This window comes from Salmo salar, chromosome ssa10 (assembly GCF_905237065.1).
Source record: "Salmo salar chromosome ssa10, Ssal_v3.1, whole genome shotgun sequence".
In the NCBI taxonomy this organism is placed as follows: Eukaryota; Metazoa; Chordata; class Actinopteri; order Salmoniformes; family Salmonidae; genus Salmo; species Salmo salar.
Window position 1 is genome coordinate 11,362,910 of NC_059451.1, and position 144,179 is coordinate 11,507,088.

Genomic DNA, 144,179 nt, shown 5'->3' on the forward strand with positions numbered 1-144,179 from the left:
GGCCTGGCTGGATCTCTGGCAATATGGCAGGCCGATGAAATTGGTTGGAGGGGGATGACGTGTGCCCACCAGGCAGCCAAAGATCACACGTTTGGCTGTTGTGGGGCTTTTTTTTGATTGTGCTAAGAGCCGTGTGCAGAGAAGTGGAGAAAAGCACAGCGGATGGGACAATAGTGGGGCTTTGATCTAGCTTCTGAAAAACAAATCTCCCAGAGTTGGAGAGTAGAGAGGCACAGACTGAGTGGCTGAAGGCACACAGGTCTCCTCTGAGCTGCCTGAGAGACTTGCTCATTTTAAAAAGAGGCCTGGAGATAAATGCTCGGTTTCGAGGGATTTCAAAACTCATTGAAAGTCACAGGGAAGTAGAAAGCCGGAGAAAACTCGACAGGGACAGAAAGTAGACTTGTGGATGTTTCAAGACCTCGGATGCTCTGCAGTCTGCGCTATGCATTGTATCTCTCAAGGCTGCTTCCTGTTGTGAATCACAGATACAAATGGATCCACAGTGTTGAAGAAACCTGACTGATCTAAACCAATGGTTGTTTTCTCTCTAATTTGTGATAGTGCTTTAATATAGGAACCTGCAGAGAAATCTGAGGTAGTGTACGGTATGTTTGACTGTATGTGGAGAAAGCAATTTATCATCAATTAACATCCTATTCCAAGGACATGCCCTCGAGGCCATGTTGCTGAGGTGACGTTAACATTTATATGCAATCGTTTCTATTCACCAAACAGAATACCCTCAAGCTGTTTTTGCTATCACACCGCTAACTGCACCGCTAACTTGCCTAGAGAGTTTTCAGCTATACCTTTCTTGGCTGTGTATTTACCACCAGAGACAGATGCTGGCACTAAGACTGCACTCAGTCAGCTGTATAAGGAAATAAGCAAACAGGAAACCACTCACCCAGAGGCGGCGCTCTTAGTGGCCGGAGACTTTAATGCAGGGAAACTTTAGTCATTTCTACCAAATTTCTATCAATATGTTAAATGTGCAACCAGAGGGAAAAAAATTCTAGATCACCTGTACTCCACACACAGAGACACGTACAAAGCTCTCCCTCGCCCTCCATTTGGTTAATCCGACCACAACTCTATCCTCCTGATTCCTGCTTACAAGCAAAAATTAAAGCAGGAAGCACCAGTGACTCGGTCTATAAAAAAAGTGGTCAGATGAAGCAGATGCTAAACTACAGGACTGTTTTGCAATCACAGACTGGAACATGTTCCGGGATTCAGTCACTGGTTTTATCAATAAGTGCATCGAGGACGTCGTCCCCACAGTGACTGTACGTACATACCCCAACCAGAAGCCATGGATTAGAGGGAACATTCGCACTGACCTAAAGGGTAGAGCTGCCGCTTTCAAGGTGCGCGACTCTAACCCGGGAGCTAACAAGAAATCCTGCTATGCCCTGCGACGAACCATCAAACAGGAAAAACGTCAATACAGCGCTATGATCGAATCATGCTTCACCGGCTCCGATGCTTGTCTTATGCAGCAGGGCTTGCAAACTATTACAGACTACAAAGGGAAGCACAGCCGCGAGCTGTCCAGTGACACGAGCCTGCCAGACGAGCTAAATCACTTCTATGCTCGCTTCGAGGCAAGCAACACTGAGGCATGCATGAGAGCATCGGCTGTTCCGACTGTGTGATTACGCTCTCCGTAGCCGACGTGAGTAAGACCTTTAAACAGGTCAACATACACAAGGCTGCGGGGCCAGACGGATTACCAGGACGTGTGCTCCGGGCATGTGCTGACCAACTGGCAGGTGTCTACAGTGACATTTTCAACATGTCCCTGATTGAGTCTGTAATACCAACATGCTTCAATCAGACCACCATAGTCCCTGTGCCCAAGAACACAAAGGCAACCTGCCTAAATGGCTACAGACCTGTAGCGCTCACGTCCGTAGCCATGATGTGCTTTGAAAGGCTGGTAATGGCTCACATCAACACCATTATCCCAGAAACCCTAGACCAACTCCAATTTGCATACCGCCCAAACAGATCCACAGATGATGCAATCTCTTTTGCACTCCACACTGCCCTTTCCCACCTGGACAAAAGGAAAACTTATGTGAGAATGCTGTTCATTGACTACAGCTCAGCATTCAACACCATAGTACCCTCAAAGCCCATCACTAAGCTAAGGATCCTGGGACTAAACACCTCCCTCTCCAACTGGATCCTGGACTTCCTGACGGCCTCCCCCAGGTGGTGAGGGTAGGTAGCAACACATCTGCTACGCTGATCCTCAACACTGGAGCCCTCCAGGGGTGCGTGCTCAGTCCCCTCCTGTACTCCCTGTTCACCCACGACTGCATGGCCAGGCACGGCTCCAACACCATCATTATGTTTGCAGATGACACAACAGTGGTAGGCCTGATCACCGACAACGACGAGACAGCCTATACGGAGGAGGTCAGAGACCTGGCCGGGTGGTGTCAGAATAACAACCTATTCCTCAACGTAACTAAGACTAAGGAGATGATTGTGGACTACAGGAAAAGGAGGACCGAGCATGCCCCCATTCTCATCGACGGGGCTATAGTGGATCAGGTTGAGAGCTTCAAGTTCCTTGGTGTCCACATCACCAGCAAACTAGAATGGTCCAAACACAACAAGACAGTCGTGAAGAGGCCACGACAAAGCCTATCCCCCTCAGGAAACTAAAAAGATTTGGCATGGGTCCTGAGATCCTCAAAAGGTTCTACAGCTGCAACAACGAGAGCATCCTGACTTGTTGCATCACTGCCTGGTACAGCAATTGCTCGGCCTCCGACCGCAAGGCAATACAGAAGGTAGTGCATACGGCCCAGTACATCACTGGGGCTAAGCTGCCTGCCATCCAGGACCTCTACACCAGGCGGTGTCAGAGGAAGGCCCTACAAATTGTCAAAGACCCCAGCCACCCCAGGCATGGCAAGCAGTACCGGAGTGCCAAATCTAGGACAAAAAGGCTTCTCAAAAGTTTTTACCCCCAAGCCAGAAGACTCCTGAACAGGTAATCAAATGGCTACCAGGACTATTTGCATTGTGTGCCCCCCCCCCCGCCAACCCCTCTTTTACGCTGCTGCTACTCTCTGTTTATCATATATGCATCGTCACTTTAACTATACATTCATATACATATGTACATACTACCTAAATTGGCCCAACCAACCAGTGCTCCCTCACATTGGCTAACCTCACATTGGCTAACTGGGCTATCTACATTGTGTCCCTCCACCCACCACCCACCATCCCCGCTACTCTCTGTTCATCATATACGCATAGTCACTTTAACCATTTCTACATGTATATACTACCTCAATCAGCCTGACTAACCGGTGTCTGTATGTAGTCTCGCTACTTTTATAGCCTCGCTTCTGTATATGGTCTCGCTACTGTTTCTCACTGTCTTTTTACTGTTGTTTTTATTTCTTTACTTACCTATTCTTCACCTAATACCTTTTTTGCACTCTTGGTTAGATCCTGTAAGTAAGCATTTCACTGTAAGGTCTATACTTGTTGTATTTGGTGCACGTATCAAGTAAACTTTGATTTGATTTGATTTCATCAGTAATGGTCCACTGCCCTGCTTTAGAAGTATCGTTGAATCATTGTCTATACAAATTGAGTAGAGGGGAATGTTCTCTGGCATTCAGGGTTTCATTTTACCTTCAATTTACAATGGCTCACTATCCATGGCATGCTGTTAGGGCAAAGACAGGATCTTAACATCTGATGACATAACCGCTTAAGACTGACATCCCCAACAGAACACAGTATGCTGCATGTTACACATTACCATGGCATAACTCAAAGGAATACTGTCCGATTCCATGCCAGCATGGTTCGAAAATATTTTTGGTGTCTCAGATTGTTATGGCAATTCTGATGTAGAAAGTTTGTTGGGAGGAAGGATTTTTTTCATATGCTTTTAACATTTGTATCACAAACAATTTGAGGGAAAATCCTTCCAGACCCTATGATCCGTGAACTGTACAGACAACTGTCACGTCTTGACCAGTAATAGGGGTTATTTGTTATTATAGTTTGGTCAGGACGTGGCAGGGGGTGTTTGTTTCATGTGGTTTGGGCTATGTATTTAGGTAGAGGGGTATTTGTTTTAATCCGAGGAAACTATTTTCCACATTCTGTGTGTATGTAGAGGGGTGTTGGATTTATGTGTTCCGGGGTTTTTGGTTTATGTTCTTGTTTTGTATTCTAGGGTTTCTATGTTGTGTATTTCTTTGTTGGCCTGGTGTGGCTCTCAATCAGGAACAGCTGTTCATCGTTGTTTCTGATTGAGAGTCATACTTAGGTAGCCTGTTTTCCACCTGTCCCTTTGTGGGAGATTGTTTTTGCACTGCTGTGTATAGCCTGTGAAACTGTCGTTCTTTGTTTATTGTTTTTTCGTGTTCACCTATAAATAAAATAATGATGGGCACGCAACCCGCTGCGCCTTGGTCTTTAACCTACGACAACCGTGACAACAACATCTTGGTGTCGTTATACTCCTTAACCTGTTAGGGCTAGGGGGCAGTATTGACACGGCCAGATAAAAAACGTACCCGATTTAATCTGGTTACTACTCCTGCCCAGTAACTAGAATATGCATATAATTATTGGCTTTGGATAGAAAACACCCTAAAGTTTCTAAAACTGTTTGAATGGTGTCTGTGAGTATAACAGAACTCAAATGGCAGGCCAAAACCTGAGAAGATTCCATGCAGGAAGTGGCCTGTCTTAGAAGTTGTGTTTCATCTTGGCTCTTTTTATTGAAGACTGAGGATCTTTGCTCTAACGTGACACTTCCTACGGCTCCCATAGGCTCTCAGAGCCCAGGAAAAAGCTGAACGATATCGAGGCAGCCTCTGGCTGAAACACATTATCGCTTTTGGCAAGTGGCCGATCAGAGTACTATGGGCTTAGGCGTGTGCCCGAGTCGACCGAATGCTTTATTTTCTTTCATCTGTTTACCTAAACGCAGATTCCCGGTCGGAATATTATCGCTTTTTTATGAGAAAAATGGCATAAAATTGATTTTAAACAGCGGTTGACATGCTTCGAAGTACGGTAATGGAATATTTAGAATTTTTTTGTCACGAATTGCGCCATGCTCGTCACCCTTATTTACCCTTTCGGATAGTGTCTTGAACGCACGAACAAAACGCCGCTGTTTGGATATAACTATGGATTATTTTGAACCAAACCAACATTTGTTATTGAAGTAGAAGTCCTGGGAGTGCATTCTGACGAAGACAGCAAAGGTAATAACATTTTTCTTATAGTAAATCTGACTTTGGTGAGTGCTAAATTTGCTGGGTGTCTAAATAGCTAGCCCTGTGATGCCGGGCTATCTACTGAGAATATTGCAAAATGTGCTTTCACCGAAAAGCTATTTTAAAATCGGACATATCGAGTGCATAGAGGAGTTCTGTATCTATAATTCTTAAAATAATTGTTATGCTTTTTGTGAACGTTTATCGTGAGTAATTTAGTAAATTCACCGGCAGTGTTCGGTGGGAATGCTAGTCACATGCAAGTCACATGCTAATGTAAAAAGCTGGTTTTTGATATAAATATGAACTTGATTGAACAAAACATGCATGTATTGTATAACATAATGTCCTAGGGTTGTCATCTGATGAAGATCATCAAAGGTTAGTGCTGCATTTAGCTGTGGTTTGGGTTTATGTGACATTATATGCTAGCTTGAAAAATGGGTGTCTGATTATTTCTGGCTGGGTACTCTGCTGACATAATCTAATGTTTTGCTGTCGTTGTAAAGCCTTTTTGAAATCGGACAGTGTGGTTAGATTAACGAGAGTCTTGTCTTTAAAATGGTGTAAAATAGTCATATGTTTGAAAAATTGAAGTTTTTGCATATTTGAGGTTTTTGAATAACGCGCCACGGGATTACACTGGCTGTTACGTAGGTGGGACGATTTGGTGCCACCTACCCTAGAGAGGTTAAAGTGTTCCGTAAAATATAGAGTATGACTATCCTATCATCTCTCACTACTGCTAAATCCTTCTCACTCCTATCTCCTGATACTGCCTGTTCGACCCTTCTATACTCCCTCTCCGCATACTATGACTCACACAATCCCCTTTCCTCCTGGCCGGCTCAGGCCTACCTTCCTGCTCTGTGGCTGAGTGACTCATTGTGAACTTACAGAACAGGGCTACGTGCAACTGAGTGAAAATGGAGGAAAACAAAACTTCCAGAGGACCTATCATCCTTTCACTCTCTCCTCTCTACCTTCTCTTCCTCTTTATCCACTGCTAAAGCCACTTTATATCACTCAAAACTTCAGGCTTCTGCTTCTAATCCGAGGAAACTATTTTCCACATTCTCAACCTTCCTTAACCTGTTGGGGCTAGGGGGCAGTATTTGCACGGCCGGATAAAAAACGCACCCGATTTAACCTGTTTAGGATAGGGGGCAGTATTTTCACGGCCGGATAAAAAAACGTACCTGATTTAATCTGGTCATTAATCCTGCCCAGAAACTAGAATATGCATATAATTATTGGCTTTGGATAGAACACACCCGAAAGTTTCTAAAACTGTTTGAATGGTGTCTGTGAGTATAACAGAACTCATATGGCAGGCCAAAACCTGAGAAGATTCCATACAGGAAGTGCCCTCTCTGACCATTTCTTGTCCTTCTATAGCCACTTTATGGAAAATAGAGGATCTCTGCTGTAACGTGACATTTTCTAAGGCTCCCATAGGCTCTCAAAAGGCGCCAGAATGGGGAATGATGACTCTGCAGTCCCTGGCTGAAAAACAGTAGGGGTTTTGGATAGTGGTCGATCTGAGAACAATGACACGGGGGCACGCGTGCATGTGAAGACACCATTTTCTTCTTTCAGTCTTTGAACGAAAACAACCTCTCCCGGTCGGAATATTATCGCTATTTTACGAGAAAAATTGCATAAAAATTGATTTTAAACAGCGTTTGAAATGCTTCGAAGTACGGTAATGGAATATTTTGAATTTTTTTGTCATGATACGCGCCGGCGCATCACCCTTCGGATAGTGTCTTGAACGCAAGAACAAAACGGCGCTATTTGGATATAACTATGGATTATTTGGAACCAAAACAACATTGGTGTTGAAGTAAAAGTCCTGGGAGTGCATTCTGATGAAGAACAGCAAAGGTAATCCAATTTTTCTTATAGTAAATCTGAGTTTGGTGAGTGCCAAACTTGGTGGGTGTCAAAATAGCTAGCCTGTGATGGCCGGGCTATCTACTCAGAATATTGCAAAATGTGCTTTCACCGAAAAGCTATTTTAAAATCGGACACCGCGATTGCATAAAGGGTGTCTGTATCTATAATTCTTAAAATAATTGTTATGTTTTTTTGTGAACGTTTATCGTGAGTAATTTAGTAAATTCACCGGAAGTCTTCGGTGGGTATGCTAGTTCTGAACGTCACATGCTAATGTAAAAAGCTGGTTTTTGATATAAATATGAACTTGATTGAACAAAACATGCATGTATTGTATAACATAATGTCCTAGGAGTGTCAACTGATGAAGATCATCAAAGGTTAGTGCTGCATTTAGCTGTGGTTTTGGTTTTTGTGACATTATATGCTAGCTTGAAAAATGGGTGTCTGATTATTTCTGGCTGGGTACTCTCCTGACATAATCTAATGTTTTGCTTTCGTTGTAAAGCCTTTTTGAAATCGGACAATGTGGTTAGATAAAGGAGAGTATTTTCTTTAAAATGGTGTAAAATAGTCATATGTTTGAAAAATTGAAGTTTTTGGATTTTGAGGAGTTTGTAATTCGCGCAACGCTCTATCATTGGATATTGGCGAGGCGTTCCGCTAGCGGAACATCTAGATGTAAGAGGTTAAACTGGTTACTACTCTTGCCCAGAAACGAGAATATGCATATAATTAGTAGAGTTGGATAGAAAACACTCTAATGTTTCTAAAACTGTTTGAATGGTGTCTGTGAGTATAACAGGACTCATATGGTAGGCCAAAACCTGAGAAGATTCCATACAGGAAGTGCCCTGTCTAACAATTTGTTCTCCTTCTGTGGCATCTCTATCAAAAATACAGCATCTCTGCTGAAACGTGACATTTTCTAAGGCTTCCATTGGCTCTCAGAAGGCGCCAGAAAGTGGAATGACGTCTCTCCAGTCTCTGGGCGAAAAACAGCAGGAGATTTTGTGAGTGGTCAGGCTGAGAACAGTGACACTGGAGATGCGCATTCATGTGAATTCTCCATGTTTTTCTTTCTCTCTTTGAATGAACACAACGTCGCCCGGTTGGAATATTATCACTATTTTACGAGAAAAATCGCATAAAAATGTATTTTAAACAGCGTTTGACATGCTTCAAAGTACGGTAATGGAATATTTAGTTTTTTTTTGTCACGAAATGCGCTCGCGCGTCACGCTTCGGATACTGACGTGAACGCATGAACAAAATGGAGCTATTTCAATATAACTATGGATTATTTCGAACCAAAACAACATTTGTTGTTGAAGTAGAAGTCCTGGGAGTGCATTCTGACGAAGAACAGCAAAGGTAATCCAATTTTTCTTATAGTAAATCTGAGTTTGGTGAGGGCCAAACTTGGTGGGTGTCAAATTAGCTAGCCGTGATGGCCGTGCTATCTACTCAGAATATTGCAAAATATGCTTTCGCCGAAAAGCTATTTTAAAATCTGACACAGCGATTGCATAAAGGAGTTCTGTATCTATAATTCTTAAAATAATTGTTATGTATTTTGTGAACGTTAATCGTGAGTAATTTAGTCAATTCACCGGAAGTTTGCGGTGGGTATGCTATTTCTGAACATCACATGCTAATGTAAAAAAGCTGTTTTTTGATATAAATATGAACTTGATTGAACAAAACATGCATGTGTTGTATAACATAATGTCCTAGGAGTGTCATCTGATGAAGATCATCAAAGGTTAGTGCTGCATTTAACTGTGGTTTTGGTTTTTGTGACATATATGCTTGCTTTGAAAATGGCTGTGTGATTATTTTTGGCAAGGTACTCTCCTGACATAATGTAATGTTTTGTTTTTGCTGTAAAGCCTTTTTGAAATCGGACAATGTGGTTAGATTAACGAGAGTCTTGTCTTAAAATGGTGTAAAATAGTCATATGTTTGATAAATTGAAGTTATAGCATTTTTGAGGTATTTGTATTTCGCGCCACGCGATTCCACTGGCTGTTGACTAGGTGGGACGCAAACGTCCCACCTTGCCCAGGGAGGTTAATCCCCCCTCCCTCTGTGCGAATGACTTTTCAACCACTTTCAAAAGAAGGTTGACAATATCCGCCACTCATTCACTCAGCCCATTGAATCCACCTCCCTCAATAACTCATCACTGACCACTGGCTTCGTCCACTCTGACTTCAAAATGGTCTATGTTGCTCCCCTCCTCAAGAAAACCAACACTCGACCCCTCTGTTTTCAAAAACGACAGACTGGTATCCCTTCTTTCTTTTCTTTCCTAAACACTTGAGCATGCTGTCTCTGACCAACTCTCTCACTATCTCTCAATCTTCTTGACCCTAACCAGTCAGGCTTCAAGGTGGCTCACTCAACTGAGACCTCTTTCCTCTGTGTCACAGAGGCTCTCCGCTCTGCCAAAGCTGACACTCTCTCCTCTGTTCTCATCCTCCTAGATCTATCTGCTGCCTTTGACACCGTGAACCATCAGATCCTCCTCTCCACGCTCTCAGGGCTGAGCGTCTCAGGCTCTGCACATTCTTGGATTGCATCCTACCTGGCAGACCACTTCTACCAGGTGGCATGAAGTGGATCTGTATCAGAACAACATGCTCTTACAACTGGTGTGCCCCATGGATCGGTTCTAGGCCCTATCCTCTCTAAACACCAAGTTATTGGGCTCCGTCAAATCCTCACATGGTCTCTCCTATCATTGCTATGCGGATGACTCTCAACTACTTTTCTCCTTTCCCCCTTCTGACACACAGGTTGTGACTCACATCTCTGTTTCCCTGCCAGATGTCTCAGATTGGATGTCAGCCCACTACCTCAAGGTCAACTTAGACAAGACGGAGCTGCTTTTCCTCCTGGAGAAGGCCTGCCTGCTCCAAGACCTCTCCATCATGGGTGACAACTTCACTGGGTCCCCCACCCAGAGTGAAAAAAACCTTGGCTTGACCCTGGACAACACCCTATCGTTCTCTGCAAATATCAAAGCAGTGACTCACTCCTGCAGGTTCATACTCTACAACATCAGCAGAGTGTGACCCTACCTCACACAGGACGCGGCGCAGGTCCTAATCCAGGCACTTGTCAGCTCCCGTCTGGACTACTGCAACTTGCTGGTGGATGGGCTCCCCTCTTGTGCCATCAAACCCTATTACCTTATTCTGAACGCTGCAGGTCACCTGGTGTTCAACCTTCCCAAATTCACCCCACTCCTCCAAACACTCCACTGGCTTCCAGTTGAAACTCCCATCCAATACAAGACCATGTATCTTGCCTACAGAACAGCAAGAGGAACTGCCCCTGCCTGACCTTCAAGCTCTGCACAAACCCAAACCCAAGTACTTTGTTCTGCCAGCTCTGGTCTCTTGGGCCTCCCACCCCCAGCTACCGCTCAGCCCAGTCCAAGCTATTATCTGACCCCAATGGTGGTGAAGTTAGGGCAGCAGAGTCCCTGCCCATCTTACAAAAACATATGAAACCCTACCTCTTCAAAAAGTATCTTCAATAATCCCACAACACCCCCTCCACCCCTCGCCTTTGTGAACTAACACTTGCACTTCCTCTTTTCCGTATTACTAGCTCTGACTTTGCTGTTAGATACTTTATTGAGGAAAAATGTACTTACTATGACTGGTGTGTTTACGGACATATTCAATCTCTCCCTATCCCAGTCTGCTGTCCCCACATGCTTCAAGATGGCCACTGTTGTTCCTGTACCCAAGAAAGTAAAGGTAACTAAACTAAATTACTATCGCCCTGTAGCACTCACTTCTATCATCATGAAGTGTTTTGAGAGACTAGTCAAGGATCATATCACCTCTACCTTACATGTCACCCTAGACACACTTCAATTTGGTTACTGCCCCAATCGATCTACAGATGATGCAATCGCCATCACACTGCACACTGCCCTATCCCAACTTGACAAGAGGAATACATATGTAATAATGATGTTCATTGACTATAGCTCAGCATTCAACACCATAGCACCCTCCAAGCTCGCCATTAAGCTCGAGGCCCTGGAATTGAACCCCGCCCTGCGCAGCTTGGTCCTGGACTTCCTGATGGGCCTCCCCCAGGTGGTGAAGGTAGGACACAACACCTCCACTTTGCTGATCCTCAACACTGGGGCCCCACAAAGGTGTGTATTCAGTCCCCTCATGTACTCCCTGTTCACCCATGACTGCGTGGCCAAGCACGCCTCCAACTCAATCATCAAGTTTGCAGATGACACAACAGTAGTAGGCTTGATTACCATCAATGATGAGACAGTATACAGGGAGGAGGTGAGGGCTCTAGGAGTGTGGTGCCAGGAAAATAACCTCTCACTCAACATAAAAAAAACAAAGGAGATGATCGTGGACTCCAGGAAACAGCAGAGGGAGCAGCCCCCTATCCATATCGACGGGACCACAGTGGAGAAGGTGGAAAGCTTCAAGTTCCTTGGCAACACATCACTGACAAACTGAAATGGTCTACTCATACAGACAGTGTGGTGAAGAAGGCGCAACAGTGCCTCTTCAAGCTCAGGAGGCTGAAGACATTTGGCTTGTCACCTAAAACCCTCACAAATCTTTATAGATACACAATCGAGAGCATCCTGTTGGGCTGTATCACCACTTGGTACATTGTCTGCACCGCCAACAACCGCAGGGCACTTCAGAGAGTGGTGCAGTCTGCCCAACGCATCACCGGGGCAAACTACCTGCCCTCCAGGACACCTACAGCACCCGATGTCACAGGAAGGCCAAAAAGATAATCAAGGAAAGCAACCACCCCAGCCACTGCCTGTTCACCCCGTTATCATCCAGAAGGTGAGGTCAGAACAGGTGCATCAAAACTGGGACCGAGAGACTGGAAAACAGTTTCTATCTCAAGGCCATCAGAATTTTAAATAGCCATCACTAGAACATGGAGGCTGCTGCCTATATATATAGACTTGAAATCACTGGCCACTTTAATAAATGGAACACTAATCAATTTGTTAATAATGTCTACATATCTTGCATTACCCATCTCATATATATACAGTTGAAGTCGGAAGTTTACATACACTTTAGCCAAATACATTTAAACTCAGTTTTTCACAGTAAAAATTCCCTGTCTTAGGTCAGTTAGGATCACCACTTTATTTTATGAATGTGAAATGTCAGAATAATAGTAGAGACTCATTTATTTCAGCTTTTATTTCTTTCATCACATTCCCAGTGGGTCAGAAGTTTACATACACTCAATTAGTATTTGGTAGCATTGCCTTGAAATTGTTTAACTTGGGTCAAACGTTTCAGGTAGCCTTCTACAAGCTTCCCACAACAAGTTGGGTGAATTTTGGCCCATTCCTTCTGACAGAGCTGGTGTAACTGAGTCAGGTTTGTAGGCCTCCTTGCTTGCACATGCTTTTTCAGGTCTGCCCACAAATTTTCTATAAGATTGAGGTCAGGGCTATGTGATGGCCCCTCCATAACCTTTACTTTGTTGTCCTTAAGCCATTTTGCCACAACTTTGGAAGTATGCTTGGGGTCATTGTCCATTTGGAAGACCCATTTGCGACCAAGCTTTAACTTCCTGACTGATGTCTTGAGATGTTACTTCAATATATCCACATCATTTTCCTTCCTCATGATGCTATCTATTTTGTAAAGTGCACCAATCCCTCCTCCAGCCAAGCACCCTCACAAAATGATGCTGCCACCCCCGTGCTTCACGGTTGGGATGGTGTTCTTCAGCTTGCAAGCCTCCCCCGTTTTCCTCCAACATAACGATGGTCATTATGGCCAAACAGTTCTATTTTTGTTTCATCAGACCAGAGGATATTTCTTCAAAAAAGTTTGATCTTTGTCCCCATGTGCAGTTGCAAACCGTAGACTGGCTTTTTTATGGCGGTTTTGGAGCAGTGGCTTCTTTTCAGGTTGTGTCAATATAGGACTCGTTTTACTGTGGATATAGATACTTTTGTACCTGTTTCCTCCAGCATCTTCACAAGGTCCTTTGCTGTTGTTCTGTGATTGAATTGCACTTTTCGCACCAAAGTACGTTCATCTCTAGGAGACAGAACGCGTCTCCTTCCTGAGCGGTATGACGGCTGCGTTGTCCCATGGTGTTTATACTTGCATACTAATGTTTGTACAGATGAACGTGGTGCCTTCAGGGTTTTGAAATTGCTCTCAAGGATGAACCAGACTTGTGGAGATCTACAATACTTTTCTGAGGACCTAAAGCCATGACATCATTTTCTGGAATTTTCCAAGCTGTTTAAAGGCACAGTCAACTTAGTGTATGTAAACTTCTGACCCACTGGAATTGTGATACAATGATTTATAAGTAAATAATCTGTCTGTAAACAGTTGTTGTAAAAATTACTTGTGTCATGCACAAAGATGTCCTATCCGAATTGCCAAAACTATAGTTTGTTAGCAAGAAATTTGTGGAGTGGTTGAAAAATGAGTTTTAATGACTCCAACCTAAGTGTATATAAACTTTCGACTTCAACTGTATACTGTATCCTATACTATTCTATTGTATCTTATTCTATGCCGTTCTGACATTGCTCATCCGTATATTTTTATATTCTTAAATCCAATCCTTTACTAGATTTGTGTATTGGGTATATGTTATGTAGTTGTTAGATATTACATGTTAGATATTACTTCACTGCTAGAAGCTAGAAGCACAAGCATTTCGCTACACCCGCAATAACATCTGCTAAACATGTGTATGTGACCAATAAAATGTGATTTGATTTGACTGTGATACGTGTATGGGGTTGTCCCACATAGCTATCTTAAGATGAATGCACTAACTGTAAGTTGCTCTTGATTAGAGGGTTTGCTAAATGACTCAAATGCAAATGTAAAAATGTAATATGAATATCTCAAAGTACCCTTTTGGATTTAGGATTTTTTTTGACATATTGTTTAATTAAAACAATACAATCTACAAGTACATTACATTTCCAGTGTGAGCTCTCTGCTACTTTTGAGGTAATGATAAAAAAAAAATTGCACCATCAACACATTGAATGGGAAAATGGATTCAAAGGGAATTCTGCTGGTGATTTTCTGAATGTGCAATTACCTATAATATCATTCTGGAAATTTGACATGTTTGAATTTGGGCATAGACCTGTAGCCTACATTATGGAGTTTTTTTTTACGTACATCCAAAATGGGACCTGCATGGCAAAAATAATGTGGGCCTGCTTACAATGCACAGAAAAAAAGGGAATGTCAGCTCACTGTTTTACTCTCAAACCTGATATTCTAATAAAGCTTTTGTGACTCCAAGCGGTCTCAGGAGCCAAACCCTTTGACTATGTGATGGAAATGTTATACTTGTGCTTTTCTAACTAATTTCTGTTTTCTATTCATGTGCTTTTCTAATAACCAATTTTTACTGATTGAACGAATCCTCACTGCAATTTGGCAGCACATCCAGACGTTGTTTTGAGGACGAAAGATATCTCAGTTTCAAGGTCTCAGCTTAGAGAGAAAAAGCCTTGTGAGGTATTGGTCTGTCACATGAATGAAGCAAACGCTAATTAATTATGAATGATGAATAAGCTAAATCATGCAAATATGACTTGTCAGTATATAAGAGAACTAACGGGACTGCCCCGTTAGAGCTCCTAAGAGACATTCACTAAGGTGCATTGAGTTTGTTGGAACCTCTCCAGCACTGACAATAAACAATGTTTAGTTTAAGATTGACTTTGGGTGTCCGTAGTGGTAATTTCCACGACATGGTGTAGAATTTCCACAAAAACTACTTCACGGTTGCATTGGGCAGACAAAAAAAAGCCTTCATTGAGAGGAGGGGAGGCTATTCTTGATTTTTAATTCACAATGCTAACCTGAAGGTAGGTAGCGTCCATCTTGAAATGAGGTCATCAGCTCGGCCTGCCTTATAAATGTGTATGTCCATATATGGTAATAGGCCATACCAAAGATTTGAAGGCACTGATTGATTGCCAAGATACTCAGCTTTCAGCAGACATCTGCTTTGGCAAATAGGGGCTACCGTTCTCATACCAGACTGAATTGGCGAAAAATATCAAAAGGTGCCCTAAATATGGGTACGACAGTCTTGACTACTTCACGATTGCATTGGGCAGACATAAAAAAGCCTTCATTGAGAGGAGGCTATTCTTGATTTATATTAAATACAACTAAATGGGATTTTGTAAAAATGTTTTATGTTTCTAAGTACGACGAATACAGGCACCAAAAGCACATTTGGCTACTTTTGTTCCATGCGCATATGGGAAATGTGCATCACGGCTGTGTCATAGGCTGCGTTTCCACTGTCAAAATTATTTCCATAACCAACTGTGTTACTGCTAAAAGGAGCTTTTGGTTGGTCTTAAATATCTCCATCAGCGCTGCCTGAAATTAGCACCTTAGATCAAGTTTTTAAGGACAGACCTCAAATTCTGTGTTTCCACCTCACTCATCTGTTTGCAAGCAAGCTGATATAAGACAGGTGAATTGCCGAACCTGGCGTTGGGGCTGGACAATTCCAGTGCGGCAGTTTATATATGATGAAATTGCAAACTAACGTGCGTTTGACACTAGCACTGCCTTAACGCCAGCCGAAAATAGAGCCCTTAAAGACATTACTTAATAATAAAGCTACATTAAGCAACTGTTCAAAACCTCAAATAAGTCGCTAGTGGTCATCCGATGGGATTCATCAGTAACCATATTGCACATCCAAATTGGCTGAAATCCACTGTATTCGCTGCCAGGTCGAATTTACCTGCCAGATTTAGTGCTGCTGTCACGGATCTTTAAGGGCAGGAGGAAGGGGCAGAGTCAAACGCAGGAGACTTATGTCCAGTAGTGCCGAAGTTTATTTACACCGACAACAATCGGTGGTCAAAAAGGCACAGGGTGCGCACAATAACCAAAAGGGAAACAGGTAATCCACGAATTAAAAAAATACGCACGGGGCGCAGCCCGGCAAATATAATAATCCAACGTGTTCCGCTGGGGAAACACAACAACAGCGTACACAAACACTGCCCGCTGACATACAATTAATCCCGCACAAAAAACTAACCCAAAGGAACAAACTAAATACCCCCCCACCCCACTAATGACAGACAAGAAACAGGTGCGGACCTAGACAGACAAAAACCAAAGAACACAGAAACATATACGGTGGCAGCTAGTAGACCGGCGATGACGACCGCCGAGCGCCGCCCGATCGAGGAGGGGCGCCATCTTCTGTGGATACTGTGACAGTACCCCTCCCCTGACGCACGGCTCCCGCAGTGCGCCGACGTCGGCCTCGGGGACGACCCGGAGGGTGAGGCACCGGCCGGTCCGGACGGAGACGATGGAACTCCTGCAGCATAGCTGGATCCAAAATGTCCCCCACCGGAACCCAGCACCTCTCCTCGTGGACTGGGAGGGGTACGGCCCCGAGGAGAGGTGCTGGGTTCCGGTGGGGGACATTTTGGATCCAGCTATGCTGCAGGAGCTCCTTCTTCTTCACAAAAAAGAAGCTCGAGGAGACGGGTGATTTAGATGGCCGAATGTATCCCTGTCTCAAGGACTCAGTGTCGTATGTCTCCATAGCCACAGTCTCCTCCAGAGACAGAGGATACACGTGGAGGTTTATCGCACAATCCCCATGTCGATGGGGTGGTAATTGAGTTGCCTTCGTTTTACTGAAGGCGATAGCCAAATCGGCATATTCAGAGGGAATGTGCACGGTAGAGACTTGGTCTGGACTCTCCACCGTGGTTGCACCGATGGAAACTCCTATACACCTACCTGAGCACTCCCTCGACCACCCCTTCAGAGCCCTCTGCCTCCACGAAATCTGAGGGTTGTGAGTGGCTAGCCAGGGGATTCCCAGTACCACCGGAAATGCCGGGGAGTCAATGAGGAATAGGCCTGATACGTTCCACATGACCCCCCCACGTCGCCATAACCAGTGGCACAGTAACCTCCCCCACTTGGCCGGACCCTAGCGGTCGACTATCTAAGCCGTGCACAAGGAAGCGGTGGTCCAGCTGAACCAGGGGAATCCCTAACCTATTAGCGACCCCACAGTCCATAAATCTCCCAGCTGCACCTGAATCGACTAGTGCCTTACACTGGAAGTGAGGGGAAAAATCGGGAAAACAAACTGAAGTGTACATGTGGTCGACAGGGGGTTCTGGGTGTGGCTGGTGCTGACTCACCTGGGGGGGTCGATGTAGTGCTCTGCCTGCCATCCGAACTCCCGGGTGGACCCCTCCAGCACCGGTCCGCATTGTGTCCTCTGCGCCCACAGTGGGTGCAGGAGAGGCCCCCCCTCCGGTCCTCCTCGATGCAGCTCCTCCTATCTCCATGGGCAGTGGAGCAGGAGGGCTGGGAGGTGGAACAAACAGGCCCCGACTAGAACGTCCCCGGGCAGCCAGCAGGTTGTCCAGCCTGATGGACAAATCCACCAGCTGGTCTAGGGTGATGGTGTGGTTCCTACAAGCCAGCTCCCGGCGGACATCCTCTCGGAGACTGTAACGATAGTGATCTATCAGGGCCCGCTCATTCCACCCCGATCCCGCGGCGAGAGTTCGGAACTCCAGGGCGAAGTCCTGAGCGCTCCTCGTTCCCTGTCTCATGTGAAACAACCGCTCACCCACCGCCTCGCCCTCCGGGGGATGATCGAATACCACCCGGAAGTGATGGGTGAACTCCGGGTAGTCGCCCCGAGCTGAGTCTGGGCCATCCCAGACCGCGTTGGCCCATTCCAGGGCTCTACCCGTAAGACAAGAGACGAGGACGCTCACTTTTTCTTCGTCGGAGGGAAAGGGGCGGACGGTCGCCAGGTACAGTTCAATCTGGAGTAAAAACACCTTACACCCTGCGGCCGTCCCATCAAATTCCCTCGGTGGCGTAATCCGGTTCCCGCTCGAGCCTGCTTCAGGGGGTGTCGGTAGGGGCGCCAGCTGAGGAACCGGAGCTGGTCCGGTGGGGGAAGCACCTCTCTCCCAGCTCTCCAATCGGGCCAGCACCTGGTCCATCGCCGAGCCTATGCGGTGGAGGAGGCTGGCATGCTGTGACACCTGCTCCGCTACTGACGGTGCTTCTGCTCCTGCTGACTCCATATAAATTTGGTGCGGGATTCTGTCACAGATCCTAAAGGGCAGGAGGAAGAGGCAGAGTCAAACGCAGGAGACTTATGTCCAGTAGTGCCGAAGTTTATTTACACCGACAACACTCGGTGGTCAAAAAGGCACAGGGTACGCACAATACCCAAAAGGGAAACAGGTAATCCACGAATTAAAAAAATACGCACGGGGGCGCAGCCCGGCAAATATAATAATCCAACGTGTTCCGCTGGGGAAACACAACAACAGCGTACACAAACACTGCCCGCTGACATACAATTAATCCCGCACAAAAAACGAACCCAAAGGAACAAACTAAATACCCCCCCCCCCCCTACTAATGACAGACAAGAAACAGGTGCGGACCTAGACAGACAAAAACCAAAGAACACAGAAACATAGATCGGTGGCAGCTAGTAGACCGGCGACGACGACCGCCGAGCGCCGCCCGACCGAGGAGGGGCGCCATCTTCTGTGGATACTGTGACAGTTTCCACCATGAGCTCATTGGCTCAGACTTACACAGGGGGAAGATTTCAAATGCCTAGCATCCTCTCTCCTCATTTCCTTCTCAAAACCCATTGGGTGAGAAAGCCAGATGTCCCTCCCCTCTGACCTTCTCCACCAATGGGTTTTGATAAGGAGACGAGACAGAAGAGAAATAGGATGTCTTGGTCCACACTTCGATAGCAGAGAGATATGGTAGATGCCGGGAGCAAACGACATGTCACAGCAGCTCCTCCATATAATCCAAAGTAACAGGGAACTTTGGAGAGCTAAAATGGAAAACAATAGATCCCGGAACAAGACGAGAGTGAATTTGTGCTCACTGGAGAGGGCTAGCTAGCTAAGGGATTCAAAACCGACCAAGATATTTTTCTGCTGAAAAGGTAAGGCATAGCAAGCTAGCTAATATACCTTTCTAGATATAAAGTTATATGTCACTTTTGCTATTTAGTTATAAATATGCATGAGAATGTTATAACTACTATGGATTTCTTATTGTTTTCAAACCACATTTTAAGGGCTCCGGAGTGACGCAGAGGTCTAAGGCACTGCATGTCAGTGCTAGAGATGTCACTACAGACACTACTTCGATTCTAGGCTGTATCACAACCGGCTGTAATTGGGAGTCCCTTAGGGCGGTGCACAATTGGCCCAGCGTCGTCCGGGCTTTTGGCCGGGGTAGGCCGTCATTGGAAATAAGAATTTGTTCTTAACTGACTTGTCTAGTTAAATTAAGGTTAAATAAAACATTAAAACATTAGCAGCTAGCTATCCAGCTAGTGTAGCTAGCTAGCTGACTGCGCCATTGGTTTGTTTCATTTGTATAAAATGCTGCTTCACTATTTAGTTGTGACAAGCTATATGTATCGTATCATTGTGTTATATTTCTGATGTCTGTGGTCTGAAAGCCACGCATCTGATTAGCTAGCTAGCTAGCTAGCTAGCTACTTCACTTCACACTACTGTACTGGCATGGAATAGCCATGATCATTATTTGACGACAAAGCTCTAGTTAGAAAATACATTAGACATTTTTTTTGCTTCTTTTTAAGTTATGAAAGGGATCAATCGACATCAACTCCTACCAAGCGTTTTGTGTTTCCAGACCCACCATTGTCGAGTGTTGGAGCAGAATCAGATCGGTAAGCAAAACATTTTGCAAGGACAACAGTCTTTTCCATCATTGTACTTCCCCTAGCTCGCCAAGAATTTACCTAAACATAAAGTGGACATCTTCTGATGCTAGGCATTTATGTATCTACACTGTTTAGGAAAATTAACTACCCAGGATATACTTTGATTATTGATGACGTTCTATGCTAATAGATTAGCTTAGTGAACAGAGATATTACAATGTTTTTCCCCATTTGAGCGGTCTGGCCGACATGTAGACAGTCCTAGCCCAAAACCTTCACTTGTGTTTAGTATATGACGTTATATTGAATAACTGGAAAAATTCATTCTTCATTCTGCCTAGTAGCCTCCTTCTCCAATGATGCAAAAAAGACAAACTCCCTTGATCCTAAACTGATTTATTTACCCTGGAAATCTAAGGCAATTCTGTCATAGTTGTCAGGTGGTAAAATTGTATTCCAGATAAGGATTGGGATTGATGGAGTGTATTTGATTTGTTGTCTATCTAGGTCTGCGTCTCAGCTGGATTCATTCCAGAACCACATACTCATGTACACTAGTAAGCAGTTTGCTTTCTCTTCTCCAGGCTATGAGGCTGGAACCCTGGCAGCACTTGAACTACAACCATCATAACCATTGTCCTGCCTTGGAGAAGGCGGTGGGCAACAAGATGTACGTCTTAGTCGTCCTCTCGGTTGTGAAAAAGATTTGTAGGATGTAAAATGAAAACTAGTTAGAACTCGTTACAATATAATACATGGTATTGCTGCTATATGTTCAACAGATATCAACACTACAGTTCTGCACTCATAGCAATGGCATTCTATAGACAAAACACTATTTGTGCATGCTTTATCTATAATGAACAATAATATAAACGCAACATGCAACAACATAAAGATTTTACTGAGTTACAGTTTATATAAGGAAATCAGTCAATTGAAATATATTAATTAGGCCCTAATCTATAGATTCCACATGACTGAGAATACAGATATGCATCTGTTGGTCAGAGATAACTTAAGAAAAAGGTAAGGGCGTTGATCAGAAAACCAGTTAGTATCTGGTGTGACCACCGTTTGCCTCATGCAGCACAACACATCTACTTCGCATAGTGTTGATCACGTTGTTTTTATTTTTATTATTGAACTAGGCAAGTCAGTTAAGATCACATTCTTATTTACAATGACAGCCTACCGGGGAACAGTGGGTTAACTGCCTTGTTCAGGGACAGAACGACAGATTTTTACCTTGTCAGCTCAGGGATTCAATCCAGCAACCTTTCAGTTACTGGTCCAATGCTCTAACCACTAGGCTACCTGTTGATTGTTACCTGTGTGAAGTTGCTCGATATTGGTGGGAACTGGAAAATGTTGTGGTACACATTGATCCAGAGCATCCCAACATACTCAATGGGTGACATGTCTGGTGACTATGCAGGCTTTGTAAAAACTGGGACATTTTCAGTTTCCAGGAATTGTGTACAGATCCTTGCGACATGGGGAATACTGACGGCGGCGGATGAATGGCACGACAATGGGCCTCAGGATCTCTTCACGTTATCTTTGTGCATTCACATTGCCATCGATAAAAAACAATTGTATTTGCTGTCCGTAGCTTTTGCCTGCCCATACCATAACCCTACTGCCACCATGTGGCGCCCTGTTCACAACGTTGACATCAACAAACCGCTCGTCCACACAACGCATACATGTGGCATGCGGTTGTGAGGCACATTGGACGTACTGCCAAATTCTCTAAAACGTTGGAGGCGGCTTATGGTAGAGAAATTAACATCAAATTATCTGTCAACAGCCTTAGTGGACATTCAAATCAAATCAAACTTGATTTGCCACATGCGCCGAATACAACAAGTGTAGACTTTACCGTGAAATGCTTACTTACAAGCCCTTAACCAACAGTGCAGTTCAAGAAGAAGAAAATATTTACCAAGTAGGCTAAAATAAAAAGTAATAATATAAAGTATCACAATAACAATAACAATAACGAGGTTATACACTGGGGGGCACCGGTACCGAGTCAGTGTGCAGGGGTACAGGCTATTTGAGGTAATCTGTACATGTAGGTGGGGGTGAAGTGACTATGCATAGGGAACAAACAAACAAACAGCGAGAAGCAGCAGTGTACAAGGGGGGTGTTGAGCTGTTGAGGAGCCTTTTTGTCCTAGACTTGGCATTCCGGTACAGCTTGCCGTGCGGTAGCAGAGAAAACAGTCTAGAACTTCGGTGGCTAGAGTCTATGCAGTCCGCATGCCAATTGCACACTCCCTCAAAACTTAAGACGTATTTGACATTGTGTTGTGTAACAAAACTGCACATTTTAGAGTGGCCTTTTATTGTCACCAGCACCAGGTTGCACACTTTTTGTGCGAATGGAACATTTCTGGGATATTTTATTTCAGCTCATGAAACATGGGACCAATACTTTACATGTTGCATTTATATTTTTTTCAGTGTAGCATTTAGGTATCATTGTTTTATGTTTGGAATTGCTTTAGATTAATTTAATAAACGGTACTTTCCTCCTGGATATCTACACCGCTGAACGTTTCCTACAAGAGGATAGCTATAGGCCTCCTGAGTGGTACAGCGGTCTAAGGCACTGCATCCTAGTGCTAGCTGCGTCACTACAGATCCTGGTTTGATCCCAGGCTGTCTCAGCCGGCCGCAACCGGGAGACCCATTTGGCGTTGTGCAATTTTCCCAGCATCGTTAGGGGAGGGTTTGGCTGGCCAGGTTGTCCTTGTCCCATCGTCCTCTAGAGACTCCTGTGGTGGGACGGGCACAATGCACACTGGCACGGTGTACTGTGTTTCCTCTGACACATTGGTGCAGCTGGCTTCCGGGTTAAGCAAGCATTGTGTCAAGAAGCAGTGCGGGTTGGTGGGGTCATGTTTCAGAGGATGCATGGCTCTTGACTTTCGCAGTGATGGCACAAGACTGTAACTACCAATTCAGGAAAAAAAGGGGTACATTTAGAAAAAATAAAATAAATACATATATATATATATATATATATATACACTACTGTTCAAAAGTTTGGGGTCACTTAGAAAGGTGCTTGTTTTTGAAAGAAAAACACATTTTTGGTACATTAAAATAACAGTGTAGACATTGTTAATGTTGAAATTACTATTTTAGCTGGAAACAGCAGATTTTTTTTATGGAATATCTACATAGGCATACAGAGGCCCATTATCAGCAACCATCACTCCTGTGTTCCAATGGCACATTGTGTTAGCTAATCCAAGTTGATCATTTTAAAAGGCTAATTGATGATTAGAAAACCCTTTTGCAATTATGTGAGCACAGCTGAAAACTGTTGTCCTGATTAAAGAAGCAATACAACTGGCTTTCTTTAGACTAGTTGAGTATCTGGAGCATCAGCATTTGTGGGTTCGATTACAGGCTCAAAATGGCCAGAAACAAAGCACTTTCTTCTGAAACTCGTCAGTCTATTCTTGTTCTGAGAAATGAAGGCTATTCCGTACAAGAAATTGCCAAGAAACTGAAGATCTCATACAGTGCTGTCTACTACTCCCTTCACAGAACAGCGCAAACTGGCTCTAACCAGAATGCAAAGTGGAGTGGGAGGCCCTGGTGCACAACTGAGCAAGCGGACAAGTACATTAGAGTGTCTAGTTTGAGAAACAGACGCCTCACAAGTCCTCAAATGGCAGCTTAATTAAATAGTACCAGCAAAACACTAGTCTCAAAGTCAACAGTGAAGAGGCGACTCCGGGATGCTGGCCTTCTAGGCAGAGTTCCTCTATCCAGTGTCTGTTTTCTTTTGCCCATCTTAATCTTTTCTTTTTATTGGCCAGTCTGCGATATGGCTTTTTCTTTGCAACTCTGCCTAGAAGTCCAGCATCCCGGAGTTGCCTCTTCACTGTTGACGTTGAGAGTGGTGTTTTGCCTGTACTATTTAATAAAGCTGCCAGTTGAGGACTTGTTAGGTGTCTGTTTCTCAACTTGATTCTCTAATGTACTTGTCCTCTTGCTCAGTTATGTAGTAGCACACAGCGTTGTACAAGATCTTCAGTTTCTTGGCATATTTCTCACATGGAATAGCCTTCATTTCTCAGAACAAGAATAGACTGACGAGTTTCAGAAGAAAGTGCTTTGTTTCTAGCCATTTTGAGCCTGTAATCGAACCCACAAATGCTGATGCTCCAGATACTCAACTAGTCTAAAGAAGGCCAGTTGTATTGCTTCTTTAATCAAGACAACAGTTTTTAGCTGTGCTAATATAATTGCAAAAGGGTTTCTGAAGATCAATTAGCCTTTTAAAATGATAAACTTGGATTAGCTAACACAACGTGCCATTGGAACACAGGAGTGATGGTTGCTGATAATGGGCCTCTGTATGCCTATGTAGATATTCCATAAAAAAATCTGCCGTTTCCAGCTACAATAGTAATTTACAACATTAACAATGTCTACACCGTTTTTATGATCAATTTGATGTTATTTTAATGGACAAAAATTTTTGCTTTTCTTTCAAAAACAAGGACATTTCTAAGTCACCCCAAACTTTTGAATGGTAGTATATATGTATGTATGTATGTATGTATATATATATATATGTATGTATATATACACATACATACATACATACATATACATACATATATATATATATATATATATATATATATATATATATATATATATATATATATGTATGTATATGTATGTATGTGTATGTATATATATATATATATATATATATATATATATATATATATATGACGACGGATGGACTACCTTGTTGTAAATACAGTACAAAACAAGTTGGTCCGATTACACAGTTCAGGTTAAATAAAGGTTTATTAGGTAGATACACAGGAATACAAGGTTGTCTCTCTAAGCTCAACAACAAAAGCACAGTGTAAGGGGAAACAACATTGGATAAAGTGCTGAACTGATATCACCCAGACCACGGGAAAAATCACTGAGAAAACGACTTAAAAGATAACCATTGCACATGAAGAACAAAGTACAGTGTAGTCAAGGAAAGTGTACAACTGTTATGTGTTCATACTTCAATTAATATTATAGTGCGGTAGTGAAATGGCAGCAGTCGTGTGTTGTAAAGTGCAGGAGTCTTTCGATTGAAGTATTTTGCAGTCTGTGCAGTCTTCTTAGCAGCCCTCAAGCTCTCAAGGTCTTCCGTTCCAATTTTTTCAGATTTTTTATGCAGCCTTGCCTGTGCCCCTTAATCTAGCTCCTCTGTCCTCGGCATGGCTTTTCAAAACTGGAATCCTACAGAAAAAACGAATGAACAACATTGTTAGGAATGTGTAATGATTGAATGTGTTGTCTATGATTGGGCTATATAATACTCATACCAATTTCTATAGTCAAGCTGATGAATATCCATTAGTGCTCAATGATAGAATGAGGCCTGCGTACTGTATGTAACAGAGTTAAGACAAACCGTAAGCTCACTCTACTGCTAGCTTGAAACGTCTCAGATGGAGCTATCCAATTTGTCATTTTTTAGGAAGCTCAAACGGTTGGAAAGTTGTCAAGGATGGAGGTCATGTGTGTTGCGAAGCAGAGAATCACCGGTTCGAGCCCAGTATGAGGCAGTTGGACAGTGGAGTAAGCTAAGCTGTTAGCCACACGTTTCCCCCTGTTACAGTGGTGCCATTGACCCAGTTGGGCTCAGCTCAAAGGCCAGGGTAGTGCACTGTGTAGCAAGTTTAGAAGGATTGAGTGTAATGGAGAAAGAATGTACTGTAAGATCACTCCATAGCTAGCTTGAAATGTTGTCGATTGAACTATCCACTTGGTACTGTTTGGGTAGCTCAAACAGTTGAAACATTGTCAAGGAGGGTGTTCACCTGTTTTGCGAAGCAGAGGTTTACTGGTTCGAGCACAGTATGGGGTTGTCGGATAGTGGAGGAAGCTAAGCTGTTAGCAGCACACTGACAACCCCCGTTACACGTATAACTGTAGACGCTGGAAACAAGCGAATGCAGAGCCAAGTCTTAAATCACAGAAAACGGGCTTTGACCTGCTTTCAACTACTGTAGTCAGAGGGAACTGGATGTAAACAGAGACAACTAGGACATGCCGAGAGAGAGGGAGATGGAGAGTTCATCTCTATAGGTGTTTCTATGCTGCTCATACACCCACATAACCGTGCAGTAAGAACCTTATGCTGCTTTGTGAAACTCCAGTAATAATTCTGAAGATGCATTAGGTCATCTCCCTTGATGAAGTCATTACCAACATCTGGCAAGAAAAATCTCTTTGTTTTTTGCAAAAGGTTAAAGTGAGACTACGCCCATGTTGTAAATGTCCTTCAATGTATTCATGATAATGCATTCAGATACAGTGGGCAGGCTTGCATGTGACCGCAAATACTTAACTTCTTGTGGTGTAACACACATATGTTTGTTGTGCTGAACTTTGCCATGGTGTCATCAGCCCACTTTGCACTTAGCATGGACAGTTCTTACACTGCAGGTCTTGAGGTGCAGACTTGTATGACACAAATACCACTAACACCCACCGCCACTCTGGAAGATGACAGCCATCTTGAAAGCTTTTAACCTCACTAACCTTGTCATGAAAAGCACTTAATTACAAACCTCTCCACACATAGACACACTCACACCCTCTCGCCATTACAGCAATGTGCCTGCAGGCTGAAGATGTGCACCACAGCCATCGCACCTCTGCCCGGCTTCCTAAGAGCGAGGATGAGGATGGGTTTTGGGGAAAGAGTGGCAAGCCTTCACAACAAAAGCAAGGGTGTACAAGAAGAGAGTGGCTGTCAGTGGCAGTGGAGGTAAATCAATAACAATATATACAGAATGGGCCGAGATCTGAGGATCAACCGGGCTAGGCTAACCACGCTAGTTTAGGGACCGTGCCACCCAAACCTCTTCACACACATACACACACACACACACACACATGCTGTCAGCAAAGCCCTAAACCTTAATACTCAGGAGCTAAGCCTCAGCTGAACTTTTTTAAACACGGCGTAGGCTGTTTTTTGCACTTCCTTGTGCTGGGCGACATATGACCTTCATAAAGCTTAAGTATGTTTTCTACCCTCCATGGCATTAAAGTCAGTTAGCAAAGACAGCACCCATGGTCCGGGGTCAATGACAACCCTCCCATGGCAACTGAGTGATGGGGTTGAGGCAGGCGAGTGGGGGATGGGGTCATGTGTGTGATATCTACTCCATGACAGTAGATGATATGACAAGGGCTATGAATTCCCCTGTGAATCATTTCAAGAGGGCACCTGTTTTACAGCATGCTCCTAACCTCTCGACTACCTCCCACCCTGTGGCACTCTACATTAGCGGCACCCCTGACATGAGTCAATATGCTTGGAGACGTGGGCTTTCTCTTGACACCGTCCGGACGTAAATGGTGTGAGTGCCAGAGGTCTCTCTTCTGAGCTGTGTAGTGAGGCTGAGGGGGTTGAGCACGTCAGACGCTCTCTATTATCACACAGCCAGCCATATCTATGAAATATAAAAGGCTTTAATGCATTTCCTGGCACCCTGCTTGTAAAGTGACCCTGAATGGTGAGCTAGCCCGAGAACCCCCCCCCCCCCCTATTCCGAAGTGAGCCCCCCTACTATCTCCTCTGCTGTCACCATGAGAGGGTCTGGCTCGGTTCGACATAATGGCAGCAAATTGCTATTCCCATGCACGCAAAGGTTAGACACAGGTACGGGTGTGGGATCAAAGAGATTGGGCTTCCTCTTGAGCTGAAGAGACTTTGGGAAATGGGAGATAATGTGGTGTGTTTGCCCAGCCTCTCCATGATACATTGGGAGGTATACATCGATATGCAGATCCATGTTTGCACACATGTTCGCAGTGGCCATTAGTGCATTTTCAAGTACAGTTGGTGTGGCTCTTTAGGCTCGTTCATCACTCTTGGTGAAAGGCTATTTAAGAATCTTGACATTCATGGAGTAACATATCTGGTATTACGTAACCCATCTGGAGAGATGTGCGGCCTAGATCTTGAATGGAAGTGTCTTCCGACTAGCCCACCACCACGGTTCATCATGGTTTCTACTAGACATTCACTGGTCTTCATCCAACAGTTGGTCAATGAGCAATCAAAAGCAAGATGGGATTAGCTATCTAAGAAGGTCGTCTGAATTGAGCTCAAAACATATCCCATAACATATTACTTTACCATCAATAGTTCATGGTCATGGTCATTAATGTAGTATATTGTCATCTAGATATGGAACAATTTGACAAAACTACACTGAGTGTACAAAACATTAGGAACACCTTCCAAATATTGATTTGCACCCCCTTTTGCCCTCAAAACAGCCCCAATTCACCAGGGGATTGATTCTACAAGGTGTCAAAAGCATTCCACATTCTTGATGCACATGGGAAACTGTTGATCGTGAAAAACTCAGCAGCGTTGCAGTTCTTGACACACACAAACCGGTGCGCCTGGCACCTACTACCATACCCTGTTCAAAGGCACTTAAATATTTTGACTTGCCCATTTACCTTCTGAATGGCACACATACACAATCCATGTCTCAATTGTCCCAAGGCTTAAAAATCCTCCTTTAACCTGCTTTCTCCCCTTCATCTACATCTGATTGAAGTGGATTTAACAAGTGACATCAATAAGGGATCACAGCTTTCACCTGGATTCACCTGGTCAAACTATGTCATGAAAAGAGCTGGTGTTCCTAATGTTTGGTACACTCAGTGTACTGTATTTCCTTCAATACCCGAGTCAGTGCTATTCCAACAGATTGAATTGAAAAGAGTCAGTGAGCTTACACTGCTGTTGTTTTTGTTCGAATCAGAAAATGGCGATGGCTTGGCTTGTGCCAGCACCTAGGGACGGTGTCACTCAGTAACAAATGCTTTGAGATGGCCCGAGAAGTGGTATAGGCACAGCATATTGTATGACGCGCAGCAGGCAGCTTGCTGTGGGAGAATAGGCCTGAATCAAAGCAGGGGGCTCCCCTGCCAGGGCTGGGAGGATGCTGCAGGGGCTTTGATCAGCGGGGCTGAGGCTGGGGTGGTTGTCAGCGGTGCGGGAGCGCTGCTGCTCTGGGTTACTGTCTGTCGGAGAGGAAAGGAAAGGAGAATTTGGCACGAAAAGGGAATGCTTACCAGGAATCTGAAATGATGTTTTACCACGTAGGCATTCCACTGTCCGCTCATTTGAAATTGTGGAATCTATTCTGAGTGAACAGAGAAAGGCACTTCAAACCACTTCCCTCGGCATTTCATTAAATAAAATGTATACTAACATATTCTACATTTCAAGTGAAAGTGATGACGCGAACTCTTGCAGGCAAGGCAATTCAGCACACAGGAAGTTGTTTGTGCAGTCAAAACCACCAGGAGAGTTTGGGAGAACACAACAACAAAGCAGCTAAGGCGTTTGTCTCCTCCTTACATGTACCTCTCTTACTCAAATTCCGTCCTCACCTCCCTCCCTCCCTCCCCCTCTCTCCCGCTCATATACAAATGAGACATGAGTAATGCCCTGGTAAAATTTCAGCTGGGTAAATCAAAATGCAATGTGGGAGGCTGTCCTCTCCAGGAAGTGCCATAGCACTTAACCAAAATGGCCGTATGACTCAGCAGAATCTTCCTAACTAAATTCTTGCGTCGGTGGGGTGGCGAGCAGGGGTGGGGATTAAGCTAAGCAGGCCCCACGTGCCATCTACTGTGTCAAATATGTTTGTGTAGAATGAGAAGGCAAGAAAATTTGAAATGAGAGCATTTTTGGGAGTCAGTGTGGCAACAGTGGCAGTTGGGGGGATGGCGCAAGAATCATTCGCAAAATGAATAGCTCTCGGACTGATTGACATTTCTGCTGGAATTAAATTATTGGCAGCAGTCTCTCCACCAGATCACCGTGAGTGGGCAATATCGCTAAAAGGCTTTTAGTGGATTAATTTGTTTCTCCACCCCGATCCCTTGCCTTCTTTATTCCTTTGTTCCCTGTCCAGGTGCTCATAAACTACAGCATTCCTTTGCAATGGCGTTTAGTGGTGAGGATGTGGCCAGAAGCCAACAGAGAGGGCACAGAGTTCAGGCAGGGAGGACGGGATGGAGACAGAGGGGAGCAGGGAGGTACCTCCTCTGGGTGCTAATTCATCCACAACCTCCTTCTCTGGTCTGGCCTTATACAGTATGTAGCATTAAATAAAACATGCTACCACTCTTGATTTCCAAGACCCAGATTAGGCATAGTCCTGGACTAGCAGGCACATTCAATTGAGATTTTCTATAGATTTTTTTAGACCAGAACTAGGGATAATCTGGGTTCAGAATCAGAGCTAGATCCAGACAAAAGTACAGTCCCAACTAGCATGAAAGAGCTTCACTATAAGAGATGCAATAAATTGCCCATGCAATATATGAGCATTACAAGCTTCTACCTGGTCTCAAAGGGAACAAAAGAAGGATTGTCTTTTTTTAAACGCACAGAGGTTGAGGAGGACATGTGTAAAGAACAAATGCATCGATCCGTTGTGATAGATCCAGTAAAGAAAAGGAAAAAAGGAGAAAAGCTAGCTACATGTTGTTTTCATTGCGGATATCTGTGTGTTTAGAATAGTAGACTGTTAAAGCCATATTCTAGGAGGCGGCATGCTTTGATGTTGTGCAGGGGGAAGGCTAGGAGAGATCAATACTCAACCCCATTCTTTGACAAGGGCATTTTACAACATGGCCAGGGTTGGGTATGATACTTTCTAAATGTAATTTGTTTCAGTTACTAGTTACCAGTCCAAATTTGTAATCAGTAACGTAACTTTTGGATTACCCAAACTCAGTACCGTATTCTGATTACTTTCCGTTACTTTTGAATTACTTTCCCTTAAAAGGAAAACTCTACACAAAAACTATATTTTGGTGTGTTTCAATAGGCCATTGTTAACATAGTCCCAAAATGTTTTGCTTGTCAGCAATCAAGTTTTCAAGATATGTAACTTTCAAAATACAGAAATCATCCCCGTATGATGCATTTTGCATCATGTGATGCACAATGCGTCAATGGGGATGATTTCTGTATTTTGAAAGTTACATATCTTGAAAACTTGATTGCTGACAAGCAAAACAATGGCCTAATGAAACAAATACCAAAATATCATTTTGGGGTGGAAATGTCCTTTACAAGAGGCATTAGCAGAAGACAAAGGATCCATCAAACATATTTTGGGGTTAAGTGCCTTGCTCAAGGACAGATTTTTCACCTAGTTGGCTCGTGGATTCAAACCAGCAACCTTTCGGTTACTGGCCCAATGTTCTTAACCGCTAGGCTACCTGCTACCCTGGTCTCTGTCTCGCTCAGGTGAAACAAACTTAAACTTGAGCCTATTTTCAATGTTGAATTTAATGTCATTGAGAAAACAGAAAGGTGTCATAATGTATTTTTGCGCAAACATCCTTTCTGAATTTAAAAGTCATAGAACAAGTAATCATTTCGTTTTTCAAAATAATCTGTAATCAGATTATAATATTTTAACTTGCAACGTAACTGATTACAGTTACAGTTTTTTGGAAATCAGATTACATGTAATCAGTTACTCGCCAACCCTGAACAGTATAACAAACGTGCCAGCGGCTTCATCTGCTAGGACAGAAATATCCTTCTTTAGTGTGGATGACGAAAGCAGACGCGGTGTAAGAAAAGCGTTCCCCCTGTTTACTTTTTACTATTTACAATCCATCTCTTTCTCTAGCCTCCCACTGAATAAGTGTACATAAGCATGGACAGCTGAAAATGCATGTGAATGCATGTACAGTACACAACACACGTGCATGCGAGCAAGCAGGCACTCACTCCCACTCACCGTAAACATTCACACACGCATGCGCACACTCACACTGACACACATACCACATAAGCTGTGAACAGAACGTCAGCCTAATCACCCCGTGATCAATTAGTTAATATCAAAGGGTTCATGAAAGTTCTGGTGGATACCTCATTAATAACATAATGATGACGTAAAAGTTCCTAAACAAAAGTTCCTATATAGTTCCTAAACAAAAATAAATGAATAGATCCGTTACCTGTTGAATTTATGAAAAAATTAAATAAGGAACCAACCCATTTATTTTGAATTAAGAGATGTATCAGGAATCAAATCAAATTTTATTTTTCACATACACATGGTTAGCAGATGTTAATGCGAGTGTAGCGAAATGCTTGTGCTTCTCGTTCCAACCATGCAGTAATATCTAACAAGTAATCTAACCTAACAATTTCACGACAACTACTTTATCCTGTTTGGGATAGGGGGCAGTATTTTCACGGCCGGATAAAAAACGTACCCGATTTAATCTGGTTACTACTCCTGGCCAGAAACTAGAATATGCATGTAAATAGTAGATTTGGATAGAAAACACTCTAAAGTTTCTAAAACTGTTAGAATGTGTCTGTGAGTATAACAGAACTCATATGGTAGGCCAAAACCTGAGAAGATTCCATACAGGAAGTGCCCTGTCTGACAATTTGTTGTCCTTCTGTTGGATCTGTATCGAAAATACAGCATCTGTGCTGTAACTTTACATTTTCTAAGGCTTCCATTGGCTCTCAGAAGGCGCCAGAAAGTGGAATGGGGTGTCTGCTGTCTCTGGGCGAAGAACTGGTCAGCCTGGGGACAGTGAGACTGAGAGGCGCGTTCACGAGAATTCTCTATTTTTTCCTTTCAGCCTTTGAATGAATACAACGTCGCCCGGTTGGAATATTATCGCTATTTTACAAGAAAAATAGCATAAAAATTGATTTTAAACAGCGTTTGACATGCTTCGAAGTACGGTAATGGAATATTTTGAAATTTTTTGTCACGAAATACGCTCGCGCGTCACCCTTCGGATAGTGACCTGAACGCACAAACAAAACGGAGCTATTTGAATATAACTATGGATTATTTGGAACCAAAACAGCATTTGTTGTTGAAGTAGAAGTCCTGGGAGTGCATTCTGACGAAGAACAGCAAAGGTAATCCAATTTTTCTAATAGTAATTCTGAGTTTAGGTTGTCCCAAACTTGGTGGGTGTCAAAATAGCTAGCCGTGATGGACGGGCTATGTACTCAGAATATTGCAGAATGTGCTTTTGCCGAAAAGCAATTTTAAAATCTGACACCGCGATTGCATAAAGAAGTTCTGTATCTATAATTCTTAAAATAATTGTTATGTTTTTTGTGAACGTTTATCATGAGTAATTTAGTAAATTCACCGGAAGTTTGCGGTGGGTATGCTAGTTCTGAACATCACATGCTAATGTAAAAAGCTGGTTTTTGATATAAATATGAACTTGATTGAACAAAACATGCATGTATTGTATAACATAATGTCCTAGAAGTGTCATCTGATGAAGATCATCAAAGGTTAGTGCTGCATTTAGCTGTGGTTTTGGTTTTTGTGACATATATGCTTGCTTTGAAAATGGCTGTGTGATTATTTTTGGCAGGGTACTCTCCTGACATAATCTAATGTTTTGCTTTCGCTGTAAAGCCTTTTTGAAATCGGACAATGTGGTTAGATTAACGAGAGTCTTGTCTTTAAAATGGTGTAAAATAGTCATATGTTTGAGAAATTGAAGTTATAGCATTTTTGAGGTATTTGTATTTCGCGCCACGCTCTACCATTGGATATTGGTGAGGCGTTCCGCTAGCGGAACGTCTGTCCTTAAGAAGTTTTAAACACACAAGTGTTAAGGAATGAATAACCCGTGCTTCTACACCTGCATTGCTTGCTGTTTGGGGTTTTAGGCTGGGTTTCTGTACAGCACTTTGAGATATCAGCTGATGTAAGAAGGGCTATATAAATACATTTGATTTGATTTGAATAAGAATATGTACATAAAAATATATGAATGAGCGATGGCCGAACGGCATAGGCAAGATGGAGTAGATGGTATAGAGTACAGTATATACATATGAGATGAGTAATGTAGGATATGTGAACATTATTAATGTGGCGTTATTTAAAGTGGCTAGTGATACCTTTATTAAGTCCATTTATTTAAGTGGCCAGAGATTTGGGTCTGTATGTTGGCAGCAGCCACTCAATGTTTGTGATGGATGTTTAACAGTCGGATGGCCTTGAGATAGAAGCTGTTTTTCAGTCTCTCGGTCCCCGCTTTGATGCACCTGTACTGACCTCGCCTTCTGGATGATAGCGGGGTGAACAGGCAGTGGCTCGGGTGGTTGTTGTCCTTGATGATCGTTTTGGTCTTCCTGTGACTTCGGGTGGTGTAGGTGTCCTAGAGGGCAGGTAGTTTGCCCACGGTGATGCGTTGTGCAAACCTCACTACCCTCTGGAGAGCCTTACGGTTGTGGGCAAAGCAGTTGCCGTACCAGGCGGTGATACAGCCCGACAGGATGCTCTCGATTGTGCATCTGTAGAAGTTTGTGAGTGTTTTTGGTGACAAGCCGAATTTCTTCAGCCTCCTGAGGTTGAAGAGGCGCTGCTGCGCCTTCTTCACCACGCTGTCTGTGTGGGTGGACAATTTCAGTTTGTCCGTGACGTGTACGCCGAGGAACTTAAAACTTTCCACCTTCTCCACTACTGTCCCATCGATGTGGATAGGGGGCTGCTCCTTCTGCTGTTTCCTGAAGTCCACGATCATCTCCTTTGTTTTGTTGACATTGAGTGTGAGGTTATTTTCCTGACACCACAGGAACAATGGTGGCCCTCTTGAAGCATGTGGGAACAGCAGACTGGGATAAGGATTGATTGAATATGTCCGTAAACACACCAGCCAGCTGGTCTGTGCTTGCTCTGAGGACGCGGCTGGGGAAGCCATCTGGGCCTGCAGTCTTGCGAGGGTTAACATGTTTAAATGTTTTACTCATGTTGGCTGCAGTGAAGGAGAGCCCGCAGGTTTTGGTAGCGGGCCGTGTCAGTGGCCCTGTGTTGTCCTCAAAGCAAGCAAATAAGTTGTTTAGTTAGTCTGGGAGCAAGACATCGTGGTCCGCAACTGCGCTGGTTTTCCTTTTGTAGTCCATGATTGACTGTAGACCCTGCCACATACCTCTCGTGTCTGAGCCATTGAATTGATACTCTACTTTGTCTCAATACTGACGCTTAGCTTGTTTGATTGCCTTGCGGCAAAGCAAGCATATATGTCACAAAAACAAAAACATTTTCTGACAGGAAGTGGATACCTGATGTGTTGTATTGACTTTAAACCTATCCCATTGGAACAGCTACACTGTTTGTATTCAGACAGGTTTCCGGTCACCTTGCCCTGATTAAAAGCAGTGATTCGCACTTTCAGTTTTGCGCGAATGCTGCCATCAATCCACAGTTTTTGGTTGGGGAATGTTTTAACCTGTTGGGGATAGGGGGCAGTATTTACACGGCCGGATAAAAAACGTACCCGATTTAATCTGGTTACTACTCCTGCCCAGTAACTAGAATATGCATATAATTATTGGCTTTGGATAGAAAACACCCTAAAGTTTCTAAAACTGTTTGAATGGTGTCTGTGAGTATAACAGAACTCATATGGCAGGCAAAAACCTGAGAAGATTCCTTACAGGAAGTGCCCTCTCTGACAAGATCTTGTTCTTCTTGTCTCTGTTTATTGAAGACTGAGGATCTTTACTGTAACGTGACACTTCCTACGGCTCCCATAGGCTCTCAGAGCCCGGGAAAAAGCTGAATGATATCGAGGCAGCCCCAGGCTGAAACACATTTATGCTTTTGGCAAGTGGCCGATCAGAGGACAATGGGCTTAGGCGCGTGCATGAGTCGACCCCGTGCTTTATTTTCTTTCCTCTTTTTACCTAAACGCAGATTCCCGGTTGGAATATTATCGCTTTTTTACGAGAAAAATGGCATAAAAATTTCTTTTAACCTGTTAGGGCTAGGGGGCAGCATTTGCACGTCTGGATAAAAAAAATGTACCCGATTTAATCTGGTTACTAATCCTACCCAGTAACTAGAATATGCATGTACTTATTATATATGGATAGAAAACACTCAAAAGTTTCTAAAACTGTTTGAATGGTGTCTGTGAGTATAACAGAACTCATTTGGCAGGCAAAACCCTGAGACATTTTCTGACAGGAAGTGGATACCTGATGTGTTGTATTGACTTTAAACCTATCCCATTGAAAAACACAGGGGCTGAGGAATATTTTGGCACTTCCTATTGCTTCCACTAGATGTCACCAGCCTTTACAAAGTGTTTTGAGTCTTCTGGAGGGAGATCTGACCGAACAAGAGCCATGGAACGATGATGTCCCATTAGACACCTGGCGCGCGAGTTCATGTTGGGTACCCTCGTTCCAATACGTTATAAAAGAGTATGCATTCGTCCACCTTGAATATTATTCATGTTCTGGTTAAAAAGGCCCTAATGATTTATGCTATACAACGTTTGACATGTTTGAACGAACGGAAATATATTTTTTCCCCTCGTTCATGACGAGAAGTCCGGCTGGCTTAGATCATGTGCTAACAAGACGGAGATTTTTGGACATAAATGATGAGCTTTTTTGAACAAAACTACATTCGTTATGGACCTGTGATACCTGGAAGTGACATCTGATGAAGAGAATCAAAGGTAATGGATTATTTACATAGTATTTTCGATTTTAGATCTCCCCAACATGACGTCTAGTCTGTATCGCAACGCGTATTTTTCTGGGCGCAGTGCTCAGATTATTGCAAAGTGTGATTTCCCAGTAAGGTTATTTTTAAATCTGGCAAGTTGATTGCGTTCAAGAGATGTAAATCTATAATTCTTTAAATGACAATATAATATTTTACCAATGTTTTCTAATTTTAATTATTTAATTTGTTACGCTGACTTGACTGCCGGTTATTGGAGGGAAACGATTTCCTCAACATCAATGCCATAGTAAAACGCTGTTTTTGGATATAAATATGAACTTGATAGAACTAAAAATGCATGCATTGTCTAACATAATGTCCTAGGAGTGTCATCTGATGGAGATTGTAAAAGGTTAGTGCATCATTTTAGCTGGTTTTATGGTTTTGGTGACCCTGTCTTTGACTTGACAAAACATTACACACAACTCTTGTAAATGTACTGTCCTAACATACTCTAAATTTATGCTTTCGCCGTAAAACCTTTTTGAAATCGTAAAACGTGGTTAGATTAAGGAGATGTTTATCTTTCAAATGGTGTAAAATAGTTGTATTTTTGAAAAATTTGAATTTTGACATTTATTTGGATTCAAATTTGCCGCTCTTGAAATGCACCTGCTGTTGATGGAGTGCACCACGGGTGGCACGCTAGCGTCCCACCTAGCCCAAAGAGGTTAAACAGCGGTTGACATGCTTCGAAGTACGGTAATGGAATATTTAGAATTTTTTTGTCACGAAATGCACCGTGCTCGTCACCCTTATTTACCCTTTCGGATAATGTCTTGAACGCACGAACAAAACGCCGCTATTTGGATATAACAATGGATTATTTGGGACCAAACCAACATTTGTTATTGAAGTAGAAGTCCTGGGAGTGCATTCTGACGAAGAACAGCAAAGGTAATACAATTTTTCTTATAGTAAATCTGACTTTGGTGAGTGCTAAACTTGCTGGGTGTCTAAATAGCTAGCCCTGTGATGCCGGGCTATCTACTGAGAATATTGCAAAATGTGCTTTCACCGAAAAGCTATTTTAAAATCGGACACAGCGAGTGCATAGAGGAGTTCTGTATCTATAATTCTAAAATAATTGTTATGTTTTTTGTGAACGTTTATCGTGAGTAATTTAGTAAATTCACCGGCAGTGTTCGGTGGGAATGCTAGTCACATGCTATTCACATGCTAATGTGAAAAGCTGTTTTTTTAACTTAATGTCCTAGGGGTGTCATCTGATGAAGATCATCAAAGGTTAGTGCTGCATTTAGCTGAGGTTTGGGTTTATGTGACATTATATGCTAGCTTGAAAAATGGGTGTCTGATTATTTCTGGCTGGGTACTCTGCTGACATAATCTAACGTTTTGCTTTCGTTGTAAAGCCTTTTTGAAATCGGACAGTGTGGTTAGATTAACGAGAGTCTTGTCTTTAAAATGGTGTAAAATAGTCATATGTTTGAAAAATTGAAGTTTTTGCATTTTTGAGGTATTTGAATATCGCGCCACGGGATTACACTGGCTGTTGAGTAGGTGGGACGCAAGCGTCCCACCTAGCCCAGAGAGGTTAATAGACACTGTGGGTACAACATTACCAATGCACTTGCTAATAAACTCGCTCACCGAATCAGCGTATTCATCAATGTTATTGTCCGACGCTATGCGGAGCATATCCCAGTCCACGTGATCGAAGCAATCTTGAAGTGTGGAATCCGATTGGTCGGACCAGCGTTGAACAGATCTGAGCACGGGCGCTTCCTGTTTTAGTTTCTGTCTATAGGCTGGGAGCAACAAAATGGAGTCGTGGTCAGAGTTTCCGAAAGGAGGGCAGGGGAGGGCTTTATATGCGTCGCAGAAGTTAGAATAACAATGATCCAGGGTTTTGCCAGCCCGGGTCACGCATTCGATATGATGATAAAATTAATGCAGCCTTGTTTTCAGATTAGCCTCGTTAAAATCCCCATCTACAATAAATGCAGCCTCAGGATATGTGGTTTCCAGTTTACATAGAGTCAAATGAAGTTATTTCAGGGCCGTCGATGTGTCTGCTTGGGGTGGGATATACACGACTGTGATTATGATTGAAGAGAATTCTCTTGGTAGTTAATGCTGTCGGCATTTGATTGTAAGGAATTCTAGGTCAGGTGAACAAAAGGACTTGAGTTCCTGTATGTTGTTATGATCACACCACGTCTCGTTAATCATAAGGCATACACCCCCGCCCTTCTTCTTACCAGAGAGATGTTTGTTTCTGTCGGTATGACGTGTAAAGAAGCCAGGTGGCTGTACCGACTCTGATGACGTAAGACCCAGATGCAGACACGTAGAATAAACAATGGTTTAATAATCCAAGGGGCAGGCAAGAGACAGATCAAGACAGGCAGGGGTCAATCATCCAGAGATGGGGCAAGGTTACAGGTTGGCAGGCAGGCTCAGGGGCAGGCAGAGTGGTCAAGCAGGAGGGTACAGAAATGGGACAGGCGAGGGTCAAAACCACGAAGGTGAGAAAAAGAGAGTCTGGGAAAAAACAGAAGTTGACAGGAAAAACGCTGGTAAGCTTGACGAACAAGACGAACTGGCAACAGACAAACAGAGAACACAGGTATACACAGGATGAATCGCTCTATTACTGTTACATAGTCTGTCAGTAATTACACTACTCCAAAATGGCCACCCAGTTTCTTTCAACTCCTGTACTCAATATGAACTCTTATGGGACTAGAATCTCCGGGTAGAATTCAAGTACAAAATATCAAATCAAATTTATTTATATAGCCCTTCGTACATCAGCTGATATCTCAAAGTGCTGTACAGAAACCCAGCCTAAAACCCCAAACAGCAAGCAATGCATGTGAAAGAAGCACGGTGGCTAGGAAAAACTCCCTAGGAAAAACTCCCTAGAAAGGCCAAAAACCTAGGAAGAAACCTAGAGAGGAACCAGGCTATGAGGGGTGGCCAGTCCTCTTCTGGCTGTGCAGGGTGGATATTATAACAGAACATGGTCAAGATGTTAAAATGTTCATAAATGACCAGCATGGTCAAATAATAATAATCATAGTAGTTGTCGAGGGTGCAACAAGCATGTCCGGTGAACAGGTCAGGGTTCCATAGCCGCAGGCAGAACAGTTGAAACTGGAGCAGCAGCACGGCCAGGTGGACTGGGGACAGCAAGGAGTCATCATACCAGATAGTCCTGAGGCATGGTCCTAGGGCTCAGGTCCTCCGAGAGAAAGACAGAAAGAGAGAATTAGAGAGAGCATATTTAAATTCACACAGGACACCGGATAAGACAAGAGAAATAGTCCAGATGTAACAGACTGACCCTAGCCCCCCGACACATAAACTACTGCAGCATAAATACTGGAGGCTGAGACAGGAGGGATCAGAAGACACTGTGGCCCCATCCGATGATACCCCCGGACAGGGCCAAACAGGCAGGATATAACCCCACCCACTTTGTCAAAGCACAGCCCCCACACCACTAGAGGGATGTCTCCAACCACCAACTTACCGTCCTAAGACAAGGCCGAGTATAGCCCACAACGATCTCCGCCATGGCACAACCCAAGGGGGGGCGCCAACCCAGACAGGAAGACCACGTCAGTGACTCAACCCACTCAAGTGACGCACCCCTCCCATGGACGGCATGGAAGAACACCAGTAAGCCAGTGACTCAGCCCCTGTAAAAGGGTTAGAGGCAGAGAATCCCAGTGGAAAGAGGGGAACCGGCAAGGCAGAGACAGCAAGGGTGGTTCGTTGCTCCAGCCTTTCCGTTCACCTTCACACTCCTGGGCCAGACTATACTTAATCATAGGACCTACTGAAGAGATAAGTCTTCAGTAAAGACTTAAAGGTTGAGACTGAGTCTGCGTCTCTCACATTGGTAGGCAGACCATTCCATAAAAATGGAGCTCTATATCAATGCATTGCTACTGAATGGTCATTTTAGACAGCTCAAAGGCCATCAAGACTATTAGAGCTTTATTCATCATTAATTACACATTTTCTAAAGCCATACTAGCTCGAGTCTGTTGGACCAATAGTGTCAATGAAAGGACGGGAATAAGGAACCATTTATCTCAGACAGACAATCACTAATTGTTAACACTTTGGAGAAAGTTTGGAGATGCTGCGATTGTGTGATTACTTGGTGTTAGTCATGGTGTCTGTGCAGGGAGTGGTAATCAGCTATAATTGTCTCCAATCATCGTGGCATTTCGTCTAATCACTGATGCACCTGCACTTTTCAATTTCAACAGAGTTTAAGGCGGTGAGATAGTTCTTTCTTTCATTTTTTTTTCATTTTCTTATGGGTAGTACGCTGCTAAAATGAAATGCCTTGTAATACCAAAACAAGTGGTAACTGAGCTTCCACCAACGCGAAAGAGCTGCTTATTAATTTAAATCGGACTAATATTTTACTCAGGCTACCTCGCCTCAAGCCCAGATTTAGACCAAAAAATGTGAACTTGAATGCCAGAGGTGCCTGGGAGAATACCAACAGTAACCCAGACAACACATCATCCAGAGATGTTTTGAAACATTACATGGTGTGTTGTAAGACCACTTAATCAAATGTTCTGCAACACCTTGTGTTGTTTACTCTATCTAAAGCTTCTAAATACTATTACGGTGTTTCACATTCTGTCTAGTGCAGAAAGAGATCACTTCTTCTGGAGTATGTCAATATTTAGCATTGATTTATGTATCTGATAATTTGCCAGTTTAACCCATTTTGGCAAGCATTGTTGAGCACAATGCTCAGTCCACCAGCAATAACTATAGGTTTACAGCAAACATTGCAAGATGCTGTATTTGCCTCAACCATTACAAGTTGGAGATGTGGGAATGGGCCGTCTAATTATTGAACGTAATTTTGTCTGATGGTTTTTATATCCATCCGTTCATGATCCATTTCACCTCATGGCACAACAAGCTGCTTAATACTAATATAGATGAATACTTTTCTTTCCTCAAACATGCAAACAACATTGTGTAAAAGAGTCATAAAGTCTGAAAATGTTTAATTACACACAAGCCATTTGGCAATATAGGAAATTCAAGGAGATTTAAACCAGACTAATGAATTAAGTAACTACGTTTGGTTATCCTCATAAAATGTATTTACATTTTGAGCAACATATTACTTTGGATTTAGTTTGACATTTTTTTGGTAAAATGAAATTAACAAATAATTTTAACAACTTGCATTCATTTTCATGAAGTATATGTTGGTTGTTTTTTTGAGTCAATTTCAATTCACCCCAGAATAATTTCTTACAGTGTGGCTGTGTTGTTGAGTCTGTAAAGAAGTCAGGGGTTCAATTCCCGCTTCCACCTGTCTCACTTTCACTCCTTCTCTGTCTCCTCGTGTTTCTAATCTGTCGAAATAAGGCACTGAAAAAATACGTTTTTGCGTGTTTTTATGCAACCTTTTACATGCTCTGAAACCCCAAAAAGTGATTTCACAACACTCTTAAAAACACATCATTCAGATAGAAGAACCACCTTGTGTGTTTCAGAATACTTCTATTTTGTTTTTAAAACACTTTCTGTGTATCAGAACACTTACATTGGGTTTACATTCAAACACCAGATCTCAGCTTAGGTACACTACTTTTCATGGTTTCATTACACAAGCAGTGTTTTGAGTCTTTCTATTTTTACAGTGTACTCCAGAAGGGAGTGTTTCCCAACTACCCCTGGATTGTCGGAATGTAAAGGTAATCGGTTCACTTACAAATAATCATCTGGTTAATTTACAAATAATCGTCATCTCACAATCAATAGCAATCCACCATTAGGGTCACTTCAAGAAAAAGCCTACAATTGCTGTGTGCAACAAAGGCATGATGAAACCAAAATGCAAGGCAGATTGCGACTCCATACAATGTATTCCTATTAAATCAGTATCCACTCGTTTTTTTTTTAATTAAAGGGAAAATACACTCAAATACAATCTTTTAGAATTTTTTTTCACTAGTCCCAAAATGTTTTGCATGTCAGCAACCAAGTTTTCAAGATATTAGACTTTCAAGAAGCAAAGTGTCACCAGCCACATCATCATGATGATGCAAAATGTATTTTTTCTAATTGCAGGTCTCGGCGAGCAATTTGATGACATGGAGATTCATAAGACATTCAGAGCATCAAAGCGAAAGATGATTGGTCTGAGCGATGCCTAGTGACATCAAGGTTTGCGGGCACTGAGTCAAATACATGTAGTGGCTGTTGGTTAGTACAGGCTATGAGCTACTCAGATGGAAGGTCTATTTCTATTTGACTAACAGAATTCACTCTCTGAAAAAAGGAGAAAATGGATCTGATATTTACTGGTGAAGCTGAGTCTGTCACAAAAAAATTTAACCATTATTTCAACTTAAACTCGAGCACTCATGTTCTCACATCCTAGAAGCATAAATGCCTCTAATTACCACAGGTTGAGTGAAAGGACAACAGAATGCCTCTAGTTTTGTTCCATCCATGTATATTTGTATTATTTTGTACTATTTGACACTAGTATACAGTGGTGGAAAAAGTACTAAATTGTCATACTTGAGTAAAATTAAAGATACTTTATTAGAAAATTATTAGAAGGTTAATGTGAAAGTCACCCAGTAAAATACTACTTGAGTAAAAGTATCTTGTTTAAACTATACTTAAATACAGTGGTGGAAAATGTACTCAATTGTCATAGTTTAGTAAAAGTAAAAGTAAATGCTACACATCAAATTCCTTATATTAAGCAAACCAGAAGCCAATATGTTTTTTTTTTTTTTTTTACAGACAGCCAGGGACACACTCCCACAAAGGAAGTATGTGTTTAGTGAGTCCACCAGATCAGAGGCAGTAGGGATGACAATGCGTTATTGTCACGTCCTGGCCAGTATAAGGGTTAATTGTTATTGTAGTTTGGTCAGGACTTTTGGTTTATGTGGTTCGGGGTGGTGGTTTTTCTAAAAAGGGCATTTGATTTATGTATTCCGGGGTTTTTGGGCACTGTTCCTTGTTTATGTAATTCTATGTTTAGTCTAGGTAATCTGTTTCTATGTTGAGTTAATTGGGGTGGACTTCCAATTGAAGGCAGCTGTTTGGTGTTGCCTTTGATTGGAAGTCCTATATTAGTTGGGTGTGTTTGTCTGTGTATTTATGGGAGATTGTTTCTTGTTTTGCCGAGTGAGCCTTTCAAGACTGTTTCGTTGTTCGTAAGTTCGTTTCGTTTTGTTGTTCTGGTGTGTTCATTCTGAGTGAATAAATGTCAAGATGAGCGTACACATACCTGCTGCGTTTTGGTCCTCCATTACCAACGACAACCGTGACAGTTATATTGATGATAGGTGCGTGTATTGGACCATATTACTGTCTTGCCTGAGCATTCGAAATGTAACGAGTACTTTTGGGTGTCGGGAAAGACATATGGGAGTAAAATGTTTTTCTGTCTTGAGGAATGTAGTGGAGTAAAAGTAAAATTTATCCAAAAATATAAATATTTAAAGTAAAATATAGATACCCAAGCTGAACCAAAGTGTGGCTAGTATTGATAAAAGTCAGGTCCGATAGCACCCGAGCTGAAGTGTGCCACCTGAGCAAGCACACTGCAACACTTTGTTTTCACTCCGATGTGTCACAGATTGTCACTAGCAAGGCCTCAGGGGCCAATGGGTATGTTCAGGGTAAGAGCTTGTCGAGAGCTACAGATGTGCTATTCTGTCCTCCACCCACAGTCCGTTAGTGAAGACTTCTCAGACAAGCGTGGCCAATAGGGACCCATCAGCCGCAATTACAAGGCCCCTCTACAAGGCCCCCCTGATCTCCTCCTATCAGCCACCGGAAACATGAAGCAAGTCTTGGACTACAGCCACAGTCTCTCCCACCATTTCTACGTATGAGATTACATTCTACATTGTGCATGTGTCAAGTGCATAGAAGTGAATGTGAAGAGAGTGTATTGCGCGGGGGGGGGCGATGTAGCCTGAGAAAAACATCATTCGGATTTCATTTAAGCAATATCCTTTCTGTCATGAGGTGTATCACACCAGTAACGCAGGTTTAATCAATGTATGGATCAATCAATGACAAAACAAGTATTTCCCCTTCCTTAAAACAGGAGCATGTTTAAGCACTTTATGTTCAACTGTCTTTGTAACTCTGCTCATAGTGCCATAACACCAGTCTCCTGCTCTACTCTCTAAGCCCCCGCCATGACACCTCTGTCTCATTAAGGCCGTCAGGCAGACATTTTGTCATCTCGGAGGAAAGTCCAATCAACCTGTTTGGCAGAGCTGTGTTTTATTAAAGGAATTTTCCTTCCATAGAGAATTACCTTTCAAAGCCCCTCCTACATAATCTGGGGGATTTTGGTCCAAATGTCTTCAAAATTAAACGGGGAAAAAGCTCTGCTAGTTTAATAATTTAGCCATGTATGAATACCTGAGTCAAACAACAGGATGTGAATGACTGCTTGTGTAAAGGTTGATATGGGAATGATCACTTAATTATGCACATGACAGTCAATGGACTGTGTGGTGCCGCTACAGAGACAATTTTTACACTTCTACTTATATTCTGAAACATGGGAGCATGGCCTTAGTAACAGGAACTATAGCTACCTCTGAGTATGGTAGATATGACATTAGGTAGGGCATACATACAAAGACATACCTGCAAATGAACTGGTTCATTGATGACCTACAAGTCAAATTGATGGCCCTGAGTTAAGGTTTTATTTGTATTTATTTAACCTTTATTTAACTAAACATGTCAGTTAAGAACAAATTCTTATTAACAATGACTTCCTACCAAAACGCAAAAGGCCTCCTGCGGGGACACGGGCTGGGATTCAAAATAAAAAATAAAATCAAAATATAGGACAAAACACACATCACGACAAGAGAGACACCACAACACTACGTAAAGAGAGACCCAAGACAACAACATAGAATGGCAGCAACACATGACTACACAGCATAGTAGCAACACAACATTACAACAACAGGGTAGCAACACAACATGGTGCAGTAGCAGCACAAAACATGCTACAAACATTATTGGGCAAAAACAGCACAAAGGGCAAGAAGGTAGAGACAACAATACATCATGCGAAGCAGCCACAACTGTCAGTTAAAGTGTCCATGATTGAGTCTTTGAATGAAGAAATCGAGATAAAACTGTCCAGTTTGAGTGTTTTTTGTAGCTCGTTCCAGTTGCCAGCTGCAGCGAACAGAAAAGAGGAGTGACCCAGGGATGTGTGTGCATTGGGGACCTTTAACAGAATGTGACTGGCAGAACGGGTGTTGTATGTGGAGGATGAGGGCTACAATAGGTATCTCAGATAGGGGAAGTGAGGCCTAAGAGGGTTTTATAAATAAGCATCAACCAGTGGGTCTTGCAACGGTTATACAGCGATGACCAGTTTACGGAGGAGTATAGAGTACAGTGATGTGTCCTATAAGGAACATTGGTGGAAAATCTGTTGGCCGAATGGTAAAGAACATCTAGCCACTCGAGAGCACCCTTACATGTCGATCTATAAATGATGTCTCTAATCTAGCATGGGTAGGATGGTCATCTGAATCAGGGTTAGATTGGCAGCAGGGGTGAAAGAGGAGCGATTACGATAGAGGAAACCAAGTCTAGATTTAACCTTAGCCTGCAGATTTTGATATGTGCTGAGAGAAGGACAGTGTGCCTTCTAGCCATACTCCCAAGTACTTGTGTAAGGTGACTACCTCAAGCTCTAAAACCTCAGAGGTAGTAATCACATCAGTGGGGAGAGGGGCATTCTTACCAAACTTGACCTTTGTTTTGGAGGTGTTCAGAACAAGGTTAAGGGCGGAGAAAGCTTGTTGGACACTAAGAAAGCTTTGTTGTAGACAGTTTAACACAAAATCCATGGAGGGGCCAGCTGAATATAAGACTGTATCATCTGCATATAAGTGGATGAGAGAGCTTCTTACTGCCTGAGCTATGTTGTTGATGTATTTTGAGAAGAGTGTGGGTCCTAGGACCAAGCCTTGGGATACTCCCTTGGTGACAGACAGTGGCTGAGACAGCAAATGTTCGGACTTTATACACTGCCCTCTTTGAGAGAGGTAGTTAGCAAACCAGGCCAAAGACCCTCAGAGACACCAATACTCCTCAGCCAGCCCACAAGTATTGAATGGTCTACCATATCAAAAGCTTTGGCCAAGTCAATAAAAATAGCAGCACAACATTGCTTAGAATTAAGGGCAATGGTGACATCATTTGGGACCTTTAAGGTTGCAGTGATACATCCATAATCTGAGAGGAAACCAGATTGCATTTCAGAGAGAATACTATAGACATCAAGAAAGCCATTCAGTTGATTATTGAGTTTTTCCAACACTTTTGCTAAACAGGGAAAAAAAGGTTGATGACATTATGCAATTTGATAAATATGTCCTCTTTGGCATACAATGGCTTACGCACATCACCCAGGTGAGTGCCACATCTATAAAAATAGATAGACATTTACAAAATAAATAAAGTGAAATTACAGATGTGTGATGAAACTGTCAAAATGTTGCAAAATGTACACTCCCTCCTTACCCCTCCCTTCCATCTCATACTGCTCAAATGAACAGCAAGCCTGTTTTCCAGAAACAGATAAAGCTAGATAGTTTGTGTGTATGTATTGATATGCAGAATACGTGTGCTATTTTTATATTGATGTAGTTCTGTCCTTGAGCTGTTCTTGTCTATTAATGTTCTGTATTATGTCATGTTTCATGTTTTGTGTGGAACCCAGGAAGAGTACCTTCTACTAATGGGGATCCTAATAAAATACCAAAAATACCAAACATCAGGCACCTCTCCAAGCAGTTAATTACACTAAGACAAAGACAGGTCACAGTTTATCAATAAAAATAACACATTGTGGGTTTGGGAGGGGGGGAGGCAAAATGAGACACAGAAAAAGTGTTAATTAACGCCAATCACGGTAGAATGCTCGTTGAAAGCCAGGTTCCCCGGGTCACAACTTGGGGTGCTAAAGTTAGTGCCTCTCTCTTTGTGTGTGTACAAAGACACTTTGTAATTACACGGCTCAGTGCACCCTGCTGCCAATGATATCTTGTTATTGCGTGGAGCTTATTATTTTTAATTGCTTCTAAACCATTTGCATTAGTGGGAAACATGAAGTTGAAGGCGATGGGAACGTTAACACTAGAAAAGCCTGGCGTTGAGGGACCCCGCTTCGAACCAACCAGTATTTTGGACGTCAACATTCTCACAGTGTAATAAATACATTTCATGTGTACTATCACAAATCCTTCAGTTGTGTTTAAGAAGTTAAAATTAGAATATGAAAGAATACAAATTTCCATTAGTTTATGTAACTATAGGTTAAATGTACAAACAAGAAAACACAAACACCCCAATTGAACTAATAATTGTTCTATTTGTTACATTTCTACAGTGCTTTTCATTAGAATCTTTTTGCGCTTCAAAATCAAAAAACAAACAAGCTATACATCATCATGCGTAGCCTAACTATAGTTAGGTCAACTAATAGAGGCCAAGTCTTAGAGTGCATGCATTCTCCAAAGATGGAGAGGGACAGTTGGTTGGTTAGAGGAAGATTGTCAGGGAGATGATTGATGAAGAATCTAGTGACGATCATGTAGAGGGCTATTCTGGGAACCAACCGGAGTCATGTAGCTACTGGACTTCTTCACAATGTGTAGCACCCACAGCTCTGGGTTCCAGAACGCTCATCACACACAGTTCAGAGTAGTAGCCAGTTGTCTTCACTACGAGCCCTCTGCCTCAGCACTGCATTCCTTTGCTGCATCTCCCATTCCTCTCAAGCTTCAGGTGACTCCTCAATTTATGTTATCAAAAGATCAGGAACTGGCAGCCAGGTGAAACAAAAAAAATCGAGTACAGAGTCCAGATGCATCATTCAAACGAGAACAATTAGACAGCCAGCTAGCTGGCTGGACATGCCAAAAATACCTGCCAGTCCATCTGCAAATCTGTGGGTCAAAACTTTCAGATATATGCAATAAAACGTAATGTTATAAAAAAAATTAAACAGATGATTGAACAACAAATAATTAAAAACAAATACAAATAAATAGATATGTACATATTTACAGGAGCTCTCTGCTTAAGTACAAAAATCCATTAAAATAACACAATCATAAAGATAATTTATTAATAATTTGTTAAGGGCAGGTCTTAACCCCCAAGAGTGGATGTCCGTGCCCCTGCGGAAATCGAATTAGCATAATAAAACAATCCCCATAAAAAGCTGTCTGTTTAAGCTAGAGATATCTGCATGGACTGCGTCTCAATCCACCACATCCGCCGATGTCGGCCTTCTGCATCTGCGGTGGAGGGTGACCGAGCCACAGCGGTGTTCTTCAGACGTTCTTTTCACAAAAATGTCCGTAGCGTACAAATGGTTTTGCCTACAAACTATTATGACCCCTTTATGGAAAGATGACTCTCTTACAAACACGTTTTGCTCTACAAGCCCCACAAGCGTCACGGGACTCGTCCGAAGTTGGTACCGCCAATCTGTCAACTTGTCTGTAGTGTTCGAACAGTTTGGGCTACACAATAATATGACCACTCCATGGAAAGATGACATACATATCTGCTATTTTGCTTTAGGATGCTCACAAGCCTCACAAGACTCGTCTGAAGGTAGCCCGGCACCAGTTTTAAAAAAATGAATGGAAGTATACACTGAGTGTACAAAACATTAGGAACACTTGCTCTTTCCTGACCAGATGAATCCAGGTGAAAGCTATGATCCCTTATTGATGTCACTACTTAAATCCACTTCAAATCAGTGTAGATGAAGGGGAGGAGACAGGTTAAATAAGTATTTTTAAGACTTCAAATAGCCCGGGTAGCCATTTGATTAGCTGTTCAGGAGTCTTATGGCTTAGGGGTAAAGCTGTTAAGAAGCCTTTTAGACCAAGACTTGGCGCTCCGGTACCGCTTGCCGTACAGTAGCAGAGAGAACAGTCTATGGCTAGGGTGGCTAGAGTCTTTGATCATTTTTAGGGCCATCCTCTGACACCGCCTGGTGTAGAGGTCCTGGATGGCAGGCAGCTTTGCCCCAGAGATGTACTGGGCAGTGCACACTACCCTCTGAAGTGCCTTGTGGTCGGAGGCCGAGCAATTACCGTACCAGGCAGTGATGCAGCCGGTCAGGATGCTGTCGATGTTGCAGCTGTAGAACCTTTTGAGGATCTCAGGACCCATGCCAAATCTTTTTTGTTTCCTGAGGGGAATAGGCTTTGTCGTGGCCTCTTCACGACTGTCTTGGTGTGCTTGGACCATTCTAGTTTGTTGTTGATGTGTACACCAAGGAATTTGAAGCTCTAAACCTGCTCCACTACAGCCCCGTCAATGAGAATGGGGACGTGCTCGGTGCTCCTTTTCCTGTAGTCCACAATCATCTCCTTAGTCTTGGTTACGTTGAGGGATAGGTTGTTATTCTGGCACCACCCGGCCAGGTCTCTGACCTCCTCCCTATAGGCTGTCTCGTCGTTGTTGGTGATCAGGCCTACCACTGTTGTGTCGTCTGCAAACTTAATGAAGGTGTTGGAGTCGTGCCTGGCCATGCAGTCGTGGGTGAACAGGGAGTACAGGAAGGGACTGAGCACGCACCCCTGGGGAGCTCCAGTGTTGAGGATCAGCATGGCAGATGTGTTGCTACCTACCCTCACCACCTGGGGCGGCCCGTCAGGAAGTCCAGGATCCAGTTGCAGCGTCATGTGATGTGTAATCATCTTATAAAATAATTTACAGTGCTTTATTCAGAGGTGTAGGCTTAATAGACTAATAAGATGGTATTCAAGAAATAAAGATGTTTCATCTAAATAAAATGTATAATGTGCAACCTGATCCAGTGATTGTCTTTCATTTTGGGTTGACAATTAGGCTATTGTTGTTGTATTTTACTGTTAAAATAGTGCTCCAGAATTGTCAAATGTTTGGGGGATCAATAAAGATGAATTTGCCTGCATCATTCTGTGCAGTAATATCATTGGCAAATTTATTTGGGGCCAATTCACCACCTAAGTAAATGGAAACTCAAAACACATTAGCTAGATCGCTAACTGTAAATATAACACCCACTACTAGTAGCCATGTATTAATCTAACAGTCAATGTTATGTCAAAATGGTATGTAGCCTCCTACCCAATGAGGCTTATGCAATCGCAATGGCCAACCCGCATTTCGTGCACTCTGGATCTCAAAGCCATATCAATTATCTCAGTTGTAAAATGGTTGCCATTGAGCTCAAAATTGAGAGTTGAGAAATACAGATTATACCTACAGAAAGCTGAAAACCTCTCTTCAACTCAGACAACAGGATAGCTGTGTTTTTCCCGCAATAGCGTTTTAAAAATGTAATACAATCAGAATGCATTTTTTCCTGCTGGAGCTTTTTCTTTCCCTGGGAAAGGAATGAGAGAGAGAGAGTGGCTCGCTCGGCACAGCAACAGGCCCCAGTGAAACAGATACAGGGGCAGGCAGGCACCTTCATTACAGGAATCATTAGAATAATGCACTTTACTGTTTGACCAAAATCATGGTTTTAGCTTCTTAAAAAATAGGACATTTTGTGACCTTGTAGAACGTGCAGCTTGCACCTATGCAACTAATTATAATATAAATATAATTTTTTACTCGCCCAGCTCACAAAATGGAGCCCTGTTGTGTGTGTTTGTGTACGTGTGTGATGTGTGATGTGTATGTGTTGGTGTGGTGAGTGTGTTGGTGTAATTGTATAGTGACTGTGTTGGTGTAATGTGGTATGATGTATGTGTTGGTCTGATCAAATCAAACTTTATTTGTCGCATGCGCCAAATACAACAAGTGTAGACCTTACCATGAAATGCTTACTTACTTAAAAGCCCTTAACCAACAGTGCAGTTCAAGAAGAGTTAAGAAAATCTTAAAAGTAATAAAAAGTAACACAATAAAATAACAATAACGAGACTATATACAGGAGGTACTGGTGCCGATACCGAGTCAATGTGCAGTGGTACTGGTTCATCGAGGTCATTTGTACATGTAAGTAGGGGTGAAGTGACTATGCATAGATAATAAACAGCGAGTAACAGCAGGGTACACAACTCATGTGGGGGGGGGGTCAATGTAAATAGTGCGGTGGCCATTTGTTAAATTGTTCAGCAGACTTATGGATTGGGGGGGTAGAAGCTGTTAAGGAGCCTTTTGGTCCTAGACCAAAAGGTGTGTGTTGGTATGGTGTGTGTGTATGTGTGTTGGTATGGTGTGTGTGTGTGTGTATGTGTGTTGGTATGGTGTGTGTGTGTATGTGTGTTGGTATGGTGTGTGTGTGTATGTGTGTTGGTATGATTTGTGTGTATGTGTGTTGGTATGGTGTGTGTGTGTATGTGTGTTGGTATGGTGTGTGTGTGTATGTGTGTTGGTATGGTGTGTGTGTATGTGTGTTGGTATGGTGTGTGTGTATGTGTGTTGGTATGATTTGTGAGTATGTGTGTTGGTATGATTTGTGTGTATGTGTGTTGGTATGGTGTGTGTTGTTGGGATGTGTGTTGGTATGGTGTGTGTTGTTGGGATGTGTGTACTGCTATTGTTTATGTTTCTATTAGGATCATCTGTGTGTTGGAGTGACGTATGCTTCGGTACGGTATGTGTTCGTATGCTGCTGATCATCTACAGTAGATGAGACCTCTGTGGGTGCCTCAAAACTCAGGGAAGGGTGTTGATGTATTATTTCCACCTAGTCACATGTAACATCCCTTATGAAAACACACATCAGAAGAATAAATGCATAGGCAATAAGTCAAACAAAAGCAATCAGATGCACAGCGGCAACGACCCAACTTCATAGAATGAGCGTCATCCTAGCAACTACTGAACTGCTGTGCGGTAGTCTATGTGCTCGGAATGATCAAAACAAATCTAAGATCTGATGGTCCACTCTAATATTAATTTTCAGATCTTTGTAGGACCCAAATCACGCCAGCCCTCATCACTCCATCGACTTGGGATGCGTTACAATTAGCACCCTAATCCCTAACTAGTGGGCTACTTTTGACCAGAGCCTTATGACACTGTATAGAGAATAGGATGCCTTTTGGTACGCAGACTCCATCTACTGGGCCTTTGAAGTCGGCAAGGCGTGGTGCATGTTGTCTTGCTTTGCCCATACCCTTTACCCTGTTAAACAGCCATCACTAACGTTGAGTGGCTGCTGCCAACATTCTGACTCAAATTTCTAGCCACTTTAATAATTAAAAATTGGATGTAATAAATGTATCAATAGTCCCTTTAAACAATGCCACTTTATATAATGTTTACATACCCTACATTACTCATCTCATATGTATATACTATACTCTATACCATCTACTGCATCTTGCCTGTGCCGTTCGGCCAATGGTCATCCATATATTTATATGTACATATTCTTATTCATTCCTTTACACTTGTGTGTATTAGGTAGTTGTTGTGAAATTGTTAGATTACTTGTTAGATATTACTGCACGGTCGGAACTAGAAGCACAAGCATTTCACTACACTCGCATTAACCTGTTGGGTCTAGGGGGCAGCATTTGCACGTCTGGATAAAAAAAATGTACCCGATTTAATCTGGTTACTAATCCTACCCAGTAACTAGAATATGCATATACTTATTATATATGGATAGAAAACACTCTAAAGTTTCCAAAACTGTTTGAATGGTGTCTGTGAGTATAACAGAACTCATTTGGCAGGCAAAACCCTGAGACATTTTCTGACAGGAAGTGGATACCTGATGTGTTGTATTGACTTTAAACCTATCCCATTGAAAAACACAGGGGTTTAGGAATATTTTGGCACTTCCTATTGCTTCCACTAGATGTCACCAGCCTTTACAAAGTGTTTTGAGTCTTCTGGAGGGAGATCTGACCGAACAAGAGCCATGGAAAGATGATGTCCCATTAGACACCTGGCGCGCGAGTTCATGTTGGGTACCCTCGTTCCAATACGTTATAAAAGAGTATGCATTCGTCCACCTTGAATATTATTCATGTTCTGGTTAAAAAGGCCCTAATGATTTATGCTATACAACGTTTGACATGTTTGAACGAACGGAAATATATTTTTTCCCCTCGTTCATGACGAGAAGTCCGGCTGGCTTACATCATGTGCTAACGAGACGGAGATTTTTGGACATAAATGATGAGCTTTTTTGAACAAAACTACATTCGTTATGGACCTGTGATACCTGGAAGTGACATCTGATGAAGAGAATCAAAGGTAATGGATTATTTACATAGTATTTTCGATTTTAGATCTCCCCAACATGACGTCTAGTCTGTATCGCAACGCGTATTTTTCTGGGCGCAGTGCTCAGATTATTGCAAAGTGTGATTTCCCAGTAAGGTTATTTTTAAATCTGGCAAGTTGATTGCGTTCAAGAGATGTAAATCTATAATTCTTTAAATGACAATATAATATTTTACCAATGTTTTCTAATTTTAATTATTTAATTTGTTACGCTGACTTGACTGCCGGTTATTGGAGGGAAACGATTTCCTCAACATCAATGCCATAGTAAAACGCTGTTTTTGGATATAAATATGAACTTGATAGAACTAAAAATGCATGCATTGTCTAACATAATGTCCTAGGAGTGTCATCTGATGGAGATTGTAAAAGGTTAGTGCATCATTTTAGCTGGTTTTATGGTTTTGGTGACCCTGTCTTTGACTTGACAAAACATTACACACAACTCTTGTAAATGTACTGTCCTAACATACTCTAAATTTATGCTTTCGCCGTAAAACCTTTTTGAAATCGTAAAACGTGGTTAGATTAAGGAGATGTTTATCTTTCAAATGGTGTAAAATAGTTGTATATTTGAAAAATTTATTAAATTTATTTGGATTCAAATTTGCCGCTCTTGAAATGCACCTGCTGTTGATGGAGTGCACCACGGGTGGCACGCTAGCGTCCCACCTAGCCCCAAGAGGTTAACATCTGCTAACCATGTGTATGTGACAAATCACATTTGATGGTGTTAAATAGTGCTCAGAGGGATGCAGCAGGCAAGATAGAAGGATATATACTATACTGTATATACAGAACTTCCAACCTTACGTTTCATGTCCATCTCTTGACTTTCGTTCCCCATGACTGGTGCCTTCCACTCATCTTCACCTCCTCATCTGACTGAGATAGCGAGAGAGAGAGAGAGAGCGATATATATATATATATATACAGTGGGGCAAAAAAGTATTTAGTCAGCCACCAATTGTGCAAGTTCTCCCACTTAAAAAGATGAGAGACGCCTGTAATTTTCATCATAGGTACACGTCAACTATGACAGACAAAATGAGAAAAAAAATCCAGAAAATCACATTGTAGGATTTTTTATGAATTTATTTGCAAATTATGGTGGAAAATAAGTATTTGGTCACCTACAAACAAGAAATATTTCTGGCTCTCACAGACCTGTAACTTCTTCTTTAAGAGGCTCCTCTGTCCTCCACTCGTTACCTCTATTAATGGCACCTGTTTGAACTTGTTATCAGTATAAAAGACACCTGTCCACAACCTCAAACAGTCACACTCCAAACTCCACTATGGCCAAGACCAAAGAGCTGTCAAAGGATACCAGAAACAAAATTGTAGACCTGCACCAGGCTGGGAAGACTGCATCTGCAATAGGTAAGCAGATTGGTTTGAAGAAATCAACTGTGGGAGCAATTATTAGGAAATGGAAGACATACACTGATAATCTCCCTCGATCTGGGGCTCCACGCAAGATCTCACCCCGTGGGGTCAAAATGATCACAAGAACGGTGAGCAAAAATCCCAGAACCACACGGGGGGGACCTAGTGAATAACCTGCAGAGAGCTGGGACCAAAGTAACAAAGCCTACCATCAGTAACACACTATGCCGCCAGGGACTCAAATCCTGCAGTGCCAGACGTGTCCCCCTGCTTAAGCCAGTACATGTCCAGGCCCGTCTGAAGTTTGCTAGAGAGCATTTGGATGATCCAGAAGAGGACTGGGAGAATGTCATATGGTCAGATGAAACCAAAATAGAACTTTTTGGTAAAAACTCAACTCGTCGTGTTTGGAGGACAAAGAATGCTGAGTTGCATCCAAAGAACACCATACCTACTGTGAAGCATGGGGGTGGAAACATCATGCTTTGGGGCTGTTTTTCTGCAAAGGGACCAGGACGACTGATCCGTGTAAAGGAAAGAATGAATGGGGCCATGTATTGTGAGATTTTGAGTGAAAACCTCCTTCCATCAGCAAGGGCATTGAAGATGAAACGTGGCTGGGTCTTTCAGCATGACAATGATCCCAAACACACCGCCCGGGCAACGAAGGAGTGGCTTCGTAAGAAGCATTTCAAGGTCCTGGAGTGGCCTAGCCAGTCTCCAGATCTCAACCCCATAGAAACCTTTGGAGGGAGTTGAAAGTCCGTGTTGCCCAGCGACAGCCCCAAAACATCACTGCTCTAGAGGAGATCTGCATGGAGGAATGGGCCAAAATACCAGCAACAGTGTGTGAAAACCTTGTGAAGACTTACAGAAAACGTTTGACCTGTGTCATTGCCAACAAAGGGTATATAACAAAGTATTGAGATAAACTTTTGTTATTGACCAAATACTTATTTTCCACCATCATTTGCAAATAAATTCATTAAAAATCCTACAATGTGATTTTCTGGTTGAAGTGTACCTATGATGAAAATTACAGGCCTCTCTCATCTTTTTAAGTGGGAGAACTTGCACAATTGGTGGCTGACTAAATACTTTTTTGCCCCACTGTGTGTATATATATCTCGCTATCTCAGTCAGATGAGTAGGTGAAGATGAGTGGAAGGCACCAGTATATATATATATATATATATATATATATATATATATATATATAGAGAGAGAGAGAGACTATAGGGGAATATGTGTCACCAGTAACATGGGAAAACTGTTATGCTGTATTCTCAATGACCAAATACAGATTTTCCTCACACATAACACTCAGCAAAAACAAATTGGCTTTCTACCTAAACACAGAACAGACCATATACACACACGTTACACATGTAATAAAACCAACATGTTCATCAGAAAAACAGAGGGAAAGTATTTGCATGTTTTGTTGATTTTAAGAACAATTTTGATTTCATTTGGCATAATGGATTATATTACAAAACCCTCCAAAGCGGCATTGGGGGTAAAGTATACAACATCATTAAATCTAATTTACTTAAATAACAAATGCAGCATTAAACTAAACAATAACATTTAAAAAAAATTGCACAATGGTGGGGGGTGAGACAAGGTTGCAGTTTATGTCCAACCCTGTTTACCGTCTACACCAAGGAATTAGTGGTGTTGCTGAACTGATCTGCAGTCCCTGGACTCACCCTCAAAGATGAGGGGGTCAGATTCCTGCTTTATGCGGATGAACCTATCGTGCTGTCACCAACAGAGCAAGGTCTACAGGAGCAACTAGACATCCTCTGGGAATGCAGCATAGCCGATTGGCAAACACACTGTAAATTGAGAAATCATTTGACTAAACTAAACAAAAAGAAGAAACTGTACTATGAAACAAATATAAATGATATAAAGGATAACACAAAAAACCTGAGCACCTTTAATGACATTTGGGCAAAAGGCAAACTCTGCTCCATTATTCAATGAATCAGATGGCTCATTCATCACAAAACTCAGTGATATTGCCAACTACTATAATGATTTTTTTCATAGCCAAGATTAGCAAACGTAGGGATGACATGCCAACAACAAATTCTGAAACTACACATCCATGCCAAACTGACCAATTTATGAAAAACAATGCATTTTATTTTTAATTCTATAAAGTGAGTGTGGAAGAGGTGAAAAAAATATTGTCTATCAACAATGACTAGCCACCTGGGTCTGACAACTTGGATGGAAAATTACTGAGGATGATAGCGGACTATATTGCCACTCCTATTTGCCATCTCTTCAATCTAAGTCTACAGGAAAGTGTGTTTCTTCAGGCCTGGAAGGAAGCAAAATTCTGCTGCTGGAAAAACGTATGGGTATATAGTTTATTGAGAGTTACCCATTTAACAGGACACAGAGCATGTTCTTTAATGAAAGCCTCTCCAACATAATCCAGAAGGATTCAGACGTTCCTCAGGGCAGCTTTTTAGGCCCTTTACTTTTTAAAATCTTTACTAATGACATGCCACTGGCACTGAATAAAGCCTGTTTGTCCATGTATGCTGATGACAACACTATACGCATCAGCTACCACAGCATGTGAAATCCCTGCAATACTTAACAAAGAGCTCCAGTCATTTTTGAATGAGTGGCAAGAAATGTCTTCAATATTTATTTAAAAAAAATGAAAGCATTGTATTTGGGACAAATCATTCACTAAACCAGGGGTACTCAAGTATTATTTGAGAAGGTCCGGTCACATTTCCTAGGTGGCAAAGGTCTGGATGGATATCGTCATTTATCGGTGTAGCAACAAATCATCACCTCGCAACCCATGCGACCCCAAACTGTTCACACCCCTCTTGTTGGAAGAAATGTTTGTTGTTGTTGCTGTTTTAAAGCTAATTTCCTGCAAAACTACAAAATGTTCCATGTCTTATGTGTGTTTATATGATAACGGTTCGAAGCCCAATATCTTTTTATTTTGTAGTCAGAACCCGCAGTCCGTATTGACACCGTTCTGGATCCGGATCCAGACCTCGGTCCACCAGTTTAGTATGGGGGCACTAAACCCTAAACCTCAACTAAATCTTGTATTGGTATTTTATTAGGATCCCCATTAGCTGTTGTTAAAGCAGCAGCTACTCTTCCAGTGGTCCACACAAAACAAGAAACATGACATAATACAGAACATTAATAGACAAGAACAGCTCAAGGACAGAACTATGTACATTTTAAAATGGCACACATCCTACACACACAGAAACTATCTAGGTCAAATAGTGGAGAGGTGTCGTGCCGTGAGGTGTTGCTTTATCAAAAAATGTTTAACCGGTTTGATGTTCATTTGAGCTATATAAAATGGAACTGTGTTCCATGCAATAATGGCTCTATATAATACTGTATGCTTTCTTGAATTCGTTCTGGATTTGGGGAGTGTAAAAAGACCCCTGGTGCCATGTCTGGTTGGGTAAATGTGTGTAAGTTGACTATGCAAACAATTTGGAATTTCCAACACATTAATGTTTCTTGTAGAAAGAAGAAGTGATGCAGCCAGTCTCACTTCAACTTTTAGCCAAGAGAGACTGGCATGCATAGTATGTACAGGATATTAGCCCACTGATTACAATGAAGATGAAGACGTGCCACTCTGTTCTGTGCCAGCTGCAGCTTAAGTAGGTATTTCTTTGCAGCTCTTGACCACACGACTGGACAATAACCAAGATAAGACACTTTTTGGAGTGTGGTGTAAAAAAAGCAGACCATCTATTTATTATGGATAGACCTTCTCCCCATCTTTACAACAATTGAATCGATATGTTTTGACCATGACAGTTTACAATCTAAGGTAACATCAAGACTATGGGAACCACACAGTACTACATAGAGCCACGCCTACATGAAATTCTATTCCAGATCAAGTAACTCTTGCAAGCAGTAAAATCAGATTTAAGAAACAGATAAAATTACACCTTATGGAACAGTGCAGACTGAAGAGACACACACACACCTAGGCACACACATGCAAACACACGCACTCTACACACACTTAGATTGTAATATTGTTATGGATTTTGTAGATATTGTTATGGATTCTGTAGATAGAGTATGTTGTGGTAGAGTAGTGTGTAATAATGTGTTGGTTGATGTACTGTTTTATTTTGAATATAATTAGAGTATTGTGTAATAATGTCTTGTGTGGTGTGCTGTTTTGTTTTGTATATAACTGCCTCAATCTTGTTTGGACCCCAGGAAGAGTAACCATTGGCAGCAGCTAATGGAGATCCGTAAAAAAAATACAAAATACAAAAAACTGGGAAATCAGTTTGTGATTTTCAACAACACCAAAAATCAGAGCAGCAGATACTCCCTAAATTTAGGAACACGCCCAATGACACAACTACCTACCTGGGACTAAAAATATGTGCCTCTTGGGGCTTTGGTCTGACAGTGAATGCACTAAAAGAAAAAGCCTTCAAAGCATTTTACCCCATACAAATATTTGTATCAAAAATAAATATTCCAATCCAAATCTGGTGCAAAATATTCAATAGTATCATTCTATTTGAACATTTTAGAAAATGAAACAAAAACACAAATGGCAGAATATCTCTACTCTGTCCGAGATACAAAACAGACCAAATGCAGGCAGTGACCACGAATTGGCTATAGAAAAAGGGAAACACAAAAAGACATGGCTACCCAAAGAGAAGCGTGTGTGCGTTTACTGCACGGCAGGGGAGGTAAAGACAGAGATGCACTTTCTCCTCTACTGTGAAAAATACTTTATTAATGAAAATATTCCAATCAATTCCCAACTTCAGTGCATTTACTGATGCCTTTAAACTGGGAATTATTCTGGATGAGGGAGAAACAGAGGATAACCTGAGGGACATTCCATTTATACTGTATATAATTTACACAATTTATATTGTAACCATCAGCCGTGTACATTTTATTGTTTACATTTTTTTATGTACATCTTATTTTTATTTATTTCAATTTATAGACCAAATATTAAACAATACAACAACAATAGTGTTGTACTTCTATACATGATATACAATACCAGTCAAAAGTTTGGACACACCTAGTCATTCACGGGTTTTCTTTATTTTGACTATTTTCTACATTGTAGAATAATAGTGAAGACATCAACGCTATGAAAATAACACACATGGAATCAGGTAGTAACCAAAAAAGTGTTAAATAAATCAAAATAGATTTTATATTTGAGATTCTACAAAGTAGTCACCCTTTGCCTTAATGACAGCTTTGCACACTCTTGGCATTCTCTCAACCAGCTTCACCTGGAATGCTTTTCCAACAGTCTTGAAGGAGTTCCCACATATACTGAGCACTTGTTGGCTGCTTTTCCATCACTCTGAGGTCCAACCAGAGTTGGACCTCCCAAACCATCTCAATTGGGTTGAGGTCAGGTGATTGTGTAGGCCAGGTCATCTGATGCAGCATTCCATCACTCTCCTTCTTGGTAAAATAGCCCTTACACAGCCTGGAGGTGTGATAGGTCATTGTCCTATTGAAAAACAAATTATATTCCCACTAAGCATGAACCAGATGGGATGGCGTATCGCTACAGAATGCTGTGGTAGCCATGCTGGTTAAGTGTGTCTTGAATTCTAAATAAATCACCGATATTGTCACCAGCAAAGCACCCCCACACCTCCTCCTCCATGCTTCACGGTGGGAACCACACATGCAGAGATCATCCATTCATCTACTCTGCGTCTCACAAAGACACGGCAAGCAAGCAAGTCTCTTCTTATTATTGGTGTCCTTTATTAGTAGTTTCTTTGCAGCAATTCGACCATGAAGAACTGATTCATGCAGTCTCCTCTGAACAGTTGATGTTGAGATGTGTCTGTTTCTTGAACTCTGTGAAGCATTTATTTGGGATGCAATCTGAGGTGCAGTTAACTCTTATGAACTCTGCATCTTCCTTTCCTGTGGTGTTCCTCATGAGAGCCAGTTTCATCGCAGCGCTTGATGGTTTTAGCGACTGCACCTGAAGAAACTTTCAAAGTTCTAGAAATTTTCCGGATTGACTGACCTTCATGTATTAAAATAATGATGGACTGTCATTTCTGTTAGCTTATTTGAGCTGTTCTTGCCATAATATGGACTTGAGCTTTGTTCAAACACTCATACTAACCACACTAACCGTACTATTTGTGACTTGAATTGAGTATATACTATGCTTATTGGTCATAGTATGGATATAGTTAGTATGCCAAAAGTTCGTGAATGTCGTACTAAATTCGCCAAAATATGAACTATACACTCAGAGGACACTATTTCCGTACTTCAGGGCCCATAATGCAATTCTTCAGAAAATGGGCGTGGCTTCACATCGTTTTCAGATTTGAATAAAATGGCAGAAAATATACAGCCGCAGTACAACGAGAGCGGATACAAATTCATTGCTTTAACTAATTACTGACAAATGTTAAGAAAATGTTGAGCAATGTAATAAATTAATGACTTTTCAAATAAGTTACCTTAGTAGCTTACAGCATGTACCGGTATGTACCGGTATGTTATTACCTAGCTACCTAACTTTAGTTGGCAACTTATATATCAAACTTGTCAGTATATTAACTATAGGCTAGCTAACTAACTACCCAACGTTTATTCACTTGATTATTCCTGTCATTCTTAGCTTAGCTAAATGGTATAGTCTTTGTGCATTCTCAATGGACATTCGGGTGCTTTCATAAATTCGCACTGGCTATCTACTCTGATTTCAGAGCACTCTCGTCTGAGTGTACCAGAGCACCGAATAATGAATTGTTAAATTGTTGCCAGCAGCACAGTTAGTCACCAATGCTCTAGATAACATGAAAACTGCCTAACCAGCTCTGCTAGGGTGAGTGAAATGGTCAGAGTGGTCTCATGTCTCATTTGTGTCTGGAAGTAGTTAGCAAGCTAGCCAACATTAGCTTGGGTGCTTGACTGCCGTTGTAAGGTCAGAACACTCAAATCAAACCTACTCGTCGGCCCGAGCGTCCAGTGTGCGCTCCGAGAGCGAAACGCTCTGAATTTACAAACGCACTCTGGCACTCCAGATTGAATTTAAGAAAACCCCCGAAGTTGTAAAATGTCTAACTAGTAATTTGTTATGCTAGCTAGCAAGAGGTTGCATAGCAACAGCATCAACTTCCGGTAGACAGGCGTAGAGCTAGTACGCTCAACTGAAAGGATAATGTTCGTTTACAGCAGGCCTGGGCAATTATTTTCCATGGAGGGCCACATTAGAATATATTTTTGCCATCGCAGGCCAGAATCATATTACAGGATTACACATCATGTGTATGACTGTGTTGACAGATATATCTACTGTAAATCACATGAAGATATGCTACTTAATTTACTTTTTTAACATGGACAGAAATAAACCACATACATGATCTCCTTTATTAAACATGCAATGAACTACATGGAGGGAAAAGTACACTGTGCATTCAGCACCACGGACAGAACTGTTGTTAACGGGATTGCACAAAAACACAAGAAAGAGAGAGAGAGCTCAACATTACATTTAAACTACTCAATCAGTGTGAGGAGTGAAGTCTCTGATGGGCATTGACTAGAGCAGTGAAGTCCGGTATAGTTTCTGACATCGCTATGCGCAGGATTGATGAGAGGTGAGAGTCAGTAAGAGATGATCTGTACGTTGACTTGTTATATTTCATCACTGAAAATGTCTGTTCACATACATAAGTTGACCCAAACAGCACAAACATCTTCTGAGCATGACTCCTAATCTTTGGAAAGTTTTGTTCATCGAGAGAAGCAAAGAACCTCGTCAGTGACATTGTTTTGAATAGTTCTCCAATCACTGCATCAGACTGAAGATCGATAAGCTCAAGTTGCAGGTCAGTGGGAGCGTTATCCACATTGAAGGTGAAACGAAAGGAAAGCAACAGCATGTCATTTTCCAACACTTTGAAATCCTCAAAACGACGAGAAAACTCAATGTTCAAAGCACGCAGCAGCGATGTATATTTCTCCCGCTGGTCATTTGATAGGGAACAGACGAGTAGTGTCGGAAGGTGGGTGAGATTCTTGGCTTCTACGTGCCAGGTCAGGAGGAGTAATTTTCCCTCGATTGTCCACTCTTGCTGGAACACTCAGCAAGGAACACCCATTGTCTACTTTCCTTTTCTTTGAAAAAGTAATTTTTGCATAACATAACAAATACGTTTTTCAAAGCTTTACTATCGCAAATTCTTTATGTGATCTGAGCATGATTCCGCGGGCCGTATTGAATCAGGTCGCATACTGCCCCCGGGCCGGCCTTTGCCCAGGCCTGGTTGACAGCATACTAATATGAACTAATAGTGTATAGTATGTAGTTTATACTCATTAAGTATGTAGTATACAGTATGTTAGTATGGGTATTCGAACACAGCTTTGTTCTTTTACCAAATAGGGCTATTTTCTGTATACTTCCCCTTCCTTGTCACAACACAACTGGCTAAAACACACTAGGCAGGAAAGAAATTCCGCTAATTAACTTTTTACAAGGCACACCTGTTAATTGAAATGCATTCCAGGTGACTACCTAATGAAGCTAGTTGAGAGAATGCCAAGAGTGTGCAAAGCTGTCATCAAGGCAAAGGGTGGCTACTTTGAAAAAATGTGTTTAACACTTTTTTGGTTACTACATGATTCCATGTGTTATTTCATAGTTTTGATGTCTTCACTATTATTCAACAATGTAGAAAATAATAAAAATAAAGAAAAACCCTGCAATGGGTAGGTTTGTCCAAACTTTTGACTGGTACTGTATATATATTGATTATTATGATTACTATTGAAATGAACTGTATTTCATTATCCTCATTGCATTTTACTGCATTTCCTGAAATACTGTACCAGTATACTGCTTTGGCAATATCTACAAATTGTATTTCATGCCAATAAAGCAATCTGAATGTGAGAGAGAGAGCGAGAGGGCGAGAGACAGACAGACAGAGACTGGCATTTTATAGAGAGAAGGAGAGGGGCCGACTTTGACCTTCGGATTTCGTCCTACCAATTTCTCTCTTCTTTAAAGGAAGCATGAATCTAATTTAGGCCTGGGAGCGTCGCAGCTCCTGCCTTTGATCTCCTGCTCTTGACTAGTACAAAGAGAGAGAGGGGAGAAAGTGAGAGAGATGGAGTGAAGGAGACAGGAAGGAGAGGAGGGAGTGTGAGGAGAGAGAAAGGCTGGGGAGAGCTTTAAACCTGTTCTGCTAAGCCTACAAAGTTATGTATATACATTACACTTGTGTGGCATTCTGCTCATTGACTCGCTGGCTCTATCAACCAAGAAGACAAGAAGAAAGAACAAAGGGCAAAACTACCGAGGTCCAACCAGTACGCAAAGCAAATTATATCACTACTTTCTTGTGCTCGAGCAGAAAGGTAGAGGACTGGTGACAAGCAGGTGCTGCTCCGTGCAACAGAGGACTTGCCTAGCCATTCCTCCTTCCATTTTAGCAGAAAACCATATATTAATAGACTGCTAGGTTAAAAGGCACGTGTGTGAGAGATACAATCTCATCATTCTTTGTGGACTCAAGTGCAGGATATGGAATTGTATATAATGCAGTTGTCAAGGACTCCGGCCACCCAAGTCATGTTTGACTGTCCTCTCTACTACCGACAAGCAGTACAGATGCGGGGAACCAACAAAGTGTGGAACCAACAAGACCCAACAAGAGCCTGAACAGCTTCTACCAGCAAGCCATAAGACTGCTAAATAGTTAACCTAAAGCTATGGACTCCCTTTTGACATACGCTGCTGCTGCTCCTACTTATTATCTACCCTGTTGCCTAGTCACTTTACCCCTACCTTCATGTACATGCACTGTATCTACCTCATTTACCTCGTACCTCTGCACATCGACTCCATACTGCTACCCTGTGTATATAGGCATGTTATCGTTACTCATTGTGTATTTATTCCTTGTGTTATTATTTTTGTATTTTTCTCTTTGCATAGTTGGGAAGGGCCCGGCCCGGAAGTAAGCATTTAACTCTTAAGCTGGGTGTACACTACACGGTTTTGGCCCCGATTTAGCTGTTCCAGACAAGTTTGAGATCGAAGACAAAATCCCCATCTAGTTGCCTACTCGAGGTGCACAGTCATCGCTCATTTAATGTGAGCGGGTCAGAGACTCAATCAGAGGGTTACCGATCTCGTCTTTGAGCAGTACCAGACGTCCCAATATTTTCAAACATGTTTTATTTTATCGGCACAAAATCTGCAATTCTCTTGTGGTGTGAGATGTGCAATGACAAGTTTTGAGAACGATGATCAGCAATAGCCAATGAGAGCTCACCAGAGAAGAAGCCAGTGAGGTGACGACGTTGTTTCACATCACTCAGAATGTGTAGACTGTAGCAGGAGTGATAACTACTATATATATAAATATATATATATATATATATTTTTACTTTATTTAACTAGGCAAGTGAGTTAAGAACAAATTCTTATTTACAATGACGGTCTACCCCGGCCAAACCCTACCCGGTTGATGCTGGGCCAATTGTGCGCCGCCCTATGGGACTCCCAATCACGGCCAGTTGTGATACAGCCTGGAATCAAACCAGGGTCTATAGTGACGCCTCTAGCACTGAGATGCAGTGCCTTAGACCACTGCGTCACTTGGAAGCCCCAAAACATTACTTGCCTTTAATAACCAAAGCCAAAGTGTCAAATCGTTACAATTCAAAATGTTATTTAATTCAAAATGTTGGCTAGATATTTCAATTGTGTATGGCAGTTGTGAATATCTGACTGAAAACATTTGAGGCTGCTCATTCTGGCTACGTTAAATGTAACCACGTCATCACATCATTGTTTTCACGAGACAGCGTGGTATCGAGAATCCTTACGACCAGGTGAAGAATATTGTGCTGTGTGACCCCTGTCTGTGCCACATCGTTTAGTGTGCGCGCCACATCGTTGGCAAGACAAAAAAAAACGACAGGAAAGAAGGTTGTTTCATGTCAGAGACTCAGTGATGTTAGGATTTTGAAAGTCGTGTAGTGTACACTCAGCTTTAGTCTACACCTGTTGTTTTACAAAGCATGTGACAAATCACATTTGACTTGATTTGAAAGGAAGATAGGAAGAGAGAGAGGGAGTGGGATAGAGAGAATGATGTGGTGCAGAGCATCCAAAATGTCTATTTACAGGGTGTAATGTGCAGCAGACAAATCGTGTGGTTTTATCGCCTCGGGGCGGAGGTAGCTGTTAAATTCATGCTCGTCCTCTCCGGGAGGCTGCGGCGAGAGCGGCCAGTGACTAATGTGCCACAGAGACAAGTGTCAGAGATGTGTGGCTGGGCGCTGGGAGCAACCACGACCACGGAAGGGGAACGCGGGGGGGGGAGTGGGGAGTTAGGGGGAGTTGAGGGGGAGGGGGACTCCCACTGTCACACCACACGTCTCAAGCAGTGCCATTGGAGATTTGGCATCGCTATCAAAATGGACTTAAAATGTGTGGCCTCAAAGAAATAGCATCGCATCAATGTTAGATATGGACTATCTGTGAATAATGCATTGACTGAGCTCATGTGCTTTTGCCACTGAGTAATACAACATTCTATGATTTGAATTCAAATAGCCAAGTGTCTGGTTCATTGCTCCAAACGTTCCAAGGGATTTAATGGTGCTGCTAACAGCAAAAACCACAGATGCCATTTTATACTTCCAATATTTATTTTGAAACAATCATATGTAAATAATGCCCAACAAATGACTAAGGATGTCTCATCTCATCTTGCCTGCCATATGTCTAGGTGCACCAGAGTTGGACAGGGACCAGTGTGGAAGAGACATACAGGTGTCATTGCCAACTTAGTACATTAACTATTTCCCCCCCAAAATGATGGGGCCTTTTGTGTACATCCAAATGATAAATAACCCTCAAAGATTCTCAACATACGGAAAAGTCATATACAGTCCATTCGGAAAGTATTCAGACCCCTTGACTTTTTCCACATTTTGTTACAGCCTTACTATAAAATTGATGAAATTGTTTTTCCTCATCAATCTACACACAATACCCCTTAATGACAAAGCGAAAACAGGTTTAGAATTTTTTGCAAATGTATTACAAATAAGAAACAGAAATCCTTATTTATATAAGTATTCAGACACTTTAATATGAGACTCGAAATTGAGCTCTGGTGCATCCTGTTTCCATTGATCATCCTTGAGATGTTTCTACAACTTGATTGGAGTCCACCTGTGGTAAATTCAATTGATTGGAAGTGGTTTGGAAAGGCACATACCTGTCTATATAAGGTCCCACACTTGACAGTGCATGTCAGAGCAAAAACCAAGCCATGAGGTCAAAGGAATTGTCCGTAGAGCTCCGAGACATGGTTGTGTCAAAACACAAATCTGGGGAAGGGTACCAACAAATTTCTGTTGCATTGGAAGGTCCCCACGAACATAGTGGCCTCCATCATTCTGTACTGAGCAGCTGAATACAAAGCATTATGTTTTGGGCAATTCCAACACAACACCAAACATGGTGGTGGCTGCATCATGTTATGGGTATGCTTGTCATCGTCAAGGACTAGGGAGTTCTTTAGGATAAAAGAATAGAGCTAAGCACAGGCAAAATACTAGAGGAAAATTTGTTCCGGTCTGCTTTTTTTAAATGTATATTTTCAACAATACAAAACATAAACATACAGTGGGGCAAAAAAGTATTTAGTCAGCCACCAATTGTGCAAGTTCTCCCACTTAAAAAGATGAGAGAGGCCTATAATTTTCATCATAGGTACACGTCAACTATGACAGACAAAATGAGAAAAATCACATTGTAGGATTTTTTATGAATTTATTTGCAAATTATGGTGGAAAATAAGTATTTGGTCACCTACAAACAAGAAAGATTTCTGGCTCTCACAGACCTGTAACTTCTTCTTTAAGAGGCTCCTCTGTCCTCCACTCGTTACCTCTATTAATGGCACCTGTTTGAACTTGTTATCAGTATAAAAGACACCTGTCCACAACCTCAAACAGTCACACTCCAAACTCCACTATGGCCAAGACCAAAGAGCTGTCAAAAGACACCAGAAACAAAATTGTAGACCTGCACCAGGCTGGGAAGACTGAATCTGCAATAGCTAAGCAGCTTGGTTTGAAGAAATCAACTGTGGGAGCAATTATTAGGAAATGGAAGACATACAAGACCACTGATAATCTCCCTCGATCTGGGGCTCCACGCAAGATCTCACCCCGTGGGGTCAAAATGATCACAAGAACGGTGAGCAAAAATCCCAGAACCACACGGGGGGGACCTAGTGAATGATCTGCAGAGAGCTGGGACCAAAGTAACAAAGCCTACCATCAGTAACACACTACGCCGCCAGGGACTCAAATCCTGCAGTGCGAGACGTGTCCCCCTGCTTAAGCCAGTACATGTCCAGGCCCATATGAAGTTTGCTAGAGAGCATTTGGATGATCCAGAAGAGGATTGGGAGAATGTCATATGGTCAGATGAAACCAAAATAGAACTTTTTGGTAAAAACTCAACTCGTCGTGTTTGGAGGACAAAGAATGCTGAGTTGCATCCAAAGAACACCATACCTACTGTGAAGCATGGGGGTGGAAACATCATGCTTTGGGGCTGTTTTTCTGCAAAGGGACCAGGACGACTGATCCGTGTAAAGGAAAGAATGAATGGGGCCATGTATCGTGAGATTTTGAGTGAAAACCTCCTTCCATCAGCAAGGGCATTGAAGATGAAACGTGGCTGGGTCTTTCAGCATGACAATGATCCCAAACACACCGCCCGGGCAACGAAGGAGTGGCTTCGTAAGAAGCATTTCAAGGTCCTGTAGTGGCCTAGCCAGTCTCCAGATCTCAACCCCATAGAAACCTTTGGAGGGAGTTGAAAGTCCGTGTTGCCCAGCGACAGCCCCAAAACATCACTGCTCTAGAGGAGATCTGCATGGAGGAATGGGCCAAAATACCAGCAACAGTGTGTGAAAACCTTGTGAAGACTTACAGAAAACGTTTGACCTGTGTCATTGCCAACAAAGGGTATATAACAAAGTATTGAGATAAACTTTTGTTATTGACCAAATACTTATTTTCCACCATCATTTGCAAATAAATTCATTAAAAATCCTACAATGTGATTTTCTGGATTTTTTTTCTCATTTTGTCTGTCATAGTTGAAGTGTACCTATGATGAAAATTACAGGCCTCTCTCATCTTTTTAAGTGGGAGAACTTGCACAATTGGTGGCTGACTAAATACTTTTTTGCCCCACTGTACAAACAATTACATCATACAAACATCAACTACATCACACCTGCCCAGACCCACTAGCTCTCACCCCTATCTCCAGCGCCCATATCACTTTCTGCCACATGGCCTCAAACTGTATGATTTTGTTTCTCTCCATCGCCTAAGAACTTTACATTTTTTGATAGTAAAGCATTTGACTTTTCCATTGCGTGAACGATGGTGGATTGGTTGATTTCCAGTTTTTAAGTTTAAGATTTTTTAAGATTTATGAAAAATCATTGTCCAACCCATCAGGTATCTCGGTGCATCCTCATATGCCATGTATTGAAATACGCAGACAGACAAATTAAAATAAACTAACATTGTAATACTTCTGACAGCCATCTTTCCATCTTTCCAACCCATAACTTTTGGACTTTCCGAAACATTCCCAGAAGGCATGAATTATTGAGTCATTAGTAGATTTACTCTTCAGACATGACTCTGCCGTTGTGCTGTAGAATTTTTGAATTTTGTCTCTTGTATTGATAAACTCGACACATTAATTTATATTGGATTAAGCGTACATTTTCATTAACTGTCGTCTCGTTAGTTATGTTCCAACATTCCTTCCATCTTGTGCCAATATCAGTTCTTTTTAAATATTGGTTCCAACAGTTTACATATTTTTCTAAAGAGATTCTCAGTTGGATAGGCCCTCTGCAAGCTTTTGTATAGCTTACCTATCGTATGAATTTAACAATTCTGTGACATAAAACTTTTAAGTTGGATGTATTTGAAAATGCGTATCTACATCGGTCAATACACAATTGCTTTTTAAAGCTGTCATGGAAATACATGTATTTCCTATTACCAAGTAATTTAAGATTTCTATGCCTTTAGTTATCCATGTGGACCAATTTATCGATGAATTCTGAAAGCTATCAAGGGATTGTTCAATAATTTTGTGTTTCTAGCGAGTGATATTTGTTCTATTAAAATATGTTACATTTTCTTCCATGTTGTTATAGTGTTCTTAACTATGAAGTTATTAATGTTCTTAGCTTTATCTTTTGAAAATAAACATGTAAAACGATTTTGGGGATGTGCATGCACATCTATAATATGTACATTTAACAATATGTCGCAAGTAAAAGCCCTGAGTAGCAAGTTGATACAAATCAAATTCTGGAAGGTTAAAAGCACCCTCAGACTTATGAAGATGTAAAACTTTCCTTTTTATTCTATGAATTTTATTTTCCCATATAAAATCTGTTATGACTATATAATTCACCTTTCAGGAGGACAAATACCTTAAACACAAGGCCAAATATACACTGGAGTTGCTTACCAAGACAACATTGAATGTTCCTGAGTGGCCTAGTTATAGTTTTGAATTAAATTGGCTTGAAAATCTATGACAAGACTTAAAAATGTCTGTCTAGCAATGATCAACAACCAACTTCACAAAGCTTAAAGATTTTTTTTAAGCATAATAGGCAAATATTGTACGATCCAGGTGTGCAAAGATCTTAAAAACGTACCCATAAAGACTCACAGCTGTAATCGCTGCCAAAGGTGGTTCTAACATGACTCAGTGGGTTGAATACCTATCTAATCAAGACATTAGTGTTTCATTTTCCATTAATTAAAAACAAAATGTTCAAATTTTTCTTCAACTTTGACATTACAGAGTATTTTGTGTAGATTGTTGACAAATAATAACAATTCAATCTATTTTAATCCCACTTTGTAACAACAAAATGTGGGAAAGGGTGAATCATGCAAAATGTATTCAGAAATTTTTGGGGAGGTTCAATGCATTGAAATGTATTCAATAATTTCTATTTTTTTGCATGGCATACATTTTTTAAACTTGTCTTTTCCAACAAACATTGACTTTGCTGATAACAACTTTGTTGAGAGAACATGTGCCGTCTACAATTGTGATATGTTGTTGTCTCACCTAGCTATCACAAGATGAATGCAATAATGTAAGTCGCTCTGGATAAGAGCATCAGCTAAATTACTAAAATGTAAATGTTATTTAAAAACCATACATAACTCTCCCACGTAGGGATTAATCATTTTCTAATTCAATGTTGTGTTAGGCAACCTTCTGGCTACTTTGTTGTTCATTGTAGGCCTACTTGCCATCTCATTTTGAGGTACGATTGCGATGGCGTAAACAACTACAAGTTTTTAAAATGCACCGAAACCTATGTATTAATGTTTATTTTTGTACATTATAGTCGTGGCTGCTCATAAGGTTATGGAATTACATTTATTTCTAAAACAGGGTTTTGATATTGTTGTTGTAATCCGAGGAGTAGCAGTTGCTTCACAAATCACCTCACAACCACACCAGGCTCAGTGTTAGAAGACCAGCGTCACTATGGTGGAAATCCTCCAATCGTCCACGTGTCTGGCTGTATCTTGCTACCACCGGAATCACCGGGCAGGTTGCCCATCATAAAATGTTTCAAAGGACCCAGAAAACAGAGGCTGTGGGAGAACCTATATTGAAGTAAATAAATATATATATATATTTTTTTTTTTATGCATCATTAGCTACGTAGCCTGCTACAGGAATGTAGTGTGCATGCTAACACAAATTAGCTGCTAACATAATATCAGCTAGCTAGATAGCTAACTTGACATACTGTATTCTGTAGCTAGCTAAGTGAATTAAATATCACCAGCCAGCTAGCTTCATATTAGCTAGTTAGCTATCTTGATGCATTTATCATTGTACAATAAACACAAACACGATTTTGCAGCTCCAGCTGTCAGAGAAGGGAGAGAGTAGGCTACTCTGGATCGCGCAGGTACCTTTCTGGGAGTATATTATGAAAATATTGTCCATTTCCAGTCCCTAGCGAGACAAAATGAGGACAGAGAGATACAGCAACATAATATTTAGTATTCTCTAATTTGAGTATAATGAAGCGTGTTTCTTTGTGATGTTTTCTGTCCTCCGGTACAGAGAGCTGTGAAACCCTGTCTGCAATCAATGTTTCAAGTTTTAATATCCCAAGAGATCAGGGTACATCCTTGTATACAAATGGGTTATACACTGAGTGTACAAAACATTAGTAACACCTTCCTAATATGGAGTTGCAGCCCCTTTTGTCCTCAGAACAGCTCTAATTCGCTGGGGCATGGACTCTACAAGGTATCGAAAGCGTTCCACAGGGATGCTGGCCCATGCTGACTCCAATGCTTCCCACAGTTGTGTCAAGTTGCCTGGATGTCCTTCAGGTGGTGGACCATTATTGATACACATGGGAAACTGTTGAGTGTGAAAAACCCAATAGCATTGCAGTTCTTGACACACTCAAAACAGGTGCGCCTGGCACCTACTACCATAACCCATTCAAAGGGGTTATTCATTCAAAACCCATTCCGCTACAAGACCATGGTGATTGCCTACGGAGCTGTGAAGGGAACGGCACCTCCATACCTTCAGGCTCTGATCAGGCCCTACACCCAAACAAGGGCACTGCGTTCATCCACCACTGGCCTGCTGGCCCCCCTACCTCTGAGGAAGCACAGTTCCCGCTCAGCCCAGTCAAAACTGTTCGCTGCTCTGGCACCCCAATGGTGGAACAAGCTCCCTCACGACGCCAGGACAGCGGAGTCAATCACCACCTTCCGGAGACACCTGAAACCCCACCTCTTTAAGGAATACCTAGGATAGGATAAAGTAATCCTTCTAACCCCCCCCTTAAAATATTTAGATGCACTATTGTAAAGTGGTTGTTCCACTGGATATCATAAGGTGAATGCACCATTTTGTAAGTCGCTCTGGATAAGAGCGTCTGCTAAATGACTTAAATGTAATGTAAATGTAAAGGCACTTCAATCTTTTGTCTTTGTTACACTCGTTGTTGGAAGGACCAAGGTGCAGCGTGGTAGGTGAACATTTTACTTTTATTTAAAATGAACATCGAACAAAACAACAAAATACAAAACAAACGTAAAGTTCTGCAGGCTACACAGCAACAATACAAAAACAAGATCCCACAAACTAAGGTGGGAAAAAGGCTGACTAAGTATGATCCCCAATCAGAGACAACAATAGACAGCTGCCTCTGATTGGGAACCATACCCGGCAAACAAAGAAATAGAAAAACTAGAATGCCTACCCAAATCACACCCTGACCTAACCAAATAGAGAAATAAAAAGGTTCTCTAAGGTCAGGGCGTGACAGTACCCCCCCCCCCAAAGGTGCGGACTCCGGCCACAAAACCTGACTCTATAGGGGAGGGTCCGGGTGGGCATCTAGCCTCGGTGGCAGCTCCGGTGCGGGACGTAGACGGGACGTCGCCGGAAGCTCCGGACCGCGGATCGTCGCTGGAGGCTCCGGACCGCAGACCGTCGCTGGAGACTCCGGACCGCAGACCGTCGCTGGAGGCTCCGGACCGCAGACCGTCGCTGGAGGCTCCGGACCGCAGACCGTCGCTGGAGGCTCCGGACCGCAGACCGTCGCTGGAGGCTCCGGACCGCAGACCGTCGCTGAGACTCCGGCCGCAGACCGTCGCTGGAGACTCCGGACCGCAGACCGTCGCTGGAGACTCCGGACCGCAGACCGTCGCTGGAGACTCCGGACCGCAGACCGTCGCTGGAGACTCCGGACCGCAGACCGTCGCTGGAGACTCCGGACCGCAGACCGTCGCTGGAGACTCCGGACCGCAGACCGTCGCTAGAGGCTCCGGACCGCAGACCGTCGCTGGAGACTCCGGACCGCAGACCGTCGCTGGAGACTCCGGACCGCAGACCGTCGCTGGAGACTCCGGACCGCAGACCGTCGCTGGCTTCCGTCTTGGTCGTGAACTTCGGAGTTGCCGTTGATCCTCCTTCGCTGTCGCCGTTGATCCTCCTTCACTGCTTCCGTCTGATCCCACGGAAGGCGATCCATTCCTGCCCGGATCTCTTCCCACGTCCAGGATCCCTTTCCATCCAAGATATCCTCCCATGTCCAGGATGTCTGCTCCTCCTGGCCACGCTGCTTGGTCCGTTTGTGGTGGGATCTTCTGTTATGTTCATCGTAAAGATTGGACCAAGGTGCAGCGTGGTAGGCGAACATTTTACTTTTATTTAAATGAACACCGAACAAAACAACAAAATACAAAACGAACTTAAAGTTATGCAGGCTACACAGCAACAGCAACAATACAAAAACAAGATCCCACAAACTAAGGTGGAAAAAAGGCTGCCTAAGCATGATCCCCAATCAGAGACAACGATTGACAGTTGCCTCTGATTGGGAACCATACCCGGCAAACAAAGAAATAGAAAAACTAGAATGCCCACCCAAATCACACCCTGACCTAACCAAATAGAGAAATGAAAAGGCTCTCTAAGGTCAAGGCGTGACAGTCTTGCCCATTCACCTTCTGAATGGCAGACATACACAATCCATGTCTTAGTTGTCACAAAGCTTGGATCCGACCCTTTTCTTCAATTTTCGCCTAAAATGACATACCCAAATCTAACTGCCTGTAGCTCAGGCCCTGAAGCAATGATATGCATCTTCTTGGTACCATTTGAAAGGAAACACTTTGAACTGTGTGGAAATGTGAAAGGAATGTAGGAGAATATAACACAATAGATCTGGTAAAAGATAATAAAAGAAAATGTGTATTTTTTTGTAGCATCATATTTGAAATGCAAGAGAAAGGCCATAGTGTATTATTCCAACCCAGGTGCAATATAGATTTTGGCCACTAGATGGCAGCAGTGTATTTTCAAAGTTTTAGACTGATCCAATGAACCATTGCATTTCTGTTCAAAATGTTGAATCAAGACTGCCCAAATGTGCCTAATTTGTTTATTAATAACTTTTCATGTTCAAAATTGTGCACTCCTCAAACAATAGCATGGTATTCTTTCACTGTAATAGCTTCTGTAAATTGGACAGTGCAGTTAGATTAACAAGAATTTAAGCTTTCTGCCAATATCAGATATGTCTATGTCCTGGGAAATTTTCTTGTGACTTACAACCTCATGCTAATTGCATTAGCCTACGTTAGCTCAACCGTCCCGTGGAAGGGACACCGATCCCAAAGAAGTTTTAACCTGTCTCCTCCCCTTCATCTACACTGATTGCAGTGGATTTTACAAGTGACATCAATAAGGGATCATAGCTTTCACCTGGATTCACCTGGTTAGTCTATGTCATGGAAAGAGAAGGTGTTCCTAATGTATTGTAGACTGTGTATGTGTAGCTATGTTAGCAAATGTTGAAAACAAAAATACAGTTTTAAAGTTACACACAATTTCTAAACATATTACAACTGGAGCAGGCCAACCCTGCTGGATGTGTAGGCTTCTGTTCAAGCCCAGCACTAACACACCTGGGCCTGGTTCCCGATAGTGATGGAATTGAGGCTTACGAGTGTTTTAACGATGCATCTTTCCTACAACAGCCAAAGATGTAACATACAGAACGTTCGCTAAGTGCATTGTTGAGGCATGTGTTGATACTGAAGATCATTAGAAATCATTAGAATTATTCCACAATACTGACGACGGATCACCTCCTAGAAAGATATTATCACCTATGGCTGCAGATATTGAGGCAGCTTATTCTAATGCTTACCCTATAATAATATACAAAATCAAGATTTTTTTTAGGCTACACATCATGAAATATATTGAAACAGATTCCAGATAGTAGCCTTCAAGTAGCAAAATAGAACTCAATTAATTGAACATTACATGTATTTTAATTCAGTCATCTCTGTTTTGTATGCATCGCTGGGTTGTATCAATTGCAAAGACATTGACAAATTTGCATTTGTAGTCAACTTTGTTCTGAAGTTATCAGTGCTCACAGAGAGGCGGATAAACCATGTGATTCTATGTTTAGCGGAGACCTTCTGGATATAAAGTGATGCAGGAGGGCAAAATGCATATAACGACGCACTTACAGTGCCTTCAGAAAGTATTCATACCCTGTGACTAATTCCACATTTTGTTGTGTTACAGCCTGAATTCAAAATGGATTTTATTCTCTTACCCATCTACACACCGTACCGAATAATGACAAAGTCAAGTGCATTGAAAATTGAATACAAAAATGTCTAATTTACATAAGTATTCACTACCCTGAGTCAAAAGTTTGTAGAAGCATCTTTGGCAGCTATTAGAACTTTAAGTCTTTCTGGGTAAGTCTCTAAGGGCTTTCCACACCTGAATTGTAGAACATTTTCCATTATTCTTTAAAAAATTCTTCAAGCTCTGTCAAATTGGTTGTTGATCACTGCTAGACAACCATTTACAGGTCTTGCCATAGATTTTCAAGTAAGTTTAAACCACTCTTCTTGGTAAGCAACTCCAGTGCAGATTTAGCCTTGTTTTTTAGGTTATTGTCCTGCTGAAAGGTGAATTCATCTCCCAGTGTCTGGATTAGAAGTCTGCTCACCAAGTAGATCAGGGATCAGCGGAGCGATTTTGGCCACCTCTGGTATGGACTTTTTTTGTTTACCTGACTTTATGCTTTAGTAATAATAGCCTACTTGTTACTTAGATGTCTAACCTTTACATATAAGCTAGCTTACTTGTACACTGAAATTATATGACATAAAGTGTTCTTTGAAGTCTTTAAACTTGTTTGAATTTTTTATTTAAAACTATTATTCAAGATGAACTACTGTCGATGTTGATTAATCACAGAGCACAATCTTGCAATAAAGAGGGAAAGGGAATCTGTCTCTGTGGCACATCCGTTTTATTTCAGAGCTGATCTGATTAGTCAAAAGACCAATTAGTGAAAAAAGATCAGAATTGGGCTGCCTGTGTAAACGCAGCTATCACGAAGAACTGCAAAAGTGTTAATGCTCTCCACTTTCTGGAGGACAATCATGCCATGCTGACGCTCTCTCACTCTGAAAATGAATCAGACAATGAGGAAATCCCTGATTTAGGTAAAAACATTTTAATTGAACCAGACATTGTAGTCTTCTGAAATGGCGATCAACAGTGATGTTGTCACGGAAGAAGTTGACCGAGTTTTGAAAACAGTGGAATGCCCGGTGGAAGCAGATAGCTAAGGATATGGAGAAAATTCTGCCGTTTGATTGCAAATATGCGGAGGGAGCCGAAAAGAGAACCCACAGAAGGCTGTTGTATAAAATACCTGTCTCCAGATTCCATCTTCAAACTAAGGGTAACCATGGCATACGTGATAGAAAGGGAGAAGCGTTCATCCATGTATACAGGTAAGAGTGTCTAGCAGTATGTCACCTACAGTAGAATCTGATGAACAACATGGGGGGGGAAACAATAAGCCCCTGCCATGCTTTTTTGTCCTACCAGATCCGCAATGAGAAGGTTCTAGGCAGTGACAGAGGGTCCTTCGATTATTTTTTTAATGTATTTATCCGTTTTCTTAGTTTCCAGGCTCCAATGAACGTTATGATTATTTATTTACAAGTTAATTACAAATTGCTTTTTGCTTTAACTCCGTCTGTACCTGATAGAGCAGATCTAGTCTCATGGATGGAAGTATGCCGTCTGGCGCTAGAGTCTCATTGGGGAAGGGAGAATAGAGCAGTTCCGACTGAACACACAATTGAGCACCCTAGGACGGTCCAATTACTTTGTGCTTTTATAATTTATGCTATGAAATTACACAATTTCACTGAGGCAGTTCCCCCTCATAGCAAATAGCTGGCAAAACAATCCAAGCAATGTTCACACGGCCTATGCACCCGCTGGGGTGGAGCTGCTGCTGCTGGCAGTCACTGAAGGGCAGAGTAGTGTTTTGAACAATATATTATTTAACAGGAAAATGTACACATCTAAAACATAATCCATGAATTCAGTGGCAGTCCATGACGTTTAAGTTAAGGGAGGACAATGTTTTTTAGTTTTTTTATGAGCATGGCCTTATTTCTGCTACAGCATATTGGATGACTGCCATCCATATTCCATTCACCCAGCTCATTGTAACATCAGTAGGTTTAGGCTACTACATGATACTCTAATTTTCCCTCTACCTCTCATGAGATTGGTACAACCTAGCCTATGAATTAAAGTTTACAACGTAGGTGCACAGGTCGAGAGAAAAATGTGAGTAATCAAGGTGACAGACTGACACATTCACTACCGCCTTGCACACTCTTTCCTGCATCTAGCTGGAAATCGTTAGTCCAACAGTTGCTAACAAGAGTTTCTGTTGGACAAATTCAGGTATGTTTATCCCCGTTTCGTTCTCATTTGCTTCTGTTTAAGAAACGTTTTTCAACAGAATTGGCAGAATGAATACACCCCTGATCACACGCAAACGCAGTTCACTTTCATTGCAGCCACATTCAACCAGCATGATCATTTTGCTTGTTGTAGAATTCCTTCTTGCATCTAAGTGCCCTCCTCTCACCTTTTCCCTTCGCTTGTGGACTTCAGTGCACAACACATCAGCTGTCAGTGACCAGGCATACTTTCATATCATAACCGCTACACACAGCCTACATCCTTGTCACCCTTTTAGCTAACATTGTAGCTAGACAACATAGCAACTAGAACTAACACGTTAGTAAACCCACTACAATTATGCAGTACAGCGTACAGTCAGCAAGCTGTTCAGCAGTTATACCGGCGGGCCCCAGTGGCAATAAATGAATACAGTCAAAAGCTTACCTTGACTTGGAAGAGTTCCAGTGTTGGATAGCCATAGCCAACTAGCTAACTTAGTATCCCTCGTTGTTTGAGCTTGGGGTATGAGTAGGCTAAACTAGCTATCTGCCTTCGTTAGCTAAGTGAAAGTGAAAGTATTAAAAAAATACAATGAAATATAGCAATCTCTCTTTCTCTCTCTCTCTTGCTTCTCCTTAATTGTTTTATTAATTAATTTATTCAATACTGTTCAACTTTTGTCTTTTTCTTTCTTTGAATCAACTACTCACCACATTGTATGCACTGCTGTGCTAGCTAGCTGTATCTTATGCTTCAGTATCAGATTCATTCTCTGATCCTTTTGATTGGGTGGACAACATATCAGTTAATGCTACAAGAGCTCTGATAGGTTGGAGGACGTCCTCCTGAAGTTGTCATAATTACTGTGTAACTCTATGGAAGGGGGTGAGAACAATGAGCCTCCTAGTTTTTGTATTGAAGTCAATGTACGCAGAAGAGGATGGCAACTAGCTGTCCTCCGGCTACACCATGGCGCTATCCTACAGAGTGTTGTTTGCTACTGTAGACCTTCATTGCAAAACCTTGTTTTGTAATACATTATATGGTGACGTGAATATATTTAGTATAGTTTTATCTAAAAAAGGATAACGTTTTTAATGTTTCACTTTTTATTTTTTATGAAATTCACTGAGGAGGATGATCCTCCCTTTCCTCCTCTGAGGAGCCTCCACTGAATACATTTTTAACAATCAAAAATGGTGCGCTGCCTCTAACGCTCTAATGGCCAGGCCGCTGTAAGGCTCAAATTAAGATCTTACATCTGAATGAACTTATGCTGAAACCATGCTTGAAGTGGCCTCAGAAAACCAATGGAATTGTGAATCCTCCATTTGACACTCTCCTTCCCTCCTAGTCCCCTGTTCCATGCTGCAGTCTGGCCACCTACCCGCTGAGTCTGCCAGACCAGATTGACATGTCTGTCAGTGGGACAAGTCTGTGACAGCCGCTCCCCAAGGAGGAGAGGCCTTCAATTGTCTGAACGGGTGGAAAAACAGGGCTGGAGGAGGAGGGGAGGGGTGTTGGAAGGTCTTGGTCGCAAGCAGTAGACAGGAAATAATTGAGAAGCTTTGTGAGCAGAGAGACACAGGGACAGTCGGGGGGAGGGGGATCTCCACAAGAGGTCGGAACGCTGCACGGACAACCCTGCCCTGTCTAGCCTTGCCCTACCCACCTGCTACTCACACAGCTAACCTCACTATGCAGCATGGTTTGGCCTTGAAACTACTAAGTACAGGGAGTGATACTCTATTCAGCATTGACTGAGATTTCATTTGGAGTGGTAAATCGGCTGCATATGACTACTGTGACATTGAATACCCAACACACACTTGTACACCCATGCACAGCAGGGTTGGCGTCAATTTTAATTGAAAGCAGTTAATTCAAGAAGTAAACTGAATTTCCAATTCAATAATTTGAAAAGGGGCATCTATTTTTATGAGCTATCAATAAACTGAAAGGTTGAAGCTATTTATTTCATAAGTTGGTCGAATTGACCCCAACCCAGGTGCACACACATCAGAGTACTCCCTGGAAAAAAGTGCCAATCGTTACTGTCGACTATCTTGGCTAATTAAACAAAATGAACATTGATAGATCTACACCTCATTTCCAAATCTTATCCAAATGACTACCAAACACTGCAAGATTAAACATTCATTCTCCTCGTCAGTTATTGGCTAAGTAGTTGACAGCTCTCAAGATATAGCCACAGCTATTGGCCAAATGCTTGAATAATTACCCAACCAGAGGGAGATCCACATGCAGGGGTCCACCTGGACCCTTTATATCCTCACCGCAGCTCACCTCAACAACAATATGGCTAATGTAATCAAAGCCCTCGCTAGCCTGGCATCCCTCCTCACGCATGATTAATTAATTGAACAAATGTGCCAGATGTGACCAGGTCAGCCATGATTGCTGGCCAACATGTAAATGAGAGAGACTGGACTGGCCGGCCGTACACCTCGTCCAAGTCTGAAATGGCATCATAAAGTAGTGCACTAGTTAGGAAATAGGATACCAATTGAGTTGCCCTCATCTGTCGGCAGGTTGGTGGCTTTGCAAGGATCCTCATCCTGCTCCACTTAACCGTTTCCTACATGGCCACTACCACGTTCGCTGTATCAATATTACATGAAGAGTGTTGGACAGCTGAGATGTTGAAGATATATTGTCCCTCATTGCTAAGGGGCATTCTCCTGTTGCCAAAGATATTTCATTTGAACAGATGGAAATTGCAAAGGAGAGAGGGGAGAGAGAGATAGAGGGAGGGAGGGAGGGAGGGAGGGAGGGAGGGAGGGAGGGAGGGAGGGAGGGAGGGAGGGAGGGGAGAGAGAGTAGGGAAGGAAGGAGGAAGGGAGGGGGAGGAGAGATGGGGAGGGAGGGGTGGAGGGAGAAAGGGAAGGATGGAGAGAGAGATCAGGATGGATGGATGGATGGATGGATGGATGGAAGGATGGAGCAGTTGAACTTATAAACAAGACAATCAAGAAAATCTGGAAATGATGGCTGTTTTCCAATTATGTGACATTATCATGTGTACAAATTGTAGTTTATCTAAATGTCACGTATGCACAGGATTTCCGCCTACCCATTTCCTAACCAACAACAAACATGTCAATCAAATCCAAATTGACTGTTTTTATTGACTCTGAGGTCCCTTCTCGTCAGATGTTGTCACTCAACCCTATTAGAAAAAATCTGTCATTGAATGAATATTTAATTAGGAATATTTAACTACATATCGACTAACTTCCTCTTATCAGGATATATATCTCGTACAAATTGATACAAGACAGGGAGTTGCGTACATTTGTAGTGAAAAGTTGGCTTGAACAGTCTTTCTGCTCCTAACCATGTATCAGCCATTTGCTATCATTCCAGAACATGTTGTGTTCTATTCATAGCCTTCATAACCAGTCACTTCAAAGCTACAGTGCCTTCAGAAAGTATTCACACCGCTTGACTTTTTCCACATTTTGTTGTGTTACAATGTGGGATTTAAATGGATTGAATCGTCTTTTTTTGTTGCCAACTTTCTACACAAAATACTCTGTAATGTCAAAGAGGAAGAAAAATTATAGATATTTTTAGAATTTACTGGAAAATAACACTAACATATCTTGATTAGATAAGTATTCAACACCCTGAGTCAATACATGTTAGAATCACAGTTGGCAGTGATTACAGCTGTGAGTCTTTCTGAATAAGTCACCTTTGCACACCTGAATTGTACAATATTTGCCGATTATTCTTAAAGACATTCTACAAGCTCGGTCAAGTTGGATGTTGATCATTTCTAGACAGCCATTTTCAAGTCTTGCCATAGATTTTCAAGCCAATTTAAATCAAATCTGTAACTAGGCCATTCAGAAACTAGGTCACTCAGAAATTCAATGTCATCTTGGTAATCAACTCCAGTGTATATTTGTCCTTGAATTTTAGGTAATTGTCCTACTGAAAGGTGAATTTGTCTCCCAGTGTGCGTTGGAAAGCTGACGGAACAATTTTTTTGTTGTTGCCTGTGCTAAGCTTTATTCCGTTTCTTTTAATCAAAAAAAAACCCCTCTCTAGTCCTTGCCGATGACAAGCATATCCATTTAGCCTCTTTGCTGCCCTGATGTACTCCAGGTTGAGGTGGTCCGTCCACACAAGGAAAGGATGTTTGGACCCCTCCAGCCAGTGCCTCCACGCCTTCAGAGCCTTCATAACCGCCAAGAGTTCCCGGTCCCCTACATGGTATTTCCTCTGGGTTGGGCTCAGCTGCTTAGAATAGAAATTTCAGGGCCGCAGCTTTGAAGGGGTTCCGGTACGCTGGGACAGCACTGCCCTTACTACTACTTTGGAGGCATCCACCTCGACGTTGAAGGGGAGTGAGGGGTCGGGATATGCCAACACGAGCAATGGTGAAACGTGCCTTTAGCATCTCGAATGCCCTCTCCACCTCCACCATCCAACACAGCCGCTGGGGAACTCCTCTCAGCAGGGAGGTAAGAGGTGCGACCACCGAGCTGAAGCCCCGCATGAACCTCTGGAAATAGTTGGCGAACCCCAGGAATCACTGGACTGCTTTCACGGAATTGGGGATGGGTCATGACCTGACGCGTTGCTCCTCCCTCCGTGGAGATGAGATAGCCCAAAAACATATGGATTGCTGAAAAAACAAACATTTCTCCTGTTTAACATATAGATCATGCTCCAACAGTCTTCTCAGCACAGACCTGACTAACGAGACATACTGGACGCGGTCAGCAGAATAGACCAAAATGTCGTCTATATAGACCACTACGCTCCATCCCAGCAAGTCCCAAAACACTTCATTGATGAAGGCCTGGAAGACTGAAGGAGCATTAGACAGGCCAAAGGGCATTACGAGATACTCGTAATAACCCGTGGACGTGTAAAAAGCAGTCTTCTATTCATCGCCTGCATGAATGCGCACCAGATTGTAGGCGCTCCTCAAGTCCAGCATTGTGAAGTACTGCGCCCCGTGCATTTGTTCCAATTATGGTTGGGATGAGGGGTAAAGGATAGCTGAACTTGACGGTGGCCTTGTTCAGTGTTCTATAATCAATGCAGGGGCGCAGTCCCCCATATTTCTTCTTGACAAAAAAGAAGCTAGAGGAGGCTGGAGACTTAGAGGGGCGGATAAATCTCTGCTGGAGACTCTCCTGTACGTCGGTCTCCATGGCCTCGGTATAGGAGAGGGGATAGACATGTCCTCTCGGGAGAGCTGCGTCAGACAACAGGTCAATGGCACAGTCCCAGGGGCGATGGGGAGGCAGGCGTGTAGCCTGGGTCTTTGAGAAAACCCAGTGCAGATCCTGGTACTCCTCCGGTAAATCCACTTGAGGAGCACAGTCCGGACTTTCCACCGTAGTGGTGTTGACAACCGCGAAACACCTCCCCTGACACTCCTGCGACCAACCCAGCAGTCTCCTCTCGGACCAGGAAATAACCGGGTTCTGCAAACTCAACCTCAATATAGACCCCAGGAACTGGTGAACAGAATGAGCAGCAGTACCGGGGGGATCCGTGACAATTATTCTACAATGTAGAAATAGTCAGAATAAAGAAAACCCTTGAGTAGGTGTTCTAAAACTTTTGACCAGTAGTGTATGTTAGTATTGTGGAGTAACTACAATGTTGTTGATCCATCCTCAGTTTTCTCCTATAATTTAACACTGTAACTCTTTTAAAATCACCATTGGCCTCATGGTGAAATCCCTGAGCGGTTTCGTTCCTCTCCGGCAACTGAGTTAAGAAGGGTGCCTGTATCATTGTAGTGACTAGGTGTATTCATACACCATCTAAAGTGTAATTAATAACAGCACCATTCTCAAAAGGATATTCAATATCTGCTTTTTTTTACCCATATACAAATAGGTGCCCTTTTTTGCGAACCATTGGAAAACCTCCCTGGACTTTGTGGTTGAATCTGTGTATCTACTCAACTTAGGGACTTTACAGGTCATTTTATGTCTGGGGTGCAGATATTGGGTAGTTGTTAAACACTATTATTGCTGTTGTCCATGCAACTTATTATATGAATTGTCAAGCACAATTTTACTCCTGAACTTATTTAGGCTTGCCATAACAAAAGGGTTGACTTCTTATTGACAAGACATTTCAGCTTTTCATTTTTTATTAATTTGTAAACATTTCTAAAAACATAATTCCACTTTTAAATGATGAGCTACTGTGTATAGGCCAGTGACAAAACATCTAAATGTAATCCATTTGAAATTCAGTCAAGGGGTGTGAACACTTTTGGAAAGTACTGAATGTTAGATATTATCTAGATTTTTCTGAAGGACTCATGTCAACGACAATGGCAAATAATATTTCTGTGCTGTTTTTGTTAAGACACTGGCAACATGGAAAGCCATCTGCAGATCAAGCTGAATCAAACTTGAACTCTACTCAAACACTTACCCCATGCTCCAATTCAGTCTCAACTGATTCCAAGACAAAAAAAAGCATGCAGAAGGGTTAAACATCACCATTTCCTTTTCAGAATATTTGAAAGCTTCAGTAAATCAATACATCCCTCTAAACTAATGTGCAGCTTTGAGTGACGGGGGATACAGAGGCCAAGTGTAGAGCCTCAGTTGTGTGAGAGAGAGAGAGTGTGTGTGTGTGTGTGTGTGTGTGTGTGTGTGTGTGTGTGTGTGTGTGTGTGTGTGTGTGTGTGTGTATCAGTAAGCTGGGCCCTCTAATGAGAAGGCAGTAGTGAACTCTTAGTTCACTGTCTGTTCCCTTGGCCTGTCTGGGCTAATGGAAAGGAGGTCGCTCCCTTGCTACATTAGCTTAAAAAAGATGGCATCGTCAGCGATTTGCACTTAGTGGGTTCAGAGCTACAGTCTCTTTTTCTCTAACTCTTCCTGACATGAAAGAGAAAAACACACCCTGACACAGAAGAGGAGCTGCCCAGGTGATTAATCAGACATCATACTGGGTCTTTCAGGACAGAGCTGTGCTGCTTACTACTGCTTTGTGAAAATATACACTTTTGAATAGACTAAATGTCTATGGTGCAGATAATTGTTGGGGGATGGTATTCTCCTCTCCTATACGTGCACTGTAAATACTGGAAAGGTGGAAGCAATGTGTTGGATGCCTGTTGTACCAAATACATACTTTGACCACGGGGCGGAGGCCGGCTATTTGGGAATATTTAACAGTCTGATGGCCTGGAGATGGAAGCTGTTTTTCAGTCTCTCGGGTGCAGCTTTGATGCACCTGTACTGTCTCTGCTTTCTAGATGGTAGCAGGGTGAACAGGCCATGGCTTGTGTCCTTGATGATCTTCTTGGCCTTCTGGTGACACTGGGTGTTGTAGATGTCCTGGAGGGCAGGCGGTGTGCCCCCGGTGATGCGTTGGGCTGACCGCACCACCCTCTGGAGAGCCCTGCGGCTGTGGACAGTGCAATTTCCGTACCAGGCGGTGATACAGCCTGACAGGATGCTCTCAATGCATTTGAAGAAGTTTGTGAGGGTCTTAGGGGCCAAGCCGAATTTCTTCAGCCTTTCTTCAGCCACCTTCTTAACCACACTGTTTGTGTGGATGGACCATATCAGGATGTCAGTGATGTGCACGCTGAGGAACTTGAAACTTTTCACCCTCTCCACTGCAGCCTGTCGATGTGGATTGGGGCATTCTCTCTCTGCTGTCTCCTGAAGTCCATGATCAGCTCCTTCATTTTGTTGACGTTGAGGGAGAGGTTATTTTTCTGGCACCACTCCGCCAGGGCCCTCACCTCCTCCCTGTAGGCTGTCTTGTCATTGTTGGTAATCAGGACTACCACTCTTGTCTCGTCAGCAAACATGGTGTTTGAGTAAGAGACGTGCATCGCCACGCAGTCATGGGTAAACAGGGAGTACAGGATGGGGCAGAGTAAGCATCCTTGTGGGACCCCCATGTTGAGTATCAGTGTGGCGTAGGTGTTGTTGCCTACCTTCCCCACCTGGGGTTGACCGTTCAGGAACCCCAGGACCAAGTTGCAAAGGGCAGGGTTCAGACCCAGGGCCCGAGCTTAGTGATGAGCTTGGAGGGCACTATGGTGTTGAAGGCAGAGCTGTATTCGATGAACAGCATTCTTACATAGACATTCCTCTTGTCCATATGGGATAGGGCAGTGTGCAGTGCGATGGTGATTGTGTTATGTGTGGATCTGTTGGAGCGGTATGCAAATTGTACTAGGTCTAGGGTATCGGGTAAGGTGGAGGGGATATAATCCTTAACTATACACGGAATATATACACGGCCGATGACCGAAGAAAATGTACTCAGCAGGTAATGTGGTCAGCTTTTGATGGTGAGGTATTCCAGATTGGGGGATGAAAAGGACTTGAGTTCCTGTATGTTACCCCAATCACATCATAATTAGTTCATCTTGAAACATTCACCTCCACCTTTCTTTTTCCCGGACAGTTCTTTCTTCCTGTCCGCGTGATGTACAGAAAACTCCGCTAACTGAATGGAGGGGACAGTATATCCGGAGGGAGTCTTGATTCCGTAAAACAGAGTAGGTTACAGTCCCTGATGTCTCTCTGAAAGGAGATCCTTGGCCTGAGCTAGTTTACTTTATTGTCCAGGGATTGAACATTAGCGCGTAAGTAATATATTTGGAAATTCTGGATGGTATCATGCCTCCTGAGTCTGACTAAGAACCCACTTCTTGTTCCTTTTTCTCCGGAGACTTGGAGCAGCCCCCAGGATTAATGGAATTGCCTCGAGGAGTTCAAACAAAGGATCCAATTCAGGGAATTCAAATTTCCTGCGGTCGGTCGAGAGAGAAAGAGAGAGAGAGAGAGAGAGAGGCTGATCCACATAGTTCTCTCTATTGGATTGCAGGTGTATAAGCTTAAAGAGGGGCCTCGTCATTAGTATCGGTAATCCACTTTGACTTTACTACGCACTCAGCAATGACATATCCTTCAAACCTTGAGATTGTGAGGAATAGTCTCTGCCACTGGGATCAAAGCAATAGACTGCTGCCAAGACATATTTGAGGAGATGGCGGGCAACTTCCCAGGTACAAAGACATATTTCACGCAAGATTTTGAATTGTTAGGTATTCAGCTTGTCCCCACAGAAAGATATCTCAGAACTTTTCTGAAGAAGTAAATTTCTGGTGCTTTGAAATGCAGCTCACTGGTACTGTAGCCCTAGCACAGGGAGTTCCCTCCCTCAGCTTCCACCCCAAAACAAAGCTTCTCTAGCTTATTATGCTATGTATGGAGTGTCAGCAGGCATTTGGAGCCCCTTCCAAATGGAGACAAACAACTGTGTAAAGAAACAAAGTACCTATAGTCAGCAATGAACCAAATGATAACTGTCTGACATCTGAGTTCACAGAAATAGGATGTGTCCCAAATGGGACCCTATTGCCTATGTTGTGCAGTACTTTTAGCAAGGCCCGGCTAGGCAATAGGGTGCATTTGGGGTACAGTGATAGTGTAGCTATGTTACAGTTGTTGTAAAAATACATCACGTGTCGGATGCATTCCGCTTTCACGCTCCTGGGGTTATGCGGGAGATATCAAAAATCCTGGGCCGTATCCAAAACTATCGCTTACTGTCTGGCCGCACATCCCAATCCATCCATCAACCAACAGGGCCTCAATAAAACAAGCAAATGATATCTCCACTAAATAAAAAATCCTGTTGCTCTGTCAGTCTCATCTCGCCTGCGGGGACAGTGAAAGGGCATTACCAATTTTATTAACAAACTTGCTTAGTTATAAAAAGATCGGAGGCACACGGGATAATTACTTTGAGGTTGGCCGGTTTATTCAATACAGAATGGGAGCAAGGTGTGCTTGCTCACCAATACAGGGACCTGGGCGAAGGTTTGCCGGTGAGGTGTCATCAGAATTTAGGAGGGCTGAATCGGGCAATAACAGAAAGTGTTAACATATGCAAGAGATAAAACAAATGGCACTGGTGTGATTTATCGTCCCCGAGCTGTAGCCCGAGACGTAATCCGCCCAATAGATTTTTTTAAATGTTGGTGTCAAAGTTATGGCCGCTGGCGGGATGAGGTGAGATTGTTTGGGGCCCATTGTGAGAATAATGACACAGGCAGGAAGAGTCAGAGTAAATCACCCTGGTCACTGCTTCCACCATCTTAGAGACAAAGGCGAGGGAGATTTATGCAGCATGTTCTCACCAACTGGAACAGTGGGGTTTTCATGCTTTTCCGCAATTAACATTTATAGTGCTGTGATGATGACATTCGGAAGCCTGTGATTTGAGTTTGTTTCCATGGCAGCAGTAATGTGGGAAACAATTTTTAATTGTATTGAGAATGCTTTTTGAAAACAATCAATACTTCACCCCTACATTCACCATGAGGCAACACCTACAGTATATCTCTGATAATTAACCATATACAGTACCAGTCAAAAGTTTGACCACACCTACTCATTCCAAGGTTTTTCTTTATTTTTACTATTTTCTACATCGTAGAATAATAGTGAAGACATCAAATATATGAAATAACACATGGAATCACGTTGCAACCAAAAAAGTGTTAAACAAATCCAAATATTTGTTATATTTGAGATTCTTCAAAGTAGCCACCCTTTGCCTTGATAACAGCTTTGCACACTCTTGGCATTCTCTCAACCAGCTTCACCTGGAATGCTTTTCCAACAGGCTTGAAGGAGTTCCCACATACGCTGAGCACTTGCTTTTCCTTCACTCTGCATCCAACTCATCCCAAACCATCTCAATTGGGTTGAGGTCGGGTGATTGCAGAGGCCAGGTTATCTGATGCAGCACTTCATCACTCTCCGTCTTGGTCAAATAGCCCATACACAGCCTAGAGGTGTGTTGGGTCCTTGTCCTATTGAAAAATAAAATATTTTCAATAAAGGTTAAATAAAAAAAATTAAAAAATACTGTACTCACTCCAAAGCTTATGCTATCTCCTCTCTCTAAAAGTCTGCTAGACAAACTAACATGTGTCTATCCCCTATCCCCAAGTGAGTATGCTGGGCCATGGAACTCTAGAGCAGCACATGACAAAAACCTGCCACCCTGTTGTCAGCGATCAGCAGATAGTTCCCTGAGGAAGGCTTTTCAATGTCCAAATTTGTGGGATGACCACCAAATGCAATAAAGTTTTGCATAAACTGCTCATATTCATTATTTAAAAGTTATGTTACAAAAAAAATAATAATTCATAGCCTGTTGTTCTTCACATTTTTACTAACTACTATGGTAATTTATGCGTCAAACAACATGCAGACTTTCTCCATCAAGACAACACTTTCTCCATGATTCAAAAAGGTCTAAAATCAATGCAAGTCTCATATCCAGGGTGAATAAATGTGTGTTAATGTATATATATAAGATATCACATCACACAGGTGTGCCAACTAAAATATGTATCCAAGAAAAGACTGAAGAATAGCACAAATAGACAAGTTAATATAAGTCAGTTCTTGCGTCCGTAACAGTTTGTATGAATTTGAGTGGTTAAATGAAATGAATGTTGACATGATAAATGGCTACGAGACAGAGATAAGGAGACTCTTGCTGTAATGTCAAGTAAGGTACCACTGAAGGCCCCAGTATTCAGTCAGGCAGCTTGAAGCAGATGTGTATTACCATTCAGGCCCATGTCACAGCATTCAGAGGCCTGATTGGGAGATGGCATTCTTCAATGCTGCAGTTTTCCACTAATTTCCTTTAACTTTACTCAACGCGCCATCTGACTCGAACAGTGCTTAGCTTCCGCCATCTTTCCTTAACCACAAAAAAACCTTCTCTTCTCCTCTTTTAAGCTACTTCCTGAGATGTGATTGATGGAACAACCCAGCCAATGATTGCAGCAATAGGCTTACGAATCTCATGATGATGTGACAACAGTGATATCTGCGAGTGTATTTTTGATTCACAGCAGATTATTCATAGTTGCTAATGGACTTGTAATAATTCAGGAAATAAATTATACTTGCAAATCTTATCGAATGTTTCAACATTTTAAAAGTTTGTGACCATTGTAACGTTTTTCACATATCATGATACAAGCTTGCAAAATGTAATTACACATTTGCGAATCGTATTTGCAACCATGAGTCTCAATGTGCAACCACGAAATGTAAAATACAAACTCACGGGGTTCTGTCGTCATTATTATCCGACACTAGCATAGGCTCTGGGTGACAGCTCTGTCGTGGGCTCTCTGTTTTGAAAGCTCTTCTTCGACACAGCACAGGAGAGGATCCACTGACCACGGTTTCCTGTAGAGAGTATATAGCACAGTGTTGTGAAAGGTGTCAGCGCAGTAACGAGCACACAGATGGCGGTAGGTGCGTTTGCATGAGAAATGCCGCCCACCCGTGTGAAATCAGGCAGAAGACTATAACTACAGACTTTCCGTACCCAAGGCAGCGGCGGGCGGCTGAATGCTAGACCGGTAATTGTGCATTATTTATCACGTGAAACATGTCCTCAAATCTGTTTGTTTCCGCCCATGATTTCGAAGCCCCGTGACAGATGTTGGCGCATGCAAAATGTGCTCACCGATTTGTTCCCAAATGAAACATGAATATTTAAATGGGTATACGCTGTTGTTGCACGGGGTGCAAAGGCATCTTTATATAAGATGATAACAATGAGTGGATATAAGTATATGGTTTTCCAGTGATAGTTCCCACTTTTGAAACAATGCAATCCATATTAGGCATCATTGTATTGTGTTTCATGTTTCTTTACATATCAGTTAATCAAATTTTCTAAATGTAATATTTTTATTTGCTTTGCTCTAAGCATGATCCATCATGATCCATCACTGGATTGATGAGTGCTATAGTGACTGAGTAAAGAGAGTAATTTCAAAGAAATCATTGTATTTTGATTTCAGAGTAATCATTTGATCTCTGAATGAAAACTATTATTTATGGGAGGCACTCGTGTTATAATGAGCAAATATAAATTCTTCATTACCCACCATTCATCATGAACTGCCCTCATATTCTGAGCCTGCTCTGTTTGACTGCTATCAGAAAGCACTTAGAGAGATATGTTCTTCTTTTCATCGAAGGCAATCTTATTTTGTACCCTCTTCACAACATAAATATCACTAATACCATCTCTCTAGAAACTAGGGAGAAATATTCATGCCCAAATTAACCATACACAAAGCCTGATCCCCTCTCCCTGCACTCTATTCCATGAGTACAGCCAAACAGCATTACCAGTGCTTAATAAACACACATACAGGGGAGAGAGATATTCATAGTGTACTTTGGGGAGATGACGATCGCTCGGGTGTTTGGGACAGATAAGCTCTCTCCGTCTGTGTCTCCTCTCCTGTGGCACTCTCTGGAAGGAGCTGCGACACTGGGCCCAGCAGAGTCATAAAGAGCAGGGATGATAGCTAAATATCTGGGGAGAATCGCAGACAATCGGGCCAGAACAAGAGGCTGGATTGCCGCGGGGGGCCTGGGGCCTCATGTTGCCTGCCTGCCTCCGTGGCTCTGAAAGAGAGAGTGAGAGCCACAGCAGCACCAGCACCAGGTTGAGGGATAAGCCTAGTGCACAGAGCCACAGACTAAGGGTTTTACATTACACACACATTAGTCATGGTGTATTTACAGGGGAAGTGCAATGTAACACAGGGAAACATTGTTCCCGTGAAACTTATGTGCAATTGCAGCTCGCTGCTGGGAATGCGCTGTCGTTCTGAGAGGCTTGTCGGCGCCGCCGCGTGACGTGGTTCTCTGTGTCGACGCGTACCAAGGCGTTCTCTATGATTGTGGGGAGTAATTAAAGCGGTGATAAGATGCATGCTGGGAGCAAGGCTTCTCCCTGGACTAGACATGCACTACAGCCCCCTGAGCTCATATGCTGCATGTCAGGCTAGCAGTGAGGGAGACTGGGTGTGTTGAGGATACACATTGCGAGAGATAATGGACTGGAGGTCCAATCAAGGCTGCGGGGGGGTGAGACCCCTCTCCAGCCCATCCCCTTTCCACCTAGTACATCCACCCTATGACTCAGAACAGCCCGGCCAAAAGAAGCTGCCCCCGAGGGCCTCCCTTGAAAAGACTGCTGTAACTTGAGACATAAAGCAGTGAAGTGGAAATTATTAATCTGTCCAAATGTGACCATAATTATGCATTACAGTAAGTGGCATATTTTACTGGAGAGTGGAAGAAAGGGAAGAAGAAGAAACTGTGTGTGACAGCTGTGGCATGAATTTCAGACCACTCACTCTCGCTCTGATTAATGTCGACTTGACAGTAGCAGCACCCATCGAGCTCTGTGTTGGAGGAACGAGGAGGTCGTCACAACCAGTGTAATGGTATAACCAACATGAGGAAAGGGTGAATCGGGGCCAGCCTGACGAGGAAAGCTAAAACAAACTGGGCTGAAGGGCCTGTCCAAATAGTGTTCAGACTCCGGATTCCGGATTGGCTCTGGAGGGTTTTCAGAGTGTGAATCGGATGACATCAGTCGAGGCAGCCTAAAGCCCCAACTTTCGATTTGGTGGGGGAGAGTGAACCATTGTTGGTTAATGAGCCTTTGATGGAGTTGTGTCGTAGGGCAGCAGATAACCTGGGGGATTGATTGGCCATCTTCTCCATTGCTGTAATGCTTTCGTTAGAGAAGTAGCGGAGTCAGGCGCAGGACACAGGGAATCATAAACAGGTGTTTATAATGAAGAAAAAACCAAACAAACAGGGAAACATAGATCGGTGGTAACAGGTGTCGTGACACCTGCAGTGGAGTTCATCCAGGTTTGGGGGAAGGTATTTACCTCCTGTCCCCGCAGCGGTGAAGCGTTGCCGACCCCTGTCTAAAGATTTTGCTAGTGAGCTAAAGATGCGGTGCCAGGGGATCAATGTATTGGATGATTGGGTGGTCGTAGTGGAGTCAAAGGAACTCCACACTGCCACGCTGGTTTTCCATATTCAGGCTCTGGGGTTCATAGTGAATCACAATAAAAGTGATTTGACTCCGCTCCAGCGCATTCACTTTCTTGGTTGTCCCAACATTGGAGGGTCGCATTTCGCCTCTTCTGGCACAGTTTCAGCTGGGGCACTCGGTGCCTTTTCGCTTGTGCCTTGCGGTTACTGGGTCTGATGGCCTCCATGATACATGTGGTTCCTTTTGGACTTCTGTTGATGCGTCTGTTTCAGTGCTGGGTGATTGCTATGCATCTGGACGCATCTCGCCACCGTCATCAGTGGCTCAATGTATCCCCGTTGTGCCTAAGGGTGTTGACTTCGTGAAAGGACACGAAACGTCTGTTGCATGGGGTTCTCATGGGCCGGATAGTGTCCGCAGGGTGATCCCGGCAGAGGCGTCCTTACTGGGATGGGGAGCGCTGTGTGGGGGCTACTCGGAAAGAGGGATTTGGTCAACAATGCAGGGTGCTGCAAATCAATTACCTAGAGCTACTGACTGTTTTGCTAGAGGTGACGCGGTCTCTCTCTCTCTCCTAAACCTGTCCCGTTATCTGCTCGTATGGAGCAGTGCAAATTTCTTGTCGCTCAGGGCGAAGTATCTTCCGGAGTTTCTTAACTTGGGTGCTGATCTACTTTCCAGGGGAGGTCCTATCTATACAGAGTGGAGACTACACCCCTTGGTGGTTGCCCAGTAATAGGACCGGTTTGACACCCTTCCTGTTTGGAGTTCGCACCTGCAGATTTTGCTCCCAAGGTTATACTTATGTCTTACAGGTCCCTGGCTTTCGATCTGTCCCCTGTCTCACCTCCTTAGTTTGCTTCCAGTGAACAATGGAGGTTGCATGGCCTGTGTCCGGTGTGCACTTTATGCACGTATGTGAATAGGATGAGGTTTAGGAACATTTATGAGCAGCTTTTTGTCTGATTCGCTAATCCAGCTCAGGGTAAGGTGCGCTCTAAGCAGAGTTTTTCCTCATTGGATTGTGGAGGCTATCTCCCTGGCATATGACAGAAAAGGACAAGGGTTGCATAGCAGTGTGCGTGCTCACGCCACTAGGGGTGTGGCGGCTTCATGGACATTGTTCAGGGGCATGACGATTGGTGATATCTGTGTTGCAGCGAGCTGGGGTTCCACACATGCCTTTGTGAGGTTTCATCGCTTGGATGTAGCTTCTCCCCGTGTGGCTCATAGTGTTCTTAAGGCTGGGTCCGATCCTTGGGCTGCCTTGATGGGCAGCAGTGTGCAGAGTGCGCATTCATCAGGGTTACCACAGTTCCCTGTGGGTTTCAGCCTTGGGCTGCTCTGGCAGCGTGCGAGTACACCGTTTCCAGGTTACTGTAGTTCCCTGTGGTGTTTGAGACTGAGGCTGCCGGGATTCATTGACTCTGGTCTTTACCAAGTCATGCGCTTTACCAAATCATGACATTATTTCACAGGGCTGGGGCCAAACTGGAGAAGAACAACCCGATAATTCAGGTCAGGACTTGGGCGATCGTAGAAAGATTCCAGAAAATTAAGAAGAAATGTGTTACAGAGTAAGTAAGAGAGAGGAGCTGAGCAACAGAGAGATCGAGATATCAGGGGAAATGGAGATGGAGGCTGCACTATTAGCACAGATAGAACAATGAGAAATATACTTCACCAGATGTATAAATGTGAAGCATCCGGGTGGCGTTTCCACTCACTACCAAATATGGTGGTGAGAGGAAGCCCAGTGGCCAGCGGTGGGAGAAGACGGAGTAAGATGAATTTTGGCCGACATTCTGTTAATTTTGTCATCTATGAAACATTTGATCTTAATAGAGTTTTCTGTTTCCAAAAGTATAATCTGTTATGAACAGAGTGGACTAAGTGTTGTAGACTTAACTGAGTAGGCGTTCCCTAACCAAAATATGCAAATCATACTAGAATCCGCCAATAGGCCCTCGCTAGCTCATGCTTGGCTCTACCCACCTCCTTGCTTGTTCTGCTCACTGATTAATTTTCTCCCATTGGAAACAACAGGCTATGGTCTATCTTGGGTTAGTTCTAAACAATCTTTGCTATTAGCATCTGCCTCCCCAGCTGGGAAATAAATCTGGCTGCAGCAGCAGTTTGCTGGTGGAGCTTATGGCTGCTCCACTAAACGTACAACATAATGTTTTCGGTTAAGTAACTTTTCGGTTAAGTAGCCATCATTGTAATTCGGTGGAGGTTTCAGTGCCCTGCTCCCACTGTAGCTTGGCGGAGAATCAGTTAACAAAGTCTGGGATGTTTATTTTATGTCTGTGTAAAAGGTGTGTGATCTTATGCGTTGTAATTTGGTCATATAGGCAAAATGCCTCTGACCTACCTAATGCTAACACACAGTATGCGTTGTCTGTTGTTCTGCTCTATGGTTTTGATCTGCAATGTAAGAGTGTTGTTGTTGGAGTTAGGCGTTTCCAATATGTCCTATCTTGGCATTGACAGTCCAACAATGCGTAGTATATCTGACAAACCGCATGGCAGAGGTGACCACATAAGCGTGTAGGTGAATCATCCCAGCATCATATTCACAGGAGTCCAAATGGATGGCTTTCCACTGTGTCCTTCATTACGAACTACCTGCAGTAGTTCATGTTGTGAGCATCGCTACAATGTGGCGAGTTAGCCTCTTAGGCAGACTACTCGGATCACTCTGCCCCTCAGGGCATGTGTCGGGAAGGTTTGTGTTAATATTCGGGGCAGAGGACAAGCACAACACAAGCCCTGCATTTTTCCAATAAGCTTGTGTGTTACTGTGCCTGGTAACTTAGTGCATCCTTATTTAATGGGCTATCGCTACAGATAAGCGTCAGCTGAGGATTCAATAGGGGTTGTGGGATACTTCACAGGACGGGGTTGAGGGAAGTATAGGCCAAGTATCTTTGGTTTTAGTCCTGTGGAAATGCACAACAGAAATTCTGCGATACAAAGAGAGACATTTTGTCATCATGGCAGATTGTCAGGGAACAGCATTTCAGTGGCACAGGAGATATTTGATCTGGGATAAAACGAGTAAGCTTTACCATCAAGCAATAACCATACTCTAATGGTTGTCACCAGCCAAGTATTAAGAAGTTCCGTATTTGGACAAAGAAATCCACAAATATCAACCCTACATCTTAATCTGCAAGACATTCACAGATGAAATGGTTTCTATCCAAAAAGAGGATCTCGTCAAGCATCTCTTTGTAATACAGTATGTGTTGTGTCCTTGCATATGTAACAACCAGATCATTGGACCACTGTGGACTGTCAAAAGCACTGGCATACCCACTGTGCACAGGAGAGAATAAATAGCCACTGCTAGGAATGGCCCCTGTCCTCACTCGCTACCCACACTGCACAGAGCAGGCAATAAGGCCCACCATCACAGGAATTCAAACAAAAGAGTGAGCCTTTGCTGTTTGCCGATTACCGTGGCCTTATTAACATTATTTGTCTTATTAACGTTCAATTTGCAGTTCAGCCAAAGGAGTAAAATCATACAGACAAGCTTGAAAAGCACACTGGCAAATGAATAGGGCCTTACAACTTCTGCTTTGTTGCTTCCCAGCTAACAACAAACATTCTCTTAATTTTTCCAAGAGACCATTCCCTTAATGTCAAATAGAACTTACCCAGAGCGTGGTTACCATGTCTTCAGAACTTAAGATAAGGTCATTAATGTTGTATATTCTGAGAACATTGTAAGCGCTCTAGATAAGTTCTTCTGGACTTTAAGGGAATGTTCTCCTAACTTTAACACCAAAACATGCTAAAAAAGTTCTCAGAAGGTTTTTGCTAACGTGGATAGAACGTTCCCCTAACTAATGGAAAACCGGACACTCAGACATTAGAGGAACATCACAGGTAACATTACAAAAATGTTCTCTCTCCCTAGAATTGTTAGTTGGGTTTTTCCTCAATACAAGCCGATAACTGCGAAGTATCATTCCAACAAAGCAATACTTGTAACAGACCCTTTCATTTCATCTTGTTGTGCAGCAGAATTATTTAAATTATCGGAGTAGCAGCAGTGATATTGCTGAAAGGAACAGGGTTATCGTGGGGAGGAAAAATCTTCAATAATGTATAGCGATGGGGGGGGCACTGGCTGGACGTGCTGCCGAGAGAACATCAGTCACACTGCTTACGTATAGCCACGGTGAGGTAGCGCCGGGTTAAATTTTACGGAAAATATTGATGAAGTGTGCCCAGAGGAGCAGTAGCCCTCACATGTCCTGATCAATAATTGAAGCTTTGTTATTATTCTGTCCCCCCCCTCTCTCTCTCTATCCCCCTCACTTCACAAGGTCCAATGTTGAGGAATGTTGGTTTCTTCAGACGTTTAATCATTTTAGTTTCCGTAGAATTTTTTTTATGAAAGCTATTTACCAACATCAAGTTCGACCCAAAACACATGAAGATTGCTCTTTCAAAAAAACAAATAGAGAAGCTTAACACAAAGACAAAATGATTGTTTATTGTGGTGCCTTCGTAATGTTCGCATTTAAAACCTTTCACACATTTCGGCTTTCTGGACATTCCCGGGCTGACAACAGCATAATTATTATGTTTTTAATCTTCTGACGCGGAAAATGAGAACACAAAAATATATGCATTAACTGCTGAGACACAAGGCTGTGGTTAAAAAAGACACACACTGCATTCCGTATAAAACAAATTATAATAGCAAAAGTACACCTAAAAGATCGTTATTTCCTTCAAGTCTTCCTATAGTTTTCACTTGGCACTTTTCACTAATTGTTTCTTGGTCTTACAAGCATTTGATAATTGAGGCAAATTGACCCATGCCAGTGAGTCAATGTTATCCTCAAGAAGCATCCATCAGCCTTAGTGCAATGACCCCCCCCCCAAAGTGCTTTAATAAGGTGCCTTAATATATTTGCTGATTGGATGGAGACTGAGGAAGAGTATATTGTCATGAGTTCATACTGGACTAGGAGAGGGAAATTGGAACATTAACACACTGATGGTTTACTGAGTCATTTGAAAATGCTTCACTGCTATAGAAAGCTAGATACAGTGTATTCGGAAAGTATTCAGACCCCTTCACGTTTTTCACATTTTTGTTTTGTTACAGTCTTATTCTAAAATGGATTAGTATGTTGTTGAAGCACCTTTGACAGCGATTACAGCCTCGAGTCTTCTTGGGTATGGCCCTACAAGCTTGGCACATATGGAGAGTTTCTCCCATTCTTCTCTGCAGATCCTCTCAAGCTCTGTCAGGTTGGATGGAGAGCGTTGCTGCACAGCTATTTTCAGGTCTCTCCAGAGACGATTGATTGGGTTCAAGTCCGGGCTCTGGCTGAACCACTCAAGGACATTCAGAGACTTGTCCCGAAGCCACTCCTGCATGTTCTTGGCTGTATGCTTAGGGTCATTGTCCTGTTGGAAGGTGAACCTTTGCTCCAGTCTGAGGTCCTGAGCGCTCTGGAGAAGGTTTTTTATCAAGGATCTCTCTGTACTTTGCTCCATTCATCCTTCCCTCGATCCTGACTAGTCTTTCAGTCCCTGCCACTGAAAAACATCCCCACAGCATGACGCTGCCACCACCATGCTTCACCATAGGTATGGTGCCAGGTTTCCTCCAGACTTGACGCTTGGCATTCAGGCCAAAGAGTTCAATATTGGTTTCAACAGACCAGAGAATCGTGTTTCTCATTATCTGAGGGTCCTTTAGGTGCCTTTTGGCAAACTCCATGTGGGCTGTCATGTGCCTTTTACTGAGGAGTGGCTTCTGCCTGGCCCCTTTACCATAAAGGCATGATTGGTGGAGTGCTGCAGAGATGGTGGTCCTTCTGGAAGGTTCTCACATCTCCACAGAGGAACTCTGGAGCTTTGTCATCAGGTGTGACCATCAGGTTTTTTGTCACCTCCCTGGCCAAGGCCCTTCTCCACCGATTGCTTGATTTGGCCAGGCGGCCAGCTCAAGGAAGAGTCTTGGTGGTTCCAACCTTCTTCCATTTAAGAATAATGGAGGCTGTGTTTTGGTACCCTATATATACAGTTGAAGTTGGAAGTTTACATTCACTTAGGGTGGAGTCATCAAAACCCGTATTTCAACCACCACAATTTTTTTGTTAACAAACTATAGTTTTGGCAAGTCGGTTAGGACATCTACTTTGTGCATGACACAAGTAATTTTTCCAACAATTGTTTACAGAGATTATTTCACTTATTATTCACTGTATCACAATACCAGTGGGTCAGAAGTTAACTGTGCCTTTAAACAGCTTGAAAAATTCCAGAAAATGATGTCATGGCTTTAGAAGCTTCTGATAAGCTAATTGACATCATTTGAGTCAATTGGAGGTGTACTTGTGGATGTATTTCAAGGCCTACCTTTAAACTCAGTGCCTCTTTGCTTGACATCATGGGAAAATCAGAAGAAATCAGCCAAGACCTCAGAAAAACAATTGTAGACCTCTACAAGTCTGATTCATCCTTGGGAGCAATTTCCAAATGCCTGAAGGTCCACGTTCATCTGTACAAACAATAGTACACAAGTATAAACACCATGGGACCATGCAGCCGTCATACCGCTCAGGAAGGAGATGCGTTCTGTCTCCTAGCGATGAATGTACTTTAGTGCGAAAAGTGCAAATCAATCCCAGAACAACAGCAAAGGACCTTGTGAAGATGCTGGAGGAAACAGGTACAAAAGTATCTATATCCACCGTAAAACGATTCCTATATTGACGTAACCTGAAAGGCCGCTCAGCAAGGAAGAAGCCACCGCTCCAAAACTGCCATAAAAAAGCCAGACTACGGTTTGCAACTGCACATGGGGATAAACGTTTGTGGGCAGAACAGAAGAGGCGTGTGCGAGCAAAGAGGCCTACAAACCTGACTCAGTTACACCAGCTCTGCCAAGAGGAATGGGCCAAAATCCACCCAACTTATTGTGGGAAGCTTGTGGAAGGCTACCTGAAACGTTTGACCTAAGTTAAACAATTTAAAGGCAATGCTACCAAATACTAATTGAGTGTATGTAAACTTCTGACCCACTGGGAATGTGACAAAAGAAATAAAAGCTAAAATAAATCATTCTCTCTACTATTATTCTGACATGTCACATTCTTAAAATAAAGTGGTGATCCTACCTGACCTAAGACAGGGAATTGTTACTCAGATTAAATGTCAGGAATTGTGAAAAACTGAGTTTAAATGTATTTGGCTAAGGTGTATTTAACCTTCCGACTTCAACTGTACATGCTGTACGTGTCAGCCACCACAGATAATGAAATCACCTGAAGCCTTAACAAAGAGTTGCAGTCTGTTTTGGAATGGGTGGCCAGTAATAAACTGGTCCTGAACATCTCTAAAACTAAGAGCATTGTATTTGGTACAAATGATTCCCTAGGCTGCTGAACAAGTTGAGGAGACTAAATTACTAGGTATCACCTTAGATTTTAAACTTTCATGATCAAAACATATAGATTCAATGGTTGTACAGATGGGCAGAGGTCTGTCCATAATAAAGAGATGATCTGCTTTTTTGACACCCCACTCTAGTTTTGTGTTATCTTGATTGTTGTCTTGTCATGTGGTCAAGTGCTACATAGAAAGACCTCGTTAAGCTGCAGCTGGCCCAGAACAGAGCAGCATGTCTTGCTCTCCATCGTAATCAGAGGTTAATGTAAATACCATGCATGCCAGTCTCTCTTGGCTAAGAGTTGAGTAGAGACTGACTGCATCACTTCTTTTTATAAGAAACAATATTGTGTTGTTTGCATAATCAACTTACACACAGCTCTGACACACACACTTACTCCACTAGACATGCCACCAGGGGTCTTTTCACAATCCCCAAATCCAGAACAAATTCAAGAAAGCGAACAGTATTATATAGAGCCATTATTGCATGGAATTCCCTTCCATCTCATGTTGCTCAAATGAACAGCAAACCTGGTTTAAAAAAACAGATAAATCAACACCTCACAGCACAACGCCTCTCCCCTTTTTGACTTAGATATTTTGTGTGTATGTATTGATATGTAGGCTGTGTGCCATTTTTAAATTGATGTATTTCTGTCCTTGAGCTGTTCTTGTCTATTAATGTTCTGTATTATGTCATGTTTCATGTTTTGTGTGGACACCGAGGAACAGTAGCTGCAGCTTTCAGAACAGCTAATGGAGATCCTAATAAAATACCAAATACCAAAGCATCATTACAGGTTAGGGCAAGCTACAGTGTAAAGCCCAAGTGTCATCAATAACAGAAATAGGTCAGTGTGGCCTCATGAGACCCCTCATGCTGAGCCACGTATCAACAGCACTTTTCCTCAGAAAGACAATTATGATAGCTGATCGAGTGAGGAGCAAGTGGAGCTGATCGCATCGCCTAAAGGGTGCTAATACGGAGTGGAGGATGAGGAGAGAGCGCTTCTCGCTATCACCATGAAACATGCCCTTCATCGACCCCTCAATCTCAGTGAGCACATCAGCCATCGTTGTGAAAGGCCTCAGCCGATCTCTCAATCTGGCCAATCTATCTCCGCCCGTCTCAAATCCTCTCTAAATGGTATTGTCCAATAATACACTTCTCGGCCTACATGAACACAATGTAACGATTGGCAGATTCATAGACGCTTGTATATCAAATCACAGCAAGCTGCTTATCTAGATTGGTCTCTGTCATCGTCCCGGCAACACGGGTGACATCACTGGTTTGCCATAATAGGGGCTGGCTGACACTGTTAAACTCAGAGTTAAGTGGGCTGGAAGGAGGTAGAACCCCTGCTATTATAATGGCAACCCTTCTCTGCTGTTCAGAAACTCTGATCACATTCTGCTTTAGAGCTAGACAGCTTGGTGTGCCAGGCCCAAGGGCTCCTGGGAGGTAAATGGGACCGGGTTGCCAGGTGGCTTTGCTGGCTGCTAGCTTTTTGGCTTCGGACATGCCCCTGTCACTAGTGCCTCTCCAGTGGCTGGATTCCTACTTCTTCAGCAGAGCTGTGCGGAATGTGGCGCACTGTGAAACTCAAAGTGGAGGCTGTTGAAATTGCACAAGCCCCAAAATGGCAACAGAAAGACCACTAATTAGTCCCTTAATGATTTCCAATCTTGGCATTGTGTGCCTGTACGTCTTCATCATAAATAAATGACAGGATAAATAGATAAGAAACTCATTATGTCAGATGCTTCAGTCACATGGTTGGTCGAGCAGTGTGTCCCAACAGCACCCACTACTGGTCAGTGGGGATAAATATACGGGGAGATTCTGCCTTGAGGGTAGGCCTTCAACAAGCCATCAATGGCGAATGGATATCTAATTTACAGTGTATTTCTTCAAGCTTTGAAGTTAAGCTGTTGAAAAATGAACCAATCAGGGTGTACTTTGGTAAAAATCCATTATAGGAATACATCATGGAAGAACAAACTCTGCACTAGGGTTTAATGAGCTAAACAAAATGTCCTTAAGTGGAACAGCTTGTCCAAACCGTCCTCAAATACCTTGAGGCAAGATAGAACAGACAATGGAGTGTGAGCCTAGTCTACAGTCTACCTCAGTGGTTCTATAACGCATTACACTACACACTCATCCACTGCCTCCCCAGTGCTTTAATAGCTTATTCAGCCTGGGTGAGTCAGATTGGGGGGGCGATGCCTTCAGTAGTGGAGGGGTTGAGAGGTTCTCCCGGCACTTTGTGTGACTATGTAAACATGGCCCATAATTGATTGTAACTGAGGCAAAATGTCACAAAATGCATTTAACGCTCGGGCTATGAATTGGACAAAAGCGCTGCAATGGGGGTCACGACGCAGCGGCAGACTGATTGGCCCTCGCTTTGGGGAAGCGAGCAAATCTTGGTTAGAGGGCAGAGTCCTCTTCCAATGGCCATGCTTGTAAAACTCGATACAGTACTGCCCTTTTTTTATGAGGAGTTTTGGCGATTGCAGCAATGACTGAGACATTCAGAAATAGAGGGTGAGTGCTGGGCCATGGGGTTCAGCGGCTTGTTATCCTGAGTGGGTGAAGCGTACAGAGAGAAAAACTGTGGTTGTACAGGGCACGGCACTGTCACAATGATCTGAGGGGAGGAGCAGAATGGTGGAGGTAAGTTAGAGCTCACTGGAGGGTGCAAAGGTCAGTAAAGAGAGGGGGGGAAACTAAGACACGGGCGGGGCAGCACAGTACGGCCATTCAGAGAGCAGAGGAACTCTACGCTACTTGAGCCACTGCAACTGTATATAGGCCTGTAATGGTATACTATCCATCGGTGATGTGTTTTTCATCTGTTTGTAGGATGCATATAAAACATAGGAACTTGATGTTTATTCCAGAATCCTGTTGTCTACATCACTCGTTGACGCATGGTAAAAAAAAAATACAAATAATTGAGTTTAAGTGATCACACACAGTGACTGGTTATGTCTAAAACATGTTTTCCAATTATTTATTTTTTTGTAGGCCCTTGGTTTAGTGCACTGTTATTATCATGTGAGGAATGAAGGACTCGTTGTTTTTGTGCACACACCTTCTCGGAAGGCCTCTGCCGGAAAAAGGGTGGAATTGCAGATCGCAATTAGGGGCATTTTGAGATGTATGTGTTTCTTGATGTTAAGTTACACCCATTGATGCTCGCCATTGGTCTGTCGCCATTTCTATCCCACCGGGGACAACAGTTATTCTTGAACATTATTTGATGGTGGGAACTGTTGTTTATCCTGTGCTCTCCTTCAGCGCCATGGAGTGCACAGCTATTATGGTCACTGTCCTTTCAGCACCACGAGCCTGTCTCCTTTTATGTATCACTGTTGTTGTCGCTATTGGTGATAATATAATAGGTTGTGTAAAGGTTCCGTTTTAGGACCACTATTGTTTTCACTATATATTTTACCTCTTGGGGATGTCATTCGAAAACATAATGTTAAATTTCACTGCTATGCGGACGACACACAGCTGTACATTTCAATGAAACATGGTGAAGACCCAAAATTGCCCTCGCTAGAAGCCTGTGTTTCAGACATAAAGAAGTGGATGGCTGCAAACTTTCTACTTTTAAACTCGGACAAAACAGAGATGCTTGTTCTAGGTCCCAAGAAACAGAGATCTTCTGTTGAATCTGACAATCTGGATGGTTGTACAGTCGTCTCAAATAAAACTGTGAAGGACCTCGGCGTTACTCTGGACCCTGATCTCTCTTTTGAAGAACATATCAAGACTGTTTCAAGGACAGCTTTTTTCCATCTACGTAACATTGCAAAAATCAGAAACTTTCTGTCCAAAAATGACGCAGCAAAATTAATCCATGCTTTTGTTACTTCTAGGCTGGACTACTGCAATGCTCTACTTTCCGGCTACCCGGAAAAAGCACTAAACAAACTTCAGTTAGTGCTAAATACGGCTGCTAGAATCCTGACTAGAACCAAAAAATGTGATCATATTACTCCAGTGCTAGCCTCCCTACACTGGCTTCCTGTTAAGGCAAGGGCTGATTTCAAGGTTTTACTGCTAACCTACAAAGCATTACATGGGCTTGCTCCTTCCTATCTTTCCGATTTGGTCCTGCCGTACATACCTACACGTACGCTACGGTCACAAGACGCAGGCCTCCTAATTGTCCCTAGAATTTCTAAGCAAACGGCTGGAGGTAGGGCTTTCTCCTATAGAGCTCCATTTTTATGGAATGGTCTGCCTACCAATGTGAGAGACGCAGACTCAGTCTCAACCTTTAAGTCTTTACTGAAGACTTATCTCTTCAGTAGGTCCTATGATTAAGTATAGTCTGGCCCAGGAGTGTGAAGGTGAACAGAAAGGCTGGAGCAACGAACCACCCTTGCTGTCTCTGCCTTGCCGGTTCCCCTCTTTCCACTGGGATTCTCTGCCTCTAACCCTTTTACAGGGGCTGAGTCACTGGCTTACTGGTGTTCTTCCATGCCGTCCATGGGAGGGGTGCGTCACTTGAGTGGGTTGAGTCACTGACGTGGTCTTCCTGTCTGGGTTGGCGCCCCCCCTTGGGTTGTGCCATGGCGGAGATCGTTGTGGGCTATACTCAGCCTTGTCTTAGGACGGTAAGTTGGTGGTTGGAGACATCCCTCTAGTGGTGTGGGGGCTGTGCTTTGGCAAAGTGGGTGGGGTTATATCCTGCCTGTTTGGCCCTGTCCGGGTATCATCGGATGGGGCCAAAGTGTCTTCTGATCCCTCCTGTCTCAGCCTCCAGTATTTATGCTGCAGTAGTTTGTGTCGGGGGGCTAGGGTCAGTCTGTTACATTTGGAGTATTTCTCTTGTCTTATCCGGTGTCCTGTGTGAATTTAAATATGCTCTCTCTAATTCTCTCTTTCTCTCTTTCTGTCTTTCTCTCGGAGGACCTGAGCCCTAGGACCATGCCTCAGGACTACCTGGTATGATGACTCCTTGCTGTCCCCAGTCCACCTGGCCGTGCTGCTGCTCCAGTTTCAACTGTTCTGCCTGCGGCTATGGAACCCTGACCTGTTCACCAGACGTGCTTGTTGCACCCTCGACAACTACTATGATTATTATTATTTGACCATGCTGGTCATTTATGAACATTTTAACATCTTGACCATGTTCTGTTATAATATCCACCCTGCACAGCCAGAAGAGGACTGGCCACCCCTCATAGCCTGGTTCCTCTCTAGGTTTCTTCCTAGGTTTTTGGCCTTTCTAGGGAGTTTTTCCTAGGGAGTTTTTCCTAGCCACCGTGCTTCTTTCACATGTATTCCTTGCTGTTTGGGGTTTTAGGCTGGGTTTCTGTACAGCACTTTGAGATATCAGCTGATGTACGAAGGGCCAGATAAATACATTTGATTTGATTTTGATTTGATTTAGTTTTGCTGGTCAGATTATTTTATGCTGTGTGTCACGTTGTGTCCGTGCTGGTCCTGTCTTTGTGTGAGCAGCAGCCCAAAGGACATTGTCCTTCAGAGGGACCAAGCGCCATGCTCTACTAGCTGAGCAAAATGGGACTTGATACAAGGTAAGATTTTTGGTCCCTCTGAAGGCCTTGGTTCTACATAGTCACGGTTTGCCACTGCCCCTCCTTCTTCTCCGATCTTCTTTCTCTCTAAACTGCGGTAGGTGGCTATCATGAGGACAGACTTCACTGTAATTATTCCCATGCATCCGGGGCCGAGAGTGACCGTTAAATAACCTAGGCTTGTCATTTACAAGTCAGACATGATGGGAGTGAAATGAAAACTCATCACAGCACACCTCCGCCACGGTCATTACCATTTCCACATGAGTGTTTGAGGATTCCGTGATCGGCAGCCAGAGCGCCTTGATGCATCGCGTGGCGACATTTTAATTTGGTCACAGGGCTGTCCGATCAACACCGACAACAGGCACTGAACCCAGCACAACCTGCCTTTAGTAGTAATCTCAGTTTTTAAGCATCCCTGGAATCAGTGGAGGCTGCTGAGGGGAGGACTTCTCATAATAATGGCTGGAAACAGAGCATTCCATTTGCTCCATTTGCTCGGTTCCAGCACCATTATTATGAGCTGTCCTCCCCAATTAAGGTGCCACCAACCTCCTGTGCCTGGATTATTCACAGGACAGCAGCCTGTTCCTATGTGATATTCCTATGCCTGGAGATCATTTGACTTGGAAATCCCCATTTCAGAGTTTTGATATCAATCTTATTCATCGATGTAATGAGTGGAATGTGCATATAGTGAATTCAATGTATGAGGATAATGCTCAGGCATGTAAGCAATGGAAAGGAGAAAATATATTGCACAAATATATGCACTGATAATGTGGGACAATTTAGCAATGTCCTCAGGGCCCGTATCCACAAAGCATCAGCAGTGCTAGGATCAGTTTTTTAAACTTTTAAAACATAATTATTATTAGGGGGGACATGATCCTAGATTAGTACTCCACATATGGGCCCTGATATGCTTCCAATTCCAATGTGTGAATTCACAAGTGGTGTAACAGACATTGCTTAATTTTCATTGGCTTCAATTTTCACATTACAAATGCATGCACCATTTGTTAAATAAATAAAGGTAAAATCTTTTTTTTTGTTTTATTGTTGTAATACCTTTTCAAGAACAATGTCAACATCCCTGATTAGCTTCAATCGCTCTCATTAGGAGTTGGTTTATTGTGGACGGGTGCCACCCACCAGTCTGAAGCACCGCCATCATTCTCTCAAGGCCCTCCTGCCGCGAAATAGAGAAGGTGCGAGACATTGGTGCGTCTCCAAATTTCGTGGGGTCTGCAGAGCACTTTAATGAGATGAAAGTAGAGATTTATGAGTTGTAGAGTTCCCATTTTTCATTAGCAGCCCAGCACTCCGTGTTTATGAATGCCCACCATAATGATAAGCCATCTTGGTAATGGGCACAACTGGCTATTGTTCCTAATGGGATTTGATTGGTCCGAATCGTCTCTGATCCAGATTTATTGCCGTGGGTGCCCGTCTGTGCCCTTGAGTTGGGACCCAAATTACCTGCGTTTTCTTCTCTCCCATTTTGATTATTAGATGGGGCAGAAAGTAATCATTTCTCAGACATTTTCAGTCAGCACACGGTTGGAGGCACCACTGGAGGCAAACAGCTTTTGAAAACAAATCTGCTCAGAAGTAGCTGGCTTACACTAGAAACAGGTAGGTGTGCAGATGGCCTCAGTTCAACTCCCAAACAGGTATTTTGCAATCGAGCTTGGCTGTTCAGTCCAAATGTCTCTCTCTCTCTGTCTCCCTCTCTCACACACCACCCCGCTCTTTTCCACTGTATTTGTCCTTCCGTCCCTTTTTTTTCCACCTCTATGTCTTTCCATCCCTCCTCTCTCTTTCTCCCTCCCCTCGGTCCATAACTGTCTCCATCTGTCCAGAGCATGAAGGGCACTTTGCCCGCTGGTCAATGCAATGCAGGCCTGTGCTCAGACACTGTGGCCAGTGGAGTGAGTGCAGCAGTGCCTGTGTGGTTGGAGGAGGAGAGATAGTCAGTCACAGGACACACATTGACAGTTGTCACACACACACAGTCAAGCGTACGAGCACTGACCCTTACGCAATGATATTCACGCTCACAGCAGACAGACAGTTAACGCACTCATAAGTGTAAGGCAAGCAAAACACACACAGAGATGCACATCTACAGTGCCCACATCTACACTAAAACATACATAGACATGCATCATTCACACACCCACACACTGTTCATGGAAGCCAGTACTCCACTATAAAAATGAGCTGTACTTTAAGGTAGCACGAGCTTAGCAGCCAGCAGAGCAGACTTGTTGGGCGCGTGTTAATTTGTGCGTGTGTATCCGAGAACACTTCACAGAGCCCACTCCTGTCCCCTATGTGTAAAGGTTTAGCTTCCCTTCCTGATCAATACTTCGGGTTTCTTAATTGAGCTCTTTCTCCATCTCAACCTGAAATCCAATAGGCTCGACTGGGGAAACCTGGGCTGCACAAGCACCCCTGGAAAACCGTTGGGGAAGGAGAATACACGCAGAGGGAAAGACAATCCTGCTCAAAATACCACCAGGAATGTCAGGGCTATATGACGAAGGCAAACTCAGTGACCTTGAATTGTTTGAACTTCACACATTACATTGTCTGAGGGGCTGGGTTGGTGTGTGCGTGTTTGTGAGGGAGGGATGGGGGTAGTGTGTGTGTGTACGAATGTGTGTGTGTGTGTGTGTGTGTGTATTGTTTTATATCTTCATTATACACTATATATACAAAGTATGTGGACACCCCTTCAAATTAGTGGATTCGGCTATTTCAGCCACACTGGTTGCTGACAGGTGTATATTATCGAGCACACAGCCATGCAATCTCCATAGACAAACACTGGCAGTAGAATGGCCTTACTGAAGACCTCAGTGACTTTCACTTTCATAGAATGCCACCTTTACAACAATTCAGTTCGTTAAAATTTCAGCCCTGCTAGAGCTGCCCCAGTCAACTGTAAGTGCTGTTATTGTGAAACGTCTAGAAGCAACAACAGCTCAGCCGTGAAGTGGTTGGCCACACAATTTTTATTTATTATTTCACCTTTATTTAACCAGGTAGGCCAGTTGAGAACAAGTTCTCATTTACAACTGTGACCTGGCCAAGTTAAAGCAAAGCAGTGCGACACAAACAACAACACAGAGTTAGTCACGGAATAAACAAACGTACAGTCAATAACACAATAGAAAAAATCTATACATAGTGTGTGCAAATGAGGTAAGATTAGGGACGTAAGGCAATAAATAGGCCGTAGTCGCGAAGTAATTACAATTTAGCAATTAAACACTGGAGTGATAGATGTGCAGAAGATGAATGTGCAAGTAGAGATACTGGGGTGCAAAGGAACAAAAAAATAAAAAATAATAACGATATGGGGATGAGATAGTTGGATGGGCTATTTACAGGTGCAATGATCTGTGAGCTGCTCTGACCGCTGATGCTTAAAGTTAGTGAGGGAGATATGAGTCTCCAGCTTCAGTGATTTTTGTAATTCGTTCCAGTCATTGGCAGCAGAGAACTGGAAGGAAAGGCGGCCAAAGGAGGAATTGGCTTTGGGGCTGACCAGTGAAATATACCTGCTGGAGTGCGTGCTACGGGTAGGTGCTGCTATGGTGATCAGTGAGCTGAGATAGGGCAGGGCTTTACCTAGCAAAGACTTATAGATGACCTGGAGCCAGTGGGTTTGGGGACGAATATGAAGCGAGGGCCAGCCAACGAGACAATACAGGTCGCAGTGGTGGGTAGTATATGGGTCTTTGGTGACAAAACGGATGGCACTGTGATAGACTGCATTCAATTTACTGAGTAGAGTGTTGGAGTCTATTTTGTAAATGACATCGCTGAAGTCAAGGATCGGTAGGACAGTCAGTTTTATGATGGTATTTATGGCAGCATGAGTGAAGGATGCTTGGTTGCTGTCACGCCCTGGCCATAGAGAGGGTTTTGTTCTCTATTTTGGGTAGGCCAGGGTGTGACTAGGGTGGGCGTTCTATGTTCCTTTTTCTATGTTTTTGTATTTCTTTGTTTTGGGCCGAGTATGGTTCCTAATCAGAGGCAGCTGTCTATCGTTGTCTCTGATTAGGAATCATACTTAGGCAGCCCCTTGACCGGGGTAGGGGTAGCCAGGTGGAAAGCATGGCCAGCTGAAAAAGCTCACAGAACGGGACCGCCGAGTGCTAAACCACATACTGCCTCTGGAAGCAACGTCAGCACAATAATTGTTTGTCGGGAGCCTAATCAAATGTGTTTCCATGGCCGAGCAGCCGCATACAAGCCTAAGATCACCATGCGCAATACCAAGCGTTGGCTGGTGTGGTATAAAGCTCGCCGCCATTGGACTCTGGAGCAGTGTAAACACGCTCTGGCAGTCCAATGGAAAAATCAGTGTTTGGTGTATTCCAAGAAAACGCTACCTGCCCCAATACATAGTGCCAACTGTAAAGTTTGGTGGAGGAGGAATAATGGTCTGGGGCTGTTTTTCATGGTTCGGGTTATGCCCCTTAGATCCATAGAAGGAAAATCTTAACTCCACAGCATACAATGACATTCTAGACGATTCTGCACATCCAACTTTGTGGCAACAGTGTGGGGAAGGCCCTTTCCTGTTTCAGCATGACAATGCCCCCATGAGCAAAGAGAGGTCCATACATAAATGGTTTGTCGAGATCAGATTGGAATAACTTGACTGGCCTGCACAGAGCCCCGGTCTCAACCCCATCAACCCCATCAAAAATGAATTGGAATGCCGACTGCGAGCCAGGCCTAATCGCCCAACATCAGTGCCAAACCTCACTAATGCTCTTGTGAATTGAAGCAAGTCCCCGCAGCAATGTTCCAACATCTAGTTGAAAGGCTTCCGAGAAGAGTGGAGGCTGTAATAGCAGCAAAGGGGGGACCAACTCCCTATTAATGTCCATGATTTTGAAATTAGATGTTCGACGAGCAGGTGTACACATACACTACATGATTGAAAGTATCTATACTGCTCATTAGTATAGCCACCCACACTTCAAAGCACATAACTTTCTTCTGTCTTGTTGCCCATGGAAACCATATCAGCACAATTCCACAATGCAGAGATGTACTTATTATTCCTGTGGTTAGTTCTGAAAAGTGAATACTTTATATTCCATATCTATGAAATGTTTCAATTTGATTACATAACAACAACACTCTCTCATGGACATGTACATTGGTTTAAACCTTCCTAAAAACACTATGAAACAATACGAAATTGAATCGGGAGAAAACATTACTTGACAGTAGTATAAATGACTGCGTTAATTTCTGAAGACAGTGATCACTTTGATGTCATCAATGATTAGTATTTTCCCCAATTAAGCTTTGGGCAACGTTTCGCTCATGCAAAAACAGCCGAATATCTGAACAAAACACATGCCGTAAAACCCATTAGAATGCAGTGCAATTTAATTTGACACTTTTCTTGAACAATACAGAGGGAATTTTTGTATTATTATTGTTATATTTTTTACTGCCATTTGCAAAATGTGACTCAAAGACCCTTCTCGTCCCATCCTTGCATCTTTTTGGTAAAAAAGAGAGGGAAAAACAGAGAGGTGGAAAAGCCGAGGTGGAAAAGACCCAAGTGAGAATCCGCATGACCACTCCAGCTGCCAGCACCTCTGACTATGATAAGAGATGAAGGCAAATGCACCTCAACCAAATGTGTTGCCGGCCCTGTGACCTCAACCCTGCCACTGCTCTGCTACTTACACACCGTCACAAAGTATTAGCTCTGCAGCCACCACCAAACACTTACTACTGTACTTCCTGGTTTGGAGCAAACCTGGAGCAGTAACAGATGTGGATGAGTCCATCACAAAATTAGCTTTAACTGCAAGGCAATCTGCATCACTTAGGTACAAGTGAGTCTACACTGCTACACTCAACTTCTCTGCAAAAAGGCCTAGACAAACCTGCAAAACAAACCCAGAGTCTAGGTGAGGAATCCAATATGGGTCTAGCTGGAGAATGGAGAAAGTATACTTTAAACCAAGCCTTAGGGACTGGGGGCGGTGGAGGATAACGGTGTGGTTTATGGGCAGCACTTTTCAAAGGCAGCACAATTGCAGCTTGAGGACAATCTGATTACTAGGATCTATATGCAAATATGCACTTGAGTGAGACTACGGCGGTTCCTCCTGCTGTAGAGGACCATGCAGATAGAGTTTGCATCCCAAATGGCACCCTATTCCCTATATAGTGCACTACAAAAGTTGTGCACTACGTAGGAAATAGGGGGCCATTTGGGACAGGCCCAGAGAGTGGTGGCTGGCTACCTCCAGGGCATCTGTATCTCTGTAGCTGGATAGCTCTAGTATTACTAAGTGCTTCTTCACCGGTGAATTGTTCTCAATACTATGGCCGAATGTGTAATACCCTGGGAAGCTTCAGACATGGAAGCATGTGGGCGCACACAGATGAACATAACAAAACATAGTTTGTAAAGCTGTCATCAAGGCAAAAGGGGGCTACTTTGAAGAATCTCATATATAAAATATATTTTGATTTGTTTAACACTTGTTTGGTTACTACATGATTCCATAGGTGTTATTTCATAGTTTAGATGTCTTCACTATTATTCTACAATGTAGAAAATAGTAAAAATAAGGAAAAACCCTTGAATGAGTAGGTGTGTCCAAACTTTTGACTGGTACTGTATACACACACACACACACACACACACACACACACACACACACACACACACACACACACACATGGCACAGTGGAATTAACAAGTCTGCATTTTCCTCATTGCCCCCGGCTGTAGATGTAGCCCACCAACCAGCACATGTTTCTGGCAAACATATGCTTGACAGACATACCCCACTGCAGCTGGCGTCTTTATCGTACCTGCTCGGTTTACACAGCAGATGTGACTCAAACAACAGCATACAACCTATGACAGTGATCTGCATATAATATTCAAACGAGTCCTTAGGTACAGTGCATTCGGGAAGTATTCAGACCCCTTCACTTTTTACACATTTTGCTACGTTACAGTCTTATTCTAAAACGGATTAAATTGCTTATTTCCCCTCATCAGTCGACACAAAATACCCCATAATGACAAAGCAAAAACAGGTTTTTAGAAATTTAGCAAATGTATTAAAAATGTTAACTGAAATATCAGATTGATACATAAGAATTCAGACCCTTTTGTTGAAGCACCTTATGCAAAGATTACAGCTTCTAGTCTTCTTGGGTATGACGCTACAAGCTTGGCACACCTGTATTTGGGAAGTTTCTCCCATTCTTCACTGCAGATCCTCTCAAGCTCTGTCAGGTTGGATGGGGAGCGTCACTGCACAGCTATTTTCAGGTCTATCCAGAGATGTTCGATCGGGTTCAAGTCCGAGTTCTGGCTGGGCCACTCAAGGATATTCACAGACTTATCCCGAAGCCACACCTGCGTTGTCTTGGCTGTGTGCTTAGGGTTGTTGTCATATTGGAAGGTGAACCTTCGACCCAGGTCGCTCTGGAGTCCTGAGCGCTCTGGAACAGATTTTCATCAAGGATCTCTCTGTACTTTGCTCTGTTCATCTTTCCCTCGATCCTGACTAGTCTTCCAGTCCCTGCCGCTAAAAAATATTCCCACAGCATGATGCTGCCTCCCCCATGCTTCACCAAAGGGATCGTATTGGCCAGGTGATGAGTGGTACCTGTTTTCCTCCAGAAGTGACGCTTGACATTCAGGCCAAAGTGTTCAATCTTGGTTTTATCAGACCAGAGAATTTTGTTTCTCATGGTCTAAGAGTCCTTTGTGTGCCTTTCGGCAAACTCCAAGCGGGCTGTCATGTGCCTTTTACGGAGGAGTGGAAAGGCTGCAGAGATGGTCATCCTTCTGGAAGGTTCTCCCATCTCCACAGAGGAACTCGGGAAATCTGTCAGACTGACCATTTGGTTCTTGGTCACCTTCTCTGACCAATAACCTTCTCTCCCAGTTGTTCAGTTTGGCCGGGCGGCCAGCTGTAGGATGAGTCTTGGTGGTTCGAAACTTCTTCCATATAAGAATGATGGAGGCCACTGTGTTCTTGGGGACCTTCAATGCTGCACACATTTTTTGGTATTCTTCCCCAGATCTGTGCCTTGACACAATCCTAACTCGGCGCTCTATTCCTTCGACCTCATGTCTTGGTTTTTGCTCTGACATGCATTGTCATCTGTGAGACCTTATTTAGACAGGTGTACAATCACTTGAATTTACCACAGGTGGACTCCAATCAAATTGTAGAAACATCTCAAGGATGATCAGTGGAAACAGGAAGCTCCTGGGCTCAATTAAGAGTCTCATAGCAAAGGGTCTGAATAAAAACCTGTTTTCTCTTCTTCATTATGGGGTATTGTGTGTTGATTGATGAGGATTTTTTTTTTTAATCCATTTTAGAATAAGGCTGTAACTCAACAAAATATGTACTTTCTGAATGCACTGTATATTCAACATATGTCACGGCTGTCGTAGGAAGGAGCGGACCAAAGTGCAGCGTGTGTGTCGTTCCACATTTGATTTTCACTGTGAAACTATGCAATACATATAAATAACCTGAATAACAAAACAACAAACCGTGACGCAGAGGTGAAACATACACTAACTCAAAGACAATCTCCCACAAACCCAGGTGGGAAAAACACCTACTTAAGTATGATCTCCAATTAGAGACAACGAGGACCAGCTGCCTCTAATTGGAGATCATCCCAAACAAAACCCAACATAGAAATACAAAACTATAACATAACAACATAGAAAAACTAAACTAGAAAACCCCCCTGTCACGCCCTGACCTACTCTACCATAGAAAATAACAGCTTTCTATGGTCAGGACGTGACAACATAACTATATCCCAAATGGCACTCTATTCCCTATATTGTATAGTGCACTATTTTTGACCAGGGCCCATAGAGCTCTGGTCAAAAGTAGTACACTGTGTTGGCCAGAATATGGTGCCATTTGGGACACAAACTCTATATAGAGAGGACAGGCAAGCTGTGAAATAGCTGGGATTACTGTACACAGTGTGTTCATGGTATGTGGTGAAATGTGGAAAGGACTGTAAACATGTCAAAATAGGGCATCAACGCTGTGGGCGGATCTGCTTGGCAAAATGGAGGTAGGGAGTGAGCATCGGAACAAGATTGGTTTCGGTTGAAGAAAAATAGTCAATGTAGGAAAAGCTTGAATTTCATTTCCATGTCTTGAGGCATGCAGAAAGCTGTGTTTAATAGGCTAACGATATACACTAACTGTATGTCTTTGTTCTTAGCACCAGATCTTTGCTTCTCCCTCTCCTCCCCACATGCCAAAGACAACACCTGGGGGTTTGAGGGGAGAGGGAGGCACAAAAACAAACTAGTGGCAAAATGTTTATTTTTATTAAGGAAAAGGTATGAACAGTTTTTGTGAAAGTATGTTTATTTGACAAAGAAAAATGATTAGGCTAATGAGTCAATGAAGTGATTAGGCTAAATCTACAGTTACTTTATTAAAGCTGGAATCCTTAATGGTGAAACTGCCATGTCTGTTTGGGACATTACAACAATAAAGAAGTTACTGCAAACAAGCAATACATTTTTTTACCCTCATACAGAAAAAATACAATTTACCACACTGCTCAGCTTTTGTTCGAAGACCCACCTCACCTCTGTTTAGTCAAGATATTATCGTGGGGTGACCAGTGGCACTGTTTCACCTTTCGCAGATCTTAGCTTGAAATCTAGAGTTACTAAAAATATTTATTCACCACTCGATTGAATATCAATATTATGGTAATTTAAGTCAACACACTTACTCAGTGCAGCCAGAAGATGAAACACGTTTAGCCATCTATTGTGGAAAAAATGCATTTAAAATATAAGGAGCATTACTTCATTCACCACAAAGGGTGTTAACCCATTGTTTTATCCCTTCATCATAATCCAGAGGATGGCGTTGAAGCTGCAGGACATGAAGAGGCACTAGATGCCGAACAGCAGCCGGTCGATGATGTATCCCACCTGCATCCAGTCCTAGGGCATCTCATTCCCATCCACGTGCAGGGCCACCTAGAGGCGAATGGCCTGCAGGTCTTTGCCTAGCTTCCTTAGCCCCGCCAAGGCTGGATCGCCTGCCTCTGGCCCTTTCTCACCTGGTTCTTTCGGTTGAACCTGTCTCTCTACCGTTAGTAGAGGGAAGACTTTTATTCCTGTTTAAGAGAAAAGAGGGAAGGAAGGATGAAATTATGAATGTAACTCCTATAGACCAATATCGTAGATCAACGTGGGCAAGTAAAATGGTGTCTAAGGTCGGACCAAGTCAAACAGCTGGACACATTTCTCAGACTGATATTTCATATTTTATTACACCTTTTTCTCCTCAATTTTGTGGTATCCAATTGGTAGTTACAGTCTTGTCTCATCGCTGCAACTCCCATACGGACTCGGGAGAGGCGAAGGTCGAGAGCCGCGTGTCCTCCGAAACCTAACCAAGCTGCACTGCTTCTTGACACAATGCCCACTTAACTTCTCTAGGGCCAGTGGGACGAAATCGTCCCACCTACGTAACAGCCAGTGGAATCCTGTGGCGCGTTATTCAAATACCTTAGAAATGCTATTACTTCAATTTCTCAAACATATGACTATTTTACACCATTTTAAAGACAAGACTCTCGTTAATCTAACCACACTGTCCGATTTCAAAAAGGCTTTACAACGAAAGCAAAACATTAGATTATGTCAGCAGAGTACCCAGCCAGAAATAATCAGACACCCATTTTTCAAGCTAGCATATAATGTCACAAAAACCCAGAAGACAGCTAAATGCAGCACTAACCTTTGATGATCTTCATCAGATGACACACCTAGGACATTATGTTATACAATACATGCATGTTTAGTTCAATCAAGTTCATATTTATATCAAAAAACAGCTTCCGGTGAATTTACAAAAAATTTACTAAATTACTCACGATAAAAGTTCACAAAAAGCATAACAATTATTTTAAGAATTATAGATACAGAACTCCTCTATGCACTCGATATGTCCGATTTTAAAATAGCTTTTCGGTGAAAGCACATTTAGCAATATTCTAAGTAGATAGCCCGGCATCACAGGGCTAGCTATTTAGACACCCAGCAAGTTTAGCACTCACCAAAGTCAGATTTACTATAAGAAAAATGTTATTACCTTTGGTGTTCTTCGTCAGAATGCACTCCTAGGACTTCTACTTCAATAACAAATGTTGGTTTGGTCCCAAATAATCCATTGTTATATCCAAATAGCGGTGTTTTGTTCGTGCGTTCAAGACACTATCCGAATGGTAAAGAAGGGTCATGAGCACGACGCATTTCGTGTCAAAAAAAATCGAAATATTCCATTACCGTACTTCGAAGCATGTCAACCGCTGTTTAAAATCAATTTTTATGCCATTTTTCTCGTAAAAAAGCGATAATATTCCGACCGGGAATCTGCATTTAGGTAAACAGACGAAAGAAAATAAAGCACGGGGTCGACTCGTGCACGCGCCTAAGCCCATTGTCCTCTGATCGGCCACTTGCCAAAGGCGATAATGTGTTTCAGCCTGGGGCTGCCTCGATATCATTCAGCTTTTTCCCGGGCTCTGAGAGCCTATGGGAGCCGTAGGAAGTGTCACGTTACAGCAAAGATCCTCAGTCTTCAATAAAAAGAGCCAAGATGAACAACAACTTGTCAGACAGGCCACTTCCTGTTCAGAATCTTCTCAGGTTTTTGCCTGCCATATGAGTTCTGTTATACTCACAGACACCATTCAAACAGTTTTAGAAACTTTAGGGTGTTTTCTATCCAAAGCCCATAATTATATGCATATTCTAGTTACTGGGCAGGAGTAGTAACCCGATTAAATCGGGTACGTTTTTTATCCGGCCGTGTCAATACTGCCCCCTACCCCCAACAGGTTAACCAGGTAGGCAAGTTGAGAACAAGTTCTCATTTACAATTGCGACATGGCCAAGATAAAGCAAGCAGTTTGACACATACGCCAACACAGAGTTACACATGGAGTAAAACATACAGTCAATAATATAGTAGAAAAATAAGTCTATATACAAAGTGAGCAAATGAGGTGAGATAAGGGAGGTTTAAATCAACATGTTTTCTTCTGCAGAGAAGAGACGTGAGACAGACACTTCATTTCACCAACTAATCCAATAACACAAAGTAAACATCTTCCTCTACATCTATGACTTACGACCAGTGTTGGGGAGTAGTGAACTACAGAATATGTAGTTTAACTATTAAATAACTACATTTTTCAGTACTTAAACTAAATTCAAATGTAGGTAGTGTTTTCAATAGTTAATTACTTTTTTTGCCATGTAGTGGTGTAGCTAATTTCTGGAACTACACACTACTTTTTTTGCAAAAATAAAATAAAATATGTCTGGAGTAGGCAATTACATTTTTACATTTAAGTCATTTAGCAGACGCTCTTATCCAGAGCGACTTACAAATTGGATCATTTCCTATCTATTTCGGTATCAGACCAGCCAACATTTTTACTTCAGTCTTATGTAGCAAAATTTGAAATTGTGTTTTTTACATTGGATTAAAATAAAGACTCTACAAAATGGTATATCATACACTGCATTTAAGGAACAATGGGAAAGTAATTCAGCTTTGAAAGTTGATAAACTTGTAAACTCACTTTTGAGAAAATGGCCTTTGAATGTTTTGGTACCTAGTGGCGAGCTCTCCTTTGTCTACACCCATTCAGCATTGTTCACACCCTCTTAATTAAGCCAGCCCCATCCATTTTTATTTATTTTTATTTCACCTTTATTTAACCAGGTAGGCAAGTTGAGAACAAGTTCTCATTTACAATTGCGACCTGGCCAAGATAAAGCAAGCATTTTGACACAGAGTTACACATGGAGTAAAACAAACATACAGTCAATAATATAGTAGAAAAATAAGTTTATATACAAAGTGAGCAAATGAAAAGAGATAAGGGAGGTAAAGGCAAAAAAGGCCATGGTGGCGAAGTAAATACAATATAGCAAGTAAAACACTGGAATGGTAGATTTGCAGTGGAAGATAGTGAAAAATAGAAATAATGGGGTGCAAAGGAGCTAAATAAATAAACAAATACATTGGGGAAGAGGTAGTTGTTTGGGCTAAATTATAGATGGGCTATGTACAGGTGCAGTAATCTGTGAGCTGCTCTGACAGCTGGTGCTTAAAGCTAGTGAGGGAGATAAGTGTTTCCAGTTTTAGAGATTTTTGTAGATCGTTCCAGTCATTGGCAGCAGAGAACTGTAAGGAGAGGCAGCCGAAGGAGGAATTGGCTTTGGGCATGACCAGAGAGATATACCTGCTGGAGCGCGTGCTACAGGTGGGTGCTGCTATGGTGACCAGCGAGCTGAGATAAAGGGGAACTTTACCTAGCAGGGTCTTGTAGATGACCTGGAGCCAGTCGGTTTGAAGCGAGGGCCAGCCAACGAGTGCGTACAGGTCGCAGTGGTGGGTAATATGTGGAGCTTGGGTGACAAAACGGATGACACTGTGATAGACTGCATCCAATTTATTGAGTAGGGTATTGGAGGCTATTTTGTAAATGACATCGCCGAAGTCGAGGATCGGTAGAATGGTCAGTTTTATGGGGGTATTTATGGCAGCATGAGTGAAAGATGCTTTGTTGCGAAATAGGAAGCCAATTCTAGATTTAACTTTGGATTGGAGATGTTTGATGTGATTCTGGAAGGAGAGTTTACAGTCTAACCAGACACCTAGGTATTTGTAGTTGTCATGACTGTCCTGATCAGGTCAGGGTACAGGAGACCACCACCCTACAGATTATCTCCCAAACCCCCAACAGAGGAGGAGAGATCTAGGGGTCTGAAGATGTGGGGGTTTTATGACCCCTTACGCCCATAATAAACCTTTGGCCACAGAGAAATTCCTTTGTCCTCACAATGGAGAACTGGCCTCAAAACATTAAACATGCAATAAAGGGACTTTGGAACAATGGTTTCCGTCAGCCACAATGGTGGTCATGACGAGAGGTGGAATATGAAAATGTATGTAACTTTTGTATTGTTATTAAAGTTTAAGAGATGACGTTATTATGAAAACATTGTACCTTTAAGAGTTTTCCCAGTATATGCCTGATGTTTATACATTGTACGTTGTGTGGAAAATATCCAAATCAAAGAGAATGTTTTGGTAAGGATGAAATGTGAAGTTAGTGTCTAAAATTGGATTTTAGTCAAATCTAGGCCTTGTCCCTTAACTTGGTACGCCCAGAGAATTGCCCTAAAGGCGGTTACGCTCACTTCTGACCCGAGGGTATAAGACAGGAGAGTGAAGAATTAACATATCAGACTAAGTGACCCCAAGCTGCAGCGAAGGTCTAACAAAGTCAACGAACCCCAAAACGAAACAAGGTTGAAGACAAAGAAATCTTTTTCTACACGAGCTACGGACGAGTAGCTGTGTCTACGCGGGTGAATTCAAGCCGAACCACCCAGCCTCCACTCTCCATTGAATCGTGGTATCTACACCGTTCGAGGCCTAAGCTGTGAGCTCTGAGCTACAGAGCTGTCTGTCCTCAGAAGACCCCTTTCAGATCAAGGGCGAGGGATCAGACCACTAAGCCAAGAAGGACACTGACATCGTGAGGACAACCAGAGAGTTGCGCCGGAGAAGTGCGTCATTGAGAAGCCTAAACGACCCACGCGGAGCTTCCCACCTGAGACCTCCAACACGTAATTACATCATTATATTCTGACCCATAAGAGCGGCAGTTCGGGGCAAGGCTAGGTTTAAATAAGCATGGCTGACAAATGAACCCAAATGTATATTTCTCTCGTGTACTTTCTTTGTTTCTCTCTCTTTTAAATCCCCATTTTGGGTAACACGTGCCATAGTGTGTTGGCCCGTTATACTAAGTCCTAATCAATAGCCTAGACTGTGTTTTGTGTATGTGTATTTTTATCATCATTTTAGCTTGCTAGTAAATAAATAATCAACTAAGATTGGTGTGGTAAACTCATTGGTGTAGCCCGGGTTGGTGCAGATTCCCGGATTATGCGACGTTCAGACATGAGACAAGAGGTTGATTAATTTAGCGACTGTTGTAAAATCGATATTCTGATATCCTTTGAGTTAATTTTGGAAATAGAAACTCAATCAAAATAATTTTCCCATGGTGCCCCAGGTTAATGGGTTGATAATTGCTTAATTCATTTAATCAAGCAATCATAAACCGTTAATCATTCGATGAGCAACAGTCGTCACATTAACTAATACAACGTCACGACATAGTTTTCCACATATTCTCTTTAAGGATTCACATGTGAGGTCATGTGATAAACAGTGAGTAGTGTAGTAAAGATTAAAACTAAAAGTGGTATAAGTAGTAGCATACAATAAGGAAAAATTCCAGGTAAACAGAAAGTCTCCAGATAAAAATATTAGGTGACGCTTACCCAGACACACTTGTCTAAATTGATGGGTTTAACCAGACACACTTGTCTAAATTGATGGGTTTAACCAGACACACTTGTCTAAATTGATGGGTCATGTGAAAGAAATGCTATAACCCCCAGCCACATCCTGTGGTGGAAAAAGTCCTAAATTGTCATAGAGTAAAGGTAAAGATACCTCAATAGAAAATGACTCAAGTAAAAGTAAAAGTCATCCAGTATAATACTACTTGAGTATAAGTCTGAAAGTATTTGGTTTTAAAAATACTTAAGTATCGAAAGTAAATGGATTTTCTACTTTAGTATCAAAAGTAAAAGTAGAGGTATGAATCATTAAGCAAACAAGACGGCACAATTTCTTAATTTTTTATTGATGGATAGCCAGGGGCCACACTCCAGCACTCAGACATAACTTGCAAAGAAATGCCTGCTTGCACTTTTACAGGCTGTGTATCCATCTACCAGGTTGTTGTCCTAATGTCCTCCTTGTCCACAGTGACTCCAAAATCCGTCCAAACCGGGGATTTAATTCGCTCAGCACCTGTTTCCATGATGGTGTATTCGACCACCACAAAATGTATTTGTATTTCTCCTGTTACGTTAGTCATTTATACGTGAGCTACAAGTCAGGGAAAATAAACTTGGCAACGTATTGTAACGTGACAGAAGGGAACATAAGCTCAGCACATGAACAAATTAAGAATGTTTCAGCAACCTGCTCCACTCTCACTATGTGGATGGTAGCCTAGGCCTAGGCTACAGTATGTCTGCCTCACCACTCACATAGCCTAATGGAATTCACAACACAATTCAACTCAACAAGCTCCTGGGTTTGTAAAACATATATTATCGTGATTTAAAATGCTTTCCGACTGCAATATAATTGTTCTGAACCGCAAGCCAACCCGTGGGTTGAAAGAATGTTTTAATTCCTTCCACCAGCTGATTAGTTGGCGGGTATCCGACCCAATGCAGGACTCTACCCTGTTTCACACCTTTAATTTCAGATCACAAGGGAGAGTCAGTAGGATTTCTTGGGGGAGGAGGAGGTTTGGGATTGGACCCTCATCATCAAATTGGACTGGCTCCCAGCAAGAAAATGCGTTCTCCCACTCCTAAAACAAGACATTTGCAATAATACAGAATGGTTGGAAGAAGTTTGGAAGCAGCATTCAAAATTATAAACTTAAGCATAGTTCTACATTGAAAGATAAAATTGGTTTTTGGTTTTAACCAAATATCCAGCTACAATAGTCATTTACAACATTAACAATGTCTACACTGTATTTCTGATCAATTTGATGTTATTTTAATGGACAAGAAATGTGCTTTTCTTTCATAAACAAGGACATTTCTAAGTGACCCCAAACTTTTGAACGGTAGTGTATATGTAGTGCCTTCAGAAAGTATTCACTCCCTTTACTTTTTCCACATTTTGTTGTATTACAGCCTGATTTTAAATTGGATTAAATTGAGATGTTGGGTCACTGGCCTACACACAAGACCCGATAATGTCAAAGTTAATTATTAGTATTATTACAAATTAATTGCAAATGAAAAGCTGAATTGTCTTGAGTCAATAAGTATTCCACCACTTTGTTATGGCAAGCCTACATAAGTTCAGAAGTAAACATTTGCTTAACAAGTCACATAACATGTTGCATGGATTCACTGTGTGTGCAATATTAGATTTAACATGATTTTTGAATGACTACCTCATCTCTGTACCCCACACATACAAGAGTATGTTAGGTCCCTCAGTTGAGCAGTGAATTTCAAACACAGATTCAACCACAAAGATCAGGCAGGTTTTCCAATGCCTCGCAAAGAAGAGTGCAAAAAAAAGCTGACATTGAATATCCCTTTGAGCATTGTGAAGTTATTAATTACACTTTAGATGGTGTATTAATACACCCAGTCACTACAAAGATACAGGCGTCCTTCCAAACTCAATTGCCAGAGAGGAACGAACTGTCACGTCCTGATCAGTAAAAGAGGTTGTTTGTTATTGTAGTTTGGTCAGGGCGTGACAGGGGGTGTTTGTTTAGAGTGTTTCGGGGTTTGTTGGGCTATGTTCTTGTTAGTCTATTTCTATGTTAGTTCTAGTATGTCTATTTCTATGTGGTGTTTATTGGCTTGACCTTCAATTGGAAGCAGCTGCTCCTCGTTGCTTCTAATTGAAGGTCCTATTTAAGAGGGGTCTTTTTTCTATGGGATTTGTGGGTAGTCATTTCCTGTTTTGTGTTTGTGCACCTGACGGGACTGTTTAGTGTCGTTTGTTGTTTTTGTATACGTGTTTCTGTTGTTTTCCTTCTTTAATAAAATAAGAAGATGAGTTTACACGTTCCCGCTGCGTTTTGGTCTAATCCCTACGACACCTGTAACAGGAACACACTCAGGGATTTCAACATGAGGCCAATGGTGACTTTAAAACAGTTTAGAGTTTAGCTTGGATAGGAGAAAACTGATAGTAGAAAACTGAGGATGGATCAGCAACATTGTAGTTACTCCACAATACTAACCGAAATGGCAGAGTGAAAAGAAGGAAGCCTGTACAGAATAAAACAATTCCAAAACATGCATCCTGTTTGCAATAAGGCACTAAAGTAAAACTGCAAAAAATATGGCAAAGAAATTAACTTTATGTCCTGAATGTGTTTGGGGCAAATCCAACACAACTCTTCATTGAGTACCACTCTTCATTATTTGCAAGAATAGTGGTGGTTGCATCATGTTATGGGTATGCTTGTCATTAGCATGAACTAGGGAGTTTTTGGGGGAGATAAAAAGAAACGGAATAGAGCTAAGCACAGGCAAAATCCTAGAGGAAAACCTGTTTCAGACTGCTTTCCAACAGATACTGGGAGACAAATCCACGTTTCAGCAGGACAATAACCTAAAATGCATGGCCAAATAACAACACTGGAGTTGCTTACCAAGACGACATTGAATGTTCTTGAGTGGCCTAGTTACAGTTTTGACTTAAATTGACTTGAAAATGACAGAGCTTGAAGAATGTATTTTCAGAATAATGTCCAAATATTGTACAATCCAGGTGTGCAAAGCTCTTAGAGACGTACCCAGAAAGACTGACAGCTGTAATCACTGCCTTAGGTGATTCTAACATGTATTGACTAAGGGGGTTGAATGCTTATCTAATCAAGATATATTAGTGTTTTAGATTTACATATTATTTCTTACAAACATTTTAAAAAATTCTTCCACTTTGACATGACTATTTTCTGTATATCATTGACAAAAAATTACAATTAAATCCAATTTAATCCCATCTTGTAACACAACAGAATTTGTAAAAAAGTAAAGGGGTGTGAATACTTTCTGAAGGCACTGTAGGATGCATCTGTTATATCTGTGTCTATATTGTCCATGAGTTTCTAGTAGAGAACCTTCCAGAAGGACAATGATCTTTGCAGCACTCCATCAATCAGGCCTTTATGGTAGAGTGGCAAGATGGAAGCAACTCCTCAGCAAAAGGCAAATGACAGCCCACTTGGAGCTTGCAAAAAGGCACCTAAAGGGCTCTCAGACCAAGATGGTCTGATGAAACCAAGATTGAACTCTTTGGCCTAAATGCCAAGCGTCACATCTGGAGGAAACCTGGCACCATCCCTACGGTGAAGCATGGTGGTGGCAGCATCATCCGGTGGGGATGTTTTTCAGCGGCTGGGACTGGGAAACTAGTCAGGATTGAGGGAAAGATGAACGGAGCAAAGTACAGAGAGGTCCTTGATGAAAACCTTCTCCAGAGTGCTCAGGACCTCAGACTGGGGTGAAAGTTCACCTTCCAACAGGACAACGACCCTAAGCACACAGCCAAGACAATGTAGTGGGAATTTTGGGACAAGTCTCTGAATGTCCTTGAGTGGCCCAGCCAAAGCCGATCAAACATTTGTGCAGCGATGTACCCTATCCAACCTGACAGAGCTTGAGAGGATCTGCAGAGAAGAATGGGAGAAACTCCCCAAATACAGATGTGCCAAGCTTGTAGCATCATACCCAAGAAGAGTCGAGGCTGTAATCACTGCCAAAGGTGCTACAACAAAGTACTGGTTAAAGGGTCTGAATACTTATGTAAATGTGATATTTCCGTTTGCTATGTTTAATACATTTCCCAACATTTCTAAAAACCTGTTTTTGCTTTGTCATTATGGGTTATTGTGTGTAGATTGATGAGGGAAAAAAACTATTTAATCCATTTTAGAGTAAGGCTGTAACGTAACAAAATGTGGAAAAAGTAAAAGGGTATGAATACTTTCCAAATGCACTGTATATAATGTTAATGATATTTCATGCTGAAAGCCAAACTTTAAACACCAATGGTATTCACTAAGTTGAAGGTTTATATGTAGGATCATGTTTTGTAGCTTTGTCCATCAATTTATTGAATTATTTAATTTTAATTATTATTATGATTTATTTAATTATTTCTTATATTTAAAAAAAATTCACATAATATCAAGTACACAAAAGGGCCACTAGATGTCTTGTAATATATTACATAAAATCTTGAAAGACACCATCCTTCTTGTAGTTTGCTGGTAAACTTAAAAGTTTCCAGTAATATCCCCTCCTTCGGCAACCCTATCCGTACTTCTTGACAAGGCCACTTAGTGTTGGTGTTCATTTTACTATGTTAGAATGTTAGTGTGTTAGTCACACGCAATATCTCAGACAGCACCAGCCCTGATTGTGATTACACTTGAGTGAATGAGTCATCTTGCCCTAGTAATCTGGCATTTACAAAATGACACTGATTGGCCCAAAGGGGGCGCTGTATCATTCGTGGGGGTAGACATGTTTACTGTTGCCTTGTTTCATAGCGCACAGAAATATGAGCCTTGTTTTGAGGGAGATCAATATTTGTACATATCTGCAAATACTAATGTCTGTGGAAACATAAGCATCATAATAAGATGAACATTCAAATAAATATCGTTAGGGGACAAAATACAGTTCAAGCTTAATTGAGTTCATACAGCCATTCTCCGTTGTTTGTGTGAATTTGCATCGTCTGTCACTCACTGCACCATAACGGTTATGTCATCATCACAAAAGGGAAAATTATACGTGTTTGGACCAACCTTTTTGAATTACCAAAGCTTGGAATTCATCAAATACTTTTACATGATAGAGCTTTATTTTTTATTTTTAACTTTATTTTGGTTATGGGTGATAAACGTACAAGTAATGGGCGAAGAAAGTAAACAATAAAAGAGTGACATGCCTATATCTGGCACATTGAGTGAAAATTATTCTTGAAGTAGTTTACACCACATCCCATCATGAACTAATTTATTGTGCAATAATACATGGTTTACCTTCATTACAGCACATTACAATTACAAATAGATACACTGTAGACTAAGACACCGAAAATCTGAACAAAATACACAGACCAAACAGTATTGCCACCAGAAGAAGTGAATGACACTAATAAAGATTTGTATGTACACACACTGTATCATCTGCAAAATATAGGAAAACCATTTCCTCTTCAAAGGAACATCAGGGGACTTTAGATTACGTATCCATATACCTTTTTTTTGGTTGGGATATTTTTTATAAATGTTTTATTTAACCTTTATTTAACTAGGCAATTCAGTTAAGAACAAATTCTTATTTACAATGACGGTCTACAGAGCCATTGTGATGACAGAACCTGCTCCATGGGTGGCTGGTGGAGAGGAGGAAAGAGGGATGAGAGGAAGAGAGGAGGAGAGATTGAGACCCCCAACGCGTGGGGGCCCCGCCTGCCCTGCGCCTGTCCTCATCGCATCGCATATGGTTGACGTGATGGAAAACGAGGAAATTAAGATATCATATTGACATCTTTTTCAGCGTCATCCAATCACTCCCTCCCTCTGGTCTACCTCTCCATCGCTCCATTGAGTTCCCTCATTCCCTCATTCTCTTTTTACACACCATTCTCTCCCCCTCCACCTCTCGGGCTCATCTCCCTCACAATCACTCATCCTCACTCACTCACTCTTGCTGTCTCACTCTCTCTCTCTCTCCCTCCCTCACCACACTTTCCTTTCTCCATCAGAGAATATACACAGCCATGATTTTTTTTTTACATATTTAACACACACTCTGCATTAACCCCTGTATCACTTGATCATCGCTTAGCCTGCTGCCTGTTTCTTCAGCTATAGCTCTCTGGAACCTCTCCTTTCCACCAAAAAACCCTGGGTTAGAGGGGTATTATAAATGTTTTTCATCAGCTGCTCAGCCATCCTTCTTGCCTCTTTGATGGCAATAACAATAATGCACCCATTTCAAATAACGAGAACATTTAATTTTCATTTTTGCATTTTATTTTTGCATTCATTTTTATGTATTACGTATCCATACAGTTTATGATACGGAGCAAGAGATTAATAATTGTTTTCTCGATGACCAATGCATGCAATACATGGTATACTTGGTTTACATTTACAGGCTGATATCTCTGAATTTTTAAAACACATACATGTGTTATATAAGTATACAAACCAAAAATATGATACGTGATGGTTCAAAAAAATTAACTAAAATCTTAAACAAGGATGTTTCTAGTTCTTCAGAATTGTACCCACAAGACGTGAGACCAGTTGTGACCATTGTAGTCTTCCCTGTTTGTCTTACATGACTCATGATTTTTTCCATTTTTAACACACGCTCTGCATTAATGTCTTTATTGTTGAATGTGTAGAACGAAGCATTGGCCACTAAATTCTCTCAAAATATATATTTTTTTTTCTCTCTAACATATTCCCCATTACTTTATATGCAATAAAAAAATATTAAAAAAAGGAATTAGGTTTCTTGGGGTTTATTGAGACAGAAAGTCACCACATCCGCCACCAAAGCTTTCTTGTCTTTGTTATCGTCCACCAGTGAATGCTTGATTTCTTTGAGTTTCTCAAGGATGAAGATCGCCTCCTTCAGTTCATGTAGAAAAGCCTCTGTTACCCGAAAAACCTTAGGAATAGATGGCACTAGACCCACAGACTCCAGGGCTCTGACTATCGATTTTATAAACTCGATCGGACCACAGTCTTTTCACCAGTTCATCACAGTGGTTGAAGAAGAAGTACTTGGGTGGGTCATATAAACAAGGATGTCGTCACTGGCTGGGATGATAGATCTTACAACCTTGGCATTTTTCTCTTATATACTCTCCAATCACCACATTTAAAAGTGTGGCTACAATGGTATCCACAAAAATAGTACTGACCACCCCATCAAAAACATCCTTATGCTGTGTATATGTAGGGGGTGTAGGAGGGAATGAATGGGGTGAGTAGAAATGAGGGCTGTGACGCATATCCTCGTCCGTTGGGGTTGGTACCCACTCTGTAATGGAGTCCTCACACAGTATGTGAATATCCATGATATATGATGAAATGAAGAACCAGAGAGAGATGGGAACACCTTTTATTGTTGAACCCTTCCTTTGGGCGCGGGGGGGAGTGGTTAATGTAACAACAGCATACTCGTTTTTTTCAGGGGTTGACCCTACTGGGGCCTCGTTTGAATCAATATCCGTAGAATCCATTGGTATAATACACTTCCTTAGTTTAACAATACTCTGCCTGTGTTGGGTCTATAAAAAGAGAGCATCCACTAACTAAAACATTTTCAATGCCATTATATTTGCTCCATAGTGGCACAGTGGTCTAAGGCATTGCTGTAACTGTAAAAGCCTTGGTTTCATGCATGTTAACATTAGAAGCCTACTCCCTAAGTTCGTTTTACTCACTGCTTTAGCACACTCTGGCAACCTGGATGTCTTAGCCATGTCTGAATCCTGGCTTAGGAAAACCACCAAAAAGGGGGCGGTGTTGCAATCTACTGCAAAGATAGCCTGCAGAGTTCTGTATTACTATCCAAGTCTTTAACCAAACAATTCGAGCTTCTACTTCTAAAAATTCACCTTTCCAGAAACAAGTCTCTCACTGTTGCCGCTTGCTATAGACCACCCTTTGCCCCCAGCTGTGCCCTCGACACCATATGTGAATTGATTGCCCCCCCTCTATCTTCTGAGCTCGTGCTACTAGGTGACCTAAACTGGGACATGCTTAACACCCCGGCCATCCTACAATCTAAGCTTGATGCCCTCAATCTCACACAAATGATTAATGAACCTACCAGGTACAACCCCATATCCGTAAACACGGGCACCCTCATAGATATCATCCTAACTAACTCGCCCTCCAAATACACCTCTGCTGTTTTCAATCAAGATCTCAGTGATCACGGCCTCATTGCCTGCATCCGTAATGGGTCTGCGACCAAACGACCACCCCTCATCACTGTTAAATGCCCTAAAACACTTGTGCGAGCAGGCCTTTCTAATCGACCTGGCCGGGGTATCCTGGAATGACACTGACCTCATCCCGTCAGTAGATGATGCCTGGTTATTCTTTAAAAGTGCCTTCCTCACCATCTTAAATAAGCATGCCCCATTCAAAAAAATGTAGAACTAGGAATAGATATAGTCCTTGGTTCACTCCAGACCTGTCTGCCCTTGACCAGCACAAAAACATCCTGTGGCGTTCTGCATTAGCATCGAATAGCCCCCGTGATATGCAACTTTTCAGGGAAGTTAGGAACAAATATACACAGGCAGTTAGGAAAGCTAAGGCTAGCTTTTTCAAACAGAAATTTGCATCCTGTAGTACAAACTCAAAAAAGTTCTGGGACACTGTAAAGTCCATGGAGAATAAGAGCACCTCCTCCCAGCTGCCCACTGCTCTGAGGCTAGGAAACACTGTTACCACCGATAAATCCACTATAATTGAGAATTTCAATAAGCATTTCTCTACGGCTGGCCATGCTTTCCACCTGGCTACCCCTACCCTGGTCAACTGCCCGGCACCCTCCACAGCAACCCGCCAAAGCCCCCACCATTTCTCCTTCACCCAAATCCAGATAGCTAATGTTCTGAAAGAGCGGCAAAATCTGCACCCCTACAAATCAGCTGGGCTAGACAATCTGGACCCTCTATTTCTAAAATTATCTGCCGAAATTGTTGTAACCCCTATTACCAGCCTGTTCAACCTCTCTTTTGTATCGTCTGAGATTCCCAAAGATTGGAAATCTGCCACGGTCATCCCCCTCTTCAAAGGGGGTGACACTCTAGACCCAAACTGCTACAGACATATATCTATCCTACCCTGTTTTTCTAAGGTCTTCGACAGCCAAGTTAACAAACAGATTACCGACCATTTCGAATCCCACTGTACCTTCTCCGCTATGCCATCTGGTTTCAGAGCTGGTCATGGGTGCACCTCAGCCACGCTCAAGGTCCTAAATGACATCATAACCGCCATCGATAAGAGACATTACTGTGCAGCCGTATTCATCAACCTGACCAAGGCTTTCGAATCTGTCAATCACCACATTCTTATTGGCAGACTCAACAGCCTTGGTTTCTCAAATGATTGCCTCGCCTGGTTCACCAACTACTTCTCTGATAGAGTTCAGTGTGTCAAATCGGAGGGCCTGTTGTCCGGACCTCTGGCAGTCTCTATGGGGGTGCCACAGGGTTCAATTCTCGGGCCAACTCTCTTCTCTGTATACATCAATGATGTCGCTCTTGCTGCTGGTGATTCTCTGATCCACCTCTACGCAGACGACACCATTCTGTATACTTCTGGCCCCTCTTTGGACACTGTGTTAACTAACCTCCAGACGAGCTTCAATGCCATACAACTCTCCTTCCTTGGCCTCCAACTGCTCTTAAATGCAAGTAAAACTAAATGCATGCTATTCAATCGATCACTGCCCGCACCTGCCCGCCCGTCCAGCATCACTATTCTGGACGGCTCTGACTTAGAATACGTGGACAACAACAAATACCTAGGTGTCTGGTTAGACTGTAAACTCTCCTTCCAGACTCACATTAAGCATCTCCAATCCAAAATGAAATCTAGAATCGGCTTCCTATATCGCAACAAAGCATCCTTCACTCATGCTGCCAAACATACCCTCGTAAAACTGACCATCCTACCGATCCTCAACTTCGGCGATGTCATCAATAAAGTAGCCTCCAACACTCTACTCAACAAATTGGATGCAGTCTATCACAGTGCCATCCGCTTTGTCACCAAAGCCCCATACACTACCCACCACTGCGACCTGTACGCTCTCGTTGGTTGGCCCTCGCTTCATACTCATTGCCAAACCCACTGGCTACAGGTTATCTACAAGTCTCAGCTAGGTAAAGCCCCGCCTTATCTCAGCTCACTGGTCACCATAGCAGCACCCACTCGTAGCACACGCTCTAGCAAGTCTATCTCACTTGTCACCCCCAAAGCCAATTCCTACTTTGGTCCCCTTTCCTTCCAGTTCTCTGCTGCCAATGACTGGAACGAACTGCAAAAATCACTTAAGCTGGAGACTCATATCTCCCTCACTAGCTTTAAGCACCATCTGTCAGAGCAGCTCACAGATCACTGCACATGTACGTAGCCCATCTGTGAACAGCCGATCTATCTACCTCATCCCCATACTGTATTTATTTATTTATCTTGCTCCTTTGCACCCCAGTATTTCTACTTGCACATTCATCTTCTGCACATCTACCATTCCGGTGTTTAATTGCTGTATTGTAATTACTTCGCCACCATGGCCTATTTATTGCCTTAACTCCCTTATCTTACCTCATTTGCACTCACTGTATATAGACGTTTTGTTTTGTTTTTTCTACTGTATTATTGACTGTATGTTTTGTTTATTCCATGTGTAACTCTCTGTTGTTGTATGCGTCGAATTGCTATGCTTTATCTTGGCCAGGTCGCAGTTGCAAATGAGAACTTGTTCTCAACTAGCCTACCTGGTTAAATAAAGCTGAAATAAATAAAAAAATCTTTAAAAATTGCCTCTCAGTGCTAGAGGCATCACTACAGACCTTGGTTCGATTCCAGGCTGTGATTGGGAGTCCAAAAGGGTGGCGCACAATTGGTCCAGCGTCTTCCGGGTTAGGGTTTGGCAAGGGTAGGCCGTCAATGTAAATAAGAATTTGTTCTTAACTGACTCGCCTTGTTAATTAAAGGTTAAATAAAAAATAAATAAAAAATATCCCAACCTAAAAAAGGAATGTGCATACGTAACCTAAAATCCCATGTCATACCCCCCATCACTGAGGTTCCCATTGCCGATTTTCTCGTTGCTGATATAGAACTCCACGCCTCCATAAGGAAGTCCGTTGTTTCTTTGTATTTTCACCCTATGAAATATTCTTCCAGAGGAGTCAGGGAGTCAGGGGCACCTTCCCACCTGGCCTTGTACCCCGTGTACAAGCTATAACCCTTTGAGCGAACTCTCAGTTCAGGACACACCACCTTGCGAAACACATGCCGGTCTTCAATCCTGTAGTCCACTCCTAATGTTTGGTCTGTATATCCATCTCCTTTGCCTAAGGTATAGAGTTTCACTCTACAGGCAGGGTAATCAAACATATACCCCCATAGTTGTCCACTAGATAAAACCACTTGATCTTTCAGTACAGTTATGGGCGGTATTTGGGTTCTATACAAATGTATAAAACACTTTTTTGGAGCATCATATGTTGATGATTTATACTCAGCCATTTTTCTATGATATAGCCTGGGTCCTTCTTCTGATGTTAATGTCATCACGGGCTGTCACTTGTGCTCCCTCTCCGGCCTCTAGGTCACCAGGCTGCTCGTTATGGAGCACACCTGTCACCATCGTTACGAGCACCTGCACGTCATCAGACTCACCTGGACTCCCTCACCTCCCTGATTACCTTCCCTATATATGTCACTCTTTTTACTTCAAATATGCTTTACTTCAAAGAAACAGCTTCACTATCAAGTTACATAATCACACACTAAATATTGTGAGAACATCCGGTCAGGATGTCATTAACAGGTCAAACACAGGACACAGGTAAAACTCCTGAATCCCTTTTTGACAGCAACCGTCTACTATATTCTCTCTTCCATCCCTCCCCTTTTGTCTCTATCCCCCATCTCACTCTCTCTTCCAGCTTCAAACATTTATACAGGGAGACAAGTGCTCTTTGGCTCAGGCTCATTTGCAATTTGATTCCTCCTTGCCTTTGTAGTCATTCATCACCCCGTCCAGTGACCCTTGCTCTTCGCCCCTCCCTTGCCACTCTGCTTTCATCCCCCTTTCCTCTCTTGTCTGTGTGTGTTTGTTTGTTCACTGGCGGGAGAAAACCCATTAACACTGTGAACTGTGTCTCTTCTCATTTTGTTGGGATTGCTTTTCAGAGTTCCAATGTCCAAATGGTGATATACTGTATGTCTTTTTTCTCAACTGCCATGATATCTGAAATGTATTGTGAGTGAACCGAATTATCCATATTATTCTGTCATAGTATGAATCTACACAGGAATTGCACCACGTTCCAGGGTTAGTTGGATGATTGTTGAGTGTTTTTCATTGTTTAAGTATTGTTGTGGGTGTTGGCAAGCCCCATCATACACATAAATAAGTACTATAACACTGTGTTCCTTGAATCCCTAGGCGTTCTGTCTCCTCCACGGCTCGTGAAGACAAGTTGAAGAACAACTGTGGCTAAACTGAAAACTTACCCAGCTGTGACTTCAATTCCTGGTAAACTCATTGACATTGAAGCTTCTAACACACAATGCATGGCCCACGGTTCCATCTCCACTATTGGTGATTAGGTTGAGACAGGATGAAGGATGAGTTAGTATGTCTGCTGTTTGTACACACGATACAAATGGCAGCACAAAATACAGCGAGGGGCCCATCTTTACTTCAACATTCTTGGCTGAGTTCGAGACAAAGGCGAAGACACAGAAACTGTGGGAAAGAGAGTCGCCCGGGAGAAGATACAATTTACAGAACAGAAACGTTTCCTTGTTTCTTCTTCAGAAGCCCATTTCGACAAGATGGATTTTGGTTCAGTAATCATGAGCCGTAATAGCACAAGTCGGGGGGCATTACGCACAGAAGAACAAGGAATGGTGTCTAAAGAAACAAAATAATAAAAAATGCTGCCGCGGGTCTGGGTCCCCCGTTCCTAAATAAATCCTCATGCAGTCGGAGCTCTGATGAGCTGTGACTCCTGGAGGAAAGCGGAGCAAGAGTTTGGGGAAAGGAGAAGGGTGGAGTGGGGGAGGGTAGAAAAATGACTGCAAATGGCCTGGAAAGGAATCAGTTATTCTTCTCGTCCTGGAAGTGCTCAACAATGGGCAAAGAAAACATTAGCCAATGCAGTGATACATCTTTAATGGCACTTTACGGGGCTCTTCTGCTGAAACAATTGAGCTTTTCTCAAGGGCTGGATTAATATACCAAAATGGGGGAGGATGAGATGGGAGGGGAGGAGGGGAAGGGTGTATAGGGAGACAGAGTGAGAGGGGAAGAGACACTTCGATGTGGGACGTTAACTTGATTAATGCGCCATTTGGGTAACAAGAAAGATTGTTTAGTGGACATCCATAAGTTAGGACCACAAACAGATTGCCTGGTTATAAACTGCCAAGAGGAAAAAAAAGAAAAGAGGGGATGATCGGAGGCCAAGTAACAGTATAAACAGTATAGTACACTCAACAACACATATAATGAATCAATGAACAAATGGTCTTTTACTGTTGCATTGATAAGAATGTACCGGGACCTGGTGTCCAAAGGAGATGGTAAGGCACACACGTGTGGAAGCAGAACTTCAAGTGCTAAGGTGGAATTTATTTAGGCAGCTGTATTGGAAAACATTGGTGTGTCATATTTACACTGGGCAAAAATATAATGGAAATTAATTAACTTGATCACACAAAATATTTTAGCCCAAATCAGGCCAATTAAATGCTAAAATTGACTCCCATATAACTAGGAGGACAGGGCCAATAGTCAGTCTGTTTCATTCATAGTCGGTCATGAGACCAACCAAAAATTGTGTTTAAATGATCATTTTGCAATGATTCCTATGTCGAAGATGTGAAGAATATTTGTTGGTTTGATGTGAAACTGCTTCTTCCGGTTACTGATAGGCATGTCCCCATCAAGAAACTGACTGTTAGAACTACCAAATCCCCATGGATAGATGATGAATTGAAAAACTGTATGGCTGAGATGGATGAGGCAAAAGGATTAGCAAATAAGTCTAACAACACAGCAGACTGGCAAACATACAGTAAGTTGAGAAATCACGTAAGTAAACTAAACAAAAATAAGAAACTATACTATGGTTTAGCGAGATGGCGCCGGAGAAGATGGCTACCATTTTATAGGTTCCTAACCAATTGTGCTATTGTGTGTGTTTTTTTGCGTTATTAGTAACTTATTTTGCACATAATGTTTCTGCCACCGTCTCTGATGACCGAAAGAGCTTCTGGATATCAGGACAGCGATTTCACACATCATACAGGATGAAATGTTTTCTTTAACAAGTTGAATGCAAAGGATTAACTTCAGACACCCGACAAGGCCCAAATCCCCGTCATTCGCATGAAGAACAGACGGAGATATCGGGGAAGTAGGTCGGGGTGCCTTGCAATGATGCGACGGCGAGTGGGTAATCCGCCTCTACCATCAGTTCTATTAGCCAACATACAATCAAGACTATCCTACCAATGGGACATTAAAAACTGTAATATCTGATGTTTCACCGAGTCGTGGCTGAACAACGACATGGATAACATACAGCTGGCTGGGTTTCCGGTAAGACAAGGGGTGGCCGTCTGTGTTTATTTGTAAATAACAGCTGGTGCACAAAATCTGATATTAACAAAGTCTCAAGGTTTTGCTTGCCTGAGATAGAGTATATCATGATAAGCTGTAGACCACACTATTTACCAAGAGAGTTTTCATCTACATTTTTCGTAGCTGTCTATTTAAGACCGCATTCAACGAGCTGTATAAGGACATAAGCAAACAAGAAAATGCTCATCCAGAGGTGGTGCTCCTAGTGGCCGGGGACTTTAATGCAGGGAAACTTAAATCCGTTTTACCTCATTTCTACAGCGTGTTACATGTGCAACCAGATGGAAAGAAACTCATAACCACCGTTACTCCACACACAGAGACGTGTACAAAGCTCTCCTTCGCCTCCATTTGGCAAATCTGCCCATAACTCTATCCCCCTGCTTCCTGCTTACAAGCAAAAACTAAAGCAGGAAGTACCAGAGACTCACTCAATACGGAAGTGGTCAGATGACGCAGATGCTAAGCTACAGGACTGTTTTGCTAGCACAGCCTGGGATATGTTCCGGGATTCTTCCGATGGCATTGAGGAGTACACCACATCAGTCACTGCCTTCATCAATAAGTGCTCCGATGACGTCGTTTGATTACCTTTTGTTGTCTTCGTCAGAATGCACTCCCAGGACTGCTACTTCAATAACAAATGTTGGTTTGGTCCAAAATAATCCATCGTTATATCCGAATAGCGGCGTTTTGTTCGTGTGTCCCAGACACTATCCGAAATGGTATAAAAAACGTACCCGGCTGGATAAAAAACGTACCCGATTTAATCTGGTTACTACTCCTGCCCAGTAACTAGAATATGCATATAATTATTGGCTTTGGATAGAAAACACCCTAAAGGTTCTAAAACTGTTTGAATGGTGTCTGTGAGTATAACAGAACTCATATGGCAGGCAAAAACCTGAGAAGATTTCATGCAGGAAGTGGCCTGTCTGACAAGGTGTCGTTCTTCTTGTCTCTGTTTATTGAAGAGTGAGGATCTTAGCTGTAACGTGACACTTCCTACGGCTCCCATAGGCTCTCAGAGCCCGGGAAAAAGCTGAATCGTGGCTTTGCAGGCTCTGGCTGAAAAAAAGTAGCGCGTTTGGGTAGTGGCTGGTTACAGTACTGTGAGACTCAGGCGCGTGCCCGCATCGACCGAATGCTTTGTTTTCTTTCCTCTGTTTACCTAAACGCAGATTCCCGGTCGGAATATTATCGCTTTTTTACGAGAAAAATGGCATAAAAATGGATTTTAAACAGCGGTTGACATGCTTCGAAGTACGGTAATGGAATATTTAGAATTTTTTTGTCACGAATTGCGCCATGCTCGTGACCCTTATTTACACTTCGGATAGTGTCTTGAACGCACGAACAAAACGCCGCTATTTGGATATAACGATGGATTATTTTGGACCAAACCAACATTTGTTATTGAAGTAGCAGTCCTGGGAGTGCATTCTGACGAAGAACATCAAAGGTAATCAAACTTTTGTAATAGTAAATCGGAGTTTGGTCAGGGCTAAACTTGGTGGGTGTCTAAATGGCTAGCCGTGATGGCTGGGCTATCTACTCAGAATATTACAAAATGTGCTTTCACCGAAAAGCTATTTTAAAATAGGACACCTCGATTGCACAAAGGAGTTCTGTATCTATAATTCTTAAAATAATTGTTATGTTTTTTGTGAACGTTTATCGTGAGTAATTTAGTAAATTCACCGGATGTTTGCGGGGGGTATGCTAGTTCTGAACGTCACATGCTAATGTAAAAAAGCTGGTTTTTGATATAAATATGTACTTGATTGAACAAAACATGCATGTATTGTATAACATAATGTCCTAGGTGTGTCATCTGATGAAGATCATCAAAGGTTAGTGCTGCATTTAGCTGTCTTCTGTGTTTTTGTGACATTATATGCTAGCTTGAAAAATGGGTGTCTGATTATTTCTGGCTGGGTACTCTGCTGACATAATCTAATGTTTTGCTTTCGTTGTAAAGCCTTTTTGAAATCGGACATTGTGGTTAGAGTAACGAGAGTCTTGTCTTTAAAATGGTGTAAAATAGTCATATGTTTGAGAAATTGAAGTAATAGCATTTCTAAGGTATTTGAAAATCGCGCCACTGACACTCAATAAGTGAGTGTCAGCAGGAAACGTAAGGGAGTCAGAGAAAAGAAGCCTGTCACTGGGGTTAAATCCTCCAGTTAAGCTGAAAAGAGGCATTTTTTCTCTCCCTGGTCGCTTCATCAAAAAGGTTGATTGGGTAGGAAGGGATGGGATAAGTCTGAATCTGGACATTAGGATGGACTGGCAAATAAAGTGGATAGGAGTTTTTCAGACTGGTAATATTTTTCAGGAAATGTCTTGTTTACATGAGTCTATGGGGGGGCTCTTTTGCGAGGTCATTTTGGTCCCACTAGGATTCAGACACAAATCTCCATGTCATACCCTCTGGATGAACTACATTTCCTCCCGGCTTTAGTAATCAGTGAACTAGCATTGAGTGAAGCTCCTTTTGCCAACAGCCTCTGTAACAGTAGTCTCAGCATTTTGAGTGGCCCCTCCTCTGTGTATTTTGTCTCTGTTTGTTGGTTTTACCACAGTGAATTGGATAATAATGACTTGTCGGTGACAACACAACTCAGCCTTGTTTCCAGAGCCTTAGTTGCGTTAAGATCATCGTTACTTTCTTGGGGACCTGAGTATTGTTTTGTCTGATTAATAAGGAGCATCCAGACGCTGCACTTGATGAATTTAAGAAATTGCTTCTTCCAATTATTGATGAACATGCACCTGTTAAGAAACTGACTGTTAGAACTGTTATGATGAGGAATTGAAGAAATGTATGGTTGAAAGAGATGGGGCAAAAGGAGTGGCTAATAAGTCTGGCTGCACATCTGACTGGCTGACTTACTGCAAATTGAGAAATTATGTGACTAAACTCAATAACAAAAAAGAAGAAACTGGAAGCCAAGATCAATGAAATAAAACAACTTTGGAGTACTTTAAATGAAATTATGGGCAGAAAGACAAATTCATCTCCATCTTCTATCGAATCAGATGGCTTATTCGTCAAAAAACTATTTGATGTTGCCAATTATTTTAATGATTACTTCATTGGCACAGTGGGCAAACTTAGGCAGGAAATGCCAACAACGAACAGTGAGCCATTGTATTCATGCATAATAAAAAACAAATAATGAAAGAACATTTTGTAAAGTTAGTGTGGGAGAGGTGGGAAAATGATTGTTAACAATCAATAATGACAAACCTCCTGGCATTGACAACTTAGATGGAAAGCTACTGAGGATGGTAGTTGACTCTATGGCCACTGCTATCTGTCATACGTTTAATCTGAGCCTATAGTAAAGTATTTGTTTCCAGGCCTGGAGGGAAGCCAAAGTAATTCCGCTCCCCAAGAGTGGTAGAGAGGCCTTTACTGGTTCTAACAGTAGACCTATAAGCTCGCTGCCCTCTCTTAGCAAACTGTTGGAAATAATTATATTTCTATTCCACTCTATTTGTAAACAAATTGACAACAGACTTTCAGCATGCTTATAGAGAAGGGCACTCAACATCGACTGCACTGACACAAATTACTGATTATTTGTTGCAAGAAATTGATAAAAAGAAGATTAGATTTCAGTGCAGCTTTTGATATTATTGACCATAAACTGTTGTTGGAAAAACATGTTGTGGCTTTCCAACCTCTGCCATATCATGGATTCAGAGCTATCAATCCATTAGAACTCAAAGGATTTTCTTCAGTGGAAGCTTCTCTAATGTCAAACAAGTAAAATGTGGTGTACTGCAAGGCAGCTCTCTTGGCCCTCCACTCTTTTCTATTTTTACCAATGACTTGCCACTGGCATTAAACAAAGCATGTGTGTCCATGTATGCTGATGATTCAACCATATACACATTAGCAACCACAGCTAATGATGTCACTGAAACCCTTAACAAAGAGTTGCAGTCTGTTTTGGAATGGATGGCCAGTAATAAACTGGTCCTGAACATCTCTAAAACTAAGAGCATTGTATTTGGTACAAATCATTCCCTAAGTTCTAGACCTCAGCTGAATCTAGTAATGAATGGTGTGGCTGTTGAACAAGTTGAGGAGACTAAATTACTTGGCGTTACCTTAGATTGTAAACTGTCATGATCAAAACATAGCGATTCAATGGTTGTAAAGATGGGGAGTGGTCTGTCCATAATAAATAGATGCTCTGCTTTTTTGACACCACATTCCAAAGAGCAAGTCCTGCCTGCTCTAGTTTTGTCTCATCTTGATTATTGTCCAGTCGTGTGGTCCAGTGCTGCAAGGAAAGACCTAGTTAAGCTGCAGCTGGCCCAGAACAGAGCGGCACGTCTTGCTTTTCATTGTAATCAGAGGGCTGATATAAATATTATGCATGCCAGTCTCTCTTGGCTAAAAGTTGAGGAGAGACTGACTGCATCACTTCTTCATTTTATAAGAAACATTAATGTGTTGAAAATCCCAAATTGTTTGCATAGTCAACTTACACACAGCTCTGACACACACACTTACCCCACCAGACATGCCACCAGGGGTCTTTTCACAATCCCCAAATTGAGAACAAATTCAAGAAAGCGTACAGTACAATACAGAGCCATTATTGCATAAAACCGTTCCATCTGATATTGCTCAAATGAACAGCAAACCTGGTTTCAAAAAACAGATAAAGTGACACCTCACGTTCAGTGGCGGTTCTAGACCATTTCAACTGGGGGGGGGCAAGCTCGGGCCAGTTGTACTGTTTGAGGGGCCAGTTACATTAGACGTTATTGTTGTCATTTCATTTTCTTCACTGCATTGCAGGCATTAGCAGGCAAAATACCATGTTCATAATCATTAGTGTTCCGCGTTGCCACTGTCTAATAACGGATGTAAAAAAAGAACGATAGCAAAATGAGTTATGTCAAAATTATTTCATACTCCACATTTAGGGGGGGCCATAAGGGGGTCCAAAATTGTTGTCATAGGGGCACTGCCCCCCCCCCCTCCCCCCAGAACCGCCCCTGCTCACATTACAATGCCTCTCCCATATTTTACTTAGATAGTTTGTGTGTATGTATTGGTATTTATATGTAGACTACGTATGTCTTTTAAAAAAATATATATATAATTGATCCAGTTCTTTCCTTGAGCTGTTCTTGTCTATTAATGTTCTGTATTTTGTCATGTTTCACGTTTTGTGTGGACCCCAGGAAGAGTAGCTGCTGCTTAGCAACAGCTAATGGGGATCCTAATAAAATACCAAAAATACCAAATAACCTTCTTATGATAAACAAAGTATGTGGACACCCATCTCTAGTCGTCGATTCGGCTATTTCAGCCACACCTGTAGCTGAAAGGCATATAAAATCGAGCACACAGCCATGCAATCTCCATAGACAAACATTGGCAGTAGAATGGCCTTACTGAAGAGCTCAGTGACTTTCAACGTGGCACCGTCATAGGATGCCACCTTTCCAAGAAGTTAGTTGGTTACATTTCTGCCCTGTTAGAGCTGGCCCAGTCAACTGTAAATGCTGTTATTGTGAAGTGGAAACATCTAGGAGCAACAACAGCTCAGTCGCGAAGTGGTAGGCCACACAAGCTCACAGAATGGGACAGCCGAGTGCAGAAGAGTGCAGTGCATAATAATCGTGTCCTCTGTTGCAACACTCACTATCGAGTTCCAAACTGCCTCTGGAAGCAACGTCAGCACAATAACTGTTAGTCGGGAGCTTCATGAAATGGGTTTTCATGGCCGAGCAGCCGCACACAAGCCTAAGATCACCATGCGCAACACCATGCGTTGGCTGGAGTGGTGTAAAGCTCGCCAGCATTGGACTCTGGAACAGTGGAAATGCGCTCTCTGGAGTGATGAATCACGCTTCCCCCTCTGGCAGTCCGACTGACGAATCTGGGTTTGGTGCATGCCAGGAGAACTCTACCTGCCCCAATGCAATCCACCTGTAAAGTTTGGTGGAGGAGGAATAATGGTCTGTGGCTGTTTTTAATGGTTCAGGCTCCTTAGTTCCAATGAAGGGAAATCTAAATGCTACAGCATACAATGACATTCTAGACGATTCTGTGCTTCCAACTTTTTGGCAACAGTTTGGGGAAGGCCATTTCCTGTTTCAGTCCCCGTGCCCAAAGTGAGTTCCATACAGAAATGGGTTGTCGAGATTGGTGTGGAAGAACTTGACTGGGCTGCACAGAGCCCTGACCTCAACCCGGTCTAACACCTTTGGGATGAATTCGAATGCTGACTGCGAGCCATGGTTAATCACCCAATATCAGTGCCTGACCTCACTAATGCCTTATGGCTGAATGGAAGCGATGTTCCAACATCTAGTGGAAAGCCTTCCCAGAAGAGTGAAGGCTGTTACAGCAGCAAAGGGGGGACCAACTACATATTAATGCCTATGATATTGGAATTAAATGTTAGACGAGCAGGTGTCCACATAGTTTTTATCATGTAGTGTATCTTTAGTAGCCAAGGTGTTTCCCAGAGCCTTTGTTAGTAATGTGGCTCTTAAAACTTCTTATGGGACGGTAGCGTCCCACCTGGCCAACATCTGGTGAAATTGCAGAGCGCGAAATTCAAACGACAGTATTATAAATATTTAACTTTCATAAAATCACATCAAAATAAAGCTTAACTTCTTGTTAATCCAGCCGCTGTGTCAGATTTTAAAAAGGCTTTACGGTGAAAGCAAACCATATTTCAACCAGGCAGGTGTGACACGAAAGTCAGAAATAGCAATATAATACATGCCTTACCTTTGATGATCTTCTTCTGTTGGCACTCCAAAAGCTCCTCGTTACATCACAAATGGTCCTTTTGTTCAATAATGTCCTTCTTTATATCCATAAAAACTCAGTTTAGCTGGCGCGCTTCAGTCAATAATCCACCCAGTTTCCCTCCATCAAAATGCATACAAAATGAATCCCAAACGTTTCTAATAAACTTTTACAAACAAGTCAAACAACGTTTATAATCAAACCTTAGGTACCCTAATACGTAAATAAATGATCAAATTTAAGACGGAGAATCATTATTGTCTTTACCGGAGAAAAATACCAAATAACCCATTCTCTTCCACGCGCTTGGAAACACTACAGCCAAAATGGGAGCCACCTAGAAAAACGACAATTTATGACAAATTTTTCCAAAAACCAGCCTGAAACTCTTTCTAAAGACTGTTGACATCTAGTGGAAGCCCTAGGAACTGCAATCTCGGAGGAATTGGCCTTATAATAAAAGTGATAGCCATTGAAAATTGTGGTAGGCTGAACATTTGTTTTTTTGGGGATGGTTTGTCCTCGGGGTTTCTCCTGCCATATCAGTTCTGTTATACCCACAGAAACGTTA

General features: G+C 42.5%; 1 long non-coding RNA gene across 1 annotated transcript; it reads right to left on the minus strand.

The window, feature by feature from the left end:
• Positions 1–24,866: 24,866 nt before the first annotated feature.
• On the minus strand, positions 24,867–91,306 carry LOC123724379 (uncharacterized). The gene is made up of 3 exons (XR_006756892.1): positions 91,137–91,306; positions 90,870–90,994; positions 24,867–25,241 (listed from the first exon to the last, which is right to left on the minus strand). It is a non-coding gene; the product is annotated as an uncharacterized lncRNA (long non-coding RNA).
• Between the last annotated feature and the right edge of the window lie 52,873 nt (positions 91,307–144,179).